At 37.5% G+C, this 113804-nt stretch overlaps 4 protein-coding genes across 5 annotated transcripts; 2 read left to right on the forward strand and 2 right to left on the reverse strand.

Moving 5' to 3' along the window:
- Positions 1-5215: 5215 nt before the first annotated feature.
- On the forward strand, positions 5216-30587 carry ANKRD22 (ankyrin repeat domain 22). Its single transcript, XM_090279262.1, has 6 exons — positions 5216-5499; positions 23517-23708; positions 24757-24864; positions 27348-27425; positions 29648-29746; positions 30018-30587. The coding sequence occupies exons 1-6, from the start codon at positions 5479-5481 to the stop codon at positions 30093-30095; spliced, it is 576 nt and encodes a 191-aa protein (XP_090135388.1). The 5' UTR covers positions 5216-5478; the 3' UTR covers positions 30096-30587.
- A 4697-nt stretch (positions 30588-35284) lies between these two features.
- LIPM (lipase family member M) lies at positions 35285-77470 on the reverse strand. 2 transcript variants are annotated; one of them, XM_090278005.1, is made up of 10 exons: positions 77284-77470; positions 61488-61593; positions 58462-58579; positions 48731-48929; positions 47784-47893; positions 45320-45456; positions 45034-45180; positions 43637-43708; positions 42094-42165; positions 35285-35972 (listed from the first exon to the last, which is right to left on the reverse strand). In XM_090278005.1, exons 1-10 carry the CDS (start codon positions 77298-77300, stop codon positions 35703-35705), a joined length of 1248 nt encoding a protein of 415 aa, XP_090134131.1. In that variant the 5' UTR covers positions 77301-77470; the 3' UTR covers positions 35285-35702. The 2 variants fall into 2 exon arrangements, with proteins under 2 accessions (XP_090134131.1, XP_090134130.1); XM_090278004.1 differs by lacking the exon at positions 77284-77470 and having other exon boundaries at positions 61488-61845.
- Positions 75429-76020, forward strand: LOC150010025 (transcription and mRNA export factor ENY2). The gene has a single exon (XM_090279264.1). It carries the CDS (start codon positions 75515-75517, stop codon positions 75818-75820), a length of 306 nt encoding a protein of 101 aa, XP_090135390.1. The 5' UTR covers positions 75429-75514; the 3' UTR covers positions 75821-76020.
- Positions 77471-82902: 5432 nt separating the features above from the next.
- Positions 82903-104168, reverse strand: LIPN (lipase family member N). The gene is made up of 11 exons (XM_090278006.1): positions 104047-104168; positions 100707-100783; positions 99362-99477; positions 98649-98766; positions 95473-95671; positions 93724-93833; positions 91125-91261; positions 89240-89386; positions 87745-87816; positions 87126-87197; positions 82903-84273 (listed from the first exon to the last, which is right to left on the reverse strand). The coding sequence occupies exons 3-11, from the start codon at positions 99467-99469 to the stop codon at positions 84040-84042; spliced, it is 1197 nt and encodes a 398-aa protein (XP_090134132.1). The 5' UTR covers positions 99470-99477; positions 100707-100783; positions 104047-104168; the 3' UTR covers positions 82903-84039.
- Positions 104169-113804: the final 9636 nt, after the last annotated feature.

Here is a 113804-nt window from a genome sequence, read left to right on the forward strand (position 1 = left end):
GAAGCCTGTTCGGACCCTAGAGATAATAGCTGTCAAATGATAAAAATAAAACAACCTAGTAATGACTTTGATGTCCTTTATTCAAAGGAAAACAATCCACGGTTTGGGGAGTACAGTGGAAAACTCTTCCCAAGGCATATTGGGGCAAGAGCACGTTTCATAGTGTGTTAAAAGAGGCAACAAGAAAACAGGGTGCATGTAATGTAAGCCCTGAAAGTTGTTTCTTTTTCTTTTTGGGAATGCAAGTGCCTGACAAGATTTGGTTGCCAAGGCTGTTCACTTCCAAGGGGCATTTACTGCAAAGATGGCTATCTGGAATAAACACGTTGACAGACAGATAAATAGATGCTAGTCTGCCTCATCCCACTGAGGCTTCTCTTTTAGGGATCTTAGTTGGTATCATTAACTGACATTTGGGCCACTTGGTTTTTCTTTCTCACTTTAAATTCCTACTCTTTTTGTTTTAAATTCACTAATAAAGAGGGAGCCTGTGAAACCCTAGCCTCCCACCCTCAAATCCAAAAGAAATAGAGCCCCAGGGCCATGTGTCCCCCTCCCCCCAATCCTACCTCGCTGTGTGGCCCTAGGTGTGCTGTTAATTTTCAGGTCTTATAAGTAATAAACCTTAATTTGTTCAAAGTTTCCTGATAGTTATTGCTGAAGGGCATCTTGCAATCATAAGAATTACAAGGGCTGGTCCTTATGGCACAGAACATTGATTGGCTAGGCAATATGGGATTTCCGTATAAGGCTTGCAGGTCAATTAGGGAAAAGAAAGAGTATTTAGTTTAAATTGATCAGCTGGGGCTGCATAGCTGACTTCATTTAAAACACGGGAACCAGTACAGACTGTAGACAATTGGGGGCCAGCTACCCGAGTAAACTGGTTTCTGGGCAAGCAGAGGATTTACAGATGCATGAAAAGTTACTTACGTTTCAGTTTGCTGACTTGGCACCACAGTAAGAGAGGCTCCATCTTGGGCCTAGAAATTAATTTCAACGTAGTCTAACAAGGCATATTTAGCAAAGAGTGTTGTTTCTGCTTCTTACACAGTTCCTCTTTCTCTCCCCACTACTGTTCTCCTGCCTTAGGAACCATGCCCACTCAGATGACCGAATGCAGTAGCCTAACTGGTGGCTGTTTTCTCTCTTGCCTGACTCAGAATCACTCTGCACACAATGACCAGAGTGATAGTAAAGGCAGCAGATTTTACCACCACCAGTATGTCACTTTGCCTGGATAATTATTTTGAGCTACAGGCAATTAAAACCCAGTAGATTCAGGAAAAACTCTTTACTCCCCCTCAATTGCCAAAATTTACATTGGAAAAGGGACCTGTACGAGGAAGAGAGCTATTACAAAAGATCTATCTATCTATCTATCTATCTATCTATCTATCTATCTATCTATCTATCTTTTTTTTACCGAAGAAACTTACCTGCATAACTTATCTGTTGATTTCTGAACATCTCCTTTTTCCTTCTTATGAATGGCTTTTCTGAACGTTGTATCCCCAGACCCCTTTTCTTTAGCTCAGGATGTTATATAAGCTTTTTGAGTCTTCCCATCTTTATGGGGTTCCCATATATATGCAATTGAACTTGTTTGTTTGTTTCTGTTAATTTGTCTTATATCAATTTAATGATTAGATCAGCCAAAGAACATAGAAGGGAAGAAGGAAAAAATTTTCCACTTCTTCATTTATTATATAAATGAAATTCTGATCACACTCTCCTTTGCTTAAATCCCTTCAATGAAAGTCATTAGACAATGCTGGTGGGTCAAAATCTCAGAGTAAAACCTTTGAGGTTTGTGGATTGCACTTCCTCCTTAAGCTCTTTTACTGAACCTCCCTGGGGGCAAGTCTTCTGCGATACATCTTGCAGGAGCTTCTCTTTCTTCAGAGGCAGTGAGACTGCTGGTCAGCCAAGATTGGCTACATCCATAGCAGGTATTGAAAGGACACCTTTAATTTTAAGCCTATAGAGTTGGACTGAAACATTGTTTCTCAGCAGAAGACATTTATGTATGAAAGTTGTTTCTAAAATTTCCCCCCCTGCTTTTGTAATTATAGGCTCAGTTTGCCATAGAGTGAATCATAAACACTTCTTTAAAAGAAAAAAAAAAAAAAAAAAAATCTGGGCCCTGGCCAGTTGCTAAATTCGTTAGAGCATTGTCCCAATATACCAAGGTTGTAGGTCTGATCCCTACATCACCTGGTGGCCCAGAGGAACATTAGGCAGTTCCAGTTACAACACTGGCTGGCCATCTTAACCGCCCCAGGGAGGAACCCTGCCGCACCAAAGTCAAGGCCAAGGTGTCTGCTTCATTCCCACCTGGATGCTGTCCAGGGACGCCTCTCCTGGCAGGTGCCCTTCCGGACACCCTTCCTCTTGTCCCCCTTACAAATGATGTCGTGGTCTGGTTTTACTTTACCTTGTGTACATCGAACCTGGGAGCTGTGAGCTTCGACTGGTGAGAGGAGGACAGGCAGGGACAGGAAATTGACTTCTGGCAAACCTCTTTTGTTTGGGAGACATCTCACCCAATCTGAGAGGCAGCCCAAGCTGAGTCCACAGCATGGGCAGAATTCCCCACCATGTCTGCTTATACTTTGGGCCACAGAAGAAACCCTCCATCCACCCAGCCCGAGGGTGGGTGTTGCTATGGGTCAGACACCACAAACCAGACACTAATAAAAAGCCTGGTGGAAAAATAAATAAATAAATAAATAAATAAATAAATAAATAAATAAATACACACCAAGAGACTCTTATTTAAAAATATCTAATTTAAAATATTCTTAAGAAAATATTAAGAATTTTCCTTAATTCTTAATCTGAATGCATGACAGTGCTTTTTTTCTTTTTCTTTTTTTTTGTAGAGAAACATCTTCTATTTGTGTGACATGTTCCAAAACAGATCAGTAAGTAAAATAGATTCTAGAGAAAATGGCCCTGTGCACAGCCCTATCTCCCCCAAAATAACCCTGGGGATGAATATTACCCCTTGGGCTCCTATGGTATAAAATTTTTTGGCAGCTCAGTATTTATCATCATGTCTGTGTTCAGTATACCTAGGGTGCAGCAGTGGTAGGGGCCCGGTGATCTGCTAACCCTCCCCCCACCACAACTCAAACATTTCTGCTCCACCTCAGAATCCGGGACTAAAATACAGAGCAAGAGGGCCTCTTTTACTGAGGTGCTGGGCAAGGCTGAGTCCATTACTGTGCTTTGAGAAAGACGAAGGGCATTTTATTTGGCACTTTAAAAATAGAGGAGTGAGCAGATTGGAGAAGCCAGGGAAGGTACCAAAACTGGCAGAAAGTGTCTTGGCACTTTCTATGGGTGTTTACGAGGAAAAGCATAGCAAACAGGGATAAATTTTGCTGTTCAGGGTCTATGGCTTCTCCACGGATAAGAATTTCCAGATTTAGAGTCATCCTTCTCCCTGGTAGAGACAGAAGAGACTTTTATAAATGGAGATTTCTTTTGTAATTTTAAATGTTCCTTACAACTGGTTAAATTCTACTCTATTTTCAGAGACCCTCCTATATGTCTACAGTCTCTCAAAAACAATCAATTCAAAATAATCTTTAGGCCAAAGAATCATATTTTAGAATAGCATATCTTGCTACTCATCAAGATGCAGTGAAGAGCCAAGATGCAGAATAATCCAATTAGATGAATTGTGATCCCAGCAGAAAATTAAAGAAACCTCTGAGTTCCATCAAAGAGGAAAGAGTTTGGAGAAGGAAGTGAGCAGCAACCTTAGGAGAGAGGTAGAGAGTGAAGTGTTCTGTTACGAAAGTTGGTTAAGAGAGGTTACAAAAGAAGCTGAAAGGGGGTGATGAAAGATTTGCCTAACAAAGTGATGGACTCAATGGACTTAAATGCCTTAAGAAACTAAAGAAATACAAAATTAAAGCAATCCAAAGAGGAAGTCAATTGCAATCTTAGAGGGTACTGCAGACTTTCCGTCTCCAACAGAATTACCAAATTCTTAAACTCCTACCAGCTTGGCCCCAAGTCCAAGTCTATATAGTAAAATATGTAATTCTTGTTATAACAATTATAAAAATGATTCATCTGTGATCAGTGGAGTAGGAAGAATTTCCCTGAACAGGCTCCGGATACAAATTCTGGTTCCTAACCTTGGCCACTAAAGAACCTGGCTGATTGGAACAATCATGTCAGAAAGCTTGGCATGATGGAACTCTTTCTTTCATGCATGTGTATGGATATTTTAACATTTTGCTATGATTGTGTTAAGTTCAGAGAAAAATATGTGAATATGTGATATTTAGTCTATAAAATGTTTACAGTGGTTAAGAGATTTGGCATATTAGTATGTTTGACCAAGTGGCCCGGTGATTCTATTTAAAATGTGTAAATAGAGTAATTGATTTTAGACTTACAATTTTTAAATTGAATATTAGAAACTAATTTGGCTAAATCTGTAAGCAGCATTAGAACGTTTAAGATGACTTAATATGTATTCTGTTAGTATAATTCATTAGATTTATAAGGCCATTTAATTAGCTGGGAAAGTATTACCTGTTAGGCTCAGAATTGAAGTGCCTAGAAAGAAGACTTAAATATAGTAATGTTGTAAGTGTAATTTAAACCTTTTATGATAATTTAATTAACTAGAATGTAAATGGATTGATTCTTCAAAGAGTTTAGTTTTTTTTCAATTAGAGTTGCTCAAACTTTACACAAAGATACCTTTGAAAGTGAATATGAACATATTTATGTATAGGAAACATTATGTTTTTATAAAAACATAAAGTCATAATAATTTATGCATATGAACAGAGTAATATATGTATAACAAACTTATAAATTGACCTTAATTTATTATTTTAAATAGTTTATATTAACCAACAACATCAAGGAAGAAAAAACTTATCTGTACTTAAAGAGAGAAAATAATCCATAGCGACAGTTTTGAAGATTATTTTTCATGAAGGTCAAGCAAGCCCTATGCAGACATATGGTTCTAAAAAGCGAGCTTGTGGGTCTCTAGCCTTTCCCAATAGCCTCTGAAAACCAGAGTTCAATGAGGAAATGTCCTAAACGCAGTACCCTATTTTGAACTTTGCGTTCTTCCTGCCAATATGGGAACTTTTCTTTCCTCCTCAACTTTGCTTCTTTCTTTCTACTTGCTACCACTGGCAGAGCAGGTATGACTCAGAAACCGGTTTCTCGGGGTTGTTTGTAACATTAGATGATGCACCGCGTGGGTCATTACAGGGTAACTAATGCCTTTGCTTCATTGGGTTGGGCCCTCTACAAGGTGGTGTTGCTGCCTGTGTTGCTAGAAAAGCACTCACAGGTGCGGAAAGAAAGCGTTTGCCGCTGACCTGAGCCTCTGGGATCTTTTTCTTTGCCGGGAAGCATTTTTATATTAATCAGAAATAACCTCTGGAAGATTCAAGAAGCTGCGCAGGTGAAGTAGGTCTGTGAGGGACCGGCATGGGAATCCTATACTCTGAGGTATGTAATCTTCCTGAAAATTAGACCCGAAAGCTGTTAAAAACTGCTCATGGTTTTCAAATGTAATTTCCTATTCCTGTTAATGTGTTTCCTTTCCTTCTGTTTAACTTTCTGTGTGAGCATCAAGTCAGAACAAAGTCCTGTGTATTAATCTTTCTGACATTTTTATCTTAAGGCAAACTGTTTGGCAATTCAAAAAAGCTACATATAAACAGAAAGGAATACAACACATTCATGATGTCCACATGTTTGCAGGGGTAATTTGGACCTTGCAAAAGTAGAGTTTGAGTCGTGCTTTTCTGAGGTAAAACATCCAGAGGAAAAGTGAAAATTGTACCTAACTGGATTTTCTAAATGTACAAAAGATAGACTGGTTCTTTTATGGAAATGCATGCACAGAATAATACCTTTCAGCTTGGTGTTTGAAAGGAAGTTTAACTCTAGCAATTATTAATAAAGACTTTTTTCTATAAGAAGAGAAAGAAAGCCAACAGGTTTTTAAATATATTTTTGAGTTCTTTCTTTTCACATCTGATGGATACAAAAATTTCTTTGTCCTGTATTGAAAGTAACCTATTAGAATCAAATTGATTTTTAACTACATTTCAAAGGAGTACCAGTGAGTAATGCTTAAACAAATACAAGAGATGTAATGGCATTATTATTCACTATTTGTTCCCTCTAACACATTAACCTGTTAGTCTGCATTGCATTGCCGATGCTCAGCAGAACCTCATTGGGTGTTTCTTCTAGTACTAAATTCAGTTTCTCTGCATTCGCAGTTATTTCTAATACCGTGTGTGTGTGTGTTTGATTAGTTTATAATTCTTTGATGTCTTGCTCAGTGACTTTGGTCTGGTGAAGAGGTCACATAGAATAAAATGACAACACTTGTAATGTTCTAAAATGCTACTCTAGTAACTCTCAAGCTCAAGATTGCCTAAGTGTCAGTGAGAAAAAATAGTTTAAAATGCAGTTTCAAGTGCCCCCACTCCAGAGAGAGCTTCACACAGTCTGTGGTAGTGTCTGGAAACCTAATTTTAGAAGAGCATCCTGATGATTCTGATGTAAGTGATCAGTTTACCACTGGTGGAAGAGAAACACTGCTCTGGGCTAGTGCTTTTCAAATTTTAATGTGCACACTGATCACCCCAAGATCTTGTTTAAATCTTGTTTAAATGCAGATCCTTATTCTGCAGGGCTGAGTGGGGCCTAAGATTATGCATCCCAGATCCTTGATGCTTATGCTGTTGGTCTACACACCACACTGGGCACAGCCAGTGGATAGCTAGGCTGCTGTCTAGGCCCTGCGAATAATTACATTAAAAGAAAAGTCTTTACATGAGCAATGCAATGTTTGTTGATTGTGTGTTGATTTTGCAAGTGGTTGAGTTGAGTCAAGGCAAGGCAAGGCAAGGCAAGACAAGACATGTTGAATTACTTACAAATATCAATGAAAATATGCCCAGAAGTGGAATATATGCTTCACTTTTCAGATATATTGAGGACAATGCAACTATGATTTACTATGATATTTAAAAAAAAACAAATACAATAACCACACACACACACACACACACAAACACACACACTCACAGAAAAGCTTGATTACCTAGAAGATCATAGGTAGTTATTCAAAACTCATAATTAATGTTGAAACAAAAATAGTCTAAGGTAGTATTGAAATAAATGTGGCCATGCATCTCATTAGCATAAGTGGAAGTAAAGTCTAGGCTTTTCCATTTACTTATGCTTACTGTTTACTTACTCTTGTATTAGCAATATGAAATACCCCAAAACTCAGTCATTTCCAGAAAGAAAATTGTTTACCTTTTTTCAAAAATAATTTCTCAATCATCAGAATTCCCTTTGATATCAGCTTCTCTTTCGCCTCATCCTCCTTCTTCTTCTTGTAAAAGAAGCCATAAATGAGGGTATGGAAAGGTACTTGCAAAACCAGTTTGGGCAGCAGATTTGTGTTAAGAGTGAGTGTTGAGTCTTCCGTCATGAGAGCTGTTGCAGGGATGCTGCTGCTGGGATGGCTGTGTTCGGGTGCGTTTATTGTACTGTCTCATTGTATTCCAGCAGCCCTGAAGCCCGGAGACGTCCCCTTAGTGTGAGGGGTGCTCTCATCGAACGCCCCACAGAGATCATCCAGTTTGGCTCATGGGTGTAGACACTTCTCATTTTCGGTTGACAGATTTCATGGTATCCCAGAGCAATGGATTTTAGAGTTACACTGGTTCTGCCAAAGATTTAGAAAATCATTAATATCCCCACACATCAACTTCTTGATACATGGACTAAAACACTGTGCTGATAAATGTCTAGACTTAGAATAATCTGACTTCAGTGATGCATGAAAGAGAAACAGCTGAAGAGAAATGGATTCTTTTATATTAGAGAAAAGTTGAGGTTACTTCTTCTACTTGCATTTGGGAGTTACATGTGAATGGAAAAAGAAAGAAAAAGCTTAGCTTCACCCTCTAATATTCTGATGCAGAACCTCTGGGTTGGAATCCTCTGTAACATTCCTCCATCTATCATTTTAAAAAGGCTGAGAAGCTCTAGACTAGTCTCTCAAATACTTAAACATAATCTACTCATCTATCATGTACCAGTCTCTCACTTGTCCTGTACTAATTACTTTGCATTTCCTTGGTGTAAAGGATGTGAACCACTAAATAAGAACAGGGCAAAAAACATCCCGTCCTGCCCCATTCCCTCAGTCTATACTGCCTCGATGTAACTATTTTTATTCAAACTTGTATTAAAGTTCAACTTCCCACTTGGCATGTTGATAGATTGATAGAAGTTCACTATACCTGTAAAGCTGTAGGGGTGGAAAAGAATCCTGTTTTGCTCTCCCCATCTTGGATGCATTGGCTGGGGCCCTGTAACATAGATGGACAACAGAAAGATTAACAAGAGAAAGACAAACGAGTTTATTAACACCTGCACCATGCATACATAAGGATTGAGTAACTCAACAGGTGGTTAGAACCTGGACTCATATAGCATCTTAACAAAAGAACAATACATTTATCGTGGCAAGATAGGGGAAACAGACTTTGAGTTTCTAGGAGGAGCAGATTATGGGAAGGTAAATATATATAGGAGTTAATGGAAGATAAAGGCTAGTTGGCAAATTTTATTATGTACATTCCTTTGGTTTCTTCTCTGGGCTAACAAGGGTAACTTTTGTCCTTCCTGTTAAAGAGGGAAGGGGGGAACACCTTCACAAATTTATGTCCTGCTTTTAGCTAAGTAGCTGTAGGGCGAAGAAATTTCCTTGTCTCAGCTTCTTCTCAATTGCCTTTAGCTCACAATAATCTTTATGCTGAGAGGTGTGTTTTGGGTTAAATATTCTGCTACCCTTCAGAGCCTTGCCTTGTTAGTAGTTATGATATACATATATGATACCACATATATGTATTATATATGCATGATAGACATGATAATATTTAAAAATTGAGGTATAATTGACATAACATTATATTAGTTTCAGGTATAAACTATAATGATTCAATATTTGTACATATTGCAAAATCATCACCACAATAAGTCCAGTTAACATCTTTCACCATACATAGTTATAACTTTTTTCTTATGACAAGAAATTTCAAGATCTATTTTCCTAGTAACTTTCAAATATTCAATACAGTATTTTTAACTATAGCTGCCATGTTGTACATTATATCCCCAGGACTTGTTCATTGTATAACTGGAAATCTGAACCTTTGATCTCAGATAACCACCGATCTGTTCTCCATATTCATGTGCTCCAGTTTTTTGTTTGTTTGTTTTGTTTTTATATTCCACATGTAGGTGAGATCATGCAGTATTTATCTTTTCCTGTCTGACTTATTTCACTTAGCACAATGCCCTCGATGTTTCAGCATGTTGTCATAGATGGCATGGTTTCCTTCTTTTTATAGCTGAATATTATTCTATTGCATGTGTCACATTTAAAAAGATACTTCACCCAAGAATATGTTTATTAATCTGAGAGAGAGAGAGGAAGGGGAGAAAGAGAGAGAGAGAGATTCACATGACCGAGAAACATTGATCAGTTGCCTTCCATACGTGCTCCAACCAGGGATCGAACACACGACCTATGTATGTGCCCTAACAGGGAACCAAACTCACAACCTTTTGGTGTATGGTACGATGATGCTCCAACCAACTAAGCTACCTGGCAAAGGCTGTGCCACATATTTTTATCCACTCATTCATCAATGGGCATTCACATTGCTTCTGATATGTTTTTAAAAAAGAAGGAGATAATGAGGGAACATCTCAGAGTTTGGCCTAACACCTGCAATGGAGGATTATGCTTAGAGCTCAGTGAGGGAACCTGACTTGGAATAATCAACCTCAACTCTGTAAGCTGAACTTTTAAACAGGGTTGATTCATTTAAACCGTTATTAAACATTTATGTTAATACTATTTACAATTTGTTTGTAAACTTACATTTATGAGGCTGTTATATACCTGGCCATGTTCTAAACACTGTATGTGTATTAATACACTTCATACAACAACCATATCCTTATTTTACGAATGAAAAAAAGGAAGCCAAAATAGTTTAAGGAACTTTTCCAGAGTTATGAAGCTAAAAACTATATGAGACCTATGTCTGTACATTCAGGGAAATTCTGCTTACATCACTGATGAACATGCAAAGTTATTTCTCTACTTGCTGTCTCAATAAGGGCATCATACTCCAGGAAGGAGTTGGTCTTAACCACTCTGCTATTCTTCTGGAATCCTTCTCCACTAGGATATACTATTTCTCTTTTCTCTTAGTGAAAAAAATGGGGTAAACTATATCCACATTCCAATGAGGTACATTCTACTCCTACTTTGAAGATGAGAAGCATTATACTGCAAGGTATTGAAAAAATTGGGAAAAAGGAAGATATGTAAGAACTTAAAGAGCTTAGGAATTTGTGTTTAGCAGACCTATCGAATCTTCTATAGATACTTGACTCTATCAGCTGGGGAGACTGGCTTTAAAAGAATGTCTTGAAAATCATATCATAATGATGTATCTCTTTTAGACTTTGGGAAGGTCTAATGATAAGGTTATATATGAGCAGAGGGATATACAACACACAATATGCATGCACATACATGCAATATACACATAGCATACATGTACATGCCCATGCACACACACACTCTTAATCTTTTAGGAATGGATCTATTTTTCAGATGTTACTATCGAAAAAGAGTAAATAGTTCAAAGAACAGAAAGATTGTTTTGAAATATACAGTATCCAGAGAGTGCAATTTAGGTTGAACAGATCTTATTGGGGGAGCTGGTACAGTTGAGGAGAACTCAGGGAATACAGAATGAGTTGTGACTAATGGAAAAACCATTGGACTAGAAATCAAGAAAACCTATAATTTAGTTCTGAGTGTGCCAGGAAGTCTATGGGACTTTGGGGAAGTCATTTAACCTCTCTGAGTTATAGTTCCAATATTTATAAAACAAGAGAATTGGGTGAGATCCTGTTCAGTACTTAAAATGATGCCTTTGCATAATATGGAAAAAAGAAAATGCAAGATAATTGGAAAAAAAATTGCCCCCACTCCCTAAAATCTTGCCAGCTCTTTCTTTCTCTACTTTGTGTATTGACTCTCTAGCATAATTTGGCACTCTACATTCAAAAAGAATACCAGGGGGCTTCCACTCCATTTGGTGTTTTAAGTCTTTCCTTGTATAAGTGATTTTACAAATTATAATGTACTAAGTCACATTTCAGAAAGGAAATACTTTAACGTATAAAGAGAAACCAGCACTGATAATCTGTAAACACTTATTCTATCACCCCATCCATTTATTTAATCAACAATATTTATTGATTGCATACTATATTCCAGGTACATGCTAGTTCCTGGTATATAAGTGGTCCTTGATCTTCTGGAGTTACTAATGTAAAAAATAACTATAGAAATGAAAAAATAATAATTATAAGTAGTGAAAAGAAATATCAAGGAAGCAACAGCATAAAGAGAAAATATATAAGAGGGGTAGGGAGGGTATATATATATATATATATCGTCGGCAGCCGTCCGTCTCGAGAGACGATGGTGTAGCTTGTTAAGAGTCTATCTGCACCGCCGAGAATGGTTGTGCAGTCCGACTCGAGAGTGACACGGTATCTGTCTCCTCCCGTGTTGAATCGACATCTTGCGATGACGCTGGAGTGTCCTCTCCAGTGAAGCTGAAGCTACAGAGCCTGGGCAGGGTGATATGGAGGGTCTGCTGTTGCCCATGCAGCAGACCCCCCCCTCTCTTCGCAGCTGAAGGGTCCAAGGGAAAGACGGAGTCAATACAGCTTGGCTTCAGGTGCGCCGCAGGAGTTGCCGGTGTTGACTACAACGTCAAACCGCCTTAGGGACTCCGGCTCCGGATTTTCTGTCGGGGTTTACTCCCTTAGCCTTTCCCCTGAAGAGGTATGCCGCAAGGCAGCGGAGGTTTTTTGGAGTCAGAGTTTTCCTTCTCTGATGTGCCCTGAGTGGAAGATCGAACCAGCGACACTTAGCTCGCAGGCCGACGCTCAATCCACTGAGCCAAACCAGCCAGGGTCATATATATATATATATATGTGTGTGTGTGTATAATTAGATTTGACTTGAAAGGCTTCTCTCAGGTAGTGACATTTGAGCTGAGCTCTGAGAAATGAGAATCTAGTCTTGATAAGAATGGGAAAAGAGTCTCCTAAACAGAGAAGATGTATGTATGAAGAATTCAAAGCAAGAAAAAGTTGGGCCTATTGTCCAAAGAGTACCGTCTGCTGGAGTAGCTCCTGAGAATGGTTTCTTAGTTCTTAGAGACACAGGACCATTTTTCACCTATCAGATTGATGAGTTCAAACAGGTGAAAATAGTCTGTGGGTGTGGGTAATAGGCCCTATGTACATTGGTGGTGGGAGAATAAAATGGCATAAACCCCAGGAAGGGCAATTTGCAATATCTGTCCAGATTACAAATACACATCTCCTTTGTTCCACCAATTCTAAATATAAGAATCTACCTTATAGAAAAACTAACAGATTCCAGAATATATTACAATAGCAAATATAGAAAATATCAAAATGCCTATCGAAAGATGACAGAAAGATGTTTTGGGGTTAAACAAATTAGGTTACCTGCATATAATGCAATATGATGTAACTATAAAACAACATTTAGCATGTACTTTATGTACAAAAACACTTTGCTAAATTAAAAAAGCAGTGTCAAAAGTGTTGAGAGTATGCTATCATGTGAAATGAGTAGAGTAGATAAAACTATATGTTCATATTTGCTTTTAATACCCCTTACATGAAGAGAATCTGTAAGAATAAACAAGACAATTCTATTACTAAAAAGATAGGAGTAATAGTAAGGCTTTTTATTGCACATTTTTTCAGTGTTTTAGTTTAAAAAACCTGTGGATATAACAATTTTCTATGGTCTAAATGTTTGTGTCATCCCCCAAATTCATATGTTGTATCCTAACCCCTAGGTGATGGTATTAGGAGGTAAGGACTTTGGGAGGTGATGAGGTCATAAGGGCAGAGCCCTCGTGAATGGAATTAGTGACCTTAAAAAGAGGGCTCCAGAGAGGGCTCTCACCCCCTCAGCCATGGGAGGAAACATCAGAGACAGCCATCTATGAGCCAGAAAACCCTCACCAAACACAAAGATTGTTGACACTATGATTTTAGACTTTCCAGCTTCCAGAACTGTGAGAAATAAATGTTTGCTGTTAATAAACAAACAAACAAACAAAAATGCTGGGCCTATCGGAATGATTGAGTGGTTTATGAAGGGCATTCTGGTGAGAGCAGGCAGTGAGAAGGTGCAATGTTCGTATAGAATTTAGACTAAAGAACTGACTAAACATTGATTTGCTGTTTGTTATCATCATTCTCTCATAATTCTAAATAATGTCAGTTGAACGTGGTCCTCCCACCCTTGGGTGGCCACTGTATGGCTGAAAGCCCTGGTGCCCAGGAGGCAGCGAGAGTGACAAGAGCTGAAGTGGGGGAGGTTGTCAGGGCCAGATCACGCAGGTCTTGTAGGCCAAGATGAGGAATCTCGGCTTTATTCTAAATGCAATGGAAAGCAATGAAAGGATTTTAGTAAGAGCAATAATATGACCCAATTAGGGTTTAAAAGGTCACTCTGGTAGCTGTGGAAGAATGAACTGGTGAACTGCACCAGGGGCAGCCGGGAGCCTGAAACGAAGCTGTTGTACTGGTGCTTGTACGAGGTTGGTGGATGAATTTGAGCTACATTTCAAATGTAGTATGATGCAGAATGGGATAAGCACCCGTGTGAGTGCCTACTGGCTTTTATTCAGCTCTAGCCGTAGAGCCTCACACAATGTCTGGTGAATATTGGGAGCTTGAGTTCTCTTAAACTGAAATGAAGAAAATAATCAAGGGCTACAGAAGCTTCTGAAACATTTGCTATGATGACTTAGTACATAAGGGAGAATGAGGGTGGAAGAGTCATGATAGGTTACAACCTGGTTCTTGAGTTAGACTAGAGCATGAATTCTAGTTCTGCTTCTTCCTAGTTAATTACAGCTCTGAGCCCCAGTTTCCTCATCAGCCAGACGGGGTAATAACTATCCCCACACCAAGATTGCTGTAAGAATTAAATGAAATGTTGGTGAAGTGCCTAGCTGTGTGCCTGGCATATCAGAAAAATTCATATTCAGTAGCTATTATAACTATTTATTTTTTACTGTTATTTGTTATTTCTTTCCCAAACAGAGTTAGTGCAAAAATACCTGTTTTGGCCCACTGAGTGTTTGGAGACATTACCTACTAAGCATTCAAATCCTGGGTCCTTCCCCAGCTCACCCCTCTTGTAGTTTGGGGCAGCCAGTATAGAGAAGTCTTGAGACTATATGTCAGCTCCTATTGGAGTCAGGAGACTATATTTGAGTGCTAACTGGAGTCAACTGGAGCCAACTAGAACTGGTTTCTTGTGAGAACTGATTTTGCCCAACTCCAAGTTCAGTGACCTCTCCTTGGTAGGGTGAAATGAAGGAGGTGGCAGTAGTTACACCACTGAAATTGACAAACACCATGAAGAAGGTTTTCTTCACAGGTCCCCCCACCCCCTTGGCTGGCAGTTACCTCTCTGGTGGTCTTAGGTAGTGGAAAGGTACCAGGGCTTTTGGTTTGATACATTGTATCAGCTAGAACCCACTCTTCCTCTGCCCTTTCTCCTCACCATTGGAGGCAAAGGCTTTCTTGCCCGTTCCCAGTCTTCCTCACCATGAAGGTCTGAAGTGTGGCAATGAGGCTTCTTTAGCTTCCTGGCAGTGAAGGCAACATTACCTCTCAAGCAGACCTTGTTGGAGAAAGAATAGAAAACACAGACATAGAATTAAGAGCCCACTAATAAACTAACTTTTCTCTTCAGTGTCACAGATTACTCTTGTCTTTGCTTATAGCATTCCAGCTATTCTGAAATATTCTATGTTCTTCTGTCTTTATATCTTTACTTTTAGTTAGGCCAAGTCATGCATCAGCCCACACATCACCTCCTCAGAGAGGCCTTCCTCAATCACTAAGTCTAAAGGGACTGTCTCCTAGCCCAGGCACTCTACCACATATGTTTTTTTAATTGCAGTTATAATTACTGAAATTGGGCTTAATGTTCCCCGTTTCCTAGGGTGTAAGGAACCTATGATTTTTGCCTGGTTTTCAAAATCTTGTTTCTCTTTGACTAAAGGCTCATCTGCATACTCTCACTTCTTTTGCAGACCTCTCTCCTCACTTCTGTCTTTGAGCCCCCTACTTCCCACCTTTCCACCTTTCAAATCGCATTGTGTATCCTTCAAGGCACAGTTCACAGTTCCTATCTAAGAAACCTCCTCGATCTCTTCTACCTGCAGCAAGAACTATGTGGAACCTCAAGCTGCTCATTGGCCTTTTGTCAGTAGGTTAAGTCTAGTGTCCCGAATTAGATTGTAGCCTTCCTGAAGTGACTAAGTGATAAGCACCCAGGATATGGATAAAAATCTCTCTTTGATTGACACACTGATCCAGCTGTGACCTGGCTGGGGAAGTTAGGTTAGGGAAGGGCTTGAGGTTTAGTAATATGTAATGTGAGAAACAGGTCAATATTTTAGCTCAGTGGTTCTCAACCCTGGCCAAACAGTAGGGCTCTTTTAAAATACAGGCCCATGTCCCACTATTTACCAATTGAATCAGAATCTATGGAGGTAGGGGACGGGGGAATTCATGCTATTTCTAAGTTCCCTGGGTAATTCTGAGGCATCATTAGGGTTGAGAACCACTGCAAAGGTCAAAGAAACTAGCCCCCACTCATCATGAAAGCAAAGCCATAATCAAATGCTGCAACTCTTACACTCCTACTGGGTAAGAAGTAACTGAAACTCTGGAAAGCTGGAATATCAGGAACAACTTTTTTAAATTGAATGTACTGAGGTGACATTGGTTAGTAGAATTATATAGGTTTCACGTGTACAATTCTGTAATACATAATCTGTATATTGTATTGTGTGTTCTATATCCCAAATCAAGTCTCCTTCCATCCCTGTCTGAACAACTTTTTGTACACTTTAGTCTTCCCACTAAAGGGTCAAGGACTTGGTGCTGAAGCCCCAACCCCGTCCCACTATCCCAGACCCTAAGTTTTAAGCAGTGTCTCTTGGTAACACATGACATATTCAGCATGCTGATAATTCGGTCGGCAGCCGTCCGTCTCGAGAGACGATGGTGTAGCTTCTTAAGAGTCTATCTGCACCGCCGAGAATGGCTGTGCAGTCTGACTCGGGAGTGACATGGTAGTATCTGTCTCCTCCCGTGTTGAATCGACATCTTGCGATGACGCTGAAGCTACAGAGCCTGGGCAGGGTAATATGGAGGGTCTGCTGTTGCCCATGCAGCAGACCCCCCCTCTCTTCGCAGCTGAAGGGTCCAAGGGAAAGACGGAGTCGATACAGCTTGGGTTCAGGTGCGCCGTAGGAGTTGCCGGTGTTGACTACAACGTCAAACCGCCTTAGGGACTCCGGCTCCGGATTTTCTGTCGGGGTTTACTCCCTTAGCCTTTCCCCTGAAGAGGTATGCCGCAAGGCAGCGGAGGTTTTTTGGAATCAGAGTTTTCCTTCTCTGGTGCTGATAATTAATTGAAATATTCTGTATAGATTATTTAACATAATCACACTTTGCACTGCTCCAAGTATAAATATCACAGCTAGAAAAATACTTGTTATTAATTTAATAATATAGAAATATCAGAGCTGCTTGCCATGATAGACGTCTCCAAAAGCAGAGTTTCCCTTCCCACCCCAGTGTTCTTTCCCCTAATTTGGGTCTTCCCTAATTCCCAGTCTAAGGAGGGATCTGTAGAACCCTGTCTGAGGCTCAGAGGACTTGATGTTACACATTAATCATCTCATGTAAAATGTTCATAACAATTTCTGAGGAGAATTTGTTGGTTTTTGAAGCAAAATGATTCTGGTAAAGAGCCTTGTGCGCTAATGAGGTGTTTTCCCAGAAAAGGAAAGATGATATTTTTCTTCTTCTAAAAATTAAGAAATCTTATGGAACAATAATAAACACTTGTTAGGTTTTTTAAAAATTTCAACTTTATTGTATTTTTTCCATTGCCATTTAGTTCCCTTATGCCCTCATACCCCTAACAATCATCACACTGTTGTCCGTGTCCATGAGAACTTTTTCTTTTCTGCTCACTCCCTCCACCCCCTTACCTCCCCCCAACTAGCTGTCATCTGCTCTCCATCTACGAGTCTGTCCCCATTTTCCTTGTTAGTTCAGTTTGTTCATTAGATTCCATATATGACTGAAATCATATGGTATTTGTCTTTCTCTGACTGGCTTGTTTCACTTAGCATAATGTTCTCCAGGTCCATCCATGCTGTTGCAGAAGGTAAAATTTTCTTCTTTTTAAATGGCTGATTAAAATGTCCCATAGTTCAGGGTCCCCCCAATGCCTGGGCATGGACCAGTATCAGTTAGGTCCACAGCCTGTTAAGAACTGGGCCACCAGGGAAGCTCACCTGAGCTCCACTTCCTGTTCTCCTGCTTCCCCGACCAATCCACAGAGGGCAAGCGAGAGAAGCTCTGCACCCTTATCCACAGACAGCAGGCCAGCAAAACTCACCTGAACTCTGGTACCAAAAAGGTTGGGGATTGCTGCCATAATTGTTTTATCCACTCATCTACTGATGGACACTTGAGCTGCTTCCATATCTTCACAATTGTAAGTAAGGCTGCAGTGAACATAGGGGTGCTTATGTTCTTTCAAATGAGTGTTTTGGGTTCTTTCAGATATATTCCCAGAAGTGGGATCACTGGGTCAAATGGCAGATCCAGATATAAATTTTTGAGGTAATTCCATACTTCTTTCCACAATGGCTACACTAATCTGTACTCCCACCAATAGTGCAAAGGGGTTCCCCTTTCTTCACGTCCTTACCAGTACTTGTTGTTTGTTGATTTATTGATGACAGTCATTCTGACAGTTGTGAGATCATAACTCATTATGATTTTAATTTACATACCTCTGATGATTAGTGACATTGAGCGTTTTTTCATATGTCTATTGGCCATCTGTATGTCTTCTCTGGAGAAGTGTCTATACAGGTCCTTTGCCCATTTTTAAATTGGGTTGTGTTTTTTTGGTGTTGAGTTTTGTAAGTATTTTATAAATTTTGGATATTAACCCCTTATCATATTTATATGATTAATTCCAAACACTTCTTTCTAATGACTCTTTTTTCATTACTATGATTTTAGAATTTCTTAGTAAATTTTTTCTTTCAAAAAAGGCAAAAAAAATTTTTTTAAGGTTGTCTGACCCACTTGACCTTTATGTAACATGAAGGAAGGTCCCAGCAATGATTGGGTTATGAGGGATGGCAGCTGTCAGGGGAATATCAAGGCAGGGCACACATTATTCCTTCCCTCCAATTTCCGCCTTACCTGTCTAGCCCATCTTCCTTGGTGTCTTTACTGAAATCTCATGGTGCTCTGTACTTCAGTCCACTTGTTTCTTGTTAATCATTGCTGTTTTATGACCATGGCTCAATTACTTACTTGAAGTCTTTGCTGTGCCCCTCTCTCTACTGCTGCACTGCTGTCTCCTATACTCCAGGACACACTTCCACCTTCCTTGATACTGTAGCACAATTTCCCCTTTCTTTCTCATCCCTGGGGTGATCCTGAGTGACCTCAATATCCACAAACCTTCACCCTCCTTTCTTGACCTCTGTCTCTTCTACTCCAAATCAGCCACTCAACATGGCCACTCTGTCTGTAACACTTAGAATTTGGTATCTGTACCTCCTATCATAACATCTTAACTGGTCACGATTCCCACTAGATCACATGTACTGACTCTGCCCAAATCCAGCTCTGTTTCTGACTGCTTATTTTACTCTTGTTTTATCAAATCTACCAGTCTGTACCTGGTTTGTATATGTTAACCATTCAGTCTAAATTCCATTGTGAACTACTCTTCTCTTATACCCCTTGCCTGACACACATTTTTCTAATCTTTGCTCTTTGCCCCCTTCATTTCACCCATGCTACCCTGATACACAGATTTGCTAAAGAAAGTAACAAACCTATACTACAGGCTCAGCCCACTGTAGCTTCTTACTATGTTTTTACAACCTGATGCTTCAAGCAATTTTATGTTTTTATTCATCTCATGTAGACACTTTCATCATGACTGTCCCCAAAATTCCCCACCATGCTAAGAGGCTTCTTCCACTCTTGTCTCAATTTCTTCTCCTGTGTCATTAACCCCGCTCATCGAGGTAAACATAATTGCTATTAATTGAGTTATCTATGTCTACCAATTTATGATAAATACATGTTTACCTAAAGCATGAAGATGAAACCTCAGACTTTCTGGCAAAAATATGAGCAAATGTAAAGCTCTCTCTACCCCCTAATCTCTTTCTTCCCTTGCTTTGGCCTTAGAGCCAGAGTTGCCATTCTGTTTAATAAGGCACTTGCATCCATTTTTATTCTCTAGCCTGCTACCTCTCCATTCTCTTTGAGCAATTATCTACTTTTTCATAACTACCCCTTTCCATCATCACTGGCTTCTTATGTTTTAATAATTACAAGTGTAGCTAACATTAATTGAGGGTTTATTGTGAGTCAGATCTGAGCTAAGTGCTTCATCTACGCAGTCACCTTTAATACTTCCTCATAAAGAGGATGTGGTTATTAAATGGAGAAGGAAACTGAGTACAAGAGTTTAAGTAAGTTGTCCAAATAACTGTTACGTGGTAGAGTTGAGATTGGAACTTAGAAATTTGCTTTCAGAGCCTGTACTTAGAACCCCTTGACTTTGCTTACAAACGTGCAGAACGTTGGCTGGGTCCTGCTACTCCCCTCCATGTACTTGCAAGCTCGTTCTTAGCTTTCACTGCCAGAGACACCACAAATTTCCTTCCAGTCACATCCTCTAATTTTTCATAGACCATGTACTCGGACCCTTGTCTTCTGCCCTCTGCCCCATCACTCTAAAAACTGATCTCTAAATGGTCATTGATGACCAAATCCAGCAATCTTTCCTTATACAATGCTTCATTCTCTTGACTTTGTACCCCTTCTTGAAACGTTTCCATCTGGGCCATAAATTTTTCTCATGTCTCCTGCAACTGCTCTGAACACTACTTCTTTACCTCTAGGTCGGTTTGGAGAAAAATTGTGGTTCTATAACCAAGAAGGCTTGGACACCAACAGTCTCTTGAGACTGTAGGCTGTTGTTTAATTTTGGGTGCAAATGAAACCAAAAACATCTCAAACACAAAGTCGTATAGCCAGAAGATATTTTGAAGGTTGTTTTAAAATCGCCTGAAGTAAATAGAGCCAGAATGTAGGCATTCTGGAGTCATTCCCCTTGATTGGCTTCCTAGCATTGTCAACTATGAGCTGTGTGACCTTGGCTAGGAAGACAACTTTCCTCATTTTCACCTGTACAAAATGGCTCTAATAATGCTACTTAGCCTATAGGGTTGCTGTGAGGGTTAAATGAAATAAATGAGGTGCCCAGTAAAAACACATTATAATTTATTCATTTACTTATTTACTCACCAAATACATATTGAATGCCCACTTTGTGTCAAGCACATGCTGGGTGCTGGGGATACAGTGTTGTACAAGTATAGACACAATACCTGCTGTCATGGAGTTTACAGTCTAGTTGGGGAGACAGATGTTAATAACACCCATCTTTATTGACTCAGGTAAAGAGTACCACCGATGGGGAGTGGTGGGAGATGAAGTTGGAAAGACAGAATTTGTGAGATTTGAAGAATCATGTATTCCAGCTTGGGGACAGCATCCTAATCTGGTTGGTCACCACTGAAGGTTTCCAGCAGGGAAGGAAGTGGTAAGAAGCTGTTTTTGGAGGACATGTTAGAGATGAATGGGTGAGACTAAGACGTAAGGCCGATTATTGGCTAGTTAATTAGCCATGAGTGAGAATTATGAAGATCTGAATTAGTATTTTGGCAGTGAAGTTGGACAGAAGGGTTCTAAGAGTTATTTGGGCATAGAATTATCGTGGTAATTTTCCACGTTCCCACTGGTTTCCTCTACACCTCGACTTCCTCCAAGTTTCAGGAACTTTAGAGGCCAACAGAATTTATAACTCTTCCCTCAGTCCAAATGGACAGTCCCCCTGCTCCACCCTCCCCGCTTCTCATTCCTAGCTTGCCAACCAGCGCTTTTCTATTGGTTTCCTATCCTTCTCTTGTCAGTGCTTTTGACACTGAGCTTCCCCCTAGTGGAGAAAGAATTTATAACAGCAGAGATTTTTTTTCCTGCGGTTTTTACAGTTCATGCAATGAATCGCTTTATGTCTAACTGAATCATGTATATACTTTGCTTTTCAAAAACAGAAACTCTATGTCTAGGATACAAGAAGACTGGACAATCTTGAAGGATAAGATTAGATTAATACTTTAAGTAATATCGCTCCAATGGGATTGAGAAAGCACTCGGAGACATCAAGTGACTGTGCAGGAAAACTATCCACCTTCTCCTTTTCCTGTTTTAGTCAAGTCCCAGTAAAGATTTTGAGGAGCCCGAGCAAGGAGGGCTTTATTTGGTGTCTTATGGGAATGGGGACCCAGTGTTGTTGTGACTATCACAGAATATGAGAACCCAAAGGAACTTCTGCTTCACTCCTTTATTTGGTAACTGAGGTCACAGACACCCGGAAGGAATAAATCATCCATGGTCACCCAGGAGAGAGTAGCAGAACCACCACTACAACCCAGTTTTCTGACACCAGATACATGATCTTTCAGCTGCCCTGGTCATTTCTGCGTCAGCCAGACAGTACCGGAGGCACTGCTGAGCCCGACTGGTGAGGAGGCCTGGTGAAGGGAAGACTTCAGGGGAATAGGAAGGGTGACTTGTGTAATGGTGCATTTTTATTGCAAGCGTGAACCCCTGTAACATGCTCACTTCATTTTGGGGTACTGAAGTGTGCCTCTTAATCAGTTGTTGAGTTGACTTTTCTTTAGGATGTTTACTTCATGAGTAGGTCTTGGGGTTTGAAAGTATGTTACTTTTAAAAGTTCACTTATTATAATATTTGGCTATGTTAGAACATGAGTTGATTAGCAAATGTACCACTTGACCTGCTCACTGGTCTGTCTCAGCTGCTGCAAGTGCTTATGTACCCAAGTCTGCATTCCTTTAAAATTGTCTTCCTGTTGTTTAGTCTTGTGTGTGTGTGTGTGTGTGTGTGTGTGTGTGCGTCTTATATCCTCAACCAGTAAACAAATTTCACATGGTTAATAGTAAAGTAATTTATACTTTTTCTCACTAGCAACTGTGGCTGGTGCAGTGTACAGGTTTGACCTTGTTAACAACTTAAAGAATGACTTAATAAGCTCTACTAATAACTTCCTTAAACTGAGCACCATCCACATGGTGGATATTATTCTAAGTGCTTTTTTTTTTTTACACAATTAAAACCAGTCCAAAGATGTTTACTATTTGCTTACCATGTGCCCCATGTTACATGCTGGGGCTAAGGTGGTGAATTGAATCCTGTAGTGTCTAACCACATGAAGTTTATAGCCTGAACTTCAATGACTTCTCTTACTTGCTGCTGTTTCACCCCCTCCTGACTCATGTTAGCCTGAAATACACAGTTGTAAATAATTAAGAAAATAGTTACAGTTATGCTAGTTGATTTGAAGGAGTACTGGGGTTAGGAGAGACTTAGAAAAAATAAAAATCAAGTTATGATATGAAGGATGAACAAGCAGTTAGCCAGGTGAAGAGAGGAGAATAAGTGTTCTATGCAGAGAGAGCAGAGGGCCACATACGAGTAGCTAAACAAAGGCTGTTGAACAAAGGAGAGAAGTCAGCAAAGAGAGAGCACAGGGGGGAAACTGGGCAAGATCACATCTGCTTCGGTCTCACTGTTAAACTCCTATTGTGCTTTGCAAAGCTCTTTATAATGTTTTCTAAAAGACATCTAGTTGCAGCTAATTATGTAATTATTTGTATGCTATTTATCTAAAATAGGTATTTTCCCACTTTGCTAAATTCCTTGAGTACAGGGGTCATGACTCTATCCTATCACCTTGTGCTGCCCTAAACTCCTCCAATATGCCTATATTATCGTCTGTAAAATCTTGCTTCTCTGACAAGAATTATATATCTATGAACACAACACACAACTTCTTCACTGAGTCTAATCTGAAATATTGCATCCATATATTCACTCATTCATCCTTCAATAAACATTTCTGTGTGCCAAGCAATTTAGGAAATCTTAAGAGATTCTTTAGGGATTCAGTGTTTGTTCTAGACTTAACACTAGGCATAACTGAAACCAAAAATCTTGTTGATAAAGCAATATATTACTATTAGGAAACACTTGAATTTTGTTACTGGATAATGATATTTTCTTCTTTTTGTGGTTTAATTATACTTATATTTCAAAATATGCTTCTGTTTGTTCTCCTCAGCCCATCTGCCAGGCAGCCTACCAGAATGACTTTGGTCAAGTGTGGCGGTGGGTGAGGGAGGACAGCAACTATATCAACGTTCAAGATGGCTTTAATGGAGACACACCCCTGATCTGTGCCTGCCGGCGAGGGCACCTTAGAATTGTTTCTTTCCTTTTAAAAAGAAATGCTAATGTGAACCTAAAAAACCAGGTAAGGCCAGGACACAGGAGTGGGGAAATGTCCAAAGGGTAAGGTTTAGATAAGTAAATTACAATAGTTGTATTCAATACAAAGTTAAACAGTCTTTATAGTCATATGTTTAAAAACATTAAGTAGCATGGGAAGATGCACATATTCTAAATGTTAATTAACTAAAAAGCATATATAATTTTGCAGGTGCAGTATGAACCTACATTTAAAAATTTAATGATTAACTCTGGGCTGTTTGATAATAGGTGATTTTAAATTCATTCTATTATTATTTTCTTGCCTAGTTTACAAAACTTTTACAGGAAACATATATACCTTTATATTAGAAAAACAGAAAGACTTATTTAAGAACAGTGCCTCCCCAAGTAGAAGTTAACCTCCTTTTTCTCTCTGGCTTTCCCTCTCTCCTCATCGATTTGGCTGGTATGCCTGTCATGACAGCTTTCTGCAGTATACTTATTTGGGCATGTTTCTGTCTCCCTTGGTTGATTATGAGGCCCTGAGGCTTTACATACCTCACATTCCTTAGAAACTTAAGTTTATCACCTGATAAATATTAATGCACTTCAATAATTGAGTTATTTTCGTTCTTCTAGCACTGTCTGCATGCATGTAGAAACAGAAAACTTGTTATGTGGTTAAGATTCTTTTTATGAACAAACCATAAAATGACTAAGTATATACCATTGGTGATTAAGGGATAACTATAGATTTCCATAGTGAATTTATCCTATGTTTGTATCTCAATGTATTTTTCCCCCCAAATAAAATGGGTGAGAATCCATCTTTTGATGATTTGCAAAATGTGCATTTCATCTGTTATCTTTTTACACACACACACCCCAGCTTTTTCTTTAGACTGTACTCTGTTCAGTACTCTAATTAGTGAAAACCTTGACTTTTTCATCAGACATACTCCACAGGAAAAGGTGGCATGTGTACCATAAAAATGGAAAGCATAAATTAAATTTTTTGATAAGGTAGTCTGAATATAGGAAATTTGAAATTAAATATTTTATTCAAGAAGAGTTCTTTTCTTAATTTTTAGAAAGAGAGAACCTGCTTGCATTATGCTGTGAAGAAAAGATTCACCTTCTTTGATTATCTACTCATTGTCCTCTTAATGCCTGTCCTGCTTATTGGTTATTTCCTTATGGTGAGTATACTTGTGAGAGCAAAGGGTCAATGAGTAGGAGATCAATAGCATGACTGATCAAGGTTTGCTGGGCCAGTGAGATGTAAAGAAACAGTAACAAAATAAGCTCTTGGCTTGTATCTATAAATGACTTTTCCAATGTACATGTGATGCTATTGATTCAAGTAGAGCAAGAAGAAAAATAGCCAAATAAATTAATCAACAGTAAAATTATCTGTGCAGTGTTTATTTAGAAAAAGCAATTGATCTTGCTTAAGAATCATCTTAAGGAAGCACAAAAATCCTGAATATTAAAAATAAAACTTCCCCTTCTACTGTCTCTTTTTGCCCTTTTTCATGAGAGGAGTATATTTTTGTACCTATTTTTCTGAGTTTCTAATTGTTAAGGACCCACCCTGGTTGTGACTTAAAAAACAGACCCAAAGAAATGTGCAGCTAGTGGCTGATAAACACAGAAGATCTTTATAAAGAATTTGAAGCCCACCTTTCACCTTGACAAAGTTATTCATGCTTGAATGAGTCTTTGGCATGCAATAAACTTCTTGAATGAATAATGATGTAGTTGGTGTAAGAATGCGGTTCTATTATGGGTAGAAGATGAAACGAGTTTTGTTGTTTTTCAAATAAAGTGACAGCTTTGCAGTGACTCATTCACTGTTATCCATATGGTTCTCCTTCAGCCACCTTTGAAAGGTGACTCAATGGATGTGCAATTTGCTCCAGTTCAATGACCAATCTCCCTTCTCTTTGTAGCTAATAGACCGTGTGTATTAGTTATTCCTGTTAACATAAACTCTAGAACAAAGTCTACCAGTTGGCAATGTTATTACCTCCTTGGGTATTTACATTTTACAGAATTTGAGGAACTGCAATTAAATATGGTAACAATTTTGTTACTTAAGAGTTATGGGAGAGAGAAAACTATAATTCACTGATAAACAAATAATCTGCTTATATTCTTGAAAAGTTCTTAAAAAATTAGTTGAGTATTTAGTACATAACATTTAAATATTTGTAGTTTGGGGGCTGGTGGGGATCTATTGTTCATTTCCAAATATTTTTGGAGATTATGAAGAAAACACCTATGATTAGCAAGGTTCATTCAGAATTTGTTGATATGCAATCCAGCTTTCTAAGACAGTCTAATGTTTAAAAGCTGGATGCCTAAGCACAGTTACTAATTGAAATGAATAGTCTGGTTCTGATTGTACATGTATTCTATTTATTAATGGGGCCTGACATGCTTAATTTGTAATGTATGAGGAATGAATGACATGAGAAGAAATTACAGGCAAAGGGACCAGAAAGGACTGTGTTATTTCAGAAAAAGGTAGGAGAAAGTCAGCCTGGACAGTGACACAAGAGGAAAGCACAGAGAGAAGGCCACTGGATAGAGCTTCCTGGATAATAAAAGGACTGAACACCAGGACTGAGCAGGAAGAGCTGTGCTCCCTCAAGCAATGAGATGTTGCAGGGGGGAGGGGGAAACGATCAATCTGTCATGTGGTCAAAATCTCGGGGGACTAGGCAAGAAAAGTGGATTACTGAGGAGCTTTGCTAGTTTCATCCTTTTGTTCAGTCATTCAGAATGAACTTCTTATGGACCCACTGCATGCTGGCACTCTGCTGGGTGTTAGGGATAAACGGTGAGCCCAACAGGTGTAGTCTTTGTCCTCCTGAGAGTTAGAGGGCAGTGAAAAATGAGTCATTAACCAAATAAAGGCAGAAACACATGTAAAATTACCATGAAGTAGGTGGTACAGAGAGAGGTGATCAACGTTATGAGAACCTAGAAGAGAGGGATTTCACATGGCCAACTAGGTCAGGGAAAACTTCCTGGAGGAAGAGGGGCTTGGGGTAAGATAGTAAAAAAGTTTATCATTATTATTTTATTTTTTAATTACAGAGATATTTAAGATTAATTTACAAGGCAAAGAGAGGAGGGAGAAGGCTTCTAGACAGAAGGAATAGAATATTCAGTGCAACTATTCTACGACACCAGGGAGCCCGGTGGGAATGAAAGCCTAACTAAAGGCCCACGGGGTTAGAGCAAGGTGAGCCAGCAGGTGCAGAGTAAGCCGGCTAGGGACGTAAGTGGAAGCCGAAACATGTGCGCCCTTGCAGGCCAGACTGAAGTGTTCGCTTTGCCCTCAGAGCAGTGGGACATCATTGGAGAGTTTTGAGCCAGGAAGAGAAACAGCTCACTGGATGCCATTCTCAGTAGGCTTTGGTAGGTCTGGGGTAGGGCCCCAGAATTTGCGTTTCTAAGTACCCAGGTTCTAGTGCTAGTCCAGGCCCACACTCTGAGAACCCTGGGTTTACCTAATTGATATTAGAGGGGGGTGCAGAGGGGGGGAAATTTTTAAAAAGATCTTGGGCACATAGGGGTATTGGGATTAAAATGAAGCTTATTGATTGGAATAGTTCAGACATAAGATGAAAAAGTTTGTAAATAAACCTCTTGCACTTGCCATTTGTAACAGGTATCAAAGACAAAGCAGAATGAGACTCTTGTCCGAATGCTACTTGATGCTGGCGTGGACATTAATGCTTCAGACTGTGTAAGTTTGTATTTTGAGTCATTTTGAAATAATATTCGAAATGGTATTTGTAGGTAGTATACTTGTCATCTGTAAAGTTGCTTTTTTTTTTTTTTCCCCAGACACTTTTGCATTTTTTCTTCTTTTTTCTTTTCACTGCCAGTTCGGTGATCCTTAGGCTGTTTATATACTGGCACTAAACTTGTAGGAATAACATTTTTATTGAATGTAGAACATTAAACAAAACAGCTGCTCTACCATTGGCAAGAAGTTCATGAAGATGAGGGCTCTGATGCAAAACTCATTCTCAGTGGTTAAGAACCTGGAGTCAGAATGCCTGCATGTAAACCTAGGCTTACCGCTTTTTACCTATATGCGTTTTGACAAATTACAAACTTTTCCAACTCCCCGTTTCCTCAGCTGTAAAATGAGGACATCGATAACTTACACAGCTGATTCATGTAAAGCACTTAGCGGAGTGCCTGATGCATGGCAAGTGCTCCGTGAGCGTTAGAAGCTGCTAGTGCAGCCAAGGTCCCAACCAGCAAAGAGGGTCCCCATCTGTAAACTAAAGAAAGATAAGGCCAAGGGTCAAGGAAAACTCCAAATGATAGTAGGAGCAGTAATAACAACCTGTGCAGCCTCAGCTAACTTCCTGCTTGTAAATATAAGGTTTTATTTTCACCTTTTACCCCTGCGCCCTTGAACCCTTCTTCCCCCTTACGTGGTCTTAAATGGGTCAAAAATTTATTTGTAAGGAGTTTTATTTGCTTATTTGATTGAATGAAATTCTGGATGTCTGGTTCTTTACTGAAAAAGTAGGCCAGTCAAAATTTGATTCCAAAAAACCAATATTCTATTTGTAATCCCTAATTGATGTTGTATACATCTGCGTGTGTATTACCATTCTATGTTCTGTGATAGAGAAAATGTCCCTATCCCTGTTTCTATTAATTGTTTACATCATTTTACTTTGGGTTATATTGGTATCATATGTTTAAATGGAGGTACTTCTCGTTTTTTCTGTATGTGTGTGTGAGAGAGAGAGAGAGAGAGAGAGAGAGAGAGAGAGAGAGAGAGAGAGAGAGTGAGAGAGAATGTTTATGAAATGTGTGCTTTTTCTTTTATCCCAAATATAATTTTTGGATTAATTTGGATAGACTACTATTGTGAATCATAATTTTATTAACTGTGAAATGTATTAAGATATCATTAAAATTAAGTAAAAGATAATTCAAAATGTTTAAAACTTTGCTTGTGAACAAAATTTCTCTAGGGTATTTTTCTAGTTATCTATGTCTCTCTCTAGATAAAGACTTACATTCCTGTGCATGCTCATACATATATGTGCACCCAGGTACATATTTTTACCACATTTTTTCAAAAACGACCTGTATATTAAGATCCATTTTCCAAGTGTAAGTAATGCTGTGTGTTGTATTTTTTAGACTCTCTTTATTTCACATGGAAAAATTCAGAGCTAGATCTTCCATTTATCATGCCATCACTTAATAAAAAACATGAGATTAAAGCTTTATTTCCTATGATCTTAGAGGAGTTTCTAGGGAAAAAGATCCAGAGTTAATTCTGTTAATCCTCATAGTCAAGGATATTATTTCTTTACTTACCAAAACCATGGTTGTTTGGTTTTCAAAGGCAAAATTTTTAGCACAAATGCCCCATCTATAAATTTCTTTGGACCTGTAGTTAGTGTTTTAAATTAGTACCAACAGAGCAGATCCACTATTTTATAATACATAATATAAACTACAACAAACCAGGCATGGAGGACTTCTATACCGAACTGCACTGGTCTTATGAGTAAGTGTGCTGTGGTAATATGAGCACCAGTGACCTTCTTCAGACTGGGAGTTTTGATCAAGAATCATAGAGGATGATATCTGCAAAATGGCCCATGTGGAGACTCTAAGAGAAAAGATGGTGACGCAGTCAAGGTACTGATTGACCAGACATTCAGAATTCTACAAAAAAACCTTGGGATCATTCAGCATTGGCTTTTGGAACACAAAATGAGAAAGGAAGATAATGATATACAGAACATTAATAATATATTGAGACAGAAAAGATGTTAAGAACAAAAACTGTAGTTGCACATAGATGGTTGTGAACTGTTTTGCTTAGTTGTACACCACAAAATGTGAGGAGCAGGTGCTAAAAAAGCCACATTCTACCATCTGTAGAGTCTGGTGAGTGAGCCATAATGTTATTCCGTTGTGTTTCAGTACGGCTGCACTGCATTACATTATGCCTGTGAAATGAAAAACCAGACTCTTATCCCTCTGCTCCTGCAAGCCCATGCAGATCCCATGAAAAGAAACAAGGTAAGATCTTTGGACCGTGGCCTGCAGTATCTCCAGCAGTATGATCTTCTAACTTTGGACTTGTGTTGAATTAAGTTAATTGTGTCTAATGTTAACAGCAAAATTAATCATCCTCATTAAATAAAGTTATCCTATTACTGTTAAAACTTAATAACATTTAAAGCCTTTGCCAAGCCTGAAAGTCAATCAGTCTAAACTATTAACTGGACCCTTTGTATTGACATTTGATTCTACTAGGGATAAATAACTGTAATTTTTTTTTTTTGGTCAGGATGGTGAGAGTTCCCTGGATATTGCACGAAGATTAAAGTTTTCCCAGATTGAACTGATGCTAAGGAAAGCATCATAATGCTTGTGGCCTCAGATGGAGAAGTAGAAAAAGTTAAAGAAACTATGGCCTATGGGTACTCAACCTGGATGCAACCACTTTATGGGGACAAGGATGGTTGCCAAGGGTCATTTTTTTGAAGAGCTTTGTAGTCATGTCTTTGCTCAGTGGAGTTGACCATGACCCTAATTCTAGGGGAAACTCTAAAACTGTTGGAATTTCTACTTCGGTCAAAAAGGTGATGCTTCCAATTCAGTCTCTCTTGAAGAAGAGGATCAGTTATCTCAGACATTGATTTCTTTTCTTTGAAGTGTGCTCTCTTGTCTATCTCATGCTCAGGAGACACTTTTCCTCTCAGGCCCCTATAAGTGGTAAGACAAACAGAAGTATGTATATTTGTATAGAATGGTCTGTCTGTGTGTGGGTTTGCGATTCACATGTAAATGTTTCTTTGGCAAAACAACTTCAACAAAAATCCACAGAAGTTGACAAATGCTAAAATGAAGGCTTTTTTTTTTTTTTTAAATTCCTGGGGAACCAATTTACCAGCACACTGCTAAATATTTTGCTCTCAGTTTACAAAGGCATCTTGATTTTGAGTAAGATTATGAAACTATCAAGATGTTTGTTTAAAAATATCTCTCATTCTGTTGTGAATGCAAGGCAGCTACTAAAATTGTGAATTCTGCTTATTTCTATTGATAAAAGTTAAAATATTACTGTACTTTATTTAGATAAAATATTTCTATACAAGAAATAGAGCTATATGATGAGGTAGTTCTGAGTTACACTTCTAGGTGAGAGATAGAATATCAAAATATCTGTCCAACTCCTTTGTCAATGAGACAGAGTAAAAAAATCTTATTTTTAAAAATGATTAAATTTTACAAATCAAGACTAGATCATGAACATATTTATTTTTTAATTCTTTAAACTATATTTTATTGATTATGCTATTACTGTTGTCCCAATTTTCCCCCTTTGCTGCCCTTCACCCAGGAACCCCACTCCCTCAAGCAGTCCCTACACGACTGTTCATGTCCATGGGTCATGCATATAAGTTCTTTTGTAGGGGCACCAAATATTCCCTGTAAAAAGTTTCAATATGTAAGTATGTAAGGGCTTTAAATGTTCTTTGTAAGAAGTAGCAAGGACTTGCTAAAAGGCCTTGGAAAAAGGAATGTAAGAAGGAGTGTTATAGCAATTAGTGATTTACAAGCTAAAAGGACTTCAGCCTCTATCACCTCCCATTTGCTTGCTTGTGTCTGGTTTATAACATTTGTGAAGGTTGTGCTTTGCAGAATGTCTAGCCCTTTGAAAATAAATTGCCTCACAGGGAGTTCGTCCCTGGCTGAAGAGCTATGCTGCCGTCGAAGATAACCTTTAGCCTTGCGAATTTCTGTTCCTGTTACTGCTAAGACATTCCTGCAGTCCTGCCCAGCCCCCTCTTCCTAAGGCTGTTTCCCGCCAAAGAAGAAACAAAGAGACTGCACCAGTATAAAAGCCCAGCGTTTAGACTCCATTGTAGGTTGGAGCATGTTAGAGACCTGCTCAGGGTCTGCCCAACTCCTGGCCAATATTAAAAATCCTTTGCTTAACTTTATACACCGCTTCAGAGTGTTCAATCTCGCCTATGTAGCCGTAACACTTTGGCTACTCCATTTCCTATACTGTATTTTGCATCCCTATGGCTATTCTGTAACTACCTATTTGTACTTCTTAAACCCCCCACCTCTTCTCCAATTATCCCCCATGACCCTCAATTCTCCTCCTGTCTGGCAGCCATCAAAACTCTCTCCATATCCATAATTCTGTCTCTGTTCTTCTTGTTTGCTTAGTCTGTTTTTTAGATACAATTGTTGATAGATACGTGTTTATTGCCATTTTATTGTTCCTAGTTTTAATTTTTAAAGAAAAATAAGTCCCTTTAACATGTCTTATAATAATGGTTTGGTGATGATGAACTCCTTTAGTTTTTTCTTTTCTGGGAAGATCTTTATCTGCTCTTTTATTATAAATAATATCTTTGCTGGGTAGAGCAATCTTGGTTGTAGGTTCCTGCTTTTCATGGCTTTGATTATTTCTTGCCAATGCCTTCTAGTCTGCAAAGTTTTTTTTGAAAAGTCAGCTGACAGTCTTATGGGAATTCCATTTTAGGTAACTACTTTTCTCTTGTTGCTTTTAAGATTCTCTCTTCATCTTTAGCCTTTCGCATTTTAATTATGAAGTGTCTTGGGGTGGGCCTCTTTGCATTCATCTTATTTGGGACTCTCTGTGCTTCCTGGACTTGCATGTCTATTTCCTTCACCAAATTAGGGAAGTTTATTTTTTTTCATTATTTTTTCTGATAGATTTCCAGTTTCTTGCTTCTTCTCTTCTCCTTCTGGCACCCCTATGGTGCAAATGTTGGAACACTTGTAGTTGTCCCAGAAGTTTCTTATACTATTCTCATTTTTTTTTATTCTTTTTTTCTTGTTGTTCTGATTGGTTGTTTTCTGCTTCCTTATGTTCCAAATCATCAATTTGATCATCAGCTTCATCCCCTCTACTGTTGTTTCTCTGTAAATTGTTCTGTATTTTAACCCTTTGAGTGTCATGTATAATTAAAAATTTGGATCAACATGAGAAAATATTATATCAATATATAACCTGAGGTACAAAAAAAAGAGAACAAAACATAAAATGCAAATTATTTCATTCTTATTTACATTTACAGCCATCTAAAAAAGGGTCGCTGGGAACGACGCTGGTACTTTTGGGAAAATTTGTCAGCATCGCTCACAGTGACATTAGTACTCAAAAGGTTAATTAGTGTATCCTTCATTTCTGACTGGATCTTTTTTATGCTGTTGAGGTCCTCACTAAGTTCCTTTAGCATCCTTATAACCAGTGTCTTGAACTCTGCATCTGACAGATTGCTTATCTCCATTTTATTTAGTTCTTTTTCTGGAGTTTTGATCTATTCTTTCATTTGGGCCATGTTTCTTTGTCTCCTCATTTTTGCAGCCTCCCTGTGCTTGTTTCTATCTACTAGGTAGAACTGCTATGACTCCCTGTCTTGGTAGCATGGCCTATGTAGTAGGTATCTTGTAGGGTCCAGTGGTACAGCCTCTCCAATGACCCAAGCTGGATTAGTTGAGGTACACCCTTCATGTGGGCCGAGTATACCCTGTTCTTGTAGTTGAGCCTTGATTGCTGTTGGCAGGTCAATGGAAGGGATTTACCCAGGCCAGTTAACTGCACGGACTGTCTGTGGCCACTGACCACCAATCTCTTCTCTCTGTGGAGGACCAGTTGTGCAGGGACAGGGAGGTGGTGCTCCAACATGGTCTGTGGCTGTCTACTGGGTGTGCAGGCTCTAGGGCTTCCTGGGTGGTGAAGGCCAAAGTCAGTTCCCACTTGTGTTTTTCCCGGGGCCACCCTGCCTGAACTGCAAAGCAATATGAGATGGCTGCTACTTGTGCTGGGCTTAGAAATTCTCAGGAGAAGCCAAGCTGTGAATCTAGGCTGGCTACTGCTAGTGCCAGGCCTGGGGCCACTTAGTAGGAGGTATGGAGGCTGGGAGCTCACTGAGGCTGGCTCTTGTTTGTTTGAGAGCGTTTAGGAAATGTCATGAGCCAAGACCAGCCTTTAATGTGAAAAAGGAGCTTGGGTGGAGCATAAGTTGGTAGGACAGAGTCTAGGGATCTCCAGGGTAGGGCAAACAGTGTTAGCCGGATTGATGGAGTCTCAGAGATGGCACCAGCCTATATCTCTGTGGCTCTGTTGGAGGAGGGTTCAAAAAAGGAATGAAGCCCTCTGCCCACCTTTCTGTCTCAGAGAAAGCTGTCCCCCAGCTCTCACTTGATGCCAGACACTTAAGTTTCTCCCTGTATGTCACTGGTGCCTTTCAAGCTGCTACACTGGTGCTGGAGCTCAGAGGGAGTGAGTCTGAATAAGTCCATGTGTGTGTTCTTTAAGAGGAAATACTTCCTGGGACTCTAGTAGTTTCTTCAATCAACCCAGTCCCCACCTGTTTTTGTAGCCAGAATTTATGGGACTTATCTTACTTGCACTGGAATGTTGGGCTGGGGAGCCTGGTGTGGGGTTGGGACTCCTTGCCTCCAAGATATCCCTCCCAGATTTTTATCCACCACACATGGACATGGGACCAGCCTGTTCCATGTCTCCGCCCCTCCTACCAGTCTGGATGGGTGTGGTTGTCAGACTTCCATTTAACTCATTATTCGATGGTTCTGAGTTATGACCAGTTTCTATTTTAGTTGTAATTTTTATGTGGTTGTACAAGGAGGTGAGCAATGTTTCCCTGTGCTGCCATCTTGGCCGGAAGTTGAATCATGAATATCTTTAGATATAAACTAAGCTACGCTATGTGTGGTAACAAACATGTCTAAGAATAAAAGATTTGCCATCCTTGAACAGAACAATGAAAATCAAATCCAGGAATGTTGGGCCTTAAGGCATATACTGTGTGATAGAAATAATAGTGTGGAGATACAGATTCTAAAGCCTTTAAATGTCTCTTATAAATTATTTAAGATCTGGGACATTAGAAGAAAAGTGAACTTCACACATCAATATGTCTTTGATGCACACCAGTATACTTTCAATTCAGAAGTTCTCAAAATTGTGCTATTGGTTACAGAGTTTTGCAAAATTGTACTATTCCTCATGTAATTTACATCTGTAATCTTTGAAACTGTGTGAAAAGTGAAAGAACCAGATTTGAGAATGAGCTGAGGAATTCTCCAACAGTAATTTTGTCAAGATCAAAGAATACAATACATGACAATTTGTTTTATTATGCTCATGACATTACAAAATTTTCTTCCTAGCTTTTAATTTTTGGAGGCAGGAAGCTGGGCCAGACATTTCTAGCCAGTGGGTCTCCAAGCCACTCTCAAACAAGCTTCGACTAGTATCTAGGTACCGAAATACACATGCATGCTTTATGCAACGCAATGCATTTATTGCAAAATTCATAAAAACTCCATGGAAGTAACTCCTCTGAGACCCAACTATAAAACTTGACCCTTTTGAGGATTCTTAAAATAGAACATTTTACCTATACTATACGATATTTTTGTTTTGGTTTATTTATTTATTTTTTTGGTTATAGCAACTTGGCTTTCTGAGGTAGTGTTATGTCTCTATGGCAGTAAGGTGGAAATATCTTGTTTATTTTGTTAAAGCCAACAACTGTCCAGAGATTCAAGACTCTCTCATCCCAATTTTTTATTTTATTTTATTGGTCCAAAAATATGGCTTGTAGAAAAATAAATAACATGTTTTAGGGAAGTTTGCCTGAAAGACATAAAGAATGTCTAGAAAATTTCTTGCTCTCAGATTCACCCTGCCCTTCAAGATGGTAGAATATATAATAGCACATGAAACCTATGTTTAGCCAATGAGTAGTTTAATTAACTAAAAACAAAATTTAGTGTCAGTTTTAGTGCCAAATGCAGGAAATCTGGAGGAATATGTAGTAGGTCTCTGCCCTCCCTTCTCCACTTCCCTTCTATTGATACGAGAGGTTTCCAATTCTGGAAATCCTTAAAATCCTTTGTTTATGGACTCCAGCCCCATCATCCACAAGGTTTTTCCTAAGACTTGTCAGTGTTCAATGCTTCACAGTCTGACCATACATATTCCCTGGGAAAGGCTGGTCTCCTCCTGCTTCATCAGGTATATGATTTCATTGTACAGACGATGAGGAGCATCCAAACCCCAGATGAAATCCACATGAGCCCATTCGGGAATGTTCTTGTGGTAGATGAGGTTGTTTACTTCAGAGAGCAGTGTTTTCACATCATCTGGGTTTGAAAGCCAGTCCTGACCTCCAGTCCACATTGCTGTGGGGACCGTCATGTCTCTAACTCTGTACCTTATAGGAGTGGGCTAGAAAAAAAGGAATAGTGTTAACTGTAGAACACATTTGGACTTCTGAACTCATAATTTATATTTCAAATAAACACACTAAATATACCATGTGTTATGATGAAAAATGCATGACATTGGAGCAAACATCTGCATTTAGATTTTCTGTTCCAGCACTTACCTGAAGGTAAAATTACCTAACCTCACTGAACCTCAGCTTCTTCATCTGTGAAGTGGGGATATATGTAACCACTTACTAAGTTAAGTGAGAAAATATGTAAATAGCCTAGTACTTTAAGTATTCATATCCAATTACTTTTCTTCCTAGTAATAAGTATTTTACACATAAATTACCTTTAAAAAATAATTTCACAAACATTTCATGAGTCCAGAGTTAGAACTATTCTACAGAGAAAGACAAGAGAACGGTCCCTACTGAGAAGGTTTTTGCTCTGGGTCCTTACAGAGATTTTCTATGAAAACAGAAAGCCCTTGAATAGGCCCAGCTTGACCATCTCCAAACACATGGGAAAGGCAATTGCACTGGAACTCAGGTAGTCTGAACCAAGGACAAGTATAAATTAGATTCCTGTTTTAGTCCCCTATCACCCGAAGAAGGGTGCCTAGGATTCTTAACTCTCGAGAATGTCTCTTATTTAAGCAGTGCTGTGAAATTAGACTGGCTGGCAGAGCCCTTGAGGTTAATCAGCACCCAGATCTTTCTGCAGCAATGTTGAGGCCCATTCTTTACTTAGAAAATCCACTCTGGAGCCAATGTTCCAATCCAGGCAGTCCTTCTTTCACTTTGTGACTTTCTAAAAATTTTGAGTTATAGACTATGATGTAATTTGTAATAAAAAATGTATAATTAGCCTTCATCCCCATTTCTGGCACAAGGTCCTAAAACCTTTAGTTACGGATCTTGAGATGAGATCATCCTTGGTTAGGGTAGCTCTAAATCAAATGGCAAGTGTTTTTCAAAGGAAAAGTCAGAAGACAGAGAGGAGAAAGCCAAGTGAAGATGTTCGCAGAGGTAGAAAGATCAGAGTGATGCATTTACAAACCAAGGGACACCAAGGATGACCAGTAACCACCAGAAGCTAGGAGAGAGGCATGGGACAGAGAATCTCGGAGACTCCAAAAGGAACCAGCCCTGTCCAATCCTTGATTTTAGACTTCTGGCCTCCAGAATGGTGAAAGAATAAACTTCTATTGTTTTAGTCACCACCTTCCCACTTCCCAAAGGACACCCTTGGAATTTTACTAAATAATGAGAGCCATAAAGGTGTCTTTTGTTATGTTAATAAGGTTATTTGGAACCAGATGGAGGCTCCTAGCTATTGGAGCCAAGCATGTGATTAGAGATTTGGGACTTTCAGTCCCACACCCCCTCACCTCTTGGAAAGAGAGAGGGGCTAAAGAGTGGGTTCAATAGCCAATGGCTAATGTTTTAATCAGTCATATCTATGTAATGAAGCCTCCATAAAAACCCAGAAAGGATAGTGTTTGGAGAGCTTCCACATTGGTGAACAAGTGGAAGTGTGAGAAAAGTGCGCTTGAAGAGGACATGGAAGCTCTGCCCCCCTTCCCACATAACTTGCCCTGTGTTATTTCTTCCATCTGGCCTTTTATCATTCACTGGTAATCCAGTAAGTAAAATGTTTCTCTGACTTCTATGAGCCAATCTAGCAAATGAATTGAGTGACAGGAGGTTGTCATGGCAAACTCTGAATTATAGCCAGTTAGTTGGTCAGAAGTCCAGGTAACAACCTTGATTTGTAATTAGCATCTGAAGTGGGAGGGGGCAGTCTTGTAGGACTGAGTTCTTATCCTGTAGGATCTGATGCTATCTCAGAATTAGTTTAAATTATAGGATGCCCAGCTGGTGTTTAGGGCTTTGCTTATTGGTGTGGGAAAACTCACACAGATCAGAATTTGGTGATCAGAATCACCTTTTAAGGCCTAACTTAGATATGAAAAGATAGACTATTTTATGGAACTAGTAATATTTTTTCTCATATTACAGGTGAAAGACTAAACTGAATTCGGGTCTAGTGCTAATTCTGTGATTCCATGACACTTTTTGTATGTGTGTTTTCTCTTCCTTTCCATCACCAGACCATTTTCTGGTGCTACTTTGCATGAGTGACTTTTTCTTGAACTTAAGACATTAAATGTTGAAAAATTAAAATTATATTGGAACTGGAATGCTTTCTCTAAAGACATATTGAGTTGGCCAAAAGTCTGTTATGTTTTTCTGTACAATGACTCTAGTAGTACTTAGTTGTCTTTATTATTTTTTTTTTAAAAAATACATTTTATTGATTATGCTGTTACAGTTGTCCCATTTTTTCCCCTCCCCCCTTCCACCCAGCACCCCCATTCCCTCCAGCAATCCCCTCTTAGGTCATGTCCATGGGTCATGCATATAAGTTCTTTGGCTACTTCATTTCCTTCACTGTTCTTAACATCCCCCTGTCTATTTTGTATCTACCAATTTGTACTTCTTAAACCCTGCAACTTTTCTGCCATTCTTCCCCTTCACCCCTCCCAGCCTGATAGCCCTCCAAGTGATCTCCACATCTATGATTGTGTTCCTGTTCTGCTTGTTGGTTAGCTTTTTAGATTAGTTAGCTTTTTTAGTTAGTTTAGTTAACTTTTAGCTTTATATTAGTTAGCGTTTTTTAGATTCAGTTGATAATAGTTGTGAGTTCCCTGCCATTTTAATGTTTGTAGTTTTGATCTTTTTTTTCTTATATAGTTCCCTTTAACATTTCATATAATAATGGCTTGTGCTGATGAACTCCTTTAGTTTTATCTTGTCTGGGAAGCACTTTATCTGCCCTTCCATTCCAAATGATAGCTTTGCTGGATGGAGTAATCTAAGTTGCAGGTCCTTGCTTTTTATCACTTTGAATACTTCTTGCCAGTCCCTTCTATCCTGTGAAGTATCTTTTGGGAAATCAGCTGACCGTCTTTTGGGAACTCCTTTGTATGTAACCCTCTGCTTTTCTCTTGCACCTTTTAAGATCCCCTCTTTATCATTAACCTTTGGCATTTTAATTATGATGTGTTTTGGTGTGGTCCTCTTTGGGTCCAACTTGTTTGGGACTCTGTAATTCCTGGATTTGAATGTCTATTTCCTTCACCAAATTAGGGAAGTTTTATTTCATTATTTTTTCAAATAAGTTTTTAATTTCTTGGTCTTCCTCTTCTTCTTCTGGCACCCCTATGACTTGGATGTTTGTACGTTTGAAGATATCCTAGAGGCTTCTTCTTCTATCCTCATTTTTTAAAATTTGTTTTTCTTCTTGCTGTTCTGATTGAATGCTTTTTCTTTCTTTGTGTTCCATATTGTTGATTTGATTCTCAGCTTCCTTCCCTCCTCTGTTAGTTCCCTGTAGATTTTTCTTTGTTCCACTTAATGCAATGTTCATTTCTGCTTGGGTCTGTTTTATGCTGTTGCAGTACCCAATGATTTTCTTGAGCATCCTGTTACCTGGTGTTTTGAACTCTACGTCTGATAGGTTGCTTATCTCCATTTCATTTAGTTCTTTTCCTGGAGTTTTGTTCTGTTCTTTCATTTGGGTCATATTTCTCTGTATCCTCAATTTGGCAGCCTCCTTGTGTTTGTTTCTATGTATTAGGTAGAGCAGCTTTTACTCCCTGTCTTTGTACTGGGTCCTATTGTAAAAAAGTGTACCTATAAGTTATATGGGGCAGAGTCTTAGGTAATCATCCTGTGGGGTGGGGGGACCCCATTTCATTGCATTATGGCTTTGTGTGGGGGAGGGCTCACAGAGGGGACAATGTGGCTGCCTGGCCTCTGCAGATTGCCTGGGAGGGAGCTGTCTCCTGCACTCACCCTGCTACTAGTTACCTTACTTTCTCCCCTTCGCCCTGTATCCACTTGTGCCCTTCCATCCATTGCCTTGGTACTGAGTCCCAGAGAGGGTGGGTCTGCCTGAGTCCTAAATCCATTGTGGGCCCTTGAAGAGGAGTCTCTTGAGAATCCCGCAGTTTCTCTCGCTGCCCCAATCCCTACTGGTTTTTCACAGCCATAACTTATGGGGACTATCTTCCTGGCACTGGAACCCTGGGCTGGACTGTCTGGTCTGGGGCTGGGATCACTCACTCTCAACGTATCCCTCCCGATAGTTATCTACCACACATGAATGCGGGACTGCCCATTCTGCCGCCTCTCCGCACCTCTCTGTGTCTCTCCGCATCTCCACCCCTCCTACCTGTCCAGATGAATGTGGCTTCTTTAAATCCTTGGTTGTCAGACATCCATACAGCTCAGTTTTCTCATGAATCTGGCTGATGTTTGTTTTGTAGTTTAGTTGTAATTTTTGCTGTAGTTGTGCACGGAGGCAAAGTGGGTTTACTTACATCTCCATCTTGACCAGAATTCACTCAGTTTTCTTTAACTTCATTTGAAACAATTTTGTTAGATTGTATTGTGACAGCTCTCATATCAGCATGCATTTAAAAAAGAACTTATCAAAATTGGGGAATTTTTGTGTAGCCATTTTAATATTAAAAATAGAAGAAAATATGCAACATTTTTGGCATATTATGCTTTATTATTTCAAGGAGGGTAAAAATGCAACTGAAATTCAAAAATCGATTTGTACAGCAGAAGGTGCTATGATTGATTGACCACGTCAAAGTGGTTTGTGAAGCTTCTTGGTACTATCGACATTTTGGCCAAATAATCCTTTGTTGTGGGGCTGTCTTATGCATTGGAAGATGTTTAGCAGCACCCCTGGCCTCTACCCACTAGAAGCCAATAGCAGGAAATAGCTGACATACTCAAAATACCCAAATCAATAAAGCTATTGTTGAAAACAAAAAAACGTGTCTTTTATTTTAGAGAAAAACATAATGAACTTTTTGGCCAACCCAATATTTTAGGAAACAGTTAAGATGGATCTAAAAAAAAGAAACAGCTAGCTTTGATGGAGAGTTTGCTATTCATGGACAATACACAGTCTTTTTAACTTCCTAGTCTTTTATATCTACATTGATGGACAGAAATGGATGTTAAGTATGCTACAAGACTCTCAAAGATTTGCCTGTGTCTATTCAGCTCCCTCCAGCTTTAAATTTGTTTAGTTAATGTTTGTTTATATTCACAAACAAACTAACTAATAATTTTCAGTGAGGATTTGATGCTCAGAAGAGTATAATATCCACTCCTGATTCTACACAACATTTATTTTTAGTTTTATTCTATAGCATTGACTATACACTTTCTTAGGTAATGTGATAACATTTTAAAAATATTTTTTACTTACAAATTATAGAATCATTATAAATGTGACCAGGAAAAACTTTTAAGAATAATCTAGTTCAGTAATTTCTTAAGCTAAAAAAATTTGGGCCTAAGGATCGGTTTATAGGTAGAGGCAAGACTAATACAATAATCCTCACCTGCCTATTAATGCTCTTTTTACTTATGCAGCAAATTTTTAAAATTGAGGTATAAGATTTTAATATACTGTGAAATGATTAACACAGTAAGTTTAGTTAACATCCATCACCACATATAGTTACGATATTTTTGTTTGTAATAAGAACTTTTAATATCCACTCTCAGGAACTTTCAAATATATAATACAGTATTATTAACTACAGTCACCATGTTGCACATTGTATCTTACAGCTCATTTATATTATAACTCAAGTTTGTAACTTTTGACGCCCTTCACCCATTTCCCACTGCCACCCCCTCACCCGTCTCTGGCACTCACAGGTTAATGCTTTTTGTATCGTACCTTAAAGACAACCTCATCCCTGCCATCCTTGTTGCTGTTTTTGTTTTTTTTTAATCCAAAAAGGATCCTTCTAGTAGTCGCCACCACAGACCACACTCTTCCCTTCACTAGACCTACCCTATCTTGCTCCGAAGAAGCCCAGAGCCTCCTTAGTGGAAGCAGCGTTTGAAAGAAGTTCTCCTACTCTGTTGTAAAAACAGCAGGCCTCTTGCTAAGCTGGGAACATTCCCATTTTCAAATGGAGTCAAACCCAAACTATTATTTTCCACTCGCTTTCTTGTATTTTATTTACATCTTTATGATAAACTTCCATTATAACTTTTCTGTCATGTACTTTAAAAAGGTGATACTAATTTTCTTACCTGATTGCCTTTCTCCAGATTTTTGGTCTCGCTTCCCCAGTCAAATGCCCGGAGTTCCCCAGAATTCGCTGCCTAAAAGAAGACAGCAATTTACATGGTATTCAAATGCTGGATAAGAGTGGGAAGAGGAATGGATGTGTGACAAAGTCTGCAGTTGTTGGGGAAGCAGCAAGCAAAGGTTGAGGCTGAGCTTCTCTTTGGCACTAGGATAATCTTCAGGGAAGTACAAAGGCAAGAATAAGACCCCTTCAAGGAGAAAAATGTTGTACTGCAGAAATACTTGGCCACCATGTTATACACTCCAGGAAGAGCATCCCAATCGAAGCCTGCCTAGATAGGTATTCTGCACAGCTCTGTAGGCTACAAAGGAAAAGCTCCCCCTGGTGACTCTGGGAGAAGGTGACCAACCCTCAATCCAATTTAGAAGTGTTCTGTTTTAATTATAAAATCTCTCTCTAGTGCATGTTCTCTCTTTCTCTCTCTCTTGCTCTCTCTCTTTCTCTCTCACACACACATGCACACACAAATACAGCAATGACCTTACAAGATCAATTTCACTAGAATCTAAATTGCTAGAAAAACAGAGAAAACCAATATTTAGGAGTTATAAATGCCATCACTATTCTTAAAGCTCTGCTTAAGAGCCCCCCTTTTTATTAAAAAAGTGGTATTTTTAATAGATGAGAATCCAAGGTTAGTTATGCTCTAGTTCTGTCCTTATACCCATCTTTCTTTCCATAATCAATCAGGATCACTCTACAGTATCATTTAGAATGAGCAGTATTATTAGGTTCAGCACTTCTTCATTTCTGAAAGAATAATTAGCATTCACATTGCCCTTGAATCATTTCTGAATGTGTGTCTTCAGCTCTGCCTTCTTTAATTCATATGACTGGTAATCAGGACTTTCCCACCTGTGAAACCTCTTTGGGTAACTAGGTTCTGACTTAGCATTTTTGTAGCTATTTGACTGAGCTGCTGGAGGAGTCAAATATTATCTTCTCCAGCCTCATCTTGAGGTGGCTAGAGACAGAGAAAGGTCTCACTAGGACCATCGGAATTCACACTTTTAAGGTCCACTGAAGATATTCATAGGCCAATCCTTTCCTCCCATCTCCTGAAAAGTTTCAGTGTTCTAGATCACATTTCATATTTTTAAAAATATATTTTTTATTTATTTATTTTTAGAAAGGAAGAAGGGAGGGAGGAAGAGAGGAAGGGAGAAAGTAAGGGAGGGAGGTAGAGGGAGAGGGAGAGAAACATCTATGTGCAAGAGACATCGATCAGTTGCTTCTCGCACACCCCAAACTGGGGACCTGGCTTGAAACCCAGGCATGTGTCCTTATCAGGAATTGAACCAGTGACCTTTCAGTTCACAGGCTGGCACTCAATCCACTGAGCCATACTAGCCAGGGTGATCACATTTCATCTTGTAATAAATGTTAACTAACCCTTGGTCTGTCAAAGGTCATTCTTTGACTATTCCAGACAAAATGCACAGAAGACACTTACTTGGGGGATACCACAACTTCAACATTCTTACCTGGCTCCAGTGTAGGATATTTTGCACAGATGTTCCAGCAGGAGAATGAGCGACATATACATTTGCTCGGCTCTGTAACAAAGCATGAGTGGTTTGTGGGATACGGAAAAACTCACAAAATATGCACCTTGTCAAGATCAAATCTCCAGGTATCAGACTAAGAAATGGAAACATCATTAAATTATCAGCAGTGATATAAACAACAGTAATATACACATGCACATAAATAAAATTGCTACTGAATGTATGTATTCTTGGGCCCTTATATTTTTCAACTGAGCATAGCTTCTTATTAGATATCTGACCTCTTTTTTAAAAAAATCTTTACTACAGTAATTAGGGATGAAGACTCTGGAATTGACCTGCTTTTAAATCCTTGCGCTCTTGTTGAATTTTTAGGTGGATCTGGGAGTTATTTAATCCAGTAAGTCTCAGAATACTAATCTGCATAGTGGGGATATTGATAATATCTGTCTCATAGGATAGTTAGAGGTAATAATTTAGCCTGAAATAATAAATGCTTATCATATTGTAGCTATTAATCATAGTGTTTAAAAGAAGAAGAAAAAGGATATTCAGGAATTAAAGATGTGTCTTTCAGCTGCCAGAGCTGCTGCCATCCAATAGCCCCCCACTATGGGGCATCCGTGGGGGACTGTCCCAGGTGCAGAGTGCTGTCTTGCCCAATGTGTCCCCCAGTATTGGCATTATCTGAATTAAATGACTAACTGATGTGGGGCATAAAAACCCAGCCCACTCACCCTCACTTGGGACAGCTCTGAAGGGTCATCCCATCTTCACAAATCGCTGTGGGATCAACCCAGTTTCCCATTAAGACTGCATCACAGCTTAAAAAATTTTTTTCATCTACCCAATCCTGTTTCAGTCCCTTCTCTAGGTGTTATCCCAAGGGCATAACCCCAAATCGTTCTTCCCACTGACCTCCATCTCAGGGTATGCTCCCTGGGAGCCCACACTGTGACATCCACCAACTGGTAGCTATGCCTAAGCCACATTGAAACTCCCAGCCATCCTATCAAAGGACTTAAACTATAAACCAGAAGGACCCAAGTGGAAAGAAGAGATGGATGATGCAGCACAGTTCTCTCTTTTGACTACTGGGTTCTAGTCACTTTTATTCATCTGCTAATTCACTGTACAAAGCTGCTTTCATTATCTCTTCCATTTGTAATCTGTGACATTAATATCCAGCAATGCCCTTATGTTAACCTGACCTCAACCCATGTCAAAGCATTTCCTGCATATTATTATAATTTGGAGAAAACCTAATTACTAAGATTATATTTCTCTAAGTCTTCATTGGCAATAACGCATCCTCAAGGAGTGAGACTAACAGCTTTGCTTTAAGAAACAGAATTTACTGGATTCCTACTCACCATGTTCATGTTTTGTGTGTTAAATCCTCCCAGAAGTAAAATGATATTGCTACAAATCTGATCAATAATCATCTGGCCACAGAGGTAAATATAAAACTGGCGGAGAAATCTGGTCTGGTACAGAAATTCTTTCCTGCCAAACAATCCCTGTAAAGATATAAAACTAAATAGTAGTCATTACATTATAGTCAAAAAGAAGTGGCTCTAATTGAAAAGTACAAATCTTGCCTTAATGAGCTTGAAGACTCTTGTACATGGACAAGAAATTTTCTGAGGTGTCACATACCTTGATCATCATATCTGGCAGCAACAAAAATTTGGTCCCAGGGCTTTTCGCATGTTTAATCGTAGCTATAGGTGCTAAGGCAAAATACATTTTTATTTTCTGAGCCAGCTCTGGCATAGTGGAAAATGCAATAAAGCCTGCAAGAGAAGGATTACATCAGTATGGCTATTGAATATCCAGGAACTCATAAAATGCTTATTTTACTTCTGTCAAACTATTTCAGTAATTACTTGTGATTATGCCTTAACTCTCCCATGAAATTATAAATTCCTTGAGGGGGGAAAACAACAGCACTAAAAAACCCTTTGTGCTCCCTCTGACATCTAGCTTATTGGATGTTCAGTAGTAGGGTCTCATTGAATTACTAAATTAAATTATTGAGTCCAATAATAGGGACTTTGAGAATATTTATACATTGAGAGGTAACAATATGCTAGACACTTTGCTGGTGAATTTTGTGATTCTTACCCAATTTAATTCTTAAAATTTTATGACGTATTTTTAATAAATCTCTATAGTGAAAATATGAGAACTAGAGAAATCTTCTTGTTTATTGATAACAAGCATGTTCTGTAACATAATGGGTATAGCAGGATTTTGCTGGTTTTCTCTAATACCTAATTTTTCTGGAACCCAAACTGTAATGTAATGTAGTAGACAAGTGGTCTAGTGAACTGGATTCCAACTCTTATTTTTGCTGTAAACTTGGTATGGGATGCTAATTAAGTAAGTGTGTGCCTCAGTTTCTATACTTATGAAATAAAGTAAAATTCCCCAAATTACCACTGTACAGGGGTAATTCCTGTGAAGTTTTTGGGAGAAAAAGGCTATTGTATAAAGCCAAGGAGTGGTCATTATATTTGAAAAACTATATGTCTACTTCAAGAGCTGTAGTCTCTCTCTTTAGGCTGATGCTTGCAGGTTGTGGAGAGGGAGGCTGAGTAGGAAAAAAATAACAACAATCCTGGAATCATGTGACTTCTACCTAGTTCCCAGAAGATGAGTGAGTATTAAGAAAGATTGATTCCTTATTTTCTTTTCTGTTCCTGTGATTAGGTTTGGTTTGCCAGCCACACGCAAAGGCAGGCAGAAGAGTGACCTGGAATTAGCACTGGCTTTCCCAACTGTACTATCAGTAGGACTGGGTGAAAAATAGTTTAAAATACATTACTATATTCTAGCTTAATTCTGAATAACTCCCCTTAAATGTCAATATCTGAGAACTCTAGATAACTTCTCCCATCAATACATCTCTTTATGCAAAGTTAGAGTTCTCCATATTACTAAATGCCTGGCTGACTAGTAGAGTAATCTTATGTTTTTTTGCCCTCTCCTTCTTCTCAGAGTAACATTCAACCTCATCATTAACACCCCTGTCTTCATGTCCAATTGAACATGGACATGAAGACAAAAAATTTTAAGACCTCTGGAAATTAGAGTTAGAGCAGGCATAAACACTTGAACTTTCTTTCTATGAAGTTCATGGTGAGACAGCATCACTAGGTCAGTTAATGCTATTGAAAAAGGAAAATGTGAAAATCAGCCTCTTTTCATTCAATAGAGAGCACCAGCACCAACTATATATGAACCAACTGAACTTGTGCCCTGAGTTTCTGGGAGTGCTCACCTGTTTCCTTAGACTCCCTTACCCTGTCCTTCAATCTTGGATTTGACTCAGGGTGAAGGTAGAGAGCTTCTCTCAGCCCCCTCCAGAGATAGAGCCTTCTCCTCAAGGCACACACTGCGCCTCTCCTGATCTTCCTTCCTTCTAATCTAAGCCAAGTACACCTTTCCTGTTGACTTCGGTCTAATATAAAGCCAGGATAGCCAGCCTCCACCCCCACCTTCCCAAGTAGGTGATCTGTATCCTCTGGGACCATGAGTTAAGGTTTCTCACAAATTCATCAAAAGCAAAAGGAGACGAGCATGCAATCACAGACGCTGGCATTAGAAGGAAGAAAAAAGATTTGTGTGACACTGCTTAGTGTTTATTGTTTGCCTATAATGTGCCAGACACTGAACTCGTTTGATGCATTTATTGAGTGTATACTATATGCCAGACACTGCTCTCACAGCTGTTTTAGATAAAATCCCTACCTTTGCAGAGCTTATGTAAATCAAAAAGTCTGTCGCCTCTAACACCCCTAAGATGGAACTATTATCCGCATTTTATAGATGAGGAAACTGAGGCCAAAGAGGTTAAATAATTTGCTTAATGATATTTACCTAAGAGGTGGTAGAGCCGAGTATTTGAATACTTATCTTTCTGACCCCAAAAGCCTTTGCTCTACCTACCATGCCAGAGGCCTCCCTTTATTCCATTTCCATTTCCTGAAGCTCCTAGAGTCACTGAAGAGGATAAGGTTAGGTGAGTGAAGTGTGAGATGAGCGATCCCAGGCGTAGTTTTTCACCTTATGCTCACATTTCTGCTGAGTATACAAACCTGCTTTCCTTTGAACCTACCCATAGTGGTGCCCTGTGAGTAGCCGACATAATAGATCTTTTCTTGGCCCGTTTTCTGCAAAATAAAGTTTATGACTGCAGGAAGGTCAAACCTAGCCATCTCATCATAACTACAAGGGGAAAAGACAAAGTTATATGAAAAATTATAATCAGAAACAAACAAAACCTTGAATTGTCAGCCCCAAGTGCTTGTTACTGTGCCCCTCACAACACTCAGAACAGACTTGCTTCAATCCTGTGATTCATGTTGCCTCTGGAGTCCCAGGTTGTTAGCAAAATGCTATTTTCTGCAGATGTTATAGAGCAATAATCATCTTCAGTGAATAGGTACTGAGCATACAATCCATCTCCTAGTAGAGGTGTCCTGTTATTGTTAGCAGAACAGCACAGGGTCATGCAGATTCATTTATATGAAAAGTATTAAAGATGCTTTGAGGCCCTTCACTGATGAACTGGATAAAGAGCAAGTTGAATGTTCAGAGGTAATTTAAATAAAAATATTAAAAATCTTTTGTAAGAGTGTGAGAGATGTGTTAGTTGAATTAGTAGTCCCTAAGGCTTAATTGTTTCTTTATATCTTCCTTATGTTGTCTGATCCCATCTTCTCCTGGGGATACTAGCCCTTGTCATAACTCAAAGAAGGGTTAGTCCCAGGACATCCATCTGTAAAGAAATGGACATACACTTCCCTCATGCCAGTCTCAATTCCCTGACACCAACCGCCATTCTCACCCCATTCACCATACCCAATCTTTTACTTGGGGAACTCAATTTTCCCCACTACTTCCCCCAAAGAATCACTAGTCAATTAAGACAATCAAAGCAAATTATATTAGGATATTGATGAGCCAACCAAAGTAAATTACTCAAATACTAGAAGCCATAATTTTTACCCATTTTTTCCAAAGACATCCATGTTCACCTCAACTCTCAAGATTTTCATATACCTGAAAGCCCAGAACTCATCTTGGTCTATGGAAAGGGTCTTGTGTTTCCGAGACCAGGTGTTTCCCCTGCTGTTTCCCATCCACACATCAAAACCAGCATCGGCCAGAATGAAGCCCAGGCTGTTGTTGGGCAGGTTGGAAATCCAGTTGCTAGCATCTCCAAGCAGGCCATGCTGCAGTAACACCACAGGCTTGGAACCTATGAAAATGATAAATTCATCTGTGGGAAATGTTCTCTACCTTTCTTGTTATCATCTAACACGCAAAAGCTTTCCGGTTAGACAAACCTGAGTTCAATCATTGATTCAGCTGCTTGCTAGCTTATCTCAGCCAGTCACTTAACCTTTATGTTTCTGATTTCCTCATCATAAAAATAGATTTTTGTTATAGTTAAATAAAATAGTGCACAAAGAGCAGATGGCACTATGCCTGGCACTGAGAAAGAATCAAAGTTCATTTTTCAGTGTTGTTTTTGTGTAGTTATTATTACTAGACTCATCTATGCACCTGAGAGAATATTGGAAGTGCTCCAGGAGGTAGTATAGTATAAGATAATTATATATTAATCATAACTATTGTATATTAATAAGAATAAAAACTATATTATTATATATTTATTTTATGCATATATATACAACACATTATTATATTATTATAATGTATAATATGTAATTATGTTATTATATATTATACATTATATACTATGTAATTATATACGTGTGTATATTAATGTTAAAATAGAAATAATTATATAAAAACTATATATAATTATTGATATTACAATATTAATTATACAAATATACAAATATGTATACATATGTAAAATATATTATATATCTTAATATATAATTATATTGTTTATAATGATATATTATTTATCATGATTAATATTATAATATTAATATATACATATATATACCTGTACCATATATATGTAATGGTTTAAATAGTTATGGGTGCTTCATGTCAAAAGGACCCACAAGCCAGCTTGAAGGATCTCCCAATATTTAAATATGAAAAAATTTGAGCACCAAAATAAATAATAATAGTAATAAATTATATCTTATTAAATAAATTAAGAACATATAAGTCAATATTGATAGCAATAAAAATGAATTAAGAAAGAATTAGGAGGAGAAAAAAAGCTCTTATTTATGATATAATTCCATTACAAAATCATGAGCGAATGCTAAAATTAGTGGATAAAGTTTGAAGAGATACAGGATATTTACATAATCTGAAAGTATCTCCTCACAAATTTTTATTAATTACAAAGGGAAGAATACTAACTTTATGATAGAAAAACTTGGCAGAAACCATCTTAACAAAGTGATCAAAGCTAATATCACCAAATAGAACTGAAAACCTAAAAATTAACTCAAAATGAATTAAAGACTGAAATGTAAGACCTGAAACCTAGAATAAAACATAGGGGAAAAGCTCTTTGACATTGGTCTTGGCAAATTTTTTTTGGAAAGCATAGGCAACAAAAGCAAAGCTAAACAATTTCCACTTCACCAAACTAAAAAGCTCCTGCACAGCAAATGAAACAATCAACAGAATGAAAGCAACTTATGAAACAGAAGAAAATGTTTACAAACCATGTATTGGTAAGGGGTTAATATCCAAAATATATCTTTAAAACTCATACAACTCAATAGCAAGAAAATAAATAATCCAATTAAAAAATGGATGAATGTACTGAATGGACATTTTGCCAGACATACAAATGGCCAACTGGTACAAGAAAAGGTGCTTAACATCACTATTCATCAGGACAATGCAAATCAAAACCACAATGAGATATCATCTCACATTTGGCTTTTATCAAAAAGAAGGGATAACCGGTATTGGTGAAGATGTGGAGAAAAGGGAATCTTTGTATATTATGAGTGGAAAAGCAAATTGGTTTATCTATTAGAAAAACAATGGAGGCTCCTCAAAAGAAAAATTAAAAATGAAACTACCATATGATCCAGCAATCCTACTTCTGGGTATATATTCAAGGCAAACAACAACAGTACAGGTAACCCCTGTATAACATGGTTCTTAGGTTCCTAACAAATGCCATGTTATGCGAATCCGTGTTATATGAAACAAAGAACTAGTATAAAAAGGGGGGTTAGGTTCCAAAAATTTAAAAAAATACTATTATATTTTTATAATTAAGATAAATATCTTGATGAAAGCAATCTTCATCAAAAGTATTCCATATTAATATGAATTAAGTAATGTTTTCTTCATCATCACTACTAAGCTCCATTAACCAAATGCCTTTTCTTTTTGACAAGATAACCTCATCCTCTGAACTTTCTTCAGCATTATCTTGATTTCTATGCTCTGCTTTTTGCAAAAAATCTGCTATTTTAGATTGCTTGTTTTTGGCTGAGCAATAAATTTTGTTATATGGTGCTAAGCGCTTTTGAAGTTCTCTCTTAAATTTTGTGCTCCTTTCAGTGCAAGGACCTTCATTTAAGAGATATGACTCTAACTGTTCAGCTAAGTCTAGGCTTTCTTTACCCTTTTTAGAGTAAACTGTATAACTTCTTTGTTTTCATCAGTGCTGTCATCCCTAAGTTATCTTGGCACATTCCAGATGTCATTTCCACCAAAATTGCTTCTTCAGTTTCTTCTACCAGCAATTCTTGGATATCTTCTTCAGTCATATCGTCAAAACCTTCCTCTCCTGTTAGTTAGTAAGCTCTATTACTGCATCCATCCTGTTTTCTGCTGGCTCGATTAGATTTTCACTTTGAATTGACTCTGGCCATATATTTTTCCAATGATAATTTAATGTTGTCGGTTTTATTTCTTTGATGGATGAAATTATTAGATTAATACAGTTCAAAATTTTATTATGTTCAATATTGTACAGGGATTTCCCTAATTTCATGTTATACGGGAGTTTTCCCTAGTTCTCTAACTGTGTTAGAGTGAAACTGTGTTATAGAAGTATTGTGTTATATGGGGGGGTTTCCCCAATTCTCTAATTGTGTTAGAATGAAATCGTGTTATAGAAGTATCATGTTATATGGGGGATAGCTGTATTTTGAAAATGTATCTACACTTCCACATTCATTGTAGCATTATTTACAAGAGCTAAGATATTAAAACAACTTAAGTGTCTGTCAAATGATGAATGGATAAGAAGATATATATCATAATAATGAAATATTATTCAGCCACAAGAAAGAAGGGAATTCTACCATTTGCAACTTTAGACAAACCTGGAGGGCATTATGCTAAATGAAATGAGTCATATAAAGACAAATACTGTATGATCTCACTTGTATGTGGAATTAAAAAGAAAAAGAAGTTGAATTCATAGAAACAGAGAGTAGAAGAGTGGTTACCAAGCAATGATGATGGAGACAGTGAGGAGATGCTGGTCAAAGGATACAAGTTTTCAGTTATAAGATGAACAAGTTCTGGGGCTCTACCATATACATGGTGACTATAGTTAATAATATTGTGTTGTGTATTTGAAATTTGCTAAGAGAGTAGATCTAACATTGTATGCAGGACATGGAAAATTAGTTTCTTTGCCAACTGTGCATAGAGTGCCTTTATCTTTCATAATAATGATGAAGAATACATTCTAAGGTAAGAAAATCAAGGTTTCAAAAAGAAAATTCAAGGTAGTTTTCCATTTATAGTGATTTTATGGAATGACAAAATTCACGCGCATAGTTTGAAAAATCTCCTGGGCTCATCATAATGCCTAGGCACAAAACACCCACATACAATGTTAACAAATTTGAATATGGCCTATGGATTAGATACTAATATCAATCAGTTAGTTTCCTAATTTTAACAAATGTATTGGTGAAGGAGATAAGAACAACCCCACCCCCACCCCACCCCCCACCCCGCAAATATATTACTTTGGAATAATTATTTTGTTCTGAAGTATTTGAGTCCCTGAAATTCCTTGTCTGCTTAAAAATAGAACTTCCCTAAAGGACTCAATTGTCATAAGTTCCCTCCCCTGAGGCAATTCTAATCTTCTCTTCTTAGGAGATATTAGTACTCCAATAGCCTACAGGACAACCATTGTCACAAACTGTCTTATCTGCCATCTATTTTCCCAAGGTCCATTTGTGTTTCCAAAAAATCCTTTGCTTTTCCACAAATGCTCTTTCTCCTCCTCCTGTTAGGTACATAGACCCCCAAAATCTAATCACCCTTTTGAGTCACTCATCTTTGAGTGCTCCCACGTGTATTTGTGATACCCGTGCTAATAAACCTCTGCTTGTTTTTCTCTTGTTTGTATGTCTTTTTGTTACAGGGCCCCATTTGGAGAACCTAAAATGAGTAGGAAAAGTTTCTTTTTCCTCTCTAACATTAAGAAATATTTAGGGTTTAATGGACATGATTTCTAAAACTTAACGCTAAAGATATTTGAAAAAATAATGAGACTGAGAGGAAGTAAATGGGGGCAAAATGCAATTCACAATTGGTAAATCAAGGTAAAGGGTATATGGTAGTTCCTTGCACAATTTCTGAAAACTTTCTGTACATTTGAAATTATATTAAAATAAAATTTATAAAAATATCAGTAATGGATAAAAAAAGACTCAGAGCATTATAAATTCTAACATGTTAGATAAATAAGATAAACAATATTTTTGACATTAGTAATACCAAAAGATAAATAAATACTGCATCTCTAAAGGGGAAAAACTTATGCTCTTGATAGGACTCATGGGAATTAGATCAGATCATAAATAAAATGTCCACATAATACTACTTTGTTTGGAGGAAAACTGTAGTAAGGAGAAGCTTCACTGCTGTTGTTATTAGTGCTATAATTTTCAAAGGCTGTCATTCTCTGAGCTCCAGTGTACTGATTAACCAAACAATGATACATCCACCTACCTCACAGGGTTTTGAGGGTATTGTGCATTCAGCATTTGGCTGCCTGACCTCTTATAAAATGGTAGGTCCTGCTGTTGTGGGTGGAAATTGGCTGCATTGGCCATGTGGCTGCTAAGGCCACATGGCTACAGAGAGAAGACATACAAATGCAAGGGGCGAATGTGGTTCACAAGCAAGAGAGAGAGAGAAAACTTCTTTGTTCCTTTGGGGTTTTATTGGCAGGGGTTTGGGATAGAGGAGGTGCTTTTTCAAAATAATCAATGACTTCCTAAGCTTTCCTGGGCTTTTAAGAGGGTCAGCCCCCTAGGTAGACTGACAGGCTTCTAGGGTCAAGCACCTCCCAGTAATTCAGTACTGAGGTGGGGGGCGGGGGGGGTGGTGTTAATCCCCTTGGCAGAGAAATGCTTTAATCCCCGGAGTGTGAAGTTGTAGCTTCCTGGTGAAACAAACAGGCTCATGCTCCCCATTTTATTGAACTCAAAGCCTAATTCCCTTTGCTCCCTTTTTCTTATTAATAATTAGTTAGCTTCCTATGATAACACTATTATTCATTGAACTGATTCCAAATGTAGTCTCCTGATAGACAGAGGCCTTTCTTCAACAAACTCATCCAGCATCTAGGAGATCTTTATGTATTTCATTTTGCCTAATTTTTTTCCTCTGGGGAGAGAACATGAGGGCTGCTAGTGCAGGACCAGAAGAATGAAACTGAGTTATTTTAGGTTTTTCTTTATTTCTGGTCACTGAGTTCATCCTCTTAGCCCTCAAGGAGGTGACCTCAATATGTTGTGTGCTAACCAAGGTGGATTGACACTCTCCTTTGAAATTCTTAGTACATTTGCCATGGCTGGAGACAGCTTATCCCTACCTGGCAATAGTCTGTACTTGTGGTTTCCCTAGAGTCATGGACTTTCATTTAAATTATAGCCCACAGGTAAATGTGTAAGGATACTCTTTAAAAAAGCTGTCATTTTTTAGTATGGCTCAGCCTATTTTCTCCCTTGATGTAGATGTTTGAAGCGAAGAATGATTATCTGACAAAGAAAGATTTTTAAAGAGCTTTCATCACAAGTTATAGACAGCTTTCAGTTGTTTTCAGCACGATTTTCATTGGCCCTATTTTGGAAAAGATGTTGAGAAATCTTGCTTTCCTTGAATGCTGGGAGATTTCCTCTTTGAAGAGACCAATGGAAGCTGCAGTAAAAACATCAACCACTGGAGGGGAGTATTCTGCACTAAGGGGAACAAAAAGGCCAACACCTTGAATACCAAGATCTTTTGGCAATGAGTGTACAATGTAAATAAACAGGAGGTGAGAAAACAAGTTCCCATGAATAGGAGCTGCAGGCATCTCCCTTCAGCTTAGGAACTGCCACAGTCACTTGACTGCTTGGCACAGACATGTCTTGCTTACCTTCAAGGGGCTACCAAAAAGTTGTCTATGTCTCCAAGTTATTAATGTATTTATATAAAATTAGTTAATTCATTGCATATATACTTATTGGCACCTACAAGATGTTTAATATTCTTTTAAGCACAGGTGATAGCCTTGAACAAAATAAATAAAGTTCCTGGTCCCAGTGAGTTTATATATTCTGGTTGTGGGGAGACAGATAAACAAACAGGCAAATATCTACATATCAGATGGTGTTAAGTGTTATAAGAAAAGTTAAAAAGTTCGGGCCAAGATGGAGGCATAGACAGACATGCTGCATCTCCCTCCACAACTAAGAAGGAATACAACTACCTCAAAACTAGAGACAACCAGATTCCAGAAAATCAAGCTACATGGAAGTCCAACAAAGATATAAAGAAGAAATAGTCATCCAAACAGGTAGAAGGGGTGGAGCCACGGCAGAGAGGACGCGGTGTGGTTGTGGCGTCAGTGGCAGCAGCCGTGGCAGCAGCAGCAGCTGCAGGCTGGTGTAAAGCACACTCAAACATTTAAAAAAGTCAAGAGGGACACCTGGGGAGCACTCCTAGCACCAGACGAGACCACACAGCTCACGGTTCCAGCACCAGGGACAATAAAGCCTCATTGCTTCTGACTGTGCACACCAGTGGGGGCTGAAGTGGAGGCAGAAACTGCTGACCTCTCAGTAGAGTTTACTTGTTTAAAGGGTCCCCACGATCCTAAAATGTCTGCAAACCTACCCACCCTGGGAACAATGACCAGGACAATAGCTAGAAGGGCACAAGTCCCATATGGAACTGGGAGAAGTCCCTGGAAAAGGAGAAAGTACTGACCAAGTGGCATTGTTCCCTCTAAGACCCCTCCCCAACACACAGTGCCACAACGTGGGGAAACAGGTCACCTTGTTTGACGAATATCTAAGGTTTCGCGCCTTACAACATAACAGGCATGACAGCTCTACCTAAGACACAGAGGCAAACAAACACAGGAGCCTGTCAAGATGAGAAGACAGAGAACTATGGCCCAAAAGAGGGAACAGCTCAAGGTTCCAGTGGGAAAACTAAGCGGCAAGGAAATAGCCAACATAACAGATGAGGAGATAGACAACCTAACAGATGCAGAATTCAAAACACTGGTGATAAAGATGATCACAGGCTTGTCAGATATGCTTAAGTATGGTACCACATAAGGGAAGAAGTGAAGGTTATGCTAAGTGAAACGAAGGAAAATCCATACAAAACCAATGGTGAAGAGAACGAAACTTGAGTTCAAATCAATGATTTGGAACATAAAGAAGAAATAAACAGTCAACCAGTACAAAGTGAGGAAACAAGAACTGAAAAAAATTAGGAGAGGCTTAGGAACCTCTGGGATAACTTTAAATGTTACAACACCTGAATCATAGGGGTGCCATAAGGAGAAGAGGAAAAGTAAGAAATTGAAAGCTTATGTAAAAAAGTAATGAAGGAAAACTTCCCAAATTTGGTGAAGGAAATAGACATGCAAGTCCAGGAAGCACAGAGAGCCCCAAACAAGCTAGACCCAATAGACATGCAAGTCCAGGAAGCACAGAGTCCCAAATGAGCTAGACCCAAAGAGGACCAACCAAGACACATCATAATTAAAATGCCAAAAGTTAAAGATAAAAAGAGAATCTTAAAAGCAGCAAGAGAAAAGCAGAGTTACCTGCAAAGGGGTGCCTATAAGACTGTCAGCTGATTTCTCAAAAGAAACTTTGCAGGCAAGAAGGGACTGGCAACAAATATTTAATATGATAGCAAAGACCTACAACCAAGACTACTCTATCCAGCAAACCTATCATTTAGAATGGAAGGGCAGAGAAAGTGCTTCCCAGACAAGGTAAAATTAAAAGAGTTCATCATCACTAAGCCATTATTATATGAAATGTTAAAGGAACTTATTTAAGAAGAAGATCAACACTATAAACATTAAAATGACAACAAACTCACAACTATTTATAACTGAATCTAAAAAATAAAAACAAAAGCAAACTAAGCAAACAACGAGAACAGGAACAGAATCATAGGTATGGGGGTCATTTGGAGGGTTATCAGCTGGGGGAGGGAAGGGAGAGAAATGGGGAAATGTTGCAGGGACTGATAAATATAATTGGTTGGTACAAAATAGACAGGGGGGAGTTAAGAATAATATAGGAAAGAGTGAAGCCAAAAAACTTCTATGCACAACCCATGGACATGAACTAAGAAGGGTGGAATTGCTAGAGGGAAGGGAGGTACTGGGCAGAGGGGAGCAAAGGGAAAAGAAATTGGGACAACTGTAACAACATAATCAATAAAATATACTTAAAAAAATAAAGAAAAATTGAGCAGGATAAGGGCTAGCCCTCAATAGGTGGCAAGGGGTTGTTATATTGAATAAGGTGGTCAGGGAAAGAGTGCGATAGAGGGGTCTGAAAGAAGGGCCAGTACAAACTGCAGATATCTGGTGAAATCATTGTCTGCAAGGAGAACTGCCAGTCCAAAGGCACTGAGGTGAGGGCATGGTGGGCATATATAAGGTACAGCTGTGCAGCTGGTATTTTTTAAAAAGCTGGTTTACAAAAGGTGGCACAAGTATAAATTAGAATAAAAGAGAACCCTGAAGCTTCTTTACACTGAAATCCAGGAGCCTCTGCCCAGCATTTCCTGGTCTTGGTTAAGAATGTGGGCTGTGATATCAGACAGATCTTGATTTGAGTGCTGGTTTTCCAACATAGTAGCAAGTACTGATACTTGCATAGACTTTCTGGTCAAATTACTTAACCTCTCTGCGAGTGGCAGTTTCTTAGAATTATTGTGAAAGTTACATGAAACCAATGCAAATAAAGCACTTAACATTTTAAAAAACTGTATCAATTCAACTCATGACCAATAATATGGTTGTTCCTATAAACATAGAGCTAGATCATTTAAAAAATAGAGACAAATAGGGATGAAGGATGGGCTCGATTTAATAAGTAATGGAAGTGAATAAAAGCCAACAATTGTTAAAAACTCCATATGCAAAATGGGAGATTATATGAACTATGGAAACATGTATTGAAAATTTTAAATGTATGTACAGTGCCTGATTCTTAAAAAGACTTTTGTGAAAATCTGGGCACCATCTTAGATATTTAAAATGTTATTTGGTTGGGGAATATAGAGTGTGCACTAGGTTGGTCTGGTCTGTTCAAGAGAACACTAATGGATATTCTAGAATATCTATACAAGAGGTCAAGAAGTAGACTTTCCTTGAAGGTCTTTTTTGAAAAGTAAACACAATGGGGAATATAGGGAAACTGAAGTCATTTTTTGGCCTGAACAATGGTCCCCAGTCAATACCAATAACCCTGACTTCCCTTTACACACTCAAATCACAAGGATGTCATTACTGTAGGAAAGAATGCCATGCTGGCATGACGTAGGGTGTACCATACCTGTCTTCGTAAGTCGCACTAGGCCTTGAGGAATTCTGTTAATGGAAAGGACATATCCATCTTCTGTTGTGACTTCATATTCCTCACAGGGATAGCCTTGATGTCGGATGATTTCACTCTGCAGAAAAGGCACAATTTCTTCTGAGTTCAGTTCTTATGCCTATATTCTCAATTATCTCAAAGTAAAAAGTAGATTTTTTGATGTTAGAAGACATAAACATAAAACTCCTTTATTTATTTAAGCTAATCATGTTATCTCAGAAAAATAAGCCAACCCTCTGAAGTTTTCATTTTCTTTTTCTTTAGTGTAGAAACTGGATTAGAATAGTGGTTTTCCAAGTATCCACCCTGGACCAAACACATCAGCATCTCTTGGGCACTTGTTAAAAATACAAATTATCAGTTTCCACCCAAATCTACTGAGTTGCTGATTCTGAGAATAAGGCCCAGAATTCATGTTTAACAAGCTCATCAGGAAATTCTGATGCACTCTAATGTTTGAGAACCACCAGACCAGAGCACCGATCCCAAAACCTGGGTGTAAATCAGAATCGTCTGGGGCACTTAAAAATACAGGTTCCTGGGCCTGCACTGGGTTCAGGATTGGATAATTCTAATGCAGCCATCAGAGCACTTGCCTTATGACAACACCTGCAGCCTTGCATTTCCTCAGTTGCTTTTCAGCTCTAAAACCACAGACTCAAGAGCAGCAGTTCTTAACATTTTTTGTCAAGAATCCCTCAGTGAATTTGAGGGGTTTCAGATTTCTTGTTTCCTATGTAAGACCCCTGGTTAAGGACCCCTGTTCTATGCAGTTGTTACATGTACAAACTGTAAAATATGAAGCAGCGGAGATCTCCTAAGTAATCCCACCATTCTTGCCCATTGTAATTGTAATCATCTAAAGAAGGAGGGAATTATTTCTATCAGCTGCTGCTTTCAAAGGAACAAAAGAAGAAAAAGCCAGTTGCCAAATGTCCACCATAGAAGAATATATATGACAAAAGAGCATAGTAGTTAAGATAAAGGCCCTAAGGTCCCACTGCTTGAGTTTTAATCCTGGCTCTCACACTGAAACACACAATAGCTACATGATCTTGGGAAATTTACTTAACCCACTTGTATTCTTCGGTTAATTCGTTTGTGAATTAGGTATACCAGCGATTTCTACTCCATGGAATTATTGTGAAGAGTGTAAAAAGATAATGCACATAACTGAGTTACCTGGCATTTAGTAGATGCTAAGTGACCATTAATTACTACAATAATTAAAAATCACCCTCACATTTTCAAGTTACTCCTATTTATCATTCAGACCCCAGGTTAAGAAACCTTTTTCTCAGAAAAACTTTCCTAAGTTGCCTGGGTTAGGTGTCCCCTATTTTATGTTTTCTTCTTTGATTTTACTGTTCTTGCGATTAGTAATGGCATGTCTCTCTTCCCTATTGGACTGTAAGCTCTGTGAAGTAAGGCCTTTGACATTCTTAGATCTTTCAGTAATCTCAGTGCATAGCACAGTATCAAGGGCTTAAGAAGTGTTCAGTTAAACACTTATTAGGAAAATATATAAATGAAGTCAATTTTATATGAAAATATAGGATAGATTATGTGCATATAAATCAGTATACAGAGTCAAACCCATTCAGACTCTGAACTACATTATTCTATTTTGTTTAACTTATACCAGCAATCATATGAATTTCCTATTTTACTTTGTCCATACATAACTTCTCAATGCCAGAATCCAATTCAATGAATATTACTTTGGGGCTCCTGAAGCTTCAACAGTGTGTGGGTGCTGTGCACACACAGTGGGTGAGGCTCAGGGAGAATGGCTCTACCTACAGCTAAAGAGACTCCCTCCACCCAGTTGCCCAGAGGAGTCTGTGTGGGACCTTCTCAGGGCCAGCTCCTATGGAGATACAACAACTTGCTATCTGGACAAACCACCAAAAGACAGTCAGTCAATCTTTGGAATGATCAAGAGAAACCTGATATTTGGCATCATATAGATTCAAAATATTTCTGATATGTCAGAGTTTTCTCAAAAGAGGTTTCTGTAAAAAGTGTCTTAAATCTCTATGAAGGCATGTTAAATCTATGACAAATCTATGGATCATGAACACCACATACAATCATCTTACTCATCAGGAGGTAGCCTCTACTTCTCACCTGGGAGGGTTTATTGCATACTGGTTACAATGATGTGTTCAGGCAGGCCTGCTTATAAATTGTAGTTCTACCACCTACATGTGGCGTGGCCTAATTTAAGTTGCTTAACCACTTTAATTTCAGTTCTAGGATTTGAAAAATGGGGTTGATCATATCTACTGACTAGGACAGTGAAGATTAAGTGAAATTCATATTTCTGAATATTTCATCACAATATCTGCTGTGAAACAAGTGTTACCATAAGTCAGACATTATTAAAATACCACTAAAAATTTGAACATAGGCCAAAAAAATGATCTGGGATACCTAAAGAGATGTCACACTACTCATTAATTTTACTCATAGGAGGCCCTCTTCAGCAGTCATTAGTGTTCATTTATTTATTGTCTGTCAACAGAGATACCAGTTCAAAATAAGGTTACAAGAAAACATTAGAATGGGGCAGGGTGCTATTAGAATGGGGGCCCTAATAGTAAGGAATGAGAGAAAACACTTTTCTAATATGGGATAATGTAGGAAAAGAAATAAAAGCACAGACAAAATGAAAATAACCGAGGGTCTATGCTTGGCCCAAGATACTGCAATAATTTCTCTGCTCATAGGATGAAACTAAGAACTCAAAAAAAAGTTTAAAGGTATTAAGTCATTAACCCAACTATACTAAATCTATTCACACCCAGTTTAGCAGTTTAGCACTTTCCAGTACAATATGCAAATATATGACTGCTTTGCTAGCAAAAATTACATTACCACCATATATAAATGTAACATATAATGCAGGTAATACACAGGTGCAAACATTAACATGTAAGGCACTTCATTTCCCCCAAAACATTATGAAAATCCCAACTTACAATATTCATGAATGCTTCTGGGTCCACATCTTTAGTTGGCATACGTACTGAATTCACATTTCTTTGGAACAAATGCGCCACCAGAATCAGAAGCCACATCCCAGTTCTGTGTGAACAATGCAGTCTCTTGACAAGATTTTTGACATGGTCCAACATCCGCATTTATGTTTTCTTGGCAGTATAACAACTAATTCTAAAGTCAGAAGGATCTGTAGGTTTTAAAACACATATTTTCCAGCTCTAATTCTTTCCCCAAATTCTGGACCAAATTAAATAAGCTTGCTTGATAGGAATGAAAGCACACAAAGTTAGAGTGGAAACATTGTCTAGGATGTCCCAGTACCATCTGACTCCTCCCACTCCCTCACACAACTTGCTGTCACCAATCCTTTAACTTGAAGGTGTGTAAAACTTTCTTTGACGCAACTTGAATTTAAGTGCATATGATACAGCTCATTAAATCCCTGTTCTTCATCATCAGGTAATAAGAACCATAGGGAGCATCTTTTCCTTTTTTCCTAGTTTTTATTTTTCTTGGCTAGGTGGAAAGATATGGAATCTGCAGAAAATATTACAAGTTTCTACAGTCACATTCTAAGTCTAACATGATCACTGTCTTTTGATTGAAGATCAACGTAGTGTTAAGTATTTTTATTTAATATGTTAACATATTTTAAGGTATTTTCTATTTTTAGTGATGGGTGAGAACACTGATTAGAAGAAAATGAATCTTCTATGTTTGGGCCATTTCTATCTGGTTCAACTAAGTAGACATGTATAAAAATTTTTACTTGAGTTGTAATCATTAGTTAATTACAGAGATATTAATGCAAAGGATAGTTGGTAAACTCTCTTCAATAATGAAAATTAGTTGCAGCCCAGTTATTTTCACTGTGTGGCAACAAGAGCAATTCCTTAGCCTACTAATATTTAAGCAGTACAGGAGACTGGAATTTGTGTTATTTTAAATAACAAATGTGTTAAAATTTAAGAAAAATTATTATTTAAAGTAAAAAATATATGTATTATTTTATTCTGAGCAAGCAGCAGCTACACTAGTTCACAGCCTTTTGGAATGTGGTTGGTGAAGAAGACGGAGCTGGAACAAGAATGATGAGTATGAGAGCGTATCTGCCTGAAGTCTCAGCCTCACCCACTCTGGGCTGGCTGCACCTATGATGAGGTAAGCCTGCACTTCTTACCTGGAATAATTTCAACATTGCCACTGCTGTTGATCTTATGTGTGCTAAGGAGGAGTGAGTTGACCTAATTTAGAGGAGCAGAGGGAGCATTTGTCTCACACTGCGGAGTCCCATGTCCTAGTACCTACTGAGCGCACTCTGAAGTTGTGCATGCAACATGGAATTGTAGAAAATAAGTGTGGTTCCTCCTTTTAACACTTTAGGATTTTTAAATGTTATATAGCGAAGTGGAAAGAAAATCTCATTCAGCTCATTCATTTTTAGAAACGGGAAGACATGTTAAATGACTTACCCAACGTTACCTAGCTAGGTAGTGGCAAGGCCAGAACTAAAATTCAGATATTTAAATTAATTATTTAGTATTAACACCAAAACAGAAAAAAATGTAATGTTTCAATAGCCTCTTCCCCATTCAAAGGCAAAGTCCCACATACTATGAAAAGTAATTACGTCAATCTCAGTGAATTGTCTCTTTAAATGTTTTCTTCTGGATTTGAAATTCAAAGTAATTTTTAATAATTTTATTATAATTTTGAGAGATATAATCTACTCATATTTGCTCCAATATATTCAGGAGAGGTCAACTCCCACATTGGATTAATATACTTGTGAGTATTATACAGTCATTACTAAACAAATTGATACCAATCAACTGATTAGTTCAGAAAGAATCTTATGTTTTTGGTAGTAGGAAAACTTCTCATCCTACCTTTTTTTTTTTTTTTTTATCCTTTGGAAACTTTCCTCCCTGGGTACAAGCATAATGCAGAGAAAATAGAATTCAGTTTGTCTCTCAAATTCTTGGGTAACTTTATGAGCTCACAACTGTCATTTTGGAAGCAGGAAAGTGCCATCTTAAGTCCAATTCAAAGAGCTACATTTTGAACAAATGTTAAATAAGTACAGTTCTTCTCCACTGCAGAATTTTAACAATGATATTATTACCTTAGTAACCCACAGCCCATGAAAAACATCAGCAGTACTGTAAACAGAGATGGAAGATCCAAATGTAACGATGTGACCTCCAATGTGGAATTATCTATATCCTGAGAAGTTTTTCTTCAGAGGTTTCTATCATGAAACTGTGTGATCTTTTAAAATGGTTTTTGTTGTTGTTACCATCTTCAAAAGGAGGATTTGATGATACTCCAACATCTTTTTTGGTGTCTGTGTCTGTGAGTTATGCATTATGTTCTTTGGCCTCCAACATCTTGAAACTAACAAAATGGGTCTTGCCTAATGTGTATTATCTGTAAATCAATTATATATCAAAATTACATAAAAACAGCAGGTCAAATAAGAGAGTGGCTGAGGAGAAGCTTTCTAACAAAAAAGTGAACAAAGAAGAACATGCAACTTTACCCATGAATATATTTTGGGTAAAAACAATAAAAATTGAAACAGTTAAAACAAACAAACAAAACAGGACAGAACAAACAACCAGTAACACAAGAGTTACAAAAAAAAAAAAAAAAAAAAAGGTAAAACAAAAACCCTGAAACTGGGAGAGAGAATTTCTACTTTCTGCTTGAATTGTCAGTGAAAGGGCTTCCAAGTTAGTGCTGGTTTCCCCAAGTGTTGAAATGAGTTTTATGAAAACCACTCTTTAGGTTTTATACACAGAAGCCTTGAGTCCAGTGAGGGCCATACCAAGAAATCTGTCTGAAAGTCCAATTCAATGTTCTTGTCAGAATCACTCTACGATCAAATGACCAAAACACTCATACTGATCAAGCTAATGCTCCACTACTCCTCTCAACATGAGTTACCTCAGGGAAGACCCCAAGCCTTCATGCAAGTGGACCCATGTTTTATCTACTCTTGTACTTTGTCAGACATGCCTGAAGTTATGATTCTCATTCTGACACCAATCAATTTTTCTCAGCTACATTAATCAACATGGTATGGTTCTTCTTTAAAGAAAGGATATAAATTGTTTTATTTTAGAATAAAGTTATTAACATCTAAAATAAGTCGAGTCAAATTTTAAAATTTAGACATTTTGGGAAATATTTTAAACATTATTGCAAAACAATGCAATAGAATGTACTTATGTTTATGCTTAGGAAAGATTTTAAAATAACAATTGCACAATATCAAGGTTGCTGGGATTACAGAAGGCATAATTTTTTCAGATGTTAATCTCTAAAATCATAAATATTCATACCCTAAATTTACCACAGAGATTCTAGAAAATTCAAAAATATACAGTACTATTTCATTAACTTAGGATGTTTCTAAAAATTTATCCATTATAGTGTAAAAACTATAAAAATTGATACAGTTAAAACAAACAAAACAAGACGAAACAAAAATTTTAAAAACAGTAAGACAAGATTTTAAAAATGTAAAACAAAAACCTTGAAACTGGGAGAGGATTTAGTTTTGTTATCCAATTTGTTGAAAGATAATTACCCATAGTACTTTCTTAAGACCTTTTGCATTTCTGTAGTATCAGTTCATTTCTTTTTTTAAAAAATAATTTATTTATTTATTTTTTTAAATGTGTTTTATTGATTACAGTGTTACATTTGTTCCAATTTCCCTTCCCTCTGCTCCCCTCCACCCGGTGGCCCCTCTCCCTCCCCTTGTCCCCCCCTTTTAGTCCTTGTCCATTGGTTGTGCATATAGTTCTTCTCAACCTCTCTGTCTATTCCATTCCCTCCTACGATGCTTCTTAATTCCTATACCATCTCCCTCCCTCTCCCCCTTCCCTTTCCCTGCTGACTTCCCCCCAATATGCTCCCCATACCTATAGTTCTTTTTCCACTCTCATTGCCTATTTAGTTTGCCTTTGCTCCAATTCCCTAGCTTCTGTTGTCGTTTCTTGTGATGCAGTTTTCATTTTAGATTTCATAGTTTTGATCCTCCTTTTTCTAAACCAGTCCTTTTAACATCTCATCTAACAGTGGTTTGGATCTAATGAACTCTTTCAGTTTTATTTTGTCCTGGAAACACTTTCTCTGCCCTTCTATTCTGAATGACAATTTCGCTGGATAGAGTATTTGTGGTTGTAGGTTTTGGATTTTCATTACTTTGAATATTTCTTGCCAGTCCCTTCTTGTCTGCAGGGTCTCCCTTGAGAAGTCAGCTGATAGTCTAATTGGGATCCCTTTGTACATGATTCTTTTCTTCTCTCTTTCTGCTTTTAAGATTCTCTCTTTATCTTTAACTTTTGACATTTTGATTATAACGTGTCTTGGAGTGGTTCTCCCTGGGTCCAGTTGTTTTGGAACTCTCTGTGCTTCCTGGACCTGTAAGTCTATTTCCTTCCCCAAGTTTGGGAAGTTCTGCTTTATTATATTTTCACTTAATTTTTCTATTTCTAGTTCTTCTTCTTCACCCTCTGGCAATCCGATAATCCATATGTTGGATCTCTTAAAGCTGTCCCAGAGGTTTCTGATCCTCTCATCATTTTCCTTGCTTCCCGTTTCCTCTCTCTGCACTGGTTGACTGTTTGTTCTTTCTCTATGTTCTGGTTTGTTGATTTGAACTCTGGATTTTATTTCCTCACCATCTGTCTCGTATGTGGTTTTGTTCCTTTCAGTATGAGTGTTTTTCAATTCTTTCTCATCTTTTTCCAGATCTTTTGTTAATTCTGTAAGCCACCTGATAACAATGGCCCTGAACTGAGCCTCTGACAGGTTTCTTATTTGTTCATCTGTCAGGTTCTTCATCTGTTGCCTGGTGAGCTGCGCCACCGGGATTTCTATAGTTGTCTGCCTCATTTTGACAGATGCGTTTTGTTTTCTTGGGCCGGCTATAGGGGGCAGTGCCTGTGTACTCGTCACAACCCAGCGACCGGCGGCGATCCGCAACCTATTTCGCAGCGCTGTGGTGCTTTGTGTGGGGGCGGGGGTCCAAGATGGATTCCTGCAGTTATTCCGCTAGGAGACCAGGATCCATCCTCCCGCCCTCTGGGCCTCACCGTTTGAGGTGATGCGGTGGTTGCTTTTCCCAGCGTTGGGGTCGTGAGCTGCCGGGGTTTGACTGCAGCTGAGATTGCTCTCCCTGCCACTGTCCCTGGTGATACCGCAAACAGCACCACCCCCTTTCGCTCTTCCTACCTGCCCAAAGGGCACCGCTGGTTTATAACTTTATACGTTGGGCTTCCGTGTAGCTTTATTTTCTGGAATTTCAAGTTATCTTTTGTTTTGAAGTAGTTGTATTCCTCTCTAGTTGTAGAGGGAGACCTAGCGTGTCCGCCTAAGCCTCCATCTTGGCTGGAAGTCCTCCAGTTCATCCAGCATTGTTCTGCTGTGCTCTCTTCTACTTAGGACGGCTTCTCCAGCCCCTCAAGCCTGGGTTCAGGTCTCTCCTATGTGTTTACCCCAATCAAAAATAACTTGAAGACAGGGGCTGTGCCCCTCTTAACTGTCCCTGCAGCTGTTAACCTCAGTTCATTTCTGATTTTATTTGACCCATCTCTTTTTTTTTTTCTTATCTAGCTAAAGTTTCATCAATTTTATTTATCTTTCCAAAATAATGAGTTCTTAGTTTTGTTGATCTTTTCTGTTGAATTTATCATAAAGGAGCTCAGTCTCTTGAAATTTTCATATTTGGTTTCTGGGTTTTCTGATGTTTTTAGATAGATTTTCTTTACACAAAATTTATAAAAATATATTCTATATTTTCTAAATTTTTCAAAAGTTTAGAATTCTGGACAATTTAATATTTATTTTTCAGTATGGGTAGGTATTGAATCTGGATTATTTTTTCTAAGCAATTATTTAATTGTGCCAGTACCACTTATTGCATAGTCTTCTCTGATTCCACTCATATGAATGTCACTTTTCCTCCTTTACTTTATGTTACAAAATCCTGAATCCCATAGACCTTACATGATTTTTCTCAAGCTTGTTTCTTACCTGGAAGTGAACTGGTCTCTAGGGAACTTTTGGCAATGTCTGGACGCCTTTTTGGCTGTCACCACTAAGGAATGTTATTGGAATCTAGTGGTAGAGGCCAGGGATGCTGCTAAACATCCTACATTCAATGAATAGTACAGATTCCGCAGAAAAGAATTTACTGACCCAAAAGCTGAGGTTGAGAAATCTTGGCCTACAGTCATCACAGTAGATGAATATATGTCTGAAAAACAAATGCTACTTAGAAAAGGTATATGGATATGTTTTTAAAATTATTGACTTTTTTTAACTGTTGATAAATCCTTCAAAAGTTGTTTTGCATATAAGCTTGTCATTATGATTTAGTAGCTATCTGTTTTCCAGGTGAGAAAAATATGTGACAGTTATTCATTGTCATTTCTATGAAGTACTCCCTATTCTCGACAGATGCAGTATTTTATTCTCATCATCTGGAAAACACATTGATCCTCTGGACAACAAATGCATATACTAACTGTGTTTTTTTTTCTTTTTTCAAAGAACTGACTTAAATAAGACCAGGTAGTGATGAAGTTTTCCACCTTGACTTTACCACTCATATACAAGAAAATCAGGCTGAGAATCATGTGATTGATGATGCTGATTTCAGTTTCCATTCTAGACCAACTGAGCAGTCTCTAGATTTTGGGCCCAGGAATTTGTATTTTTATCAGGTGAACCAAATAGTTCTGAGGAAGAGCTGATTTTGGGGGGCTGCTGTGTGCCGCACTCACAGATACCCTTTCTGCCAGGAGAGAAGCTATAATCCCCATGATACAAATTGTTCCGACATGGCTCTTTCCGCAGAGAGGAATTTCGTCCCAGATGGTGAAATAAGACTGGGTTTTTTAAGGTTAATGTTTCCCTTGTATCCACCAGCATCAAAACATGTAATAAAATGATAATTTATAATAACCACTACCTCTCTGAGATTTTAAAATTGTATCAGGAGAAACTACAGGTGTTGATGAACCAAACATGTGGATTACTCATTTCTACAACCGCTAATGATGGTTTGTGTTAGTTTAGTTTTCTTTCATCTCAAAGCGGACTTAAACATTAATTAAGTATCATAAAAATGGACTGCATTTAACAAATAAATAGAGCAAAGTCTAGAGAATAAGATCACATGGATTTGGTCTGCATGATGTCAAGTAGAAAATACCAGTGAATTACCTAACCCATCCCTACCCCGGGAATTTTGCAAATATTCTGATAAATAGAACTTTCCATGGTTTATTGAGATGTTTAGCATCCAAGTCACTCAATAAAGAGATAACAGAGGTATGAGAACATCAGTAAAGGGCTTGAACTTCCAAAATTGCTTCAGTGACAGCAAAATAATGTTCTTAAGTACCCTTAGCAGTTAAGGGGGAAAAGTTATCATAGAGTCTTTTGATATTGACATTCCCAATGTTTCATCTTTTAATAGATTTATTATAGTTATCATCAAAATGGTTGCCCGAAGGATGTACCAAAAAAGAAAAAAATTTGAAATGAATTGACAGAATATGTTTTCAAATCATGATGGAAGATAACTGTGATGCGAGAATTAGTAAAAAAAAAAAATCACAGAGCTAGCTAGACACAGTTCCTAGTGGAATGCATTTTGGTGACAGGGAAGAGCAGAAATTGAAGTGTCTGTATCAGAGGTCTCTTCTAATCCTGAGAACTCAGTGACATCTGTATATAGTCAATCTGTCATCTGAACGATGTAAAACATGGCTGGAAATGTGATATGTGAAAGGATATTTTTCCATGTGCACATTACACCAAAAAAGGAAAATTAGAGCATTGAAGTTGTCTCTGTTTCAAAATAGCCCTAGATTGAGTATTGATTCTGAACTCCATCTGAAGCCTCACTCCGGTTTATGGTTTTTGGAGCAGGGTGTCTGGACTCATGATTGAAGACTTAGGCAATTTGAGAAATAGCATTAGAAAAAGGAGAGTCTTTGAATTTTTTAACCTGTTATATATAAACCAGCAGAAGAAGTATTAATTTTGAACTTAAAGTGATCTAAGACTTGTGAGTAAATTTATGCAGATAAATAAACCTGATCGCAATCACATGTAGGATTAATTTATTCAGGAAGGTAGATAAGTAATTTAGGAGCTATCTAAGTCAATGCCTTTGTTCCAAAACATCTTTCTTCCCCTAATTATGAAAATTTTTTCTGCATTGTTTTGTTGTAAGGCCTGAAACTCCACTAATAAAGAAGGAACTTGGTTAATGAGGCATTCAGGTGAAGTGGGAAAAACACTGGAGTAAGAGTTAGCATCTGCGGTTTCTTGGTAGCAACTTGTAGAATTGTATGGAGGATACTTGCCCCATCTAGGCCTTGGGATCTTTCAAATTTAGTTAGAATTATATCGGTAGTTTTCGAACAGTGTTTTATGGAAGCTTAATTTTGGCAGAAGGACTTCAAATAGTTTGCCAATGTATGAGTTAAATTTTGTTTTCAGATATAATTTTGTCTATTTAAATAAGTTAGTTTCACATGTAATCTGCAATGTGTATGTTGTATATTAAATGTCACAACATCAGAGACCACATATACATTAACTTGTGCTAGAAATTTAGAGGAAAACCTCTTCTGCTAACTTATATAACTGAAGAGAATTAAAGTCATTTAAGAACAATTATGACTTCAACTAGTTTTCTGTGTGGATTTTATCATATTATATAGCCAAATAAAGTAAAACACTAATATGTAAGCCAGGACCGATACAACCAGAGTACTGTGGCCTGTAATCATTTATAATTTTAGGATCACCAAAAGCTTTAAAATGGGTGAAGATTATAAATTTGGATATTATATGATAAATACCATGTATCCCCCCCCCAAAAAACAGTGTCTTATATTAATTTTTGCTCCTAAAGACACGCTAGGTCTTATTTTCAGGGGATGTCTTATTTTTCCTTGAACAAGAATTCACATTTATTGTTGAACAAAAAATCAATGTTTATTAATATACTGTAGTTGTGTGATCACAAATATCAGCATAACCAGCCAAACTCTGAATTCCATCAAGAATTTGGGGGGAGCTGTAGCAATGACTGCCACTAGGTCTTATTTTCAGGGTATGTCTTATTTTCAGGGAAACAGGGTATATGAAGGCCATCTATTACTAATCTATTTTATCTTTTTAGAGCCTTATGTAATTAAAAAAAATTTTTTTTTGCTTCCGAAATCTCTCCTCTGACATTATACCTGGGTTCTTTTAAAAAATTAGAAAATTTCTACTTATGTTTTTGCCCTTTGAGATTTTGAAAATTTTGATGGATGTGGTAGAGAAATGGCTGGGGATTATTTTAGACCTGGAGCACTTGATGGAAAGTCAGGTTTAGGTGGGTTCAAATTTAGAATTTGGGGTCAGACAGAGAATAGCATGAAGCACCAAAATCATGGGAAGGGTCACTGAAGACATGAAAGGGGAAGAGGCTGGAATTTCCCTGGCTGGTAGGGTGCAGAAGTGCATAGTTGTTCAGCTCTGATTTTGGAAGTGATGGCATTTGTAGGAAGATAATATATTGAGGCTGACAAAAACTTGGCAGATATGCTGGTTTATTTTACAGACAAAACAGGCCCAGACATATTTATTTGAGAAATCCAAAAAAATTACTTCGGACTTCCGGCCAAGATGGAGGCTTAGACGGACACGCTAGGTCTCCCTCTACAACCAGATAGGAATACAACTACTTCAAAACAAAGGATAACTAGAAATTCCAGAAAATAAAGCTACACGGAAGCCCAACACATGAAGTTATAAACCAGCGGTGCCATTTGGGCAGGTAAGAGTTAAAGAAGGCAAAGCTGTCTGCGGAGCGGCGGCGGGGGCGGGGCGGCGAAAAAGCCCGGAGGCTTGGCGCGACTCCAATCAAGCCCCTGCCGGTGCGCGACTCCGGGCGCTGGGGAGAGCAGTCGCAGCATCGCCTTGAACAGTGAGGCCCAGGGGCGCGGGAGGACGGATCCCGGTCTCCTAGCGGAATAACTGTGTGTATCCATTTTGGACCCCCGCCCCCAAAGAAAGAAAGCACCACAGGGCTACGAAATAGGTCGCAGACAGGCGCCGGGCGCTGACTTGTGATGCCAAAGGGCGCCGGTCGCTGGGTCATTACGAGTACACAGGCACCGCCCCCGACAGCCAGCCCAGGAAAACAAAACGCATCTGTCAAAATGAGGCAAACAACTATAGAGATCCCGGTGGTGCAGCTCACCAGACAGCAGATAGAGAACCTGACAGATGAACAGATAAGAAACCTGTCAGAGGCTCAGTTCTGGGCCATTGTTATCAGGTGGCTTACAGAATTCACAAAAGAGCAGGAAAAAGATATGAAAGAAGCGAAAAACTTTCATAACGAAAGGAACAAAACCACGTACGAGACAGATGGTGAGGAATCCAGAGTTCATTTCAACAAAGTGGAATATGGAGAAGGAAGAAGCAGTCAACCAATGCAGCGAGAGGAAATAGGAAGCAACAATGAGACGATCAGAAACCTCTGGGACAGCTATAAAAGGCCCAACATAAGAATCATTGGTTTGCCAGAGAATGAGGAAGATGAACTAGAACTTGAAAAATTGAGTGAAAACATAATAAAGGAGAACTTCCCAGACTTGGGGAAGGGAATAGACCTGCAGGTCCAGGAAGCAAGGAGAGTTCCCAAGAGACTGGACCCAGGGAGAACCACCCCAAGACACATTATAATCAAAATGTCAAAAATTAAAGATAAAGAGAGAATCTTAAAAGCAGCAAGAGAGAAGAAAAGAATTATGTACAAAGGGGTCCCAATTAGACTATCAGCTGACTTCTCAAGGGAAACCCTACAAGCAAGAAGGAACTGGCAAGAAATATTCAAAGTAATGAAAATCCAAAACCTACAACCACGAATACTCTATCCAGCGAAATTGTCATTCAGAATAGAAGGACAGAGAAAGTGTTTCCAGGACAAAATAAAACTGAAAGAGTTCATTAGATCCAAACCACTGTTATATGAGAAGTTAAAGGGACTGGTTTAAATAACAGAAGATAGGGAGATGAAACAAAGGCAAACGAAACAGGCAACGAGAGTGGAAAAGGAACTGTGGGTAAGGGAAGCATAGTGGGGGGAGGTCAACAGGGAGGGGGAGTGGGGAGAGGGAGGGAGATGATATAGGAATTGGGGATCATGGTAGGAGGGAATGGAATAGACAGAGGTTGGGAGGAACTGTATGCACAACTAATGGACATAATCTAAAAGGGGGGGACAACTGGAGGGAGGGGGCCACCGGGTGGAGGGGAGCAGAGGGAAGGGAAATTGGCACAAATGTAATATTTTAATCAATAAAACACATTAAATCTGAAAAAAAAAAAAAAAAATTACTTCAAAACAACATATGCACCCCTATGTTCATTGCAGCATTATTTATAATAGCCAAGATATGGAAGCAGCCTAAGTGTCCATTGATAGATGAATAGATAAAGAAGTGGTGCTTATATATAATGGAATATTACTCAGCCATAAAAAATGAAATCTTGCCATTTGCAACAACATCATGAAACTAGAGGATATTGTGCTGAGTGAAATAAGTCAGAGAAAGACAAGTAACATGATTTTACATATATGTGAATCTAAAAAATATACAAACAAGAGAGAAACATACTATGATACAGAGAACAAATTGATGGGAGGTGGATTGGGGAATTTGTGAAAAAGGAGAAAGGATTAAGAGTCACAACTTGGTAGCTATAGAATAATCATGGGAATGTAAAGCACAGCATAGGAAATACAGTCAATAATATTCTAATAACTTTGTATGGTGTCAGAGGGGTAGTAGACTTACTCAGGTGATCATTTTGTAAGTTATATAAATGTCTAATTATTATACTATGTTGAACACCTTAAACTAATAGAATATGGTATGTCAATTGTACTAATAAAAAAAAAAAAAAACAGACTGAGAAGAAAAAAAAAACAGTTTGCCCAAATGTTTAAGATCAGCTTTAGCATGATGGGGGTTGAGGCAACCAGGGGCAGTGTGGAATGAAAAGAATAAAGAGCAAGTAGAATCAAGAGAGAGGCCCCTCTTTCATGTCATTATCATTCAGGGGACATCCTAACACTAGCCACTGTTCCCCTTTAAAATAATTAAATGGCAAGTGTCTCTGTATTCAGAGGTTGCTTCTCATTCTTATGCATTCTTGCATTTCGGATTCTCTCCATTGCCAGAATGTAGCAGCAGGTCACCTACCTAGCTCTGTCACTAATATTGATATATGACATATTATTTCCAGAAGATTCTCTCCAAGATTTCCTTCTTTGAACAGTTTACTTAATCATCTGTATGTCTGGTGTATATTTCCAAAAGGGACAATGCAGCCTATTAATCACATTCATACTCATCAAACAAAATAGATAAAAACAAACAACAACAAAAATCCAGAAACATTATAAACAATATTAAAACAATGTCCTCAAAGATACTGATGAAAAACATATTTTTCTGCTTTTTAAAATCTGTAATATACCTAATAAAAATTGGAATAATTCAAGATCATAAAAGACTCTAGCTGTCATTGTTTATTTAAAAAAATACTTCCCAAGGCCATTAAAGGGGCAATCATGAGGACGTGTAGGTTTAGTTATGGAGCCTGGGAATATCAAGAAGCTTCAAGTCACAGATGACATCTAGTATGAGTCCCAGCTACAAGAGATAATAGAGAATAGTGGAGTCTGACAGACGTGGGCTCAAATCCCAACTGTGCTTCTGACTAGCTATTGGCCCTCGGACAATTATCTGATTTTTCTTTTCTTACCTAAATAATAGTAGTAGTAATAATAATAATAATAATAATAATAATAATAATAATAATAAAATACCTTCCTTGCAGCATTGTTGTGAAGCCTAAGTATAATATATGTGTGAGGGGCACAGCGACATACTTAATATGTTGTTGCTATTGATAGTTATCATTCTTATTATTAGGATTAACATCAGTTTGTAGGCTGGAGGTAGAGAAGACTGACAATAAAGCTTGGAAATTTTCTACCTCTTATTTCAGTTAGAATAGTAAGGTGCACAGGTGATCCTGACAACAGACCATGCATGTTAGTGGTTACCAGTTTGCAGATGAGGTTTAGGCAAAGCTTCCTGGCCCGATGCTCAGCTGCTCTGGCTGTCTGGGCTTTCCCGTGACAACACTTTGCAAGTGAGTTCTTTGGAGTTTTCCATCTAATGATCCGTATAGAAAACCAAAGCAGACATTTTCTTTCAGGTTACACAGTGTGATGGTCTTTATCAATTAACCCATCAAATCTATTGTTGGCTGAGCATATACCATGAGATTTTTTCTGAAACAGGCAAAGACTGAAAATGACCTTTCACATTTTGCCATAATGAGGAATGCCCATTTGCTACATCTTTCTGCAGCCTGAAAACATTGACACCAGAAGAGTTTATACGTTCATTTAAATACCCTAAGGAAAAAATTTTAATTTTCTTTTTTCCCTTTAAGAAGTTAGTCCATTTCCAAAGCACCTCTTTCTGCACTCTTCTTTCTCCAGCAGATGATTAAGTCAAGGGGAAGGTAAGCATATTCCCTTGCTTATCACATGAAATATGACATAAAAAGATTCTTTTTGCTCTTTCCCAAAAACTGTTACCACTTATTTTCTCTTTTTTATTTACTCAAATTTGCAACTAATTTCCTTCAAAAATGTTTCTTTTTTTAAAAAAATGTAAACTCTCTAATGGAAAATTTGGCAATATGTAAAAAAAGTTAAATATAAATTTAGAAACTTATTTCTAGGATCCATCACTGATGAACAAAGATCTTTATAAAAACCAGAGTGAAAAATTGGAAACAACCTAAGTCTGGGCAGCCGAAGAGTGTGGTAGGTAACGGTCGTCAGCGCAAGGGTCATTTCGTCGCTGGGAAGGGACGGCCCTCGCCCGCGGTGATGGTGGTTAGCAAGATGAACAAAGATGCGCAGATGAGAGCAGCGATTAACCAAAAGTTGATAGAAACTGGAGAAAGAGAACGCCTCAAAGAGTTGCTGAGAGCTAAATTAAGTGAATGTGGCTGGAAGGATCAATTGAAGGCACACTGTAAAGAGGTAATTAAAGAAAAAGGACTAGAACACGTTACTGTTGATGACTTGGTGGCTGAAATCACACCAAAAGGCAGAGCCCTGGTACCTGACAGTGTAAAGAAGGAGCTTCTACAAAGAATAAGAACATTCCTTGCTCAGCATGCCAGCCTTTAAGATTGAATTAGATTGTGTTGTTTTGTGGTCTTATTTCTGAAAGTAAAACTTGCCATAAATTAGGAATCGCTTTCCCCAAATAAACTCCTTTTTTGTATGATGGTATACAGTTTTCGGTAATGATGTATACATTGTATTGATTTTTTTTTTCCCTAAATGTGTTATTTTAATAAATATCTCATGAATGAGTTTGAAGTTTCCTTGGATCTTGGACTAAATGAGACTTTTCAACAATCCACCAGATTTGTTAGAGAAAAAGTCAGCGAGTAATATAGTTTAATTATTAAATATGTGCATATTTCTGTGCTAACAACTGAGGAGAAGGAAGCAGCCTCTTCTGATTGTCTAGATATGGTGTATTTCTCTTAAATCCCCATAATATTTTATAATACATGCCCCATCTTGTACTACAGTTGTCTTAAATCTTATTTGTTATAAACTCTGAGAGTTAGGACTGGGTCTTACTCATCTTTATGTGCCTTCCTTATTCCTCAAAGAATTTATCATCCTATTGGAAGAGAGAACATTTGCAAACTGGCTCCATACCAAGCTCCTCTCACATATCTACTCATCTGAACTTTGAAAGCAGAAAGTCTAAATCACATCCCCACATACTAAGGTCAAGAAAGAACTTAATGGGAAGTAATCTCCACCCATAGCTTTACTCTGACATCAAGATTGCCAAATCCAATGGACTCTTGTCTGTACGTATGTGATCTCTGCTGGAAACAGAATGTTGACCATCCTGCCACTGGAACTTTCCTCCCACTCCTCACACTGTTTACTCCTACCACTGGAAGTTCCTTCTGTGTCTTGTGGAGTACCTTTTGCTGTATGGGACTTGAAATAATGGTGTTTCTTAGGGCTTGCTCCTGGGCCCTCTGCCTGACTCATGATATGCTTTCCCTGGGAAAATCCCAGGAAACTGGTCGGACCATGACTTCAAATACTAACAGGTTAATAAATGGTAAATTGCATCACCAAAAAAAAAAAAAAAAAAAAAAAAAAAATTGGAAACAACATTAAACAGCCATGAGAATGAAATAGTTTAATAAACTCTGGCTCATCCTTAAAACAAATACTAGTCAGTCATTACATATATACTGTAGACATATATTGTAGGTAATGCAAAGGTATACATAGCATATTTTAATGGAGAAAATAAAGGTTACTAAATTATATTTATTGAATATTTTAAAGTTATGATGGACACAAACAGAAATGGACCAGAGAGAAATCTACCAAAATATTGAGTAGTTTTTTCTTAGTGGTGCTGATATTGTTTATTTATCATTTTCTTTGTAAGTTTCTAAACTGTCCATATAAAACAGATTTTAACTTTTGTAATTTAACAAGAACAAAATAAACCATTCTTTGACTTAAGAAAATATTCCCAACCTTATTTTAATTTAAAGAAACATCTGTGCAATTTAGGAGCAGAAAGAACAATAGCTATGACCTACCTCAGCACAGAGTCCATTTGCTGAAGGAGGGCTGATTCAAGAATGATGTCTCCTCAGCGGGATGCTACAATATAAAGGGAGGTCGAAGTAGAGGAGGAAGCAGGACACCAGCCACACAGCTTCCCCTATAATCAGCCATCATCTTAGCAACCAGCTTCACTGCCTTGGCCCTAAATTCTTCTGCAGTTGCTTTAGAGTACGGATATCATTTCCCTTGATGACCTAGTAGAGTTTATTGGGCAGTGCTTCCCCAAGTGTAGGCTATACACCACGAAGGCTATGAAATATTTAGCTGACACACAGGCATGGTATTAAATATCCTTGAACCCCATAGTATGTGAGTTAGTCTCTATTCATTTCCTATGGCCGCTGTAACCGATTACTACAAAGTTAGTGGCTTAAAATCTTATAAGTTTATTTGCTTGCAGTTCTCAAGATTAGAAATCGAAGATCATGGTGTAGTTAGGGCTGCATTCTTTCTGGAGACTTCAGGGAGAATCTGTTTCTTTGCTTTTTCCAGATTCCAGAGGCTGCTTACATTCCTCGACTCTGGTCGCTTCATTGTCATATTTTCTGACTTGGACCTTCTTGTCTCACTCTGATTTCTCAGGACCCCAGTAATTACACTGGGCCCACTTAGATAACCCAGAATAAACTTCTCACCTCAAGTTTCTTAACCACCTTAACTTAATCACACCTACAAAGTCTCTTTTGTCATAGAAGGGAATATATTCACAGGTTTCTGGAATGAAAACATTTTAGGAGACCATTACTCATCCTACTGAAGACTCACTATCAAATTTCTTTCAACCTTCTGAGTGCATCAGGGAGAAAGTCCAGCTTTGGTCTACATCTTTATTTCTAGCACGCGCCCCTCACCCTTTCAAATCAAGAGAACATATTTAACAAAAAGAAGGCAGTTCTAAAACTCAAGTGCCAAAATTAAAATTAAAATTAAAATTAAAAACCTCTCAAGTGCCCAGACTAGTCATGGCATCTCTGTATTTTATTATCAATTATCTGCTTTTTATTGTTATAATGTTTATGGTTATCTTCAAGTTGGAGCAAATAATGCTTTTCCCTCCTATTTATAGTAGCTTCAGAAAGTATTTTTTTTTTAAATTTAAATAAGCATATTTATTTCGGGACTTTAAATAAGCAGTATCATAAATGGCATGCAGATACTGCAAATGTGACTGAGGAATGTGAATGACTAAAGTTTGGGAGAACACCACCCTACTTACAACAGGGGAAGAATCAGGATGTTTAAAGATGACACTGCTCTGTGCTTAGCTCTGTATGAAGCTACCCTTGAGGAATTGACACAATTTCCTTTCTGCCTCTTGTTTGGTTCTGTACATGGGTATAGGGTGAGTCATCAAGATAGGGAGAAAGATCTTGTTCATGAAGAATGAAAATCACCAATGGAAATTCTGTGGCATACCATTTATTGGGTATTGGCTCTATGAAAATCTCCTTGCAGACTTGCTGAGAGAGGTAAGGTAAGGCCCTGCACCCAGGTGGTCTCTCTCTGGTAGAGGACCACAGATCAAGTCAATGTAAATGTAGGGTAGGAAAGGGCCAGGCACAAAATGGCCAGGAAGAAAAGAAACAATAAGTTGCTACCGAGTCTAAACAGGAAGATGATTCTTTTGGCTTAAAGGTAGAGAAAATTGGGTGAGCATATAATAGCATAAGAATGGGGAGAATCAATGAGCTCTTCATGGTGAAGATCAATTTTAATTCAGGGACTTTACAAGAAATTTCCCCAAGAAACATTTGGGGTGGGATCTTCATCATTGCCAACACTTAAGGTTTTCCTTATGGCATTTTTGTATTAGGAAGGTTTACTGAGCACCAACTACTTGCCAGACTTGCTCAATAATGTGCTGATACAGAACTAGAGTTTCATTTCTCTCTGTTAAAACCATAGACTATCTTAGATTATTAGTCTTAATAAAAGATTATAAAAGGTTTTTCTTTATATTTTAGGTAATCTGCTTAGGAAGCAATGATTCTATGTCTTATTAAATATTTTCTGTACTTTACATTGTGTTTCTCTGGTCTTTGATTACTTAGAAAAACTAAGTCTTTTCAATATTAAAAGCACTAAGCTGTATGTAATTTTTTGCAACCATGTAACTTTCTGTATTTGTCTTCATGACCTGAAATAACTAAAAATATGGATGCATATTATACCACTGCCAAAAATATTCATTTATAAGAGCAACTTAGCATGAAAGAAGTTTTTAACATTTGAATTTTTCTAATTTTCTATAACACACATGCCCTATTTTTATAATAGATATTTTATTATAACTTATAAACATACAGTATACATATATCCTTGTGACACCCTTGTAGAGTATGTGGTTAGTAATTTTTTTTTTCTCCACCTTCATTCTATTTTGTTGGCTTTTCTTTTCACTGTTCAGAGTTTCACCACTCCACACTGTTGATGACATGCTTTGACAGAATCTAGGACCAAGAGTTCATTACCTATAGTAGAATTTCCAGTGATCTTTTCTTTGGGGAAGGGGATACAGTTATAGGGCATTGGAGGTATTTTTTAAGTGCTTATTTTGAAGAAGCTTATAAAGGGCACATAGTATTCTAAAAAATTAACTTTGCTCAGTTGACTGGTTTGGTCAGGAAACCAATTTGCACAGCAATTGAAATGACAAATGAAGGTAGGAGGCACAGAAAGAAATGAGTGCTTTTATTTATACTTTACCTAAGATTTTAAATGACTGTACTATATTATTGTTGTTATTATTATTACTTTCATTTGGCTCTGTGGGAAATGTTATTTCCATTGATGGAGATTTGATAGGACTAAAGCCCTGTCACACCTTGACACTGGTTGGCAGAGGTATTTCATAATCTGTCAAGAATACCAGCAATCTGTTTTCACTCCAGCACTTCTTAAATTACATTAGAACTGTAAAATACAATGAGAACTACATCCATGTTTTGCAATCCGTAAATGTCAGATTAAACTATGAGTGATGGATTGTGTAGTCAAGTTAATGGATACTTTTAGAGAAACTGACATTTCCCCTTAGAACAATATATATATTAGAGATTACATAAGCACAGAATTCAGCTTTGGATGAGACTAGCAATTAATGCAAATCATTGAATTTTAATTGAGTGCTGTTTGTTTCCAAGTCACCTGGCTAAGGACTGAAAAGTTAAAAGATAAAGCCAAAACCTGGAAACAACCCAGACGTCCTTCAGTGGGTAAAATGGTTAAACAAACTGGTGGATCCATAGGATACTACTCGGCAATAAAAAGGAACGAACTTGATGAATGTAACAATTTGATTGGATCTCTAGGCATTATGGTGAGTGAAAAAAGGCCAGTATCAAAAGGTCATGTACTTCATGATTTCATTTATACAATTACAGTGATGGAGAATGTATTAGTGATTGCCAGGAATTAGGTTCAAAAAGGTTTGGGGTGGAATGGTTGTTGACTACTGAGAGCACAAGGGAAATTTTCTGTGGCAATGACAGTTCTGTATCTTAATTGTGGTGGTGGTTACACAATGTATACATGTGATAAAATTGCACTGAACTACACACCTACACATAGACTGCATGTCAAAGCTGTGAATCTGAATAAGTTCTGTGGATTGTACCAAGGTTAATTCCATGGTTTTGAGAATATACTACAGCTATGTAAGGTCTTACTTTTGAGTACACAGGACCTCTCTGTACTATTTTGCAATTTTCCATCAATCGATATCATTTCAAAATAAAAAGCTTTATAAAAGTTGAAAGATAAGAAGGATATAGCTCTTGTTCTCAAGCTACTTAAATTTTATTAGGGAGACAGATTGACACAGAAGTCTTCAAAGAGATGATTCTGGAGCGTAATAAAAACTGATTTAGAAGAAGTATTAATTTGGGGACATGATGTTCAGGGAAACCTTTTCAGAAATAGTGGGAGATGTGGATGAGTTTCCTATGCGTGGAGAATGGGGAAGTACTCAGAGAAGAGCAAGGTCCCAGGTGGGCAAGTAACTCCCTTGCCTTTGGGTTTATGAGTCTCAGAAAGCCATTATTTTAGTCAGGTTTCACCTCCCTGAAACTGATAATATTTTCTGACAGAAATTCACCAAAGAATTTACATTTGACATGAATTCATATTGTTTGAAATCAATATTCTATATTTTTCTATAAAAATTATGAATAGGATGTTTAAGCTTGAGAAATTATAGTAACCTAGTGAGCCTGGTCTGAGGTTGTGAGAATGAGTTTTTTGCTTGTATAAGTGTATGGAGAAGAAAAAAAGGAGAAACATTGTTAAATTTTCATAAATTCATATTATAAAGTTTGGAGCCAAGTTCCTAATCAATGATGAGATTGTTAGACTTTCTGCCTACTTGGAGCTGATCCAGATATTCCAAACAGAATTGACAAACTGTTTTTTGAGATATACTTATAATCGACTAACACTGTGTAAGTTTAAGATGTACAATGTATGACTTGATACACTTATATATTGTGAAATGATTACCACAAAAGAAGTGAGTTAACAAATTCTTCACCGCACGTAATTACTACTTTGTTGTTGTTATGGTGAGAACATTGGAGCTCTACTCTCATAGCGACTTTCAAGTCCTCAATACAGTAGTGTTAACTATGGTCACCATGTTGTACATTAGATCTCCAGAACTTACTCATCTTATCACTGAGAGTTTGTCTTTAACCAACGTTTCTCCACTCCCCCACCTCTAATTTCCTGGTAACACCATTGTACTCTCTGTTTCTATGAGTTTCATGTTTTTAGATTCCATGTATAAGTGAGATTATACAGTATTGGTGTTTTTCTGTCTGACATTTCACTTGGCATGATGTCTTCAAGGTCCATCCATGCTGTTGCAAATTACAGGATTTCCTTCATTTTTTATGGCTGAAAATTATATATATGTGCATATATATGCACATATGTATACATTTCTGTGTCTTGACTACTGTGAATAATGTTTCAATAGACATGATGGTGCAGATGTCTTTTCAAAATAATAACTTCATTTCTTTTGGATATATACTGCTGGATCATATAGTAGTTCTATCCACTCATCTCAATTTGATGGTTAGAAAAAAAAATTGATGGCTAGAGTTTGAAAAAAGATATTTTCCCATCTTCTGCCTTAATTTTCCAAGTAATTTTGGTCTAGGTTAATACAAATATGACCATTGTTCTTTATACAACATCTAAACATATTTATACAGGTATATGCTAAAGTGTGAATTTGGCGATATCAAACTTCCTGCGTTAAAATCATGACTCCTTCACTTGTGTAGTCTTAGGCATATTTGGCTTTTATGCCTCATTTTTCTCTGTTCTTCAATGTTCTCATTTGTAAAATAAAAATTACCATAGGATTGTCTCAAAGAACCATAAGTTTCAAATGAGATATTTCATGTAAAATTCTTAGAAAACAACAACAACAACAATAAACCAAGTTATTACTCAGATCTATGACAGTAAATATATTTGCTACCGTACACGGAGCTAAAGTATAAAAAGTACTGGTATGATAAGAGTGGGGCATTGTTTGCTTCTATACTTCTTAGTTTATTAATTTAAAGCAAAGAACCTTCAAGTTTTTAGAAAATACTTTTTATTGAAATATAACATATTAACAGAAAAAATGCACATATTATAAATATATAGCTTGAACTGATGCTAAAACTCTATGCTGCTTTTGGAACTCTACTAAATTCTAGAAGTCAATGTTTGGTATCATTTGGAGACTGAAACAAAGCAAGATCTTGAATATTCTAAGTACCTCCCCTGCTGGTTCTAAATTATGTTTTCCAGGGAGTGCTTTAAATGTTACTTAGGTACAAAGGCAGTAGTGTAAGTTCTGCTTTGATGATGAAGACATAATAGTTGACCAGTTGAGTTTATATTTAGAGTAAAACAAGAGAGAATTATTCCTCATATATTGTAAATTAAAACTATTTCCTACTGTTAATAAGCTTTAGTACACTATTATCAAGAAACTTTATTAATTTTACCTTGTTTTTAAGATCATCACCTATAGTGTGTATGGTTTACAATTAATAATTTAGTTTATCCTAGACATTCCCAATTTTGTCTCTCTTTTTTTTCTCTCTAGCTTTTAACAGTAAAACAAGCTCCTGGAATACTTAAATTCTGTTAGTTTTTTATTCTGCTGTTTTCTTTCATGCTTGAAATGGACCAGGTTTTATTTCATGGTTTGCATATAGATGACCATAATGACTACAGCACTAAATATGACTTCAAGTAAGGCTGCAGGATCCAGCCACCCAGAATATATTCCCAAATAGCTGCCTTGAGAAGTTCTTGTTCTCTAGGCCAGCACTCCTATGCTTAGTTCAACTTTTGAAAAAGTTGAGGATCAGGTATCATTTTCATGAAGCCACTGCCTGTACTTGATATCGGAAAGAAAAAGCCTCTTTTAACTCCTCTCTCAAGTATACATTTAGCAAAGATAAGCTTACTAGATCTTCCTGAATGAAAAAGAGGGCCTAATTCTGACTAAAGGGAAAAGATCCTGAGATTTCAGGGGTGGACATTTCTTAGAGACAGAGCAGCACAATTGAAATAATTCCCCTTTGAGACTCTGATAAGGGAACATGAGAAACATCAACAAGGTGGAGGATGTTGGGGTAGACTACAGTGCTGATTATTATTTTTCCCAAAGCCTCATGGGCTTAGAAGCAATTTTTAACTGAGAAGAAGATATATTGCTGTTAGGAATAGGCCTTCATCAAATCTATGATTTTACTGTACACCCGTTCAGCGGCATTGAGGCCCCAGATGAAATCTATGTGGTTCCAATCTGGAAATAGCTTGAAGTAATGGAGATTCCTGATTTGGGGGAGTATCCTGGCCACATCCTCAAGTGTTGCAAAGACATCATTTCCACCAACCCAAATTGCAGTAGGTACTGTCATGGCAGTCAAGTTATACAGTGGGGGATGACTCTATGGAAGAGAGAGAAAGGGCATTCATGAGAGGAGACTCCTCACAGCAACAACCAAATTCAAATAAGTAGAGGGGCTGCCAAATCAATATCTACCAAGTTCATAGTTCAGCCAGGCATTGAGGGAAATAGGAAGAAAACATACAATGGTCCTTTATCTTCAAGGAGTTTGAAGAAACAAGGTAAGATAACCGAACATACAAAGTAGGGCATGTTAATTACTACAAAACACTCCACAAAGACAATAGAAGTGAAGACAAAGAAGAAGTTATTTCCTACTGGGGGCTTCATGTAAAAAGAAGTCATTTGGAATGACCCTTGAGTGATGGTTGAATTTTGAAAGATAGGGAGGGGGTGGGAGGGCTTCCTAGCAGGCAGGAAGATCATGCATGCTATGGTCAGTAATGGCAAGCTGTCCAATATATACCCAGATAAGAAAACATGTAAAATAAGGTTGGATATATATAGCCAAGGTCTAAATGTCAGGCTAAGGCATCTGGACATGTTTCAGAAGTTTTGGGGACAAAGCAGGGTTGTTTCTCAGAGCTCTGTCTTAGAAGGACTGTATGGGCATCAGTTTGTGGAATGGCTTGAAGAAGGAACAGGTGACAGGTATGTCCAGAAAAAATCTAGACAGGAAGTATGGGTGCTCCACAGAAGGGTATACTTGAAGTTATGGGGATGGCTAAACTCTCCAAGGAAGAGAGAGATGTAAAGAATCTTGGGGTGTGCTGACAGTGGAGAGTGGTGGGGAATAAGAGAGTAGCCAGTGTATAGCACAAAGAGAGTAATCAGAAAGGGAAGAAGAAAAATCAGAGATCATTGTGTTATGAAAGTCCAAGTTAGGGGAGTGGGTTGCAAAGAGATGATAGTAACTTTTTGTTTTTCATAAGGGACAAAAGTTCATTTAAGATAATATAAAGAAGTCAGGGCACATGACTAGGTTGCACGTCAGGTCCCCAGTTGGGGGCGTGAGTGAGAGGCAACCACACAGTGATGTTTTTCTCCCTCTTTTCCCCGCTCTCTAAAAATAAACAAACAAACAAACAAATAAATAAATAATTTTTTTAAAAGGATGATGTAAAGAGCAAGAATGAAGAAGAGATGAGAAGAGATGGGGTCAAGGGCAGAAGACCAAGCTAACTTGGAGAAATAATAGGATCTTTATTTCATGAGAAAGGAAGGGCATAATCAAGAGGACAAAGATGTTTTCAGGTGGATAAGATGAAAGTTAAGCAATTTCATTCATGCAACAAATAAGTATTTAGGGCCCAATGAGTTCCAGGTACTCTGCTAGGTGAGAAAACATGGGTAAGCAAAAGAGAAGGAAGTCCCTACCCTCATGGAGTTTACAAAGGCTAATTCTCTTATTCTTGAAAACATAGAGTGAGCACAGTGATTGTGCTGGAAACTTGAGAGGGCAAACTGAAGAAATAAAGTAATAAAAATGGACTTCACATGATCTAAAATCACAAAGGAAACAGGATCAGCCTGGTATAGATAGGGCTAGCTAATTGTTGATGAATTCTAAAGGCATTTAAACTATCACATACTTATCCTGTTTTATACTTCAATATTAAAATTTTATTTGCCAATTTTACCTCAATAAAGCTGAAAATACAAACTTGATTATAATGGTCTTAACTGCACCTGTGTTATCTTTTGTTCCATTTCCATGTAAACAAACAATGTAAAACATGTTTAATAAAAATAATAGATGAAAATGGACAAATATGAAATTCAAATGAAAGCCTCCTTTATTCTATCATGTTCATTCACTTCACTCCTTCTTTCTTCCGCTCTCTGAAGGTAATCACTTTAACATTTGTTCTTTTCTTTTTCTTTTTTTTCTATCCCTTTTCTCAGCATTTGTGAGTATTCATAGTCTGAATGGCAGGAGAAAACTTCTGTGCGTAATGGAAATGTTCTATATCTTGATTGTGTTATGGTTAGACAAATGAATATATTTGTGAAAGCTCATTGAATTGGATGTGTAAAACTAGTAAATTTTATTGTGTGTAAATAACACTTTTATCAAGCTGATCAATTATAATAATAAAAATATGCATAGTTCTCATCGTGTCTTAAGAGCTAGCAGAATCATTTCTCTAACAATTCAATACATTCCTGAGAAATTGACTGGTCTCACTGACTGTTTTGATGCTCAGCAACAACTTAATTTATCTCTGTTTGCACTAATAAATAGTCTTAAATATGCCAGTTTGGGAAAACATTGAAAAAAATTGAATCTAATGTATTTCATTCATACTGAGAAGCCCAGCCCCCAACATTGGGAAAAGGAATGATGGCAACAAGATTGATTAAAAGTACAGGAGAGCCAAAAGAGCCTCTACATTTTAGTGTGTAAAGTTAGAAGGAAAAAGATGCCTTAAGACTCAACTCTTCATGGTAGTATTCCAATTCTGCTGTTGGTATCAAGAAATGTGTATTCATTTACTTGGTAAATTTTTGTAGATTTTTATGAAACAATTTTAATTTTTATGTACCATTAAAAATTATGTTAAAAAAACACCTCAGTGACATTGGTTATGTGTTGCTATAACTGTAAATAAAAAAAGAAATATTAAAAGTTGTGTAAAAAGCAGTGTAAGAAAATATTGATACATCTACTTAGCTCTGGGTGGAGGGATTATAAATTATTTAATTTCTTAGTATATGCTTCTTTTTTTTCTAGATTTTCTGCAAGGAGTATATATTAAAGTTAGAAAATTTTCAGAAAGTTCTATCAGCGTGAATGCCACCAATTGCCGAGTAGGATTCTTCTCATTCATAAATAATTTCTTATTACAATGTCTCAAAACTATCCTTCTGGGGGCATTCTGAGTAACTCACCTGATTATAGTGATGTATGTTCTCAGTTTCATTTTCCCAGTCATAAGCTCTGAATTCACCAGATTGGTAAAGCTGAAATAAATGTTTTTTTTTAGAAATACAATATTCAGAATAAGAATCATGAATGATAACAGCAAATCTTGAAAAAACAAAAAAACACTGTACACTGGGAAGAAAATAAGGCCTCTGGACCACTAGAAAGATGGAAGGACATTTTACCACTATGGAAAACAAGGTCAACAGAGAGAGAGCAATGATCTCTGTTGGTCTGAAGGAAAAGCTAATGGAAAACCAAAACTCATTAGGGGGAAGTCAAATCTCAGATATTTCTCTCTCTGGAGAAGGCTCAGATTCTTGAGGTTTCCAAGTTTACTTTTTGCTTTAGTTCAGGGCCTGTGTTACAAGCTCTGGTTTAAGATGGGGATCACTTAAGTTACCTACTTGGTATGCCCCATACCTTGTCTTTTCTCTTTAAATCCAGGGGGATCAAACCATGAAGATGGTGACAAGTACAAAATGAAAGCCAGCTTCTAAGCTCCCTAGAGAAGGCTTGTTAACTCTGTCCTTTCACATATAATGAAAACAAGGATTGAATGGTTGTCCATGACAAAGACACTACCTGTTTTATGTGCAGGATGTTCTGTATTGATGACCCTGTGGGAGCATGTGACATATACACATCAATCCGACTCTGAAGGGAAATAAACTACATGTTACAGAAAGAATCACCCAAAGAAATAAACGATGCTTTTCAGAAACAGAAAATAATTCTGCTAAACATTAGAAACAAATACTGGGGTTCTGAAAATAGCGAGGCAAATCATCTAGATAAATCTGAATTTATGGCAGACACTTGGACATGAGTGAATTGTGGGCTGACCAGGGGCATAGGTTGCTTGAAAGCAAGGCTGCACCAGTTCTGAAACTATAACATAATTTGCTTATTTTGAAGTAGAAGAAGCAAGGATAGACTTCATGGAAGAAAAGTGTTATGTGCAAGTGGAGGTGGCCCTGTGTGCATGTGCATGGACATGTTCTGTCACAGATCAGTACATCAAAAAACCTGGATTTCAGGATCTAACACTGTTAATGATAATCTTTGTGACTTTGGGAAAGTTATTTAACATGTCTGAGTTTCTGTATCTACACCTATTAAATGAAGATACTAAAAATTATGCTACCAATTTGGTAGGCCCTTGTGAGAATAAAATAAAGATTGTAAAAGAAAAGCTAATAAGTATTTATTTCTATGTGCACTGTACTTCAATCTTTGTAAACATTATTGAGATTAAGTTATAGAGATCTAATAGTAATCATAATTTTATACCTCAGAATATAATAAAACTAATGAAGGTAACTATTAAATTCTTTATTTTGAATAAGTAATCTTTGAACAATGCTTCCTAATGGTTTTTAGAATAACACAATTTAGCTTCTTAAAGAATAGAAGAAGAAGGGGCTGGCAGAGAACAGTTTGGGACTAGCTGCACTGACACAGCTCATTTGGTTGCCATTTGGAATATGACAGAGATAACTATCCAATCACACTCCTCTGCAAATGTCTCTCCTCCTCCTCTTCCTCATAGTCTCAATAAAAGGAAACAAAGAGTTGATGAAACAGGACTGCTGCTTCTTCAAAGAAGAGGGATTTCATCTCCATTCCATTCTGTCTTGTAATTTCTAAGTTAAGTGCTGAGTTTTATTTGAGGCCAAAGTCATCCAACAAGTGAGGGTACACATGAAATAAGTTCAATGCTTGTATGTGCTTCTCTTCTTTTCTGGAATTTTTTTTTTAATGCACTATATTAATTACAAAATCAAACTCACTGTAGTGAGTGTTGGCTGATTGTGAACATGTGAAACTGCTATCCATTGCAGAACATTCATTTCCCTAAACTTGACCAGGGATGGAAGGATGAAGCTGCCTATTTATTTTCTTTTCCAGTCTTCACATTCATGGTCCATTGAATTCCTAGTTTATGCATAGCAAATCTCTGCCTTTAAGGGCTTAGAATACCATTTTAATTTATGCAGTGCTATAGATACATTAAAATAAATCAAAGGAAAGTTGGAATTTCTTAAAACATCCAGCAGTCCCATAATATTATACATACCATATTCATATTTTTCTTGTTGAATCCAGCCCATAAGGACAGTATTTCCCTACATAGCACCCATAATATTTTGTTTTTGCAGATTGTGACAAAAGGTGACGTCTTCAATTTATTTCCTAAAAAGAAACCTTTGGTACCAAAAAATCTCTGTAAAAATAAAAAATAATTATTCTTTCAAGAACCATTTCCAGGCTTTTTGACATTCTCATTATCCTGGGAATAAAGATTCTCAGGGATCTATCTGTATTTGTTGAGCAGTCAAGGAGACCAAGTCATTCTGGCAAAGTAACTACTTATAAATACATCTGCACCCAGGCAAGATCATCACCAGACATAATTTACAAAAATTTGCTTCTTCAAGGTGAAGCTTTCCTGTGTTCTGTCATTATATTCTGTAATCAACTTCATTTAAAATTTCTCAGTAATTGGCAAGAAAGGTAGGACAGTTTCTCCTTAAGGTTAAATGTTGCCTTGAATAGGAACGAAAAGCAGGGTTTTCCTTATTACCCATGTGAGCATTGTTTTTCTAGCAGTGTCCTGAATTAGCTAGCTCCTATGCTGAAAAGTAGAAAACGGTGCACCAAAAAGAGGGTGTCACTGGACAGGAAAAAAGAATTGATGTCATGGGAGGCAGCATAGTAAAACTTCTAGGGCTTGGGAAATTGACCTTGGGTGTGGAATCTGATGAAAGAATTGGAGCTTCTGCAAACAACAGGAATCATGAAGTGGTGGGAGGGGTCAGGCAATGGGACTTAAAGCAGCAGGAAATTTGAAAGCAGAGGATGGGAAGCAGACAAGCCAAGGACAACATTTGCCTCAGACCCAATCTTTGTAGGCAAAGCTGTACATATGCAAAACTGGTGTGTTTAGAGAGAATGTGTCTATCTCAATTTAATTTAACTACTTTGTCTGCTCAACTCTGACCAAATGTAGAAAACACTGATATAAACACACTTTAAAATAGAACTATCAACTGCACAAAAGGGAAGTTACATCACTTGAGCTCGTCATAAACAATACAATCAAACTATTATCAAACCAATTATTAGGCCCAATGGAAATTCTTCCTTGTCTTAGCTCACAAATAATTTAGTTTCTCATTTCCACTACTCCACCCTAAACCAGGGCCTCATTTTATTATGAATTACTGATACACTAATTGGTCTCCTTGACTTCACTTTGGCCAAAATTTATTTTATCCTTCTCCCTAAATTTAAGGTACAATATTGGTAAAAATACCATGTTCATTGTGTCAATGACCTTTTTAACGAAACAAAAAGCAAACAGAAAAATAATCTTAATGGATAAAATTCTAAATTCATGATTAGAAATCAAACTGCTTTTCAAATTGTTGGAAAATAACTGATAAATATTTTAATAAATCGAGCTGTAAAACATTTAGGCTTTAAAATAATAGCTTTAGTGAATTAGAACAAGCTCCCATATGGAAAGGGTTATATTATTCAGGTTTATTTATATCAAAGTCAGGGGCATCAGTGATCATATGAAACTAGAAAAATGTTTTCTGTTTGGACATTGTGAGTTCATTCATCTGCCCGGTGGAACAAGAATGGAACAAGAAAACTTATAAATGGACTTTAAACTGACATAGCACTGAGCTCAGCTAGAAATTCTGGTATTAAATATATAGTCAGGTCTGCTAATGACTGAGTATAATAAAGTGTATAGGAGAACTGCAGATACTGTGGTACAGACATGAACACACATGGACACACACACATAAATAAGCACCGGGTTGCAGAGACTGGTTTCCACAGATTTCATCTAAACTTCCTATTTTTACTTCATAACAGATTTAAAAATAATAAGGATCCAAGACCCAAAATGAGACCTTGGATACATTTTGGTGAAAGGGAGATCCTACCTTGATGGTAGAACTTGGAAGTAGAAAAAACCCAGTAAAAATGCTCTTGGGATATTTGAATGAGACCACAGGACCCAAGGCAAAATTCATTTTGATTCTTTGTGCCACCTCAGGCATGGTGGAAAAGGCTACAAACCCTGAGAGAATAGGAAACAACAAAATCTTGTAAAAATGAGACATGCACAATGTTTCTACTAACAAAAGTAGGACTCTATTATTTTTATCCTTCTGTTGCAGTGATCTTGGGAATGAATTGAGAGACTCTTCTGAGTTATTCTGTAAATACAATCTGCCTTCAGTCCTCTCTGCACTCGTCTCTGTTTTTAAAATTTATTTTGTTTTTTAAAATCCTGGACAACTTAACTTGCTTGGGGAAAGTGAGGGAGTGAAGGATAAGCTGCTGAAGCAACTACTGCCAAGTGAACTATGGATAATCTCATTTTCAAAGCATGGGGTTAAGTGCTGGCAATATTGTCATTTTACCCCCTGACTCTGAGTTGCCAGAATGAGTCCCAGAACCTTCAGAAGTAAAGAATCGGTTCATGGGAGGTGACTCAGGTCTTTCTGCAGTATCATCGAGTTATTCCAGTTTTTCTTTCTCACAAAAGGATGAGATCTCATTGCTCCTAGTGCTTCACCAGATGCTTACCAACCCTCCGGAATACTTTCCTGCTTCCAAGAGGGAAGGGGATTTACCTCAGTCCATCGTGATCCCAGGAAGAACCAGGTGTCTCCATTTGCTCTGATCTTTAAGCAATAGCATTGCACCCATTGCTAGCTAGCTCTGTGAGGATGTGGGTGGAGATCAGCTCCACACAGAAGCTTTGTGGAGTTTCTGTGTATTTGATTCTCCAAGGTGCCTTCCTGGGTGTGTGTGTGTGTGTGTGTGTGTGTGTGTGTGTGTTGTGTGTCTGCGTGTGCGCACGCACGCTCACTCACATGTATGTGGGTGGTCATAGCAGAAACTTTTTTTTCCTCCCTGAAATTCTTATTGAAAAAAAAAAAAAAAAAAGAGAGCTTTTTATCAATTGACTGAACAATTGATACGAGACTCTGAAACAGACATAATACTTCCCTCTAGAAGATCTCTGTGAGTTTTTGGTGGTCATGCAGACTGGGGAGCCTTAGTACCACTTAGTGAGCTGGGGCCTGGGTAGCTAAGTGTCCTGCAAAGAATGGGTCTTTCCCACAAAACAAGAATTGCCCTGCTCAGTATGCAAATAATGCTCACTAAAATTTTTTATGCCCTAAATGCAATGCAGAGCACTGATGATTGAAATTTCTGTTTTCTTTGCAGAGCAGATATAAGAGCCTATCTAAGTCTTACCTGCTTTTCTAGGCCACACTCAAGTCATTCCTTCCTGCTCCAGTCAATGCCCAAACACCTCATGGGTAAAGTCAAACTGACCTGGTTTGAATCTGCATTCTTTCTGTCTTTTATGTGCAAAGAGGCCTTGAGCAATCCACTTAATTTCTTTGAATTTATGTTTCCTCTTCTGTGAGATAGAAATAATAGTAGGATTGTTCTGAAACTTAAAGAGAGTATTATGGGAAAGTTCCTTAACATAGGACCCTAAACCTAGTAAATGTTTGATAAGTGTTAGCTATGATAGTATAATTATTTGCCTGTTAGTGGCAATCCTTTGAGGAGAGGTGACTCCTATTAGTTCTTTGATATCCTTATAGAATATGCTCTCTGATGTTCACTGCCTATTCCAAGCTTGTAAGCTGCCAATCAGTATAAAGCACTAATAAACATATATTTGCTGTTGATGATGCTGGTAATAATGAGACTACTGTAAGAATGCTTATTGTCTCTTGCACAGTTTCACCCATACTTAAGTAATTTTCATATAACTAAATCCCTTAAAACTGGAAACTTCAGTGGAAGATCACTAATAAATTAACATTTTAAATAGTATGGATCTTTACATTTTTATTTGGAGCTAGATTATTGATACCTTTCCCCCCAAAAGATCTAGGTGATCATTAAGAAGTATGTTTTCAAAGAACAGGGTCTTGGTCTTAAAATTTTTTTTTACGTAGTTCTTACATTTAATTGCTATTCCATAATATTAAGTTGCACACTAAATAGAGAAGCCCAGTTGATTTATTATAGTAAGCTTTTGTGTTCCAACTCAAAACAATGTGATCATATCTTTTCAAATTGTTCAAATATAAATATAAACTCCTCCCTTTTACTTATTTATTTTAAAATTGCATGTGGGTTGTGAGGAAGCTATGATTAATGTGTTCCTATATTCTTCAAGGATTATCTTATGTCATTAGGCTTTACTTTTTCAGCTCAGAGGGAGCCTAGAAACTTACTCTTTGGATACTTCTTTGGATTTTGGGCACATGATATTCTGGGAAATTGCATCACTATTACAAATGTGTTGTGTTCAGAAATGGGGGAAAGATTTGGCCTCCATACAGTCTCTGAAATTCAGGTTTGTAGCCACCTAGGCACTAGAGTTATGTGCTAAGCACAGGACAGAGCATTAAGGAGGACACTATTAATGCTAGTAACTCTGATCCAATTTAAAGGTGAACTCTTATAAGACTGAGCCTTGTAAGACATTGACTCTTATCAACATACCAATTGTAGTGCCAAGTGAATGTCCAATAAAATACAACTTCTCCTGCCCAGTTTTATGTACAATGAAGTCTATTATTCTTGGGAGATCATATTTGGCCATTTCATCGAAACTGAAAAATAAAACAGTGGCTTATAAATACAACTAAGTTTAAAATCAGAGTATTTGTTCACTTATTTTTAAACATAGAATTCTGTACTGTCCACTTATTTGGTGTACATGTCATTATTTATCCAATTATATGTAGGCTATTGTAGCTTTTGTATACTGCATTCATGTGGGTCACTTTCTAATAACAGAAATGATTTCAAGACTTGTGTATACTATCTGAAGTTTAGTCTTATCATTCCTCCTCTTTATTCCCTTCCATTGTGTTTCTTTCACTTTTCTTTCCCCATCTAGTTTGCGTGCCTCTACTTCAGACTCCCCCTGACCCAGGGACTTGAGACTCTTAAGGCCATATTAATACACTACTTTGGAAACAGAACTGGTTGTAAATCATGATTCTAGCATGTACTAGCTAAATAACTTTTGATTAGTTACTTAAATGCTCTAAGCTTAAGCTTTCTTATCTGTGAAATGAATGTGGTAACACCTGTCATGTATCAGGGATGCTATAAGTGTTGAATACTATTAAAGAAATGACTCTGGATCCTTGTAGGCACTCAGTTAGATGTCGCTAGTATTAATATTTCTGTCCATATAAAGGAATATGTATTCAACATATACCAAAATCTTATAATATCAGTGCAGCCAGCATTAATACAGGAGAACAATTAATACATAATATTTAGTGGAGTCAGATACCCCATGAGTTAGAGGACTGTTTATTAAAACAACATGTGAGGAAATCCCTAGATTGATATTCTCAATTATGAAAATTGTGATGCCTTACATAAATAAGATCCAAGCTCCCTGCCAAAGACTAGTGACACAAAATATTTCCTGATGCGTGCCACAGGGCCCCAAAGCTCTGACTCCAACAATTTATTCTACCCTTCCTTTCTTTTCTACCTGTCAATGGGTTCTAAGTATTTCATTAATGTGGTAGGAACGTCCACTCTGTTCTAGCAGCACACTTGTATATGAAGAGGGACCTGAGGCCTGGGAAGGGAAGCCTACTGTGGGCATCAGCCAGCCCCCTGATGACAGCAGAAAACCCTTTTACTAAAAGAAGCAGTCAGCATATCAAAAGATTCTTCTCTATGGCCCACTAACAAGGTTTTAAAGACATAAAATTGGAGTTTTTCTGAAAACAGTATTCTATACAGTTCAACCACAGTTTCTCTAAGTAAAAAATAGTTCTGATTCACATTATTCCAAAATTGATTGGCTGTCCAAGAGAAAAGACTTGCATTAGCAGCACCGGAATGAATATTGAGAAGGCAGCGGCTTTGTTCACTCTTGAATGCTCAAGGCCTAGAACAGTGCATACAGTAGACAATAACTATTGAGTGAGTGCATACATTGGTCATAAGAATTTCCTGAGCTGTTCCTTTGGACATACTTTAAATATATAACATTGGATAGAATTTGGTGTTAAAATAATCTTGATAAAATGATATAATTTGCCTATGTGAAAATCAGTGGAAATCAAAGCTTCTTGGTCTTTCTGTCCTTTGAGATGTTAGTAAGAACTACAAGGAACTGTGACTTCAAATATCATAGATTGTTATTAACACCATACACAATATTATATTCAAAGAAATTGTCTTCAACTTTCTTTTTGATTTTTCTTAGATACACTTTACCTAAAGGCCCAGAATTTCTCTTCAGTCACTGACAGTGTTTTGTGTCTTCTTGACCAAGTGTTCCCCCGACTGTTCCCCAACCAGACATCGTAACCTGCATCTGCTAGAATGAATCCAAGGCTTCCATTGGCAAAATTCTCAAGCCAAGAGGCACCGTCTGCAAACAGGGCATGCTGCATGTAAACAACTGGCCGTGGTCCTGGGTGAGGGAGAAAAAGAGAGAGAGGAAGCTAGATAGATAGTGAGAAAATAATTTATGACAAATAGGGAATTTCAGGAACATGACAGAAATGCACACACACACACACACACACACACACATATCCCACACCAGAAAGAGTCAAAACCCAAAATGGCATTCACTTTTTCCCTGTCATTAGCATACAACTTTATAATCACATAGTTCTTGAGCACATAAGTTGTACCTGGTGTTATAACAACTGACTGACATGCAAGAGCTTATTAAATTCTTACAATAACTCTATAGAGTGGCTACTCTTTTGAGGACCTTTATTTCAGAGATGTGGAAACCAAGACTTAAGGTAATTAAGTAATTTTCCTAAGGGGTAACCCAGCTAACAAGGTACAAAGCCAGGACTCAAGCCCAGTTCTGTTTCACGCCAAACATGTGCTTGTAACTGCTCTGCTCCAACTTTTCATATTTACCTATCTTCTGGGTTTGGCTTACAAAAACATGAAAGTGATCATGTTTTATGAAATTCTATGCCTTTTCCAGTCCTTCCTCCAGGGGGAGAGGGGTGTGTATAAATGGACAATCACTAATTTCTCACCAAGCTTCTAACCAAACCCCCAGCTTCTACCCACTGGAGAGCATTTGAAAGCTATAATAGTAAAATCAGCTCCACATTCCTCTGCCAACTCTCAAGTTCCCAATGGAGACAGGGTTCATTCAGGGAGATGAAAAGAACCAGGTTGAAATGTTCCCAGAAGGCACCACAATTTAATTGTTAAGAGGATAGGCTCTGGAGTCAAGCTACTTGGGTTGGATCCTGGTTCTGTCACTGCTTCATAATCTGTTGGCCTCAGTTTCATGACCTGTAAAATAACTATTAATGATATTGGCTTTGTGGGGTTGCTGGGAAGTTTAACTGATTTAAATTAATATAAAACTTTTGGAACAATATATCTAATAAGTGACTTTTAATTCCAAATCTTCCCAAATTCTCCCTCCTGAAGCAAAACCTTTTCTTGAAAAAGTTTTCTTCTTTTGTATTTCACAGTCCACTCTCCCCAATGCCTGAAGGAGATTTAGTTGCCAGAGTGTTACCAGATTTAGCAAACAAACAAATGAACATAAATAAAAAGAACCAGGAAGCCCTATTAAATTTGAATTTCAGGTAAACAATGAATAATTTTTTTTGTCTAAGTACTATATCCTCAACTGGAACATATACAAAAAACTTGTTTGTTGTTCATCTGAAATTCAACTTTAACTGAGTATCTCGTTTTGTTACATAATTCTACCAACATCACACCTCCCACCACTTCTTTCTGAAAGAGACAATGTCAAACAACATGATTATAGCTGCCTCTAAATGTAGATGGTGGGGGACATGATGTAGTGATCATGGTAAATAGTTTGCCACTGAGGCTTTGCAGAGATTTTGCTTACTCTCTTTTTCCACCTCAGAGACTTTGCAGTTAGATATCCTCCTTTAAAGACCATAATTCCTCTGCTTGTGCTTGGCTGGCTTCTTATTCTAGAAAGAGGCCATATTAACACCATGCTTTTTCATTCCACAAACCATTGCTCCCTCAGGTCAAAGCATGAGTGAATGTTATAATTTTCTTTCCTTAAAAAAGTTTCAAACTTCAATCATTTAAGTTGAATTTTTATCCTGAAGAGGGAGGCCTATTGATTGTAGTGGGGGTCAGAGAGGCTTTTTTGGAGTACCCCACATCCAATTTCATACAACCCAGTAAGTCCTTTTCCAACAATGAGGAAATCCACTTTCTTGGAATACAGCAATTTATCACATAAGAAATTAATAACAAGCTAACAAAATGTAGGCTCTACATTTGTATTTACACCATAACAAGCCAGACTGGTTATGGTCAGCAAGATCAGTCTTGCTCTTTGTATTTTTAGGTTCTTGGCAGTCTTTGGAGAATTGGAAAAGAACGAGACTCCTATTAACCATTTAAAGACTAGTGTAAAATTGATTCCCACACTTTGAAAGTCCCTGTTTGGAGTTTCTCTTTCCTCCCTCTGTGTGTTTCCATAAATGTATGAAAAAAATGCTCAACATCATTAATCATCAGATAAAAGCAAATTAAAACCTCAGTGAGATATCACCTTACATGTGTCAGAATTGCTACCATCAATAAATCAACAGACAACAAGTACTGACGAGGATGTGGAAAAAGGGAACCCTAGTGCACTGCTGGTGGGAATGCAGATTGCTGCAGATTGTGGAAAACAATATAGAGTATCCTTAAAAAATTAAAGATGGAACTACCTTTGGACCCAGCAATTCCACTTGTAGGAATATACCCCAATGATACTGAAACACCAGTACAAAAAATATATGCACCTATATATTTATGACAGCATTATTTACAATAGCCAAGATTTGGAAACAGCTTAAGTGCCTATCAGTGGATGAATGAATTAGAAAGCTGTGGTACATTTACATAATGGAATACTATGCAGTAGTCAAAAAGAAGAAACTCTTACGTATTGCAACAGCATGGATGGACCTGGAGAAAATTATGCTAAGTGAATTAAGCCAGTCAATGAAAGAAAAATACCACATGATTTCACTTATATGTGGAATCTGAAGAACAAAATAAACTAACAAACAAGATAGTAACAGAAGGTTAGATATATAGAGCAGACTGACAGCTGTTGGAAGCGGGGAACAGGATGAAGGGTGGCGAAGCCATCAACCAAAGAACATTTATACAACCCATGAGCATGAACAACAATGTGGGGATTGACTTTGGGTGAGGAGAGGGTGAGCCTGGGTGAGGGAGGGGAAGGGAAGAAAAATGCGACAACTGCAACAGCTTAAACAATAACAAATTAAAAAAAATTAAAATAGACTAATGTAAAATTCAAACAAATTTTGATAAATCAGTCACTCTAAAAGAAAATCCAGATCTAAATTTTAGTCATGTGCAGTCCTTCTTACCAGGAGAGACACACTTTGTACCTGTGTTCCTGGTAGCTCTTCGCCCATGGGGAATTCTGTTGATGCTGAGGATGTACCCATCTTGAGTGACAACTTCATACTCTTCACTGGGGTAGCCATTATAGGTGATGATTTCACTCTGCCCAGTGAAAAGATAGCATTAGCTAAAGACCTTCTTTAAATATTATCAATAAAAACTAGAACAAAGCATCTGATATATGTTTATTGGGGTAAATTATCTGTAATCTGTAGACCCAGGTAACTGTAAAATTAATTTATTACATAAAGCCTTGATTAAAAAAATGAGTAGAATATTAGAAAATGTCTACTATTGGCATTTTTTGGGGAGGATAATATTTAGCATTGACTCATTCTGTTGATAAAACTATATCCTCAAGTCAATTGTCTTTTGAGATCTCTTTTAGTTTAAAGATAACAAAATCATAACTCAGTAAATGACAATCATAAATATCCAGATGGCTTAAAATATACATTTTTAATATTCTTAAAATATAAATTGTCTATAAAAATACAATTCTGCTTTACATTACTAGAAAGTATTTATTCAGCCAAAAGAACAGATCTACCTAGCTTGACTTTTGGAGAAATGTTAAAAATCACCTGTTTATATCTGTTTTCTTATCAGAGATTTTCAGCTATAACAGGTCCTTTAATAATTTCATAACCCATTAATCTGCTTTATTTGATGTCCTTCAGAATTTTCCATGACTTACAATATTCATCCACACTTCAGGATTTGCTTCATTTTCCAAATTAAAGAATCTATCACCATTTAAAGTTCCACAAATCAAACAAGTTGTTGTTAAAAACAGCCACATCATGGGAATGCCTGGCATAAAACATTTAATAATCACAGATTAATGTCACAGATCAGAGTTGATTAATGATATGACTATAGTACCCTAATAAAAAATTTGACCAACATCCTGAGAAAGCTGAGAAAGTGAGGAAGGGAACAGATAGAGTGAGCTAACTCTGAGTATTATTATACTTTTTTTTCCCCACTAAAAACTACTTTGACATAGTCCAGTTCCGGAAATAAAATGAATTTAGTCTGCATGAAAGCTTATTTTTTGTCTTATTTTAATCACAATTTTTCAATTATTTTAAGTCTTTGCTCACCTGTGAGTTGCCAGAGCATCTAAAGACTCACACCATGGTAAAGCTAAAAGTAGAGGCAGCCTATAGTCTAACCAGGATTCTACCAAACGAATAAGAACTGAAGCTTCCACCAAACAAGCTTATGATAGGTTTCTAGCGATGCCATTATTTCTTATGTGGACACTAGATGGCAAATCTTAAATAAGTGTGCAATCTATACCCTGTGGCATGGCTTACATCATGTCTCTTCAAAGGCAAGACAACATCATCTCAGTGCCCATCATGTGAGAGCTCCAATGGCCTGAGATTAAAGTCCAGCCTTGCTACAAACAAGATTCCTAACCTCGGGCAAGTTATTTTTAGTGGCTTTGTCTCTTGGTTTCCTTGATGGTAGAGTTAAGATAATAATGTTATGGTTATAGGGAAAGATTATAGGGTTAGAGAGAGGATTAAGTGCCATATAAAGCACTAAGTGCAGTGTAATCTCTTTCACTACTTAAGCTAGGAATGAGGAAGAGAATAGTAGCAGAGAGTCTTTGCTGTAACAAATTAATGACTGACTTCTTGAAATTCAGAATTTACTTTTGAAATTAAATAACTTTGCATACATTTGTTATCTGGTTGAAGACAATTTTATATCTGTAAATGTTATATAATCACCAATGTTATATATAATAGCCAATATCTTTTGAATTCTTGGCTTGTGCCAGGCAGTGTTCTAAATGTTTCACATATGTTATTTAAACCTCAAAAAGACCTCCATGAAGTTGGAGGTTTTATCAGTTTCCTCATTTTGTCAATGAGAAAAACAAAGAGTTAGAGAGATTTAAGATCTGCCCAAAGTTACAGAGCCAACAGGTGACAGAACTACAAGAACATAGGCAGCCTCCCTGTAGAGTCCTTACATCTGATTACCATACCCAACTGCCTCCTGGTTCTGATAAATCTTGATCTTACCGTGTTAGGTGAGCTTCCCCTGCTCCGGAGGACTCCTGTGGACTAGGAACTTCTGATCTTTCGCATGTGACATCAGGCTGAAGAATGGGATGCAGTGACAGTTAGAAGCTAGGCAGATAAGAGACAGGCACACCCAGGGCGTCTTCCCAACACACCAAATACTACAATGCACTTGTGAATTGGGAAACAATGGTCTAAATGATGCCAAATAACCAGTTTGTCTGAATCTTTCATGTTTCCACTGAGTGTCTACCACTGTTGGGAGGATTCAGAAATATTTTGAAACCAGTGAGTCATATGGGAAGTAGAATGTATTCAGGATCCTAATATGCAAAATTAGACATAATAATAGCTACCTCCCTAATCCTATGGCATTACTGTGAGGGTTAAATGAAGCAATGTACAGTTGGCTCTTGAACAACATGGGTTTGAAGTGCGTGGGTACACTTATGTGCAACTTTTTTTCAATAAATATTATAAATGTATTTTCCTTATGATTTTCTTAATAACATGTTCTTTTCTCTAGCTTGCTTTATTGTAAGAATATAGTATATAATACCTATAATATGCACAATGTGTTAATTGCCTATGTTATTATTAAGACTTACTGTCAACAGTAGGCTTTTAGTAGCCAAGTCTTTGAGGGAGTCAAGCAATAGATTTTGATGGGGTAAAGGGTCAGTGCCCATAACACCCTTTTGTTTAAGAGTCAACTATATGTGAAGGTGCTGATGTCAACCATCTAGTGCAGTGATTTTCAACTGGTGTGCCACAAGAATTTTTAAAATATGCAATACCTGACTATTTAGTCAGGGGCACTGACCTCTTTTCTTTTAGATTGTCAGATAAAAAAATAACAACAGCCAACACAACAATAGCCATCCGGTGTGACTGTCCTGTTTTAAACCATAACTATATAGGTCATATAATAAAGTTGCATCTGATTGGTCATATCACATTAATAAGGTTGCCTTCTGGTTGGTTAATTTTTAGTACCAGAAATCTTTATGTAGAAGTATAGGCACTTGTTTTTTAAAAAAGTCTCTTTGGAGCAAAAAGGGTAGGTAATTACTATTAGTTTTTGGTAAATCAGTCAAAATTATACCTATTTTCTGTCACATTGGAAAAAATATATATTTTTTGGTGTGCAACAGAATTTTAGTAACTAGTTTACATGTGTCATGAAACAAAAAAAGGTGAAATTGTTGATCTGGTGTGTAAGGATGTGAATGTAACTAAATTAACAAGATGAGCCATCCTGACTCCCAACTCTTGAGTCCAGAAAGAGTTTTGAGCTAGCACTGTGGCAGAGAAAACTGACTCATATATTAAAGGCATTCAACCTGCAGCCAACCTTAGCAGCAACCCCTGTGGGAGCTGGCATACAAACCATTCAGCAGCTGCCTTAAACAAGGTAGAGATGGGGACCTGAGGAGAGTAAAGACAATTTAGCTCTACACTCCACCTGAAATACTAGACAATGGAGGCATAGTGCCTCAATTTTCCACTTCACTTTGATGCGTTTAGAGCCCAAGCAGTAATTAAATCTCTTTTATCGTCCAGCCTGAAGAAGGGTTAAGTTACTACTTAGCATGATACAAGAGTTTTAGTTCTATTAGTTTGGACTCATGCTCAAATCCTTTCAAAAACAAATATATTATCCATATTTGTCCAAATCCTAAGCTCTGTCCAACTTGTGTGAGAAACTTATGCCATTTAAACAAATGTGGAGTGAAAGCAAGCACTCAGCTTGCTAGAATAGGTGGAAAGATAATATACCAGTCCATGCTCAATCTTGGGTGAAAGACTCAACCATTCTTTGCCATGATGGACAGCACACTGGCAGAAGTGTGCGGACTTGCCTGGAATTTCTCATGAAGTATGACTTTAAAAACAACCCCTTCTAACAAAAAACTTCAATGGACTCTGGAGAGTTCTAGAAAGTAGAGTATTATTATTAATATTGATTTGTTGTCATGACTTAATGTGGAAGTAACAATATAGTTAAACTCCTCAGGCTTTTATAGATTGTGTAGACCACCTTAAATCTCAGAAAAATTTCTACATCATTGCCACTTCATATTCCTTCCTCAACTTGAGGATTGTTAAATCATCTGGAGAATTCTTCTAATTCTTTTGTTTGTACAGATACAAAGCCATATCAAATAAATGCAGCTAATTTTTCCACAATGTTTTCATCATTCTTCTTATGTAATCTTGCTATTTCAGTAATTATTTAATATATTAAAATTAATTATAATAAAATGCAATTAAACTTCTTCCTTAACTCTGTGAAATATAAAATGATAGTTGATAATTTCTGGAAGCTCAAATTTTTCCTGCTTTTTTTTTCTTTTTCATAAAGCTAGATGACATTAGAACTGGAAAAAGATGTTGGCTAAAGTATAGATTAAGGGGCAGTTTTTCAGAAGGCCTGCTGTATTTCTGATATCTTGACCCAAGGATCATATCAAGCTTCAGAAAATTATTTAATGATGGTTGCCCATTTGGTTATCAAGATGGCTGAAAAGATGTGGTTGAACATACATCCTTGAACTTGATATCTGTCTGTGAAAATGATTATTATTTTTTTTCCAGTGTTGTAATTCAAAATACATTTGCTATTACACCTCACTTCTATTTGTTTTTTTGGTTGCTTCATTCTCCCCAAAGACTGCCTTTTATTAACATATGACTATATCAAAGGGAGGTATAATTTCCTCTTCAACACTTCAAAGTTAAAAAACATTAAGTATAACCAACAAAATAGACGCTAATAAAAATTTTGGAAAAATAAATAATTTGAAACTTAACACCCTTGAGATTTTGTATGAACAGAACTACAGAATTTGTTGCTAGTTCACTAGATAATTTTATCTATTCATTATGCCTCCTAAAATTAAAACAGGGCTCAGTAAAGCCATAAATGGTGTGTGTGAATATGTGTGTGTGTGTGTATGTAAAATGATTGATTAGCACATGTTGGCTTTAAGAAAGGCACTTTAAATTACATTTAAAATTTTTCTTTTACCCATAAAATAAAATTGTCAATGTTTATGATGTCTCTAAGAAACAATGTTGCTTTTGAGATTACCTATTAGAGGGGAGCATGTTCTCCTTAGTGTTGGTGTCAATGCATCTTTGTTTCAGTCCCACTACACTACACCCATCTTCAAATACAGTATGGCTATGATAAAGAGGTGAAAGAGAGAAATGGCAAATAGAAAATTCTATCCATCATAAATGAGTGAAATATTGAAGGTTTTTGAAAAGAGGCCACGATAAGCTAATTGAATGTCTACCCACCCCAAACCAAATGCTCAAAAGAAAGATCACTTACATTTAAAGAGAAGTTATTACCAAAAGTGTTGGTTATTGCCTTTGATGGCATCCACGACCTGGAGTGGCAAGATCAGGACACTATCGGTGGCAAAGGTCAAAGCTTTGCGAATGAATAGGAAGGGCCATACCATCCAATGGGAGGGAACTTATACCATCCATTCCTTCGAGCAGGTTTACCTACTTAAGTACTTACTTAATGTGCAGAATTTATGTATGGTATTTGCTAGAGCTCATTTTGTATTCGAATTTCCATAGGAGGTGTATTCAAATCGAGATTCTTAAAAAAAAAAAAAAACACCACCAACAACAACAAAAACACTTGCAGAACACTCAGCCAGCAATTCAAGTTGGATCTAGTTTTAAATTGTCTCATCAACTAGCAAAGACAAATAAATAATGATTAGAATGTGTAGAGGTAACAATAGCTCTTCTGATCTATGCTTCTGTTTCTTTCCAGAGTTAATTTTCTGTTTTGTGAAGTTACTGTTAAATCACCTTCAAATCTCCCCAGCACTTCTGAAAATGGGAAAGTGGTTTTTAGCATCACAGTACCTGGCTTCCTTGAACGCAGGGACCCTCTTTTCATCCCTGTCCCTACTGCTCCAGGCCCAGGGTCAGGCATCTAATGCTCACTGGATAGTGTGTCCATCTGTCTGTCCCATAGAACATGCTGGTATTGCTAGCAGGTTGGAAGGTGGTTTCGAGGCTAAGATCACAGAATATGGAATTGTTCCACAAATACAGACTTGCTGAGAAGAGAGGGTTCATCCATAGCAGCACCTTCATGAAAAATGAATTGACTATAGGAGGATCCAAGATGCTGGCAGAGTAAATGGATGTCACACTCACTTCCTCTCAGGACCAAACTGAAAGTACAACAAAAATATAGAACATTCAAGTTACCTACAGCGGAGCTCCCATAAGACTGTCAGCTGATTTCCAAAAAAAGACTTTGCAGGCTAGAAGGGATTGGCAAGAAATATTCAAACTCATGAAAAGCAGGTAACTACAGCCAAGATTTGCCCTGGCTGGTTTAGCTCAGTGGATTGAGCGTCGGCCTGCGAGCTAAGTGTCGCTGGCTCGATCTTCCAGTCAGGGCACATCAGAGAAGGAAAACTCTGAGTCCAAAAAACCTCCGCTGCCTTGCGGCATACCTCTTCAGGGGAAAGGCTAAGGGAGTAAACCCGACAGAAAATCCGGAGCCGGAGTCCCTAAGGCGGTTTGATGTTGTAGTCAACACCGGCAACTCCTGCGGCGCACCTGAAGCCAAGCTGTATCGACTCCATCTTTCCCTTGGACCCTTCAGCTGCGAAGAGAGGGGGGGGTCTGCTGCATGGGCAACAGCAGACCCTCCATATTACCCTGCCCAGGCTCTGTAGCTTCAGCGTCATCGCAAGATGTCGATTCAACACGGGAGGAGACAGATACTACCATGTCACTCCCGAGTCAGACTGCACAGCCATTCTCGGCGGTGCAGATAGACTCTTAAGAAGCTACACCATCGTCTCTCGAGACGGACGGCTGCCGACGACGACCTTGGTTTTATTTGTCTCCCAAACATCATCAACAACAAAACTATTTGTTGTGTGAATGAATAAGTGAATGAATGAATGACTGTGTGAATGACTGAGGAATACTAATGCTATGCTATGAGCTTGGCTATAAATTCTAATGTATCTCTGCTCTTATGTATGTTTCAAACATTTCTTAACATTTTTATATAGTAAATCTAATAGAAGAAAGTAAGTTCATAAAAAAAATCAGTCTTGTTTTGTTTTTGTATTAAACCGTAATAAGTCTATTACTCATATATTGCATTTTACAGTGATACAATAAAAAATTACTACTCAACAATAGCTTTTTCTGCCGTTTAGCCTTCTAATTATCGCAACGTGATGACTACTATGGCACAATCTGATCTTTCACACTTTATATTCTCTCATATTGCCGTATGTTAAAAAAGTTTATAAATGAAGATTTTTTTTCTAAAAATAATTATATTTCTTAGGCAATAATAATCTTATTCTTGATTGTCTATACCAGTGCTGCCCAATAAAAATGTAATGTAAACTATATATATAAAATTTAATTTTCTTATAGCCACATTTTATAAAAATGTACAGAAACAGGTAAAATCAATTTTTTATTATATTTAATTTAAACCAATAAATCCAAAATATCATAATTTCAACATGTCACCAATATTATTATTGACAGACTTTTTTTTCACTAAGTCTTCAAAATGTGATGATTATGTTACATTTTAGCATATCTGCATCAGGACCAATCACAGTATAAGTGCTTGATAGCCACATATGACTAGTGGCTATACTATCAATCTTGTGCTTGTTTTTTTCTAAAATTTTTAAAAACCAGATTCTTTATTTTTTTATATAATACTCACCCCAGAGACATAATTTTTATCATATATTTGACCTGAATTGAATATCTGCCTACCAAACTTCCTACTATCTGAACCATCAAACATATCTTTTAAAGTGATTGGCCTCTGATCCTCAACTAAGCTTTGAGTACTGACTGCTGTCTAGCAAAAAAGACCTGTGCACAAATATTTTGGCTACAATACTTTGTCAAAAGTACAATTTGCATCAATGATCTTAAGGTCAGAAAATTTAGGACAGTTTGTCATATTGACTCTATTTCAACAACAAATGTCAACCTATTATTTTTAAAAGTTTTTACTAATGATTTAAAATGTACTGATAGATAAAATGTCACCAAAATTATGCTAACATTTAAAATCATTTACAAGTTTGACAGTCTCCTGGATCTAAATCTGCTGAGTATTTGTTGAATAAGCACTTACATAGCAACTTTCTTGAGAGGTTTTCCTTGGAGACCATGCATTTCAGCAAAAATTCACCACTTTTCCCTAGGAGTCCTTAATGTAGCCCATGGTTAGCTTTGTGGTTTCAAATAGTTTAGGCCTTCATCTCTAACTAGATTCCAGGCAGCAATCTTCTAACTAGATTTCCTGCACCCATCTAATTCATTCTCCACAGTGCAAATATTATCATTGCTTTAAGTCACACATCTGACCTGATTGTATTTTAAGCACTCTTAATATTAAAACTCTTTAATGGCTTGGCATTCAAAATTCTGTGAGTGGTTAGGGAGACCTACAAACCAAAGCTCAGCCTGCCCTTTAAGGTCAATACTCCCTGTCTCTCTATGATTCTTTAATTCTCGTCAGTAAGCCAGCTCCTTGCCACTTGAGCTATTGCCCTGCCTGTAATACCTGGAAGATTTTACAGATCTCAGCCACAATTTCATTTCCTCAGAAAAAAACTTCCCTGTCCACCCTGGATGAGGGTGCACTTCATATTGGTGGATTAAGCACAATTTTAATGAAAGATTTAATTATGTGAGTAAGCAGCTGTAGAGTATCTGCCTTTCTCATTAGTCTAAAAGTTCCATTTGGCCAGGAACAATATTCTACCTTATTACTCTTTGTGTCATAAATGCCCAGCTAGTTCATAGAGATACAATATTATAGGATAAAGATTAAGAGGTTGGTATTTAATTTAAGATTTCAAAGTTTAGAGAATTGATATTTTGAGGCAAGTTGCCCAATATTTTACTTCCCTGATCTATAAAGAAAGGATACAAATGGTACCATTTTATTTAAGCTGTTGTGAAGCTTAAATGTAAAGTGCTTAGACTTATTTTCTTACAGAAAAGGCTCAGTGCACTTGAATAATTGTACAGGTAATGGTTTCTGTCAAATCATATATTTCCCTTGTGTTTTTTAAATTACATTTTATTGACCATGCTATTACAGTTGTCCCAATTTTATCCCTTTGGCCCTCTCCACCCAACAACCCACCGCTCCCTCAGGCAATCCTCTCCCCACCATCGTTCATGTCCATGGGTCATGCATATAAGATCTTTGGTTACTCCATTTCTTTTACTGTATTTTACAACACCATGGCTATTCTGTGACTACCTATTTATACTTCATAATCCCCTCACCTCTTCACCCATTACCCCACATGCCCTTCCCATGTGGCAACCATCAAAACACTCTCTGTATCCATAATTCTGTCTCTGTTCTTCTTGTTTGCTTAGTTTGTTTTAAAGATTCAATTGTTGATAGAAATGTATTTATTGCCATTTTATTGTTCATAGTTTTGATCTTCTTCTTCTTCAATAAGTCCCTTTAACATTTCTTAAAATAATGGTTTGGTGATGATGAACTCCTTTAGTTTTTTCTTGTCTGGGAAGCTATTTATCTGCCCTTCTATTCTAAATGATAGTTTTGCTGGGTAGAACAATCTTGGTTCTAGGTCCTTGGTTTTCATGACTGAATATTTCTTGCCAATCCCTTTTAGCCTACAAAGTCTTATGGGAACTTCCCTAGAATCCTTGCACACCAAGGAACATTTTCACACTAAAACTTCCTATGTTTTTTGTTACAGAGAAAGAATCCATTAGCTTGGCATAAAAATGGACATAGTTCTTTTGACAGCTATAGGTCTTAATACCAATTATAAACATGTTTTTAGTGTATGCTTTGTAGCTTGTAAATTTCAGTTATGTGACTCAGCATGTGTTAAGTGCGGTCATTTCTGGGACACTAAGAAGGCTGAATATCAGGTTATGACAGTCTGATACGCCATAGTCCCCAGAAGTGCCTCCCTGTGAAGCCTTTTGGTGCCCTGCCAGTCAGCCTTCTCCTACCAAGGCTCAGATCTCATTCAGTTTTCTCCCCTTCATATTTATACCTTCTTATTTATGTCAAGAAATCCTTTAGAAATGAGTCTTAGCCAAATATATATTAATTATGTTTTAAAAGTACCCCAGTTTCCACAGGACCCGGTCAAGTGCTTAGAGGATATAGAGGACACTCTCAGCTATTTAACAACTATTTATTAATCACTGACTCTGTGCCTGGGTCATTGTGGGTGCAACCATAAATAAGACAGACAGATCTACTGCCATGAGACAGCTGCTCTCCCACTCAAGTTCATTTGTAAATCAGATAAACTCCACATTCTCTGACTATTTTTTTTCTGTTTGTAGACACCCCAAGGCTTCTCTTACCTCTCATGTACATATGATTATATCCATATGTAGATCACAACCTTGACAGCATATGAAAGTGCTCTTGAGAATTAGAGTAACAAGCTAGTTATTTGCTATTTGACCATGGGTATATTAATTATTTTTGGAACTTAACTTCTTCATATGTAAAGTGGGTTTACTAATATTTAACTCATCAACTACTGTGAAGATAATGTGCTGTACTTGGCACTCAAAAACTAAGAAAAACAAACAAAAACTCATAGACATAGACAATAGTATCATAGTTACCAGAGGAAAGAGGGGTGGGGATGGCAGTAAAGGTTTGTAAAGGGAATCAAATATATGGTGATGAAAGAAGACTTAACTTTGGGTAGTGGGCACACAATGCAATATCAAGATGATGTGTCATAGAATTATACACTTGAAACCTATATAATCTTATTAAATAATGTCACCCCAATAAATTTAATTAAAATAATAAATAGATTAATCTCCCATCTCCATGCATGCACTCAATACCTGGTCTCCTTCTCTCTCCATAGCAGGTGGTATAGCATTGGATAAAACATTAGAGATTATTTAATTAATAGTGCAAAAAATGGAGAATAATTGATTGACAAATACAATTATGCTGGCAATATTACATCATGAAAGGTAATATAGCATCAAGGTTAGTTAGCATGATGGTCCCAGTAGTGAGACAGCTTTGGATTCATTTTCTTTGCCCCTCAAAAAAGTGTCTCCACCACTTCAGAAAGTTACTAACTTTTCAAACATCCAGTTTTCTTATCTGTAAAATGGGAAAACATGGAGTCCAATTTTAGGGGTATTATTAGAATTAAGCAAGAAGAAACTGTACAGAAGCATTTAACATAGTACCTGGCAAGTATTAAATGTTTCAAAATAATAGGTAAAAATTTCTATTAATGTTTTAAGTTAAATATTAATATATCCAAGTCTAAAGAGGGCAAGGAAATAGAGTATGACTTTATATATGTCATTTAATGTCTTAGTATACACTTAATTCCTATGTAAATTAAACATTCTACTTTTCTATGTAGGATTTTGGTCATGATTAAAAATATTAAGCCTTTATCTTTACATAACACTTTATAAATAATAATACTTATCAACTCCTTTCTATGTAACTGGAATTGTCTTAAATTTTTAAATTCATTATCTCACAACAACCCAATTATCTCCATTTTACAGATAAAAAATGTGGATTGAAGTGATAATTTTTTTATGAATATGAATATTATAATGGATCTTGGAATCAACCCTAAACAACTCGGACTTCAAGGCCCATGTTTGAGTGCTGTCATATACAAATGTGCTTCATAAATATCTTTGATCTTTAAGACAGTATATGTGGTAGGCAGGAATGAATGCCTCCATTTTGTGGAAAAGGAAATTGCTAGAATTAACGATAAGGAACTATTCTAGGGTCACACAGCTAATAATTAGTGGAGCTGGCTTTGGAACTTTCATTGTTTAGCACTAACATCATGATCTCATATTACCTCTCAGTCTATAAGAGGGAAGGTATTTATACCTGTGAAAGCACTGTAAAATGAACATGCCATGCCATAGAAATGAGAGCAACTTTTTGTTACAATGGTCTTTATAAATATAGATAGTACCCATGATATTCTTAAAAGGAAGGGTTTAGAGAGAGCTGGTTTTCATTTCACTAAACCAATGTATCCATCTGATATCATGTTGATGAGCAGGATACAACACTTGCAATCAACACTTTTAAAGGGACTGGGTCAATGGAACCTAAAAATGTGAAAATGTTCAGCCTCATGTGTGAAATCCCAGCTATGAAAATAAAGGAATAAAATAAACTTAACCAAGGAGGTAAAAGACCTGCACTCAGAAAACTACAGAACACTGAAGAAAGAAATTAAGGAAGATACAAATAAATGGAAGTGTATACCATGTTCATGGATGGGAAGAATCAACATCATTAAAATGTCTATACTACCCAAAGCAATTTATAGATTCAATGCAATCCTTATTAAAATACATATTTCAAGACCTAGAACAAATATTCTTAAAATTTATATGGAACAAAAAAAGACCCCTAATAGCCACAGAAATATTGAGGAAGAAGAACATAGTAGGAAGAATCACAATACCCATATCAAACTATACTGCAAAGCCGCTGTGATCAAAACAGCCTGGTACTGGCATAAGAACAAACATATAGGTCAATGGAACAGAATAGAGAGCCCAGAAATAAACCCAGGTCTATATGGTCAACTAATATTTAACAAAAGGGAAAGGCACATCAAATGGAATGAAAAAAGCCTCTTCAACAAATGGTGCTGGGAGAACTGGACAGAGACGTGCAAAAAAAAAAAAAAAAAAAAAATGAATCTAGACCACCAACTTACAATACACACCAGAATAAACTCAAGATGGATTAAAGACTTACATGTAAGCTGTGACAGCATAAAAGTCCTAGAGGAAAACATAGGTAGGAAAATTTCAGATATCCCATGTAGCAATAGTTTCACTGATATATTTCCTATGTCAATGGAAATGAAGGAAAGAATAAACAAATGGGACTACATCAGCAAGATGAAAAGGGAACCAACTATATGAGAAAACATATTTGCCAATGTTACCTCAGACAAGGAATTCATCTCCAAAATATATAATGAACTTATACATCTCAACACCAAGAAGACAGATAATCAAATTAAAAAATGGGCAAAGGACTGAAAAAAACACTTCTCTAAAGAGGACATACAGAGAGATCATAGGCACATGAAAGAATGTCATCACTAGTCATCAGAGAGATGCAAATTAAAACCACAGTGAGATACCACTTCACACTGGTCAGAATGGCCATCATCAACAAATCAACAAACAACAAATGTTGGCGAGAATGTGGAGAAAAGGGAACCCTACTGCACTGTTGGTGGGAACGCAGACTGGTGCAGCCACTGTGGAAACAGTATGGAATTTCCTCAAAAAACTAAAAATGGAACTGCCTTTTGATCCAGCGATTCCACTGCTAGGATTATACCTAAAAAATCCTGAAACATTAATCAAAAGAATGTCTGCACCCTTATGTTCATAGCAGCACTCTTTACAATAGCCAAGTGCTGCAAATAGTCTAAGTGCCCATCTATAGATGAATGGATCAAAAAACTGTGGTACATTTACACAATGGAATACTATGCAGCAGAAAGAAAGAAGGAACTCCTACCATTTGTGACAAAGTGGAGAGAATTATGCTTAATGAAATAAGCCAGGCAACAAAAGAAAAATTCCATATAATATCACCTGATACAGGAAACCAATGAACAACACAAACAAATGAGCAAAATTGAACCAGAGGCATGTAAACAAGGAGCGGACTAACAGTGACTGAGGGGGAGGGGGAGAGGGTAAAGGGGGGAAAGAAGGGGAAGGATCTAGTTAAGGAACTAGTATAAATGATCCATTGACATGGACAACAGGGTGGGGATTGACTGTGGGAGAAGGGGAGGCAGGGTGTGGGGGAAGAAATGGGGGAAAAATGGAACAACTGTAATAGAAAAACAATAAATAAATTAAAATTTAAAAAAAGAAAATAAGGAAAGAGCCTGTTCTTATAAAAGTTATACAGGATAGTGACTTTTCAAATTTTATTTATTTTTAAATTGATTTTATTGGGGTTACATTTGTTAATAAAATTATATAAGTTTCAGTTCTATGATTCTGTAATGCATTATCAAGTCTCCTTCCATCACCATTTATACCTCCTATGCCCTCTTCCACCTTCCCCTCAACCCTTCCATTCCCTCTGGAAATCACCAACTTGTTATCTGTCTGTGAGGGTTTTTTCTTAATCTTTTCACCTTTTTTACCCCACGCCCCAATTCTCCCCTCTGATAGCTGTCAATCCATTCTCTATCTATGAGTCTGTTTCTATTTTGTTTGTTAGTTTATTTTGTTCATTAGGTTTCTGATTCTAATTAATATAGAAGGGAGGATTGTTCTGTTGCGGCTTGTGTTATTCTCCAATATTGCAGGGCAGGGCTTCATTGAAAGGAATTACACTGAGAAGGGTCAAGAGGAGGATGCTTAGCTGCTACCTTAAAGTGGTGCAGCTATGCAAAGGCCATCACAACACTCTTGTCAACAGATTTGTCAGATGAATACCAACCAAGCTGTCAACCTAGTTTTGACTCAGAACTTGGGGAGCCTGCTTTACATACTTCCGTACACTACTATTCTGCCCTGGTATTGCCCATTTCATCCCCAGCACTTATTGCTGGTGTAGTCACACCCTCTCTGTGGCTCTGGTGACAGGGGTTTTGCTCTAGTCTATTTACTTTAACTCCATATCAAATTCTGATCTTGCTCACTGTATAGAGACCCAAGAATCCTCTAAAAAGCAGACAATTTCCTGACTGGACTATCTTATCCTGGACTTCTTATTGGGAGACAAAACAAGAAAGTTTTAGAGCCTAGGATTTGGATGTGGAAAACTCTGGGATCAAGACCCAGATTTGCTTCTAATTCCTAAATATTTGACCTGAGCTTGTATTTAACTTTTCTGAGCCTCAGTGGTCTTCTACAAAATAAGTGTAGTACCTTTATCACAAAGCTATGGACAGGGACAAATGACTTAGGTCATATATTTAATAAAAGTTAAATAAGTTAATAAGTGCACAATAAGTGCTAAATGACGTTCATTATTTTAATTAC

The sequence above is a fragment of the Furipterus horrens genome, unplaced genomic scaffold (assembly GCF_987537825.1).
Source record: "Furipterus horrens unplaced genomic scaffold, mFurHor1.1.pri manual_scaffold_5, whole genome shotgun sequence".
Lineage (NCBI taxonomy): Eukaryota > Metazoa > Chordata > Mammalia > Chiroptera > Furipteridae > Furipterus > Furipterus horrens.

Excerpts from the sequence above, each read along its gene's own strand:
- LIPM (XM_090278004.1), bottom strand. The coding sequence starts at position 61,649 with ATGCGGATGTTGGACCATGTCAAAAATCTTGTCAAGAGACTGCATTGT. Across the intron at positions 45,181-45,319 it reads TGCCAGATATGATGATCAAG|GGATTGTTTGGCAGGAAAGA; the intron begins GTATGTGACACC and ends ATATCTTTACAG. Across the intron at positions 35,973-42,093 it reads ATCTGGAGAAAGGCAATCAG|CCCACTCCTATAAGGTACAG; the intron begins GTAAGAAAATTA and ends CTTTTTTTCTAG.
- LIPN (XM_090278006.1), bottom strand. The coding sequence starts at position 99,469 with ATGATGTGGCTGTTTTTAACAACAACTTGTTTGATTTGTGGAACTTTA. Across the intron at positions 98,767-99,361 it reads CTGAAGTGTGGATGAATATT|AGTGAAATCATCACCTATAA; the intron begins GTAAGTCATGGA and ends TTCACTGGGCAG. Across the intron at positions 91,262-93,723 it reads TTCACTTGGCACTACAATTG|GGTTTGTAGCCTTTTCCACC; the intron begins GTATGTTGATAA and ends CTATTCTCTCAG.
- LOC150010025 (XM_090279264.1), top strand. The coding sequence starts at position 75,515 with ATGGTGGTTAGCAAGATGAACAAAGATGCGCAGATGAGAGCAGCGATT.
- ANKRD22 (XM_090279262.1), top strand. The coding sequence starts at position 5,479 with ATGGGAATCCTATACTCTGAG. Across the intron at positions 5,500-23,516 it reads TGGGAATCCTATACTCTGAG|CCCATCTGCCAGGCAGCCTA; the intron begins GTATGTAATCTT and ends TGTTCTCCTCAG. Across the intron at positions 24,865-27,347 it reads TTATTGGTTATTTCCTTATG|GTATCAAAGACAAAGCAGAA; the intron begins GTGAGTATACTT and ends CATTTGTAACAG.